The 121,896-nt window shown below is 40.2% G+C and overlaps 3 protein-coding genes across 7 annotated transcripts; 1 reads left to right on the top strand and 2 right to left on the bottom strand.

The window, feature by feature from the left end:
- Positions 1-1,687: 1,687 nt before the first annotated feature.
- Positions 1,688-22,205, bottom strand: ankrd33aa (ankyrin repeat domain 33Aa). 2 transcript variants are annotated; one of them, XM_047365492.1, is made up of 5 exons: positions 22,092-22,205; positions 8,536-8,853; positions 8,328-8,457; positions 8,094-8,234; positions 1,688-5,236 (listed from the first exon to the last, which is right to left on the bottom strand). In XM_047365492.1, the coding sequence occupies exons 2-5, from the start codon at positions 8,791-8,793 to the stop codon at positions 4,413-4,415; spliced, it is 1,353 nt and encodes a 450-aa protein (XP_047221448.1). In that variant the 5' UTR covers positions 8,794-8,853; positions 22,092-22,205; the 3' UTR covers positions 1,688-4,412. The 2 variants fall into 2 exon arrangements, with proteins under 2 accessions (XP_047221448.1, XP_047221439.1); XM_047365483.1 differs by lacking the exon at positions 22,092-22,205 and adding an exon at positions 10,992-11,201.
- A 44-nt stretch (positions 22,206-22,249) lies between these two features.
- Positions 22,250-96,840, top strand: arhgef25a (Rho guanine nucleotide exchange factor (GEF) 25a). 4 transcript variants are annotated; one of them, XM_047365461.1, is made up of 17 exons: positions 22,250-22,381; positions 23,892-24,030; positions 70,622-70,929; positions 71,403-71,513; positions 81,223-81,347; positions 83,481-83,547; positions 83,885-83,988; positions 84,213-84,282; positions 88,223-88,312; positions 88,585-88,677; positions 89,097-89,147; positions 89,544-89,621; positions 89,701-89,892; positions 90,145-90,325; positions 92,945-93,168; positions 93,382-93,516; positions 95,041-96,840. In XM_047365461.1, exons 1-17 carry the CDS (start codon positions 22,286-22,288, stop codon positions 95,161-95,163), a joined length of 2,187 nt encoding a protein of 728 aa, XP_047221417.1. In that variant the 5' UTR covers positions 22,250-22,285; the 3' UTR covers positions 95,164-96,840. The 4 variants fall into 4 exon arrangements, with proteins under 4 accessions (XP_047221417.1, XP_047221406.1, XP_047221396.1 ...); XM_047365450.1 differs by having other exon boundaries at positions 95,038-96,840; XM_047365440.1 differs by having other exon boundaries at positions 93,382-93,531; positions 95,038-96,840.
- A 2,773-nt stretch (positions 96,841-99,613) lies between these two features.
- On the bottom strand, positions 99,614-102,107 carry sp5l (Sp5 transcription factor-like). The gene is made up of 2 exons (XM_047373791.1): positions 101,714-102,107; positions 99,614-101,335 (listed from the first exon to the last, which is right to left on the bottom strand). Exons 1-2 carry the CDS (start codon positions 101,765-101,767, stop codon positions 100,286-100,288), a joined length of 1,104 nt encoding a protein of 367 aa, XP_047229747.1. The 5' UTR covers positions 101,768-102,107; the 3' UTR covers positions 99,614-100,285.
- Between the last annotated feature and the right edge of the window lie 19,789 nt (positions 102,108-121,896).

Genomic DNA, 121,896 nt, shown 5'->3' with positions numbered 1-121,896 from the left:
CAAATGGCTGAATGTGGAAACAGTCATAAGATTTTATGTCTGAAGTGATAGCCTGCTGACCATTTTGGAAGCTAGAGGGGTCTCACCGAGTCCAAAGATGAAGTTTTAGAAAAAACGTGAACGTGAGAAAATATGAAAGTTATGCGACTTTCTTCGCCACTTGATCCCTGACCTGTCTGATGTGTTCCATGGTCTTCCTGATGTGAAAGATTCATTGGTATAACGTGCGCACAAATTAATACTTCGTGGGAATGAATTTATATTTTGAGCGCCACGTTATATATATTTTGTGGCCACAAATCAATATTTTGTGTGCACGAATGTTGGAATTATGATTATTGATTAATTAATCTTTATCAATAATTATAATTAAAAATCATAATTTCACAAAATTAATTTCTTAACCAAAATCCTCATTTATGAATCGAGACCAGAGATGTCTTTTGGTGTTGTAATTGTGGCTCATCGCCTCTGATAATTACAACCGTTAAATACTCAGTAATAATTGATAACTATTACCAGAGATGTCACTGTCGACCGTTTCTGCCGAAACGTGTGGAACTTCAACCTTATTTTGACTGACGAATCACTCTTGCACAAAATAAACACAGAACGCCTTCTTTTACCATCTATGTGAATATTTATTAAATCACAGCCCTGATACACTTGCTGTTCCGATTTAATAATCTTCACCTACTCAAACATGCAAAGTTCTACACAAAGGGTAAAATATCTAACTAAACAAAATAAAGCAAAACAGCAGTGTGGGATCAAACCAGCAGTTATGACAAAAATGATAATATGACAAAGGGATGTGGTTGTGAGTGGAGGTAACTCAGTTATACTCAGTCATAAAACCTCCCCCAACTCTTGAGCAGACAAAGGGTTATAAAACTTTTGGTGGCAAGCTACTAAGCAGTAAGGTTGAAGACAAAGAAAATGGGGAATTTCACCATGAGGTTATTTTAACAGTCCAGTCTCACAGCGCACCTGCGCTTGCTCCCAGGTGTTCAACAACCCCGCAAAACACACACAGAGCTGGGAGCGCAATGGCTTCCAGGCATCCAACACGGCACATGAAAGTTTCAATAAAAAGGTTACATGCACATATCATTCAGAACACATTAGATTAAATAGCGAATCTCATCGCACTAAAACCTCCTGTACCCTGCCCAGACTTTCTAAGAAAGAAATAAAAAAATAAAAGATGGGTGTTACTTGTCATCGTCTTCCTTCTGAGCGGGGTTGAGAGAGAATGGGGTGGAAGTTGGAAGTTACTGTGCGTCCACAGTTAACTTCAGGAAAAGCGGTCAATCTTCGTCCTCTGGCCTCCTTGGCGAAAGGGAAAATATGATCTGACCATCAAAGTTGACTAGGACAAAACAAGGTGGCTCCTTGAAACTCCGTGGTTTTTTAGTTATGTGTTAAACTCACGTCTTCGATCGGCAAAGTGAAATTTCTGGCCTTCTTATTCCAGAAACCTCAGTTATGAATTCTTTGTTGGCCAACGAGAGAGAATAAATGAAATCCACTTGGGACTCTTCTCCGGGTGATGCTTCAGATGTTGGTAACCGTGTCACGGTCTCCAGCTGAAGGCAAATGGTCAAAATGGGCGCCTTCCTGTATAGCGTCCTGTGACGTCAGACTCGGGGCGCCCCGTCATATCAGTCGCAATGTCCGACGGGATCTGTAGGAACGGACTGTCCTGGATACAAAATGGCCGAAAACGTCAGGAGGCCTGGTGGCGTCCAGCAATGTGCAAATGGTCCAATATTCAGCAAACAAGTGGTCCAACACGAATAAGTACTTCATGGGCACAAATTAGTATTTTGTGGAAACGAATTAGCATTTCATGTGCACGCTATTTATTTATTTATTTTTTTTTTCTCCATGTCAGTTCCCGGGTGCCGTACTAAACAGTAGTTTGAAAATTATTTAAGTCCTAATTCCCTTGATGATTTGATCTTGTTGATTCTTCTTATGCTTTTATTTTAAATGGACTCATCATTGATTGACTTGTAAATAAATTCTAATCCTTAGAAATATAGAGAAATGTCCTGATCCTTCTTTAAATGTGTAATACAGATAAATCAATAGAAAGGTCAAGAATTTATCCTACAGCCTGATTTTTCTGATTAACTAGGCTGATTGGTTTATGAAGATGAGTGTAATTTACCATACTTCATGACTAGGCGACATCAAACAGAAAGCTTTTAAAAACTCAGTATTGCAAAGATCCAGTAAATTTATTACAAGCTTACATACAAACACTTGTCATTGGTTACACACCTCATACATGCAACAAACCTGAGTGTTTTGCTTCGTTTTTAAGATAATCTCCAAAATGTCTAATTTTCAAGGAAGAGATTGCAAAAATAGATAGATATGATACAGATAAATATATTCTGTTGTAACTGGATATGTTTTGTGTTAAAATACATAAATAATTGTGTTATTTTAGGCAGTAATACAAACATAAAATATAACTTTTTTTTGTTGCAAGCTAAATTGCAAGAAACAATCTGGATCCGAAGTGCTCATAATTCAATAACCCTGAGTAAAATTTATTACAGGTGGTTCCTCTCATGGATCCCCTGAATGATATGTGGTATTCCTTTGATTTTTACAGTAAAATGTAAGTTTTGCACAAACATTTCAGTGTTCTGTTAACTATGTCTAACAAAACACAAAAAGCTGTCGCAGACCGAAGACTTGCACATGTAAGTAAATCCTTATTTTACCACAAGCCAAACATGCAGAGAAATGACTTTTCAGTTTTAAACGTCTCTTATGTGACTTAAAAAATGTTTTGGAGTATCAGAAACGTGAAAAAGCTATAAAGGCATCTGGAAGATGGAATATGATGCAGGAGGGAAAATTAGAAAATAAACAATAGTCAGGCATAACAATATGATTATCTTCTAAATAGTGAGTTGGTCATTCTTTGGCTGCCAGCTCACTGAAGCATGGACTCCACTAGAACCCTGAAGGTGTGCTGTGGTATTGAGATGTTATCCAGAGATCCTTTATGTCCTATAAGTTGCGACGTTGGGCCTCCAAGCACTGGTCTTGTTTCTCCAGCACATTTCCATGGGGAACGTAAAGTCAGCACCTCAAGGTTGTTGTGCTTCTCTGTACGTGATTTGTAACAATGCATAAGTAGGTGGTGATACTGTATGTTTCAAAGTAATATCAATACTGGTTCCATAGGTTCCTCCAGTAAGCAACACACAAGCACCAAGGCATCCAGGTGACGGAAAAGAAAACTAGATTCATCAGACGAGGCCATCATCTTCGTCGTTTCCTCACATGACCATTGTTGGCACTTTTGATGGTGGGTCAGCATGGACTGGTCTGCAGGTAAGCAGCCCCATACTCAACAAACTGTGATATTTCTGTGTATTCTGAGACTTTTCTGTCTGAACCAGCATTAACTTCTACAATGTAAGCTACAGTAGGTCGTCTATTGGATCGGACCTCAGAGGCCAGCTCATCGTCCTGCTGCTGGTTCCTTGGACCACCTTTGACAGATAATGATCACTACAGACCAGTAATACCTCACAAGAGCTGCTGTTTTGGAGATGCTCTAATCTGGTCGTCTAACTCACTCAAATCATAATGCTTGTCCATTTTCCGTGTTTCTATAACATCAACGTTCAGGAAAAATGTGTGCACTTGTTGGCCAACCACTAACAGGTACCATGACAATAAGATAATCAGTTCACTTCAGCTTCCAGTGGTCATAATTTTATGCCTGATTAGTATAACAATTAGAAACAAAAAAGGGACAATAAAGAATAGTTTTCTCTTCTACATAAAAAGAATCCACAGATGATTTATTATATGAAGTGTAGTTAAACAAAAGACATGTTTTGTGTCTTTTGGTCCATTTGACATAATAGTTTCACTGTGACACTAATGACTTTTTTCTGAAGGCATATGATCCAATACATCTCTTTCACAGTACAGGCTATTGGCTGTTTGTATTGTATTCAGATACCACAAAGCTTTTCACCAAACAAAGGCTTATAAGATTCCCAAAGAAGCGACGGGTGTTTAAAACTGAATTTCATTGCAGCCAAAGCATGGGCTGTAGTCCAACAGCAAAAGACTCTCTGGTCCGCTAGGCTTGAGATTTAAAATGTTTAAACATGTTTAAACCCAAGATATTATTTGGAATAACATAATTTTATGCCCAAAATGTCAAAAATCCTTTAGAAATGTCTAATGTGAGTCATTTCAGTGGATGTCAGTTTCATTCAGAGCCAATGTTCATGAGATTTGTCAGATGCTCACTCCCAAAGTTGTTTTGCAATGACTTTCTCTCATGTTACAGAAATCTGAGTCACTGGTATCTCACTGTTTTATTTATTTTATGCATGCATATCACAGTGAAATGTGATTTGGCTGGCTCAGCGTTTGCTGGAGGATTTTTTGGACCCCTTAGAAATGTTCTCTTGTTCTTTTTCCTGATCTTGTTTTTTTCTTTCTCTTTTTTTTCCCTCCTTGGCTTCCTTATACTTCCAGATGGGTGGCTCCAGGTAGCCCTTCTGCCTTTTCTTCTTTTTCTCCTTTTTTGGTGTGGGCTCCCCAGATTTTGTCACTTCAATCTTAGGAATGCAGCCTGATGGGAATATGCTGTTCCTGTGTGCCATGCTGCGGGGGATGAAGCTTCTCACGCTGCCTGACACCATGCTCTCCCTGCGCTCTGCCTCCTGGCAGCAGGATGTCAGAGAAACAGAGGTGACGGACATAGCTCTTGGAGAAGCTGAGGTGATGGATCCGTTGCTGTGGGACACAGTGCTCTCCTCCAGCTCCTTACTGCTGTGCTTTTTAAGCAGTTCTGGTACGGCAAACCTTCTCTTGCCAATCTCAGGAGGACTGGTGGGACAGAGTGGCCGGGACCCGGTAGCTATCAGGGGACTGTGAATACCCGTGGTTATTCGAACCATATGATCCATTACCCCGTTGTCTTGAGGGTCGTGTGGGAAGCTGAAAGTAAGGCTTTCCTTTAGGCGATGCCTCAACTTCTGACTGGCTGTTTTGGGGGCAGCGGCCTTTTCTACCAGGTGCTTCAGTTCAGGCCACTCAGGCTTGTAGCTTTCACAGAACTGCTCTGCAACAGAATGAGTCTGCAGGCGACGTATCCTGTTCAGGGTCTCAAACCTTCCAGTCCGAAGAACCCAGTCCTTCAGCCCCCTTCCTTGGACCAAGTCCACAGCATGCATGTCTGCACCTGCACAACAAAAAAGGTTATAAAAAAACAGAATGCTGTGAAAAAAATGTAAACAGATCTACAGGATGAAATGAAACTAAACAGCTTAGATCAGTATAACGACACCACCATGTGGTTGCTTTAGACTGCAAACTGTTGATGTTTGGCACAACTTTACTTGGAATGAATCAGGTCATTTCACAACATGGAGGAAGATGGTATAAACATAAGATACAGGGGCTTGCAGAATGTTTCACACGCACTTGAACTTTATCACAATGGATCACTTTATTGCTAAAGATTTCATTGGATTTCAGTAGGATTTTTTGTGAGAGACCAAAATAAAGTAGAGCCTAATTGTGAAGTGGAAGAAAAGTGATAATGGTTTTACTTTTTTAAAGAAACGTAAAGGTTCAGTGTCCATTTGTATTCAGCCCTCTACAGTCTGAAAATGTTACCTTTTCTTCTTCTCAAAACTGCTCAAGCTCAGCCGGATTGAATTAAGAGCATCTGTGAACATTAACTTTGATCCAATATTGCTCTGGCTGTATGTTTACAGGTTTTCTTCCAGGACCACCAGGTTTCACCATGGGGATGGTGTATTCAGGGCAATGTGTAGTGTTAGTTTTCCACTAGACAAAGTTATTTGCATGTAGGCTAAATGTTCAATTTTGTATTTATCTTACCAGAGGCCATTCTGCTATATATCTGCTGTGTTCCCCTCCATGGTTGTTGTTGCAAACTTAAAATAGGGCTTATTTCAGCTTTGGCTGCCTGCCAGATTAGGGTTAGGCCAGTTTAGGCAGATGGTCATGTTTTAGTCTTTTTGGAGTTGAGCCATACTATTTCCATTTTTGGATGATTTACTGATCAGTGCTCTGTAAGATGCTCAAAGATTTGGAAATATACAGTGCCTTGCGAAAGTACATGGCCCCCTTGAACTGGTCCACCTCTCGCCACATTTCAGGCTTCCAACATAAAGATATAAAATTCAAAATTTTTGTGAAGAATCAACAACAAGTGGGACACAATCGTGAAGTGGAATGAAATTTATTGGATGTGTCAAACTTGTTTAACAAATAAAAAACTGAAAAGTGTGGCGTGCAATATTATTCGGCCCCCTTGCGTTAATACTTTGTAGCACCACCCTTTGCTGCAATTACAGCTGCAAGTCGCTTGGGGTTTGTCTCTATCAGTTTTGCACATCGAGAGACTGAAATTCTTGCCCATTCTTCCTTGCAAAACAGCTGGAGCTCAGTGAGGTTGGATGGAGAGCGTTCGTGAACAGTAGTCTTCAGCTCTTTCCACAGATTCTCGATTGGATTCAGGTCTGGACTTTGACTAGGCCATTCCAACATCTGGATACGTTTATTTGTGAACCATTCCATTGTAGATTTGGCTTTATGTTTTGGATCATTGTCTTGTTGGAAGATAAATCTCCGTCCCAGTCTCAGGTCTCTTGCAGACTCCAACAGGTTTTCTTCCAGAATGGTCCTGTATTTGGCCCAATCCATCTTCCCATCAATTTTGACCATCTTCCCTGTCCCTGCTGACGAAAAGCAGGCCCAAACCATGATGCTGCCACCACCATGTTTGACAGTGGGGATGGTGTGTTCAGGGTGATGAGCTGTATTGGTTTTACACCAAACATATCATTTTGCATTGTGGTCAAACAGTTCGATTTTGGTTTCATCTGACCAGAACACCTTCTTCCACATGTTTGGTGTGTCTCCCAGGTGGCTTGTGGCAAACTTTAAACGAGACTTTTTATGGATATCTTTGAGAAATGACTTTCTTCTTGCCACTCTCCCATAAAGGCCAGATTTATGCAGTGTACGACTGATTGTTGTCCTATGGACAGACTCTCCCACCTCAGCTGTAGATCTCTGCAGTTCATCCAGAGTGATCATGGGCCTCTTGGCTGCATCTCTGATCAGTCTTCTCCTTGTTCGAGATGAAAGTTTAGAGGGACGGCCGGGTCTTGGTAGATTTGCAGTGGTCTGATACTCCTTCCATTTCAATATGATTGCTTGCACAGTGCTCCTTGGGATGTTTAAAGCTTGGGAAATCTTTTTGAATCCAAATCCAGCTTTAAACATCTCTACAACAGTATCTCGGACCTGCCTGGTGTGTTCCTTGGTCTTCCTGATGCTCTCCTCGCTTTGAACAGAACGATGAGACTATCACAGAGCAGGTGTATTTATACGGAGACTTGATTACAACCAGGTGGATTCTATTTATCATCATCAGTCATTTGGGACAACATTGGATCATTCAGAGATCCTCAGTGAACGTCTGGAGTGAGTTTGCTGCACTGAAAGTAAAGGGGCCGAATAATATTGCACGCCCCACTTTTCAGTTTTTTATTTGTTAAAAAAGTTTGACACATCCAATAAATTTAATTCCACTTCACGATTGTGTCCCACTTGTTGTTGATTCTTCACAAAAAATTTGATTTTATATCTTTATGTTTGAAGTCTGAAATGTGGCAAGAGGTTGACCAGTTCAAGAGGGCCGAGTACTTTCGCAAGCCACTGTAGCCTTATTCCAGTTATAACACCTTTAATGAAAGTATTCCATTTTAAATAGAATGCAGATGTAACTGTATTATTGTGCCATTCTAAATGTGTCCATACAGGTCAGACTGATCTAATCCTTGCAACATAGCGAGAGTGCAGATTAGTTCCCAGATCAGGTAAACTGGTTTAACCCGTGTGTCCTTTAAAATACGGCATTTTAATCTTAGCTGTCTTTTACAGCATTTCTCTCTCACTATCCTTTATGATGAGGAGATAGCTCTTGCTCAATACAACTAGTTTAAGTTAATTTTGGCACTCATCGTTGGAGTCTAAATTGGGTGATGCATTTCTAAGCTTACCGTGCATCAGTAGGGCCGACACACACTCCTCTCGGCCCTGCAGACCTGCCTTGATGAGGGCCGTGAAGCCGCGGGGGTCTCTGATCTCAGTCTCCACATCAGAATAGTAGTTCAGGATGTAGTTAAGGATGTTGATGAATCCTAAGTTGAGAGATAAAAGGACGATTATGTTTGTATTCTCAAAACCATTAAAGCTGCCATGGGTTAGAGTGGTGTTGGGATTTTCACACGTACCGGCCTGTGCAGCGATCATGAGAGCAGTGTTGCCGTCATTGTCTTGGTGGTTGATGTCTACTAATGGACATTTGTGCAGGAGGGTGACAATGTCTACAAAACCTTTGGACACAGCCAGCATCAGTCCATTCTGTTGCAGAAAAAAGATGAATCAAATGCTTATTATTGCAGGCTAAAGTAATACATTCTCATTTAGTCATTAACTCACTCTGCCATTGATGTCTAACTCCATGGCCTCCTCTTTCATGACCCCTCTCTGCAGGATGCTGCTCAGGGATGTGGGGTCGTTCCTTGCGCACGCCTCATACAGTGTTTTAGGCGGCTCCTTATAGACCGTTTCTTGTTCATACTCGGGAAGCACCGAGTCGTCAGAGAGCACGCTCCCTGAGTCAGAATCATCCAGGAGGACCTCTTCTTCATCTGACGGGCCAGGACCCAGGTGTGGGTCATCGGATGCAGCTGCCATCTTGGCCCCTTCGGTCAGGGATCACACCTGGGGGTCAGGGCCGCTGCACACCACCCATACCTTCAAATTTAGCACAGAGAAGGGTGAAGAGGTGAAGGTGAAGTTGACGCTTCCTTTGATTAAATATTTCCTCTATATTTTTATTAAGGAATTTAAATGCGAAATGTAAAACACCCATATTCAGCTCGGGTGGCAGGGTTTAAAGTTTGTGTTTGCAAACAAAAACACGAAACTCCTATCACATAAAGGCAAAATCAGAAAATATGACAAGCAGAGGAGGATAAACTGGGAGATGACTGAAACTAAATACTGGTGATATTCAATTAGTAAGAAATGCTTAGCATCTTCCAACTACAAAGCTCCAACTTTAGTTCAGAGTCCATCAAATAGTCCTGCCTCCCAGCAGGGCCGTTTTTGGGGTAGATTTCTACAAGTTTTAGTCTGAATTGACTAGTTCCTGCAGTGAAAACACTTCTATAGACATGGCAGGGAAGTCCTGGAGTGTGAATTGAAATTTCCTACTATATATGTTTAAAGGATAAATTAGAAAAATGGCTCAGTTCCATTTATTTTATATGAACTGGTAGAGGTGCCAATAAGTGTTGCACTTTTAACTATATTTAATAAATAATTTTTTTCTCCATGTATTGTGTATGGACCAATAATCTTACATGAACTCAACTTAAATGTAGAATTCTTCTAAAATTTTCTGTGAGAGATTATGTGAGAATAATATTTTAAGGGTTTTTACACGTCGTTACCTGTGATACCAAATAAATGGTGCTCTATTTGAAAGAAATATAAGCCGCGTTTTACCTGGAGGGACAAGTTTAATTGTGTAGCATCATTCATACACAGGATAATTCAAACTGCTTTACATAAAAACAAAGTAATAGGGGCAAGACCCATTAAAAAGATTTAATAAATCTAGAAGAGTTACAGTAAAATTGCAAGCTTTACATAAAAAGGAAGAAATATTAACATCCAAATTACAACAAATAGGACGTTTAGACATGATAGACAGCAGTTAAGAAGAATATTTTTAGTCCTGAATTAAATCAGGCAGCAATTTCTCCACATTTTAGGCGTTACTAATGTAAAATGTGTCGGTGCCTAGATTAAAACTATGTTGTGTAATAATAATAATCATTCTATTTGGTGCATCCTGGTATTTGATGTTGATATGCTGCTCAGAATAGACTCCTCACACTGTAAGACTCACACCTACTATGTTAAATAGATCTGTTGACCTGAAGATGAGTAAAGAGGATGAGGAGCTTTACCTCACCTTAGCCCTCCTGTCACAGCGACTGATCTGTAAGTCTCTGATTTACACCAAACATAGTTTAATATGCATATCTGTTCGTTTTTTATATAACAAGGACAACATGATTTTTCCTTAATTGTAAACAAGCTTAGGAGTTGATAACTTTAGGAGAACTATTGAGAAGTATTGATTCAGAGGCTTCTGAGCTTAAACACAAGAGCAGAAGAGAGAATAATGTGGACCTGAAGAAATTCAGCTGGTGATAATAATGTGAATGAAGGCTTAGGGCGAGGGGTGGACTGGGATGATAAAGGCCATATGGAGCTGGAAACAATGGGGGACCAGTTTAGTGACAGCATCTGTCATTGTTCCTTAACAGAGTCTCCCAACTCTGCAGAACAAGACATCATCATTTTGCTTTTATTTGTATAAGTGACAAACTTTCTACCTGGCATGATATAATAAAAATATCTGAAGGCATTTAATTCTAACTTTAAGTATTCTGAAGGAAAGAAAAGACAAGGACAGTCTTGATGACTCAGTGCTTCATTGATAAATAAACTTAAAAACGGTGAATGAATGGGAGTTTCACTCATCTGGCTGCCTTTTAAGCAGAATTAACATTTAAGCTACTGGCATTTAGAAGAGTGTCTCTGGCCTTGACTTTAGGTGAAGTAGAACTTCTCAGTGTTCATAATCTCACAAGCATAACCTTTTATTTCAGCAGTTTATGTCCAGAAAAACAGAGATTAAACGCATGGAAATACTTGAACCTTTATGGCCTAAAACTCCTGCTGAGCAACACAATCTGACTTGTCTTCTTTCTCTGGATCTTAACTACGGTATGAGCTGTCTGTAATGCTTTCTAACTGCAAAATACTGCCTAACCCAAGTAAAGAAAAATTACTTTTGAAAAACTTTGAGGTCTCACCTAAAAGATTCCAACCATGGCCCAGTCCTCTTCTTCTTGTCCCTGTAGGTTTTTTTTCCTCACCGGTGTCAGAACAACTTCTCTCTGCTCTTGGTGTTGTTATGCACAGCAGCGACTGGTTAAGGTTAAGTTCCCCAACCTAAGCACAGCTTCAGCCTCCTCCCTCCCTCCATTTCTACTGCCGGCCACTTAGGTTGCCTCAGCCTGGTCCCAACATAGACTCCGCTGCCCTAAGTCAGGCAACGTGCTCTCTACCTCTCATCCTGATTACAGAAGATTTACGGATTAAGAGAAAGAAACAGAGAGGAGCCAACCTTGCTACCCCTGCTCTCAGTTTGCTGAGTTATTCTGCTCTTTCACTCGTCTTCTTGGCTCTCTCGCAGACTCTGCCTGTCCACAGCTCTGAGCTGCCCGTCTGTTGTGTGACAGAAAACCTTGTTTGCTGCCCAAAGAAAAAAGCGTTGTGACATTAAGGCTATGTGTCTGCAAAAACTGCTGAAGACCCCCACCAACCAGAATAATACTGGTTTCTTCATTGTAACAGGAGAAAGAATCTTGGATCCGTTTTCTGATGAAAATCCGTTTGTTGGGACAACAAAAACTCTCCTGACTGTTACTCAGCCAGAGGGCCTCACTGGTAATTGCTCCCATAGCAAGAATGATGCAGTCTGCGCGAGTCCAGATCCTTACATGATGTCTAAAAGATTCACTACATTTAAGTTAAATCTTTGCAGTTTTCTTTATGGTACATTTACACCTTTTAAAGTGATTATTGCATGTGGAGTTGCATCCACAAATAATCTTATAAGTTAAGCTTTCTTTGTCTGCTTTTAAGAGCCTTTGCGTTATGTGGACTGCATCCAGTATGTGGAGAGAAATGTCGCACTAACAGATTTATTAATAGCATCAATGACTCTTTGTCCCAAAGGTCACGTAAAAAGATTAACCCTCATATCAATAGGGAATAAGGCCAAGCCTAGACTGATTGTGCATTTAATTGTAGGCCGTCTTAAGCGACACCTTGTCTCTGTTTGAGAGAAGCTGACTGCCCCCTCCTGATCAATCTAGAGAATACAACGATCGGACATGAACCCTGTTAATACAAAACACACTCGCAGGCAACTTTGTTTGGTGCACTTTCTCAATTATAACATAAATAGCAAACTCAACCAGTCCGATGGTTGCAAAATAATGCTTTTAGGCATCTGGACATGGTGAATTTGCTGAAGTTCAACCTGAGCATCAGAATATGGGAGAAAGGGGATTTAAATGACTTCGAACATGCCAAACAGGGTGATTTGAATGTTTCAGAAACCGCTGATTTAATGGAACGTTTATGCACAGCCAGCTCTCATGTTTGCAGAGAATGATCAGAAAGAAAGAAGATGATTGAAAACTGATAGAAAAGCAATGGCAGCTCATAGCTAGTGTTTAGAATGCCACCTCTGAATGCACTATACACAACTTTGACATAAATTAGCTTTAGCATCAAAAGACCACATTGGCTGCAACTCCTGTTAGATTAGAACAGGAAATTGAGGCTACAGCTGTAGCAAGCTCACTAAAATTGAACAAAAGCAACTTGGAAAAACATTCCCTGATGTAACGAGTTTTGATTTTAGATGCAACATTAAGATAATGGTGTCAGAACTTGGTGGTGTTATTTGGTGGAGGATATTTGTTTCGGTACATTGTGGGCCCACTGTGGCACACAACCTACCTGACTATTATGCTGACCACGTCTATCCTTTAATGACCACAGTGCGTCGCTCTTCTGATGGCTACTTCCAGCATGTTCGTGGCATGTTGCTTTGTCCAGCATGACAAAGCAACATGCCACAAAGCTGAAATCATCTGAAAATGGTTTCTTGAAAAGTACAATGAGTTCAGTGTGCTTCAACGACTTTCACAGTCACCAGATCTCAGCGGAGCAGAGCACCTTTAGGATGTGGTGGAGCAGGAGAATAACAGCATGGATGTTCAGCTGACAAAGCAACTGTGTAATGATCACATGTCAATACGGACCATAATCTCTGAGAAATGTTTTAGGTTCCTTGTTGACACTTCTAGGTCTGAGGAAATGTTCCTCAACCAGAGAAAGGTGCCTTTGCCTCAAAAAGAGGAGCACCTTGCAGTCTGGATCACAAGTGCCAGTAGGTGGATGGAGGATGAGGGCGTCATGTGCAGTAATGCTGATACTTCTCCGGTCTGTTTTGTTGAAGAAAGAGCTGATCCAAGAAGCAAAGCTCTGGATCTACATTCTGGCCCTCATTAAGGTCATGAGTTATTAATCATGACAGAAAGAACTAGGAAATGAGCTTCCTCTGTTTGGTGACAGGGCTCAACCTTGGAGATAGGTTATAAAGTTTCTTCATCCGGGGGGGATCTAGGATGAAGAAGCTCTACATCCGGATCGATGGGAGTCAGTTGAAGTGATTGGGGCATTTGATCAGGATGCTTTCTGGATGCTTCCCTTTGCAGGTCTTCTGGGCAGGTACCACTGGGAGGAGACCAAGATCCAGAACTTGCTGGAGAGAATATATATATATACCTTTTGGCCTTGGATAGGCTTGGCATGCCTTGGGATCCCCGAGCTGGACAGTGTCGCTGAGTAGAGGGTTGTCTAGGTTTCCTCAACCTTGTATCCCACAAAGAATTAAGGCAATTCTGAAGGTAACAGGAGGACTGACTCAGTACTAGCAAAGTGCATCTAATTCATTTTATATGTTCTGCAAGCTTCAGCTTTCGCTGCAATTTAACACTAAATAAGAATGTTACTGCATGTATAATCTCAAAATTAGAAATTCATCATTGCAATGCATCTAGTTAAAAAATAAATAACGTTTAAACCCATATAGCAGTTGTTGGAATCTCTATGTTTTCAGAGAGATGTTGATCACAATCATTCAAAGGTGGGAGGCTTCCACAGCTTAATTCCTCGAAATCCCACAGAAAGCCGTAGGCAATTTCTTACCAGAAAGCTGCCCTTTTGGCTGTGAACTGAAGGATCACATCGACAACACCACACCAACCCAACCCATTACTCAAAAGGTGATGCTCTATGTTTAGACACAAGAGCCTTAGCCAGGTCCTTACTGATATGAAACACAAGAAGTGAAAAGCAGGGAGGTCTGAGGGCATAGATTACAGCCTGAGGGACCAAAACAGAAATGAAATTGACAGGAAATATCACAGGCATGAGGACATTTTCTTTGGCACAGCAGGGCAGGGTGTTTTAGATGTTTTTCTCTATAGAGGACTCTTTAGATATGCCAAAATAGGCAAGTTGACCAACCAGATGAGGGCAGCATAGCTCATTCTGCACAATTTGTGTTTGTTGATCCCAGGAAACAAAAGCTTTAGCTCTGATTTTTCCAAGAAAATAATCACAGAACGTTTGTACATGTTGGAGGGCATTTTGTTGTGGTACACACCTAACTAAAGCCTTCTGATTTCCTTTTAGGGTCTGAGCTATATTCTCCCTATTCTTTAAATTCCTTACAGACTTTCACTCATCACTGTAAAAGGCTGTTCGGCTTCTCCCCAGACACTGTGGTACCCAGCAGAAGTCAGCTGCGGAGTAAAAGAACTTGAAAAGAGGCTTGGGACAAAGTGAACTAAGTTTAGCCAGCTTAGTGACTGATTGTATGGACAGACATGTGCTCGGCTAATATTAGACTGTTTGCAGCCTCTCCAGAGCCATTCTTAGCAGTGCATTGCTCAGACTCTGGGGGCCATATCATTTCCATCTATGTGGCTGAAGACAGATCCTCTTCATGCAGTGCTTTCTGAAAGCATCCAAAGGAGTCAGGTGAATGGAAGGATAGAAGCAGGAAGGAGGCAGTGCTGAGCTTGGTCATGCAAGACAAGGAAATCTGGGCTGATGTGTAAATGGGCTACTGAGGAGAAGTGGATGGTGCTGGTGTGTGTGTGGTTTGCTCAGGATGCCTGAAAGGTATGTAGCTAGCTTGATAAAAAAGCTTTGTAAAATACCAAGAGTATAGTACAGTTAAAGGAGATGCCACCGTACTAACTGCATTAAACTAATAATGAATAAAGGATTATGCTAGTCTTTTAAAATAAAGCTTATTACAACAGAAGGTGAATCTGCAATACTAATGGACCTAAACCAGCAATGAAACAGGGACTAAGTTGGCCTTTCAAAAGAATTCTTGCCTATGTTCTTCAAAGTAAACGTCTCAGCCTTTATTGTATACGACTAATGGAGCTAAAGCAGTTAAGATTAATGAATTATATTAGCCTTTCACAAACAAGCACTAAGACACTCTTCAGCATGACACATATATCAGCAAAAAACAGATTCCATATTACTAGCTGAACTCAATCAGTTAAAAAAAGTCTTATGTTAGCCTTTCAAAATAAAGGTTAAAGATACTCCTGAAATACAAGCCTCAATATTTATTACAGCAAAAGTAGATTCCACATTATGAATGGTCCTAAACCAGCCATGAAAGGAGGATTATGTTAGTTCAAGATAAAGCCCAAGCTTATACTTAAAAAACAAGCCTCAGCATTTTATTGGATGTACAATTGCAAAGTGAGTTCCGCATTTGTAATAAAACTAAGCAAGTGGTGAATAAAAGGATTATGTTACCCTTTTAAATTAATGCTTGAAGGTACTCTTCGAGATTATATTGGATAAATTATTGGAAAAGTAGATTTCACATTGCTATTGGAACTAAAGTAGTTATTTAAAAGAGAGTAACTTGGCCTTTCAAAATAAAGCTTTAAGACACTCTTCTAAAAAGGCTTCAGTGTTTCATAGAACAGATAAGAGCAAAATGATAATACACATTTCTAATGGAACTGAACCAGCGATGTAAAGCAGAAAGCATGAAAAATAAAATCCCCAATGGGTTTTATAGGTTGTAAAATTGGTAAAATTGGGTTTTGCAGAACAAATGGACCTTACCCATGTTTGCAAAAAAAGTTATTCAGTTGCAATGACTTTTAACAATAAAGTCTTATTTTTCCAAAAGCAGTATCTGATTAGTAATGACAGCTGATGTATATTGTGGGAATGACAGCAATGAAACATTGGGAGTAACACCAGGAACTTAAATGGTGCCTTTAATTTTTTTCAAGTTCCTGGTATTGTTTTTTTATCAACTAAATAAAACAAGCACTGACGTGTCTCAAGTTTTTAAGAAATATAATGAAGACATTTTGAAATGCTTTAGTTCAGTCATTAACACTGTTACCTCAGATATTGAAGTTAATCAAACTGTTGGATAGTTGGAATCCTAAAGATAACTGTGTGTGTGTGTGTGTGTGTGTGTGTGTATGCGTGTGTATACCCGATAGTCTCAAGGCACCTTCATGAGGACCACACAATCAAGGCACGTGACGTCGCCCGGTACGGCAGAGCCGGGGTCCCACCCTGAAGCCAGGCCTGGCGTCGGGACTCGTCGGAGAGCACCTGGTGGCTGGGTTGCTCCTCGCAAGACCTGGCCGGGCCAAGCTCGAACAACAGACGTGAGGCCATCCTGCAGTGAGCCCACCACCTCCAGGGGGAACCATGAGGGACTGGTGCAAAGAAGATCGGGCAGCGGACGAAGATGGAGACCTCACAGCTTGATCTCCAGATGCTTAGGCCGGCTCTACGGACTTGGAATGTCACCTCGCTGGGGGGGGAAGTAGCCGAGCTTGTGCGGGAGGTCAAGAGATATCGACTAGAAATAGTCGGGCTCACCTCCATAGACTCTGGAGTGGCCTGCAGGGAGAGGCGTTAAGCTGGGGATGTTTTGCGTGTTGCCCCCCAGGTTAGCCTTCTTGTGTTGGGGTTTACTCTAGTGGATGAGAGGGTCACACCCCTGCGCCTTCGGGTTGGGGACAGGTCTCTGACTGTCGTTTTGGTCTATGGGCCGAGCGGTAGTGTGGAGTACCTGGCCTTGGCGTCCCTCTCGGGGGTACTGCATAGTGCACCTCCGGGGGACTCCATTATTCTGCTGGGGGACTTCAACGCCCATGTGGGAAATAACAGGGACACCTGGAGAGGTGTGATTGGGAGGAATGTCCTTCCCGATCTGAATTCGAGTGGCGTTTCATTATTGGACTTCTGTGCTAGTCACGGATTGTCCATAATGAACACCATGTTCAAGCATAAGGGTGTTCAACAGTGCACTCGGCACCAGGACACCCTAGGCAGGAGGTCAATGATTGACTTTGTTGTCGTCTCTTCAGAACCGCATGTTTTGGACACTTGGGTGAAGAGAGGGGCTGAACTGTCCACTGATCAACACCTGGTGGTGAGTTGGATGTGCTGGAAGAGGAGAAAGCCGGACAGACTTGGTAGATCCAAGCACATATTGAGGGTCTACTGGGAATGTCTGGTGGTGCCCTCGGCAAGGGATGTATTCAACTCCCACCTCCGGGAGAGCTTTGACCAGATTCTGGGGGGGTTGGAGACATAGAATCTGAGTGGACCATGTTCTCGGCATTCATTGTGGATGCTGCTGCAAGTAGCTGTGGACGTAAGGTCTGTGGTGCCTGTCGTGGCCTCAATCCCCGAACCTGGTGGTGGACACCGGCAGTAAGGGATTCTGTCAAGCTGAAGAAGGAGTCCTATTAGCTGTGGTTGGCTTGTGGAACTCCTGAAAGCGGCTGACGGGTACCATGAAGCCATGCGTGCCGCGGCCTGGGCTGTGGCAGAGGCACAAACTCAGGCCTAGGAGGCCAGGGAGGCCAGGGAGCTGCTGACCTCGACTGGGCGACATTATCGGGTGGTGGAAGGAATACTTCGAGGATCTCCTCAATCCTGCCATTATGCATTCTATGGTGGAAGCAGATGCTGGGGACTCGGGGTTGAACTCTTTCATCACCCAGGCTAAGGTGGCTTTTTAACCACCGAGGTGCTTAAAAAGCTCCACGGTGGCAGGACTTCATGGGTGGATGAGATCCGCCCTGAATACATCAAGTCTCTGGTTGTTGTGCGGCTGTCATGGTTGGCACGCATCTTCAACATTGCTTGGTGGTCGGGGACAGTGCCTCTGGACTGGCAGACCGGGGTGGTGGTCCCCCTTAGTAAGAAGGGTGACCGGAGGGTGTGTTCCAACTATAGGGGGATCACACTCCTCAGCCTCCCTGGTAAGGCCTATGCCAGGGTATTGGAGAGGAGAGTCAGGTCGATAATTGAACCTCGGCTACAGGAGGAGCAGTGTGGTTTTCGTCCCCGCCATGGAACACTGGACCAGCTCTACACCCTCTGCAGGGCACTCGAGGGTTTGCCCAACCGGTCCACTTGTGTTTTGTGGACCTGGAGAAGGCATTCGACTGTGTCCCTCGTGGTGCCCTGTGGGGGGTGCTCCAGGAGTATGGAGTCGGGGCCCCTTTATTAGGGCCCATCTGGTCTCTGTATAAGCAGAGCAGGAGTTTGGTCCGCATTGTCGGAACTAAGTCGGACCTGTTCCCGGTGCATGTTGGACTCCGGCAAGGCTGCCCTTTGTCACCAGTCCTGTTCATAACTTTTATGGACAGGATTTCTAGGCGCAGCCAAGGGCCGGAGGGGGTCTGGTTTGGGGACCAGAGGATTTCATCTCTTCTTTTTGCAGATAACGTGGTCCTGCTGGTCCCCTCTAGCCAAGACCTACAGCATGCACTGGGGCGTTTCGGAGCCGAGTGAAGCAGCTGGGATGAAGATCAGCTCCTCCAAGTCCAAGGCCATGGTTCTTGACCCGCAAAAGGGTGGCTTGTCCTCTTTAGGTTGGAAGGGAGTTCCTGCCTCAAGTGGAGGAGTTAAAGTATCTTGGGGTATCGTTCACTTGCGAGGGGAGAATCGAGTGGGAGATCGACAGATGGATTGGTGCGGCTGCTGCAGGAATGGGGACGTTGTGCCGATCCATTGTGGTGAAGAGAGAGCTGAGCCAAAAAGTGAAGCTCTCGGTTTACTGGTCGTTCTACGTTCCTACCCTCACCTATGGGCATGAACTTTGCGTCATGACCAAAAGAACGAGGTCCCGAAAACAAGCGGCTGAAATGAGCTACCTCTGTAGGGTGGCTGGGCATATCCCTTAGCGATAGGGTGAGGAGCTAAGTCATCCGAGAGGGGCTCGGAGTAGAGCCGCTGCACCTCCACATCGAGAGGAACCAGTTGAGGTGGCTCGGGCATCTATACCGGATATGTTCCAGGCACGTCCAACCGGGACGAGGCCCAGGGGTCAGCCCAGGACACGCTGGAGGGACTATGTCTCTAGGATGGCCTGGGAACGCCTTGGTCTCCCCCCGAAAGAGCTGGGGGAGGTGTCAGGGGAGAGGGATATCTGGGTGTCTCTACTGAGTCTGCTGCTCCCGCAACCCGGTCCCAGATGAAGCAGAAGACGACAAGTACGACGAGTGTACGTGTACGAGTACGAGTACAAGTGGTTTGTCTTGCATCTTGCTGAAAATATGCAAAAAACATTTCGGTTGAAACTGAGAATGTCTAATTTTGTTAAAGACATGCTTGCTTCTTACCCATAAATTTAAAACATGTCATTATGAAACACTCTGATGGCTGCCAGGACTATTTTCTGCGTCTTCTACATGTCCACAAAAACGTCAGCTCTAAGTTAAGTATTTAGATATTGTCCTCTGCTCATTTTTTAAATACTGTATAATTATCTTTAAATGTGAAACTATTGCTGATGTATAAATATGTTTGCCAGGATTCTCATCCCATTGTCCACGTAGGATCTTTCACTGCATACAAGTTGAGCTGTTTTAAAAACTAAAAATCAGGTTATGGATTACGAGTAGTTAATTACAATGGTTTTCAGCCTTCTGAAACCTGTGACTAAAGCAGATAATCAAGGTTCGGAAATTCAATACCAGGTGTTTGATTCTCCTTCTAACTACATTTCATATTAAAACTTAATGTGTTATTGATGTGTGATTACGTTCAGGAGTACGTGCTTAAATTCATTCATTCATTCATTTATTCATTCACTTTCTATACCGCTTCTTCCATAGTGGTTCATGGGGGAGCTGGTGCCTATCTCCAGCAGTCTACAGGCGAAAGGCGGGGTACACCCTGGACAGGTCGCCAATCAATCGCAGGGCAACACAGGGACTTACAGGATAAACAACCACGCACACACTCATTCACACCTAAGGGCAATTTAGAGAGACAAATTAACCAAACAGTCATGTTTTTGGACTGTGGGAGGAAGCCGGAGTACCTGGAGGGAACCCACACAGAAAGACCCTCAGTCGGAAGTCGAACCCAGGACCTTCATGCTATATTGCAACGGTGCTACAAACTGCGGCACTATGTAGGTGTGAAACAATGCTGTAAACAAAGAACGCTTTCAAAAATGGAAGTATTAATCATTTATTTTCATCAATGAACAAAATGCAATAAATGAACAAAAGAGAAATCTAAATCAAATCAATATTTGGTGTGACCACCCTTTGCTTCCAAAACAGCATAAATTCTTCTAGGTACACTTGCACACAGTTTTTGAAGTAACTCGGCAGGTAGGTTGTTTCAAACATCTTGGAGAACTAACCACAGATCCCTATATATAAAATCCCTATATATAAAATCCCTTATTTTCTTTGTTAGCAGAAGTCTGGTAACATCAATGTATATATTGGATATAATGGAAAAATGGTGCTTACAATTGAAATTAAAGTCTGATCTTGCAAGTTTACATGTTTTATAGTGGAATATTTAGTTATTCATCGCTCATCTGTATCAAATGGTAAAAATCTTTATTGAAATTTTATTGAAAGACAATAACAGCTCTCTAAATGGGTGCACTGCCTCCAGTGGTGTTTTTTTATATGGCAATATGGCTGCTGACCCAGGGTGCCCTTCTATCTTAGGGCAGCTTAGGTGCTCAACAAAAAGAAAAAAAGAAAAAAAACATTCTGTCAGTTTCACTTCAGCCAAGTTTTCTACTGATTTGTCTGTCCCCTAAATTGTACAAAAAGAAGGCACTATAAGGAAAAGTACAACCTTGCATTAAAACAAGCATGAAAATCACCATGTTAAAACTTGCCAAATTGAATTATTTGAGATTGATCACGGATTCTTGAAAACTCAGCTTTGATGCCTGAAACCTATTTGTTTAAACACACAACAAAAGTTATACTTAAAAAAGGGATTTAAAAACCATCTCATGGCTGGGAATCACATCATATGTTTGTCTGAACTATATATAAAATGTGATGTGGGGAGTGTCCTAATTAATTTCTCACCAATTATAATTTTTTAATTTACATTTTACTGATTTTGTATACTTATTTTGACTGTATATGTCAGGCAAGAACTTCCACTGGCCTCTTCAGCTGTAATAAACATCTGTAACAAGTTGGGATTTAAATTAAATTGAAGGATCATGAACTTTGAGACATAATTGTGTTGAAGGTTGAGCACAAAATGAAGTTAGACAGAGGAACACAAACTGCTGGTTGGCTCATATGCTCTGCAGCATGAAATTAACAACATGTTATCTTCTGATTTTTTTCTTTTGTTTTGGCAAAGGATCTCAGTAGCTGCCGCAAACTAACAGAATACTGCTTGAATTATTAACTGTTTCGATGTAAAAGAAACTGAGTAAGATATGAGTGTAACTGGTGACGTTCCTTTAAATGACTAAGTTTCATGCGCCATGCGCTTATGCCTTATTTGGGGTTGCCCTAATCGCTAAAGAGTTCACACAGTCCATGTGTTGCTGCCTGAGACCTGGACAGAGATTTCGAGAGTGCGTGCACTGCACTGGGACATAGTCAAAAGAAAGACCAGAACAGAGAGATAAAGAGGTGATTGATTCAGTTAGAGATGGGCAGAGTCCAGGTAGTAAAGACAAGAAGGAAGGGGGAACAAATGGAGAGAGAGAATGATAAAAGGAGGTAAGGTTTTTGGGAGGAGGGAGGTGATCTTTGACCAATGAAGAGAAGGAAACTTCTAACTTCAGGGAAGGCAACAGAAAGGCAGATTCGCAGACATAGTTATTCAATGAAAAGTCCCCACTGACAAACAGGACTCTGCTGTGATCTCAGAAGGAGGCCCCTTGAGAGCTACTTGTGTCACCAGGAAAAGCTTCCTCTGACAGGACGAGGCAGACATTCACTGGACTCAGGCAGAAACAGACTCACCTCTCTGGAATGAGAAAGGGCTTCTAAAGGCTTCTGTGGAAATGCACGCTCCCAGGTCCGGACAAACGTAAGCACTCCTCCTCTTCCTGGATCAGTTGTTCTCATGTATTAGGCTTCAGTGTAGGACGAGGTGGGCTCAGCTTCATACTGTGGCGCAGTCTGAGAGGAGTAAAGGTTGTGAGGGGACGAAGAGGATGAAGTCTCTGCAGAAGAATCAGGGACGCACTGACCAGATGTTGGGAGCCATGGCTGACATGCTCACTTCCGTGGCAATGCCCAATCAACAATTGGTGAGTTGCAGCTTTGTTGTGGATCACTTTCTGTGTTTATGATCTTGTTTATGTGAAAGCATTGTTACCATAAATTAACGGAGGAAACCACACATATGGATGTATTGTTTTTCTGTGCTTGGAGAGCACAGCGTACATGATATCTCTGGCTTACTCTATTTAATCTAAGGCTAACTTTAATATATTTGCCATAACTTAGTTTTGCACCAAAAATGGTCAGACAAAAAGGGAGACGTCCTGTCCCTTTTCAGTGCTTTGCAGGAATTTTTGATGTTTCTAGGGAAGAGGAAGCAGAGTGGAGGGGAACAAAACGTGAGCATAAACAAAGTCATGATGTTTTTGTGTCTCTCTCAAATGCTTGCATAGCTATATTGATTCAACTCTACTTTCGCTAATCTTTACTTTTACAAAAAAGTAATCGCAACTCATTTGTTTCTCTATAGTATTTGTCACGCCAGTCACGATAACTGATGGATCTTTTCCAAAAGGTCATGTGTGTAGCACTATTGATAAGAAGTCAATTTAACATGTTTATGAGAAAATAAAAAATCTAATGAAAATAAAATTACAATAAGAACAAGAAATACAATAAAATAAAAAAATACAAGCATCACAGAAAAAATAAACTGTAAAAATCTCATTTGAAACAAATGGACATCTTAGAAGAAAAATATTCATGAAATAATCTTAATCTTTGATCTTTACGGGAAAATTGCATTAAATAACATTGTTTTAATCCTGTTTAACACTGATGTATAAACTTAAGTTACCACTTTTTCAATACAGTTCCAGTAAGGGACTGTAGTCTTGTTGTCGCACAGAAAAATAGTTGTCATCAGCATATTTATACAGATGTTGCAGTTTTGGCAATCTGAATTTTTTTTGGGTGTTTTTTTCTGTAGGGGGGGGGGGGGCAATATAGATACTGAATTAAACCCCATGTGATTTTTGTTAGCTCAGATTTGAATTTGTCAAGTGACAAAAGCATTCACTTCAATTTCTTGTCTTCTTGATGTAAATTATATTTCAAGAACTAAAGGATCCTGTCCTGGATGCTAAGCATGTACATCCAAACACATCTGGCAGCAGAAATCAGACATTCAGAGAGAAGATCCAGTGCATTTCTCTTTGAAGGTCTCTTTGAAAAGTGTTTATCATCATAAATCATTTACCCCCTGACAGACCATGAAAGTGAATCTAATCTGTTTGCCTGTCTGCAAAATGGAGATAACTCAGCTGGGCTTTGTCAATTTGTACTTTGGTGCTGCTGGGCTTTAAATACACACTAGAACTGCTTTCTCTGTGGCAAAAGTAGGGCCTCATTTCCATTGCATTCCTGCACTGTGTGTAATGGAGAACTGGATGAAAAAGATGCAGGGAATTGTGGAAAAAATCAGCCACTGGTATACTGTTCTGCGGTTTTGTGGCCATAAGTTCTCGGTGCAATCTTACAATCGCTTCCTCCTTGAAAGCAGAGCTCCCGTGCTGACAATGGCATCTCTGTGTGTAGCTCTCTGAGGGGGGTGAGGCGGACCTCCCATCAAGTGAGGCAGAAAAGGGACCTGTCCATGGCCAGTGGGACCAAGATGGGCCAGAGTGGGAACAACAGGCCATGACTACACAAAAATCAGAGGGGAGCGAAAAAACAGGTAAGACCTGAAATGGTGGCATTGGTTGTACTTTTATGACCCTAGACCTTCAGCACTCTTCAAACATCAGCCCTCACCAAACCAGTCAGAGCAGAGCAATGTGCCGAAACAGAAACTTCAAGATTTATCTTTGATTTATTGTTGGAAATGTCTGAGATTTTTCTGCAGTACTGTCTAAAAAGGGCACTGACAATGATTTACACAAAAGCAAACAAACATACAGCCCCAATGTGTTCCAACAGGGGTCAGGGCGATAAACATGCCTGGATCTACCAGTGTTGTTGTGCAAAATTAAGTAGCAGCCAGACATGCTGGCCATATGTGAATCAAAACACGCCCAAATCCCATCTGCCATATCTGATGAAGGTCATTAGGCAATAATAACTTCAGGGAAAGCATCAGATTGGAGACACCTGAGTTAGTGGTTTACTTTTATTAAACACCACCCTCTGGATCCTCTATTAGGGCTTATGGCAGTAAATTACTTTGGGATAATTTACCATCCATGAGTTTGTGTGAGAGATAAAGAGAGTTCTTGTGCGTACATATACACAAGCAATTCTTTCCAGATGGGGCAAGAAAACACTCTCAGCTGCCTCCCTTCCCCTTTCTGCTTCATCAGTCAGGGTGCAACTTCTTTTCATTTTGCAGCAGAAGGCTTGCGTGTGTTGTGAGTTTTCCCAGAGTGAAAAGAACAAAAGAGAGCTTTGTAGCTGGATCTGGGTTTGGGTTAGAAGGTGTGTGTGTGTCTGTGTATACATATATATAAGATATATATATATATAACGCCTGTATCCGTTAGAGACCCGTCGTCCGCCGCCAGCAACATGAAAGAGTTATATTCTATGCATTTTATTTAAATATTAGAGAAACCTACTGGATATTCACTGTATTCAGTGTTCTTAAAAATAACAGACAAACTTGTACTTTTAGGAGCAAAATTTGATCATTCGAAACAGTTTACTTAATCTTGGTTTAAAATAGTAAATATCAAAACAAAACCATTTAGTTTCCCAGCCTAAAGAGTGCAAGTTTAAGTCATAATGGTGTACACTGTGCAGAAAATCCCGGGCTTTGTCCATATCAGGTTTTGAGGGAAAGAGCATGTGTCCTCTTGGGAGAGAAAGAGATACAGAGGACTCCCGGACTGCACCGCATGTCTGTGTGTGACCTTAAAAGGACAAAGATTAACCTGAAGCTGCATCACATTGGATTACCAAAGCCAGAGATTAGATAGCATTCGCTTCACTCAGGTGACTGGCTCTGTCATGTCTTGCTGGACTTTTGCAGAGCTGCAAGAGACGAGTGTGAGGTGTTTGATTTACATTTCTAGTTTTTAAATATAGAAATATTTTGTATCTGATTAAGTATTAGATAGATTAAAAAATGTAAATTGATACTGATAGGAATGACTGGTGTACTGTACATAAAAAGAAAATGGCTACAATAGAACGATATGATACCAATAAATTCTTAACGTTACAAATGTAAGTACTTTATTTTTATTTTTGTTAAACCCCCCTGTAATGTAAGTTCTGTATGACTTTTTTAATTTAGCCTGAGTGATATTAACTGTTATTGGCACAAATACAGTACTTCTTCTGATATTTAACCCATCACCTCTCTTTATTAAGTTACCTACTGCTTTGACATTGATCAACCTGTTTTAAAAGGTATCCTTGCGGCCATTATCCTCTCTAGATATATGCATTTATATATATTTAAATCCTTTTAAACTGGCAGTATTGATCAAGTTATTGAGAAACAACACAGGCAGTAAATCTATTACTGCCTGTGTTGTCTCACAGGCAGAAATAGATTTTTGAGGGCTATTTTTGACATATGGGAACAAAAAGTCAGACATCTTTAGCACATTAATTACCTTTAATATCAATTAAAAAGCTTAGCACTGATTGCCTTTATGTAACACTAACCCAGTCTTTGTGAACTCTGCTTCAGACTTTCTTTTTTTCTCTTTACTCTAGGAGGAAATCCGAGGCCTTTTAGCTGCTGGACAGCAGGTCCTTGAAAGTATGTTTTTATTCCTGAGAAGGGAGAGTAGGAGCTACAGCTCTTTTAATGCAAACAGGTGCTGGCTGTGAACGAAAAATTACGCTTTCGTTACAGATGGAAGTGAACCAGAACAACAAAGCATGAGCAGTTACAGAGGCAGTTTAAGCTCCCTGTACAAAATATTTATTTCTTTTCTGCTTTATATAACAAAGGAATAATTTATTTGTTATACATAGTTTATATAACAAATAAATAACAATAACAGGTCTTTGAAATGCAAATGATTGTGTTAGCTTTTTTAGTTGTATGACTAACCGACTAACTGAGCATTATAATCTCCAGTGGAAATCCTGCAAATCTTGTTCTCTTTCATGAATTCTTTACACATTATCCATAGGGCTTTTTGTAGCGCCTTATTTATAGCTGTGAAGCTGGGTTGAGTTAGCTGAGTTAGTTTGAATGCACAGGTCATTCAAAGAAACCTCACAGGTCACTGTACAACAAAGCAGTGGAGATTTTCCTCACAAAATAACATGGAAGAAGTAGATGGAGGCAGAGGATGACTGCATATAAGTAAAACTTTATTGTCACACATGTGCATTTACAGTACTGGTCAGAAGCTTACATACACTCATAATGGGCATTGATTTCATATGAATTATAGGTTTATTATAGATTTATTTAAACCGTACTTTTCCAGGGTATAATATGACAGAACAAAAACCTTGAACTGGTTTTAAAAATAAGCATTTGGTGCTCAAATTTGACCTTAATGCAAATATACTGTAATCAACACAAGGTCAAAATTATTCAATCAGGCTTAAAAAGTCAATAACATTTGGACCATTAAACCAATCTACTTATCAGAAATTGTATAGCTTGTTTGAACTCGTCTGTTTCCTGAAATGGTACCTGGCTTTTAAGTGCGAGGTCACTGCCAGTCCAAAGCCTTATTGTTAGGCTTCTTTATCCATTTCATAACTAGTTTGAAGTGTGTTTAGGATCCTTTGTTCTGTTAAAATATCCAGTTGTGACCAGGTTTCTCTCATGTAAACCAACCTTATCTCCGATGAGAAGTAATTGGTCAGAATAATTACGAGCAACTTAAAAACCATAAAGGTTGAAGCAAATCATGAAGAGGCTGGAAATCACATGTCCCTGTCCATAGTGAAGGGGTTTTATACAACCATGAACTAAGAAGGTCCCAAGACCCTCAAGCACAACTGACATTTGGGGCCCACATGGGGAAGCCACACATATCCTAGGGGAAAGTTATGCAGTAAAATCAGACAAAGATTGATCTAGTTAGCCACACTGAGAAGAAGAATGTTTGGAGAAGTCAAACTAAGGCTTTTAAACCTAAAAACAGACAACGCTTGACCAGGTGAAACATGGTGGTGGTGCTATCATAGTGAGGCTCTGTTAGGTAGCCAATACTACTGGTGCATAATACTTTGTTGGTGGCATAATGAAATAAAGGTTACCTCCAAATTCCACAACTTTACCTCAAATCAACTGCTGGTGAGAACTTGAACATAACTGGTTGTTCCTTCAGTACAAAGATCTCAAACACGCCTCTAAACTGGTTGTGGCATGAATAAAACAGGCTAAAATTAAGCTATAAATGGAGCTGACGTCAAAACTATTGGAAATGGATGCACTATGATTAAAAGCTGTATCTGTGTCTGATAGCCAACCAATTTAAATAAGTTCTAAATACGTTCTGGTAATGGAGTAGTGGTCAAAAATCTATCCATTATTCCAGAACATTGTTAATGGCTGATAAAAGTGTCTGGTCTCGGTAAAACACATTCAATCAAAAATATTGGTGGGGTTTTATGTATATATTTGAGCCTGAGTGAATTAATATGATCCTGTGGGGATTATAGAGAATCCAAAATATATTGAAACTTGTTTTTAAACTTCATTTGAGTTGTTTATTGTATAATTATTCTACACTGTAAAAAGAATGATCCAAATATATCTTTAAACCTGTTATGACATTTATGTAAAGCATGAAAGTATGTATAAAATATTCCTTACAGATATTTGTACAAACCTTAAATCTCTTAGCTATGCTACAATTTACTAAATGATTTTGGCTCAACCCATGTGGCTACATAGCAGTTGCTATAATGTAGAATAAATGATACCGTTCTGGGGTTTTGAATGGGTTTAGTTAACCTTTTATCCTTTGGGCAGCGTTTTACAACAGACCACACCTCTGAACAGAGCCAGCAGCAGTCCCAGACTCTCATTCTGCTGCTAGAGCAGGTTTACCAGTCCAGCTCCATGAGGATATGAAGAAAGGTGTGTGGAGGTGAAGTAGAGGGGTTTCTCTGAGTCTAGAAGAAGAATATTCTTATAAGTTCCAGTTTAAATCATTTTAATGCTTTGCTAATAAAAAGAGCTGAAAAAAGGATATTTCTGCTGGAGCAGATCTCAGGATGTATGCTGAAAGGCAGCTGTGTCATATGAGTGCTGTATATGCCATGAGAAACAAGTCTACATGGTGGATGCACATCCCCTGTGTGTTATGTGGAGCTCACACTGTCAGGAAAGCACTGCTTGATGAGGGAGGTTCTTAGAGGCACTAGCGATGAGATGCTCTCACACTTGCCTGCATACCCATACACTATCGACACACTTGCCAGTTTCCATGGTTTATGCTTACACTGTGGCTGTGGCCTAATGGATAAAAACCACAGCTCTCTGCAGCACATAGCAAAAAAGAACAGGATAGTTACCCTGATGTATTTTCTATGATGGAAACAGAGCCAAAAAACATTGAGGAAAAAAAGATCTTCCTAAAAACAGCTTGTTCAGAATGCCAGTTTTCCTTAATTGGAGCTCAGTTTAGAAATGAGGGGAGGGAGAAAAGAAAAGGGAGGCATAGGAACTAAAGAGGAAAAGCAATAGAGAAGGAGTTTGGAAAGTTAAATGTAAGTGAGTATACTTTGGCAGGGTTTCAGCTGGCTGATGGGGTGAGGAGAGGCTAATGTCAAGAGGGGGTTGGTGAACACACTCAATAAGTAACTGCAGATCTGCTGAAGTGAGAATTGCTATTCTGATATCCAAGCCACTTCTGTAGCCTAAAGGTCTGAACTTTATTACTGCAGATTAAGAATACCTTATTTTTTTTAATGCATTCCAGGAGTGTCACATCAAATGAAAATTAGTGAAACACATTTGGTTAAAGTCATGAATCACTTCCTATCAGAACACACCCTGTGAATGCCTGTGCAGCTGCTTGGCATTAGGTAGAAAATAATCAAAACGTTTTTGTGTATTAGATGTTTAACCCATGTATTAAAAGAGTATGTATGTATTAAAGTATTAAAGACAATTTCACACTGAATATATATTTATAGCTTTTGTTCAGCTGTCCAAATCTGCACAGGTCTATGTGTGCAGATGATTCATATTTAATGTATTTGTATGTGTTTGAGAGTGTGTTTGTTGAGGGGTGGATGTGGAAAGGAGAAGGGGCCCCATCTTCTACATAAAAGCCAGAGGAGGAACATATTTTCCATATTTCTCAGAACATTGTCATCTTTGCTCATCTCTGCAGGGGCTAATTTTGGTGTTTATTTATTAAAAGACTCCAATCCATATGGCAGAAGAGACACTGCTTTGGTGTTAAATGTCAGGGCTCCTGCACAGAAACAGCAATCTGAGTCAAAACGAAAAGTTTGATTCTGGATGAGGACTACATCACAGGTGCGGCAATTTCTTATTTAATAATCACCAAGCAAATACACAAGCAAATCATTAAAGTTAGCTCTGGAAATGTACTTCATTCGTTCATTTACATAAAAAAATGTTAATGGAATGAGCTGATATAAACTTAATTTATATACACTATATTGCCCAAAGTAATGGGTCACAGCAACAAATCAATGAATTCTGGTGTTACAATCACTTCTGTGGTTGCAGGTGTATAAAGTTTGGTGTAGAGAAACTTGACTGGCCTGCTCAGAGTCCTGACCTCAACCTTCTTGAACACCTTTGGGAAGAATTAGAGCAGAGGCTACAATTCTAGATTTCTCATCTAACCATGAACACCCCCTGAACCTTTTAGTAGATGAATAGTTAAAGTTGCTATTGCTGGCAACGGTGTGTCCATCAACAACAACAAATTGGGCCTTATAGATTAAGAATTGGATGTCACCAAAGTTCGTGTTCATGTAAAAGATGAAGATCATCAGCATATTGTGAAATTTGACCCAGGCTGCCTGATGATCTTGCCCAATAAAAAGCTTGTATAACTGTGTTGCACCACTTCTGTTTTTCTGTATTTATCTTTGATTACGTAAGCTGTGTTGTTCGAGGTCTTCAGATCAAGCAGATTTTCTAACAAAAATGCTGAATCACTTGGTGCGCCAATAGGTGGCAATAACGCTGACATTATCCAACTATTCAAATACTACAAATTGTCTCCAGAGTTGGAAACCATATTTTTTTTGTGTTGATTTACAATTTCTTCTCACTGATTAACTGTTTTAGACAGAAAACACTAAACAATGATGACAACAACAAAAGTTCTATTATTGTGGTTTCATGACCAAAAAACATACTAACTTGTTTTAAGTAGATCACTTGTATTGCTCAAAATCTCTATTTGTAGAGTCCACATGGACTAAAAGGTTTAGCATTTTGCTCAAGGAAGGTTCCTTAATTAGAAAACAAACTGGAATCTATGAGACAATTAAGACTTAAACCAGTCTGATGCTTGCCCTTTAGTCAAAATACCACGTTAAATCTTTGTTGATTGAATATTTTAATGTCAGTTTGTAACAGACTGTGTCAAGCAAAGCACTGACAGGACAAATATAGACCTAAGTCTATTGTGAAGGACTAGGAAGAGATCATTGGTAATTATCACCAGTGCTGTTTCTGTGACACGATGATATCTAAATCCAAACTCACACAATTGATTAGCAGCAGTTCTTAAATGAGAAAAAGATTTAATGTTAGTCTATGATATTCTAAGTTTCTAAAGAGTATGTTTATAAATCAGTTAAAATCCTCCATTACACCCATTAAATCTGGATTCATTAGGTCTAAAAGGAAACAGTATTATGTGAAAACATCTATTAAAATGCCAAAGGGTAGTTGCTGAAAGCACTGTAGCACTGTTGGACTCAGAGAATGTGAACCCCTCTGGTTCAACAGCTGTTGTTTATAGATATTGACTTTGATGTCATATATTATCTAACTAATAAAAAATATGATGTGTAACATAGAAGAAATAGTGCTCATGAAGTTATCATCACTAGATTTATTGAATGCCAAACCCAACTAAACTTAAACAGTCAACTTAAGCAGTTCCAGCTTTGTACAGGCCTCTTATGTAGTCGTATTAACAGCTTATCTTTCCAGTTTGAGTGAAAGTTGTTTTAGTGAGTTTTTACCATCCATGAGTTTTCTTTTTGAACATTTTTGAATGAAGCAAGGACACAGACTCCTCCTACTGATTTCCTTCCCTTTTAGCAGGGCAACATTCTCCAAGGTTGCACGTTTTCTATTTGAGGAAGGACGGTTGCCTCCTCATTTGATATTACGAATAAAAATGTGTAGAGAAGATAATGAATACATGAATTCTATATTTTGAGTTTCAATACAGTCAGAAAATTCAGATTCAAAATTTAAAGTGAATTTCTGGGTGGACAACATTTAATAAGAAAGAAATGTGTTTTTATTTTAGTTTAGATAAGAAAAATAGATACTTTAAAGAGCTATAACTAAACTAATGCTAAAGCCTTCAGTTCTTGTAAATTTTTTTCTGAATGTCATTGTGTTTCTAGTGTTTGGCAATTCTGTTCCTGACTTTTTGTCAGTGTAGTCACCCTCCACTTGTACTGATGTTTCTTATTCATTTATGCATGTATCTTACATTGAGTTTATGGGCAGTTGGCAAATAGAAAATGATTAGAAAATGGCCGCAACTCCTTCTTATTTGCCCGTGAGTTAAAGAATGTGAAGATCCAAATAGCTGGTGTGATTTCATTAGATCTCCAAACGTAAGATAAACCGGGACTGATATTTGATAAGAAATTACCATTTAAAGATTTATTGTGATGAAAACTTGACACTTTTAAAGCAGAGCTAAACCCTGACCTAAACTACAAACTGCAGTTAGGATGAAAAGGTGTGAAACAATCTTGAAGTACTCTGATATTTTAAAGGTGTAATACAGTTGAAGTTATAAGTAATCAAACTTGTCTAATACTTGTGCTTCCCATTGAGATAAGAATAAGAGGATAAGTGGCACAGAATTAAAATGTACCTGTGAATGTACAGTGCAGCGCTTTATAATAATGGTTATTCTAACTTAAATGCACATTGCCCTGCATTTACGTCACACATTTTCAATGTTGCTCAATACCGAAAATAATTTGTTGCTCTACCTTCACCGTTTTGCCTCTGTCTTTATTTGAGCTAATATATTCTGGTATGTCTGTTCTAGTGTTAAATACGTTGCCTTGCAGGCCTCTTTGAATCTCCCACAACCTAGCAGCATTTAACATCCATATCACTCACTAGACCAATGGAAATATTTTCCAACACTGCTCAATAATCCTTGCTCCCTTAGTCACGGCTGCTTAAAGCATCCCTTATAAGCAAAGAAATGCTGAGGCATGGATGGAGAGAGTGGGAGCTTTTTGTATCTGAGAAGAGGGAAGGTGCAGAGTGTGACAACGAGCGTGCTAACTGAGCCTGAGAATAGATGACTTATTTATCACTGTGGGGTTTCTCCGTTGCAGAACTTTCTTCTCCTTCATGTTACAGCTGCTTTGGGTTCTCTTTATGTTTGTAAGTGAAGACACAGGGGGACTCTTGTGCAAGTGGGCAAGTTGTGTAATGGATGTGTGTGTGCATCCTGCTTGTGAGGATAATGGGTGAGGCTTCTCTGTTTGGTCTGTCCCCTATAGATGACAGAGGCATCCTGATAGCAGTCTACCCCCACCCCATCGCTGGGACGAGATGTAAGCACATGACATGTGCTTTGATGCTTGTGGTGCTTGGGTTCTTGCTGATCCTCACCTGTCTCTTCTTCCTAGCTATGCTCAAAGGGAAATATGTGTGGGGGCTGCAATCTACCTGTGTACCATTCCAGGAATTAGTTGGTGATTTATGCACACCCGGTGGTTGTTTCTGAAGGAAGAAAATGTTGCAAAATTAAAGTCATATTACACATTGAGTCATAATGTGAACAGCTTCATGCTTGAGAATGCTGTTTCCAAGACAGAATGTCATAGCATTTTATGAAACCTTTTTCATTTTTCTCCCTGCTGTCTTGAGTTATTTACTCGAGGGAGCATGTTTTACTTTACAGACCCACTCTGATTTCATCTGTAGGAAAAGCTAAAAATGTAAACTGTGTTTCTTGTGTTGTGATGTGACGTTCGCATCTAAATATGGTTGGCTTTGTTTTTTCAACATTGTTGGAAACTGCATATTTCTTGTCTTGATTTTGAAATGCAGAACTCCTCTGCAAGGTGTTCACGTGTTTCTGGAACCAGACTCAAATAAGATACTTGAACAACTACAAAAAGGTTTGTAAATCAAATAGGAGATTTTCCAAGAGTTGGAAATGTGTAAAGGACCCACTGTAAAGATGCTGATGAGAGGAAGACATATTAATTATTTTTAAAGAAATGTAATCAGATTCACTTATAAGTCTGATTGACCTTTATGAGCATTCTGGTTCTAAATATTTGCTTCAGTCTGACAAAGGTATTGATGTACCTGCCAAGTTTTTCTTAACTGTTCAAACCTTTGAGCAAATCTGATTGTCAGTGTGTGTTTAGGAGTAAAATAAATTATGTAAGGTTATTGTACATAGCTCAGGATCTGTAAGCCTGTTTTAAGAGATGTGATAATGTAGATGGTTTGGTGGTTTGTTCATAAGGATGTTGTAATTATGTAATATGTTTTTTTTTTTTTTAGCAATACATAACACACCCCATGTGTTTCTGGAAACTTATAGGTTAGCTTCCTAGAATGTAGAGATTACTATCCAGAAACTAAGAGGGTACATTGTAGGAACTTATGGGTTAGAGGTTGCTACTTATAGCTAACATGTTATTTGCAGACGTTTGGTGGTTACTTCCCTGAAACTTGCAGGTGGCTTTCCCATAACTTACCGATTACGTCTCCTGAACTTATAGAAACCTGCAAGTTCAGAAAGTAACTGGTAAATTTACCATTACTTTGCTCAAATTTACAGGGTGCATTTCAAGAACCTGTAGGTTGCTTTCCCAGAACTCAGAGATTTCCTTCATGCAACTTAGAGGTTACCTTACGGACTTTACCAGAAGTTAAACATTACTTTTCCAGAAGAGGTTATACTTTAGGAACCTATATGTTGCTTTTCTGGAATTTCGAGATAGTTACTCAGTCAGTCATTTTCTACCGCTTCTTCCATAGTGGTTTGCGGGGAAGCTGGTGCCTAACTCCAGCAGTCTATGGGCGGGAGGCGTGGTACACCCAGGACAGGTCGCCATTCAATCGCAGGCCACACAGACACACACAGGACAGACAACCACTGACACACTTATTCACACCTAAGGGCAATTTAGAGAGACTAATTAACCTAACAGTCAGTTTCTTGTTGTGGGAGGAAGCCAGAGTACCCGAAGAGAACCAACGCATACACTGGGAGAAAATGCAAACTCCATGCAGAAAGACCCCCGACCAGGAGTCAAACCCAGGACCTTCCTGCTCTCTGACCAACAGTGTTACCAACTGCGCCACCATGCAGCCCATTTACGAGACAACTTTCAGTATTATGGAATCACTTTTCTGAAACTTATGTTACTATTTTTGGGCTTTACACGTTGCTTTCCCATAGCTTTGAGATTACTTTCCGTGAATTTAGAGGTTACTTTCTCAGAACTTTACTTTTCAAGCAGAGGTTATACTCTTACAGGTTATTGTTCTGGAATGTACAGGGTACTGTTCAGGACTTCCTGATACTTATAGGTTACCGTCAATAAGCTTACATGATGCTTTCCCAAAATTTTGAGATTACTTTCCCTGAACTTTGTGGTATTGTTCTACTCCTATCAGTTTACTGTCCTGGAAATCTATGGGAATCTCTGGGATATTTTAATGTATAAGGGTACATTGCAAACTGCCATTAAATGTCCTGTCAAATGAACAATAGATAATATACCAAGGGTCAATAAAAGAAACTGAAAACTTACAGCAAAATGAATATTTGGTAATAATTGCACTGTCTTGGCAAAAAAACATACAAACAAACAAAAGAAAAACTACAAATAAGTTGTGGAATGTAATAATTCAATAATTATCTGGTAATACTTAAGTACATATTTATATATTTGGGCAAATTCATAATAGCTTTATCTTAAACAACAATCAACATAGACAATCATTAGCAGGGAAGTGTGAATACATCATAGAAGTAATAACCATGACAAAATTCAGCAGTGGAGGCCTGGCATACCACATATGCTTAATTAATCCATTGATACCTTTGTTCTACCTATTTCTGACACGATAATCAGACAGAAAAGTTGTCATGGATCTAGAAACATCGGTAATACAATTTATGCACAGATGGACAACCCTGGGATTTTGGAAACTCTTGACTGCTCCTTAAGTTATTCATTATTATAAACAATTAATATTTAATCATAGACTTCCAGGATACTTCCCTGTATTCATTGAGGTAATCTTCTGTGTATTTTTTTTTTGTTGGTGTGTTTTTATTTCATGTCCAGCAGTGAGTTAGTAGACTGCATGTCTATTATACACATGAACACAGTTACACACACACCCCCCCCACACACACACACACGCACACACACACACACACACACACACACACACGCACACACACACACACGCACACACACGCACACACACACACATTTTGAAATATGAGACCGGCTATTTGCTCCATGGAAACACATAGAAATAAAACAGCTACCTTAATAATTATAAATGAACACAACAGTCTGTACAGAGCTGAAAACTTTCATAAACAAACTAAAACCGTGTCACACTTACTGGAAAATACATGATACCTAACCTAACTCTGCTGATGCTCTTTAAATAGAAATCAGCATCACTGCAGACGAGGGTGTCACTGTTTCGAGTGTCAGAATTGAGCAGACACAGGAGAACACATTTCATCTTGTCCTGCAGTTGGATGTCTAAGGCTCCCCATGTAAGGATTACCTATGCCACAATGAGACTCAAGCAAGTAGAAAAGAGGATAACAGACATAACAGAGGGGGGAGCTGACAAGAGAGGAAATGGGAAAGAGGCCGTTAGGAAAATCAGCTGGGTGGCTCAGAAAGGAACAGAGGGCAGGAGGAGAAAAAAGCAGGGGAGTGGGAACCTTATACTGGAATAGCAACAACTAAAGTCGTAGACTCCACCCTTCTCACCCCTCCCCTTACGCTCTCTTTCTATCTCTCCCATGCTATCTCTCTCACTCTCTGAAGCAGCCTCCCCATCTGTCATTTGACCAGGCAGTTCACAGAGGCAAGAGCTCAGCACCAGAGAGAAAGCAGAGGAAGAAAATAGAGAGACAGGCAGAAGAGAACATGTTCAGTGTAACGATGAGCTCGCTGGAATATTTCACCGACTTTTAAAAAAAAAAAATCAAATCCTTGTTGGTGTGGATTTTCTCTTGTCTGCCTCTTTTGAGGACTGCCAGTGTCTTGGATGTGGGCTCTAGTACTGTTAACAGTCAACTGAGGAGAAGGAGGAGGAGGAGGAAGAAGAAGAAAACGATCAGCTGACACCTTTTTTGGAGATTTACACTTTGCAGGGGTAAAGCTGAAAAAGAGAGGTGGGGGGGAGAAAGACTGACTGCCAGGCCCCATGCCCACCTCTGCTCATGGTTCAACAGCATGAAAGGGGGCCACCACCATCACCATCGCCACCACCGAGGCTGTGGCTGCCAGCACTTGTTCCGTAAAGTCCTCGTTAAATGTGGCTGCTGCTATGCCAGAGTCAGAGGTCAGTGCTATGCTCATACCAACACGTGAAAAATCTTCCTTGAGTTGTTGTCGAGCACTAAACTAAAGCAATAACTCAACATCTCCTGCATATTTTGGTAGATTGCTCTCTTATCTCTGCTTCCTTTTTTCCAAACATAAGCTGTTACAAAGTGGACTTCAGTTTGCACCTCTAGCTAAAGCAACAGATGTGTGTGTGTGTGTGTGTGTGTGAGACACATCCAGATCAGAGCAGGCAAAGCCTGTCTCTCCTACAGATGACTGCACAGTGGGAAACAGGAAGGATGGTGTGCATCATTCACTCCCCCCTTTAGGATAGATACTGGAACACAGGGGTTGTTTGTATGTGTAGGATTTGAAAATTGAACCGTTGTTGTGATGAACATGTGTCAATAGATTATACATTGCATGGGGAAGACAGAACTAGTCTGAAACCTTGTTCTCTATGCCCCAAACACTAGAGATGAACTTTACTCAGAGTTTCTACTCAGATTTTAACACCAATGGCTTAAATGTCTCTTGGACTTGAAGTTTTTGACTCGTAAATATGATATCTTACACCAAACACAACTTATATAAAAAAGTTTTAATCTGAGGCCTTCCTTGAATAAACCAAAATTAACTTTAGTAATTTGCAGCCAGTGTACATGACTCCTGATTCTGACACAATATCACGTTACAGATCAGAAGCATGACACCTTGACTTAACCTGAATAATTTCTACTGATTACTGCATTTGGGGTCCAGGCTCTGTGTGTTTCTTAATGAGTTCACCTGAACATCTTAACACATTTTGTGCTGCTTTAAAAACCAAGCATCACCACTACTAGTATACAGAGCATAAATGCATTGTTTTCCTATTGTCAGCTCATATTTATTGCTATCCCATTGGCACTGATACTGCGATAACAATAAATTAGCGATATACCGTGCAGCTCTGCTGTTCATCCAAGGCTGAAACAAGGCTTGCAGAAGGTAGTGACATAATACTGTCCTATAAAAATGACTTGAATGATCAAAAATGAATCTACTATATGATCTGATACTGCTTGTGTATCATTGTAATAATTTTTATTTAGCAGCTAATGTTTGTTTTTGTTTTGCGTGAGTTAGTTTTTTCAGTAACTTCTAAACTTCTGGTTGTTTGGTTGGGAAACATTCCCTAAAACATTCCCATTAGAGATGCGACCAATTTGTTTAAGAATCGGAACCCTTGTTTAAGAATTTTTGAACCCTCCACTGATACCACTGATATTGGGCTGAAGCTACCGACGCATCCACCACTCCAAACAGCATGGTGCTGTGTTGCCTGCAGCAATATTTTGACTGATTTTATTCTAAACATTTAAGCTTTCAGCCAAAAAAAGTTGCACACCTAAATAATATATAGTAATCTCATTCAAAAGGTCTGGTTTGTTTTATAAATTGTGCTGTGGGAGCAATCTCGGACCAGAACTTGGCAACCATAATTGAACTGAGTCTCCAGAAGTACTGGCTGTACTGGACTATTAGGTGTGAACATCTCTAACTTAAAGAAATGGGACTTGATTCATGAGTTGCAAATTTTGAAATTTGGACTTGACTTGCGGTCAGCATCTCTTTCCTTGGGTCTTAATTTGAGACTTAAGAATTGGTTCTAAATAACTTGTTAAATGGTTAAATGAAGGAGAAATAATAAAAATGAAGAGATGAGTGGAATGACTGGAGACTTAATAGTCACTTGTAAAACAATGACTTGGTTCCACCTCTGGGCAAAACACACAAACTCAGCCCTCTTATTTTCTTTTGCTTTAAATTATGCTTTCCTGTTGTAATGAAGTGCAGCATAAATTGCTGTAGAACTGAAAGGTCTCCTACTAGGGCTTTGCTAACTGTATGCTTCACTGTCCCTGTTATTGCCTTGCACACTCATAGCGTATGACCTCTGCAGCTGTGGCCGAAAGCAAAGTGGAAACAACAGTGGTGTCTAATTGCACGATATGAGTTTATGCTGCAGTACTATGCTGCGTGGTTGTTCCTTTTCACATCAAACACAGGTACAGTGGAGCTACCCATCAAGGCTTCATACTCAGGGGGGACTCATGAAGTTGACTTTCACATTATTGGCCAGCATTCTTGGTTGCATACCTAGCATTCTTTCAGTTTTAATCTCTTATGTAAAATATATTCTCCTGTTTTCATTATCTGCTGCTCCCCAACTGCACCGTTTACACATGTTGTCATAGCATAAACACACACGCTTGGATCATAATATGTAAGCATGAGGGGGATTGGAAGAATTAAACATTTTAGGCTATTAAAAGAAGCCTCAACAGTTTCCCCAACATTCCAGATTTCTTTAAACAACTTACAGTGTTTTTAGGAGTATATTGAGTGTCCAACACGACATGTAGGATATCAAACACTTCTTTTGCACTCTGAACACTACTAACTACTCTGTTGTCTCTGAATAAGCCACGTTAAACAAAACAAAGAGCACTCAGGGAGCTCAGACCTCTGCCAAAGCCAATAGTCTGTTGGTAGCACCTCTAGTCGACACATCTTAGCCTTGGGAGCTGTGTCAGCACGATTGGCCACAAGAATTATTTGTTTGAAGCGAAAACATCAACAGTTGTCAAAAGCCACACAATTGTTTTTGCTCCTTCTGAAGGAGGACCAGAGTTCATGGTCTGAGCTTGATTCTAATAGTTGGAAATGCTGCAGTCTTTACAAATAAACACATTTGTCAACTGTCAGCGGTGATGCACAAATCCACACGGTAAATTGAATATCATTAATGCCCATTGAGTTCAGAAAACAACCTTGAAATGTGCGATTTCATGACTTGACAGCATTGGAAAACAAAACCCAAACCTCTAACAGATGCTAGAGGCTGACTGAAAATCATCTCCAGCTTTAGAAGATTGATATTAATGAACATTTAGCTACCCTCTTGACATTTTTCAGTTTTTTATACACTCTGTACTGACAGTCTGTCTAAATAAAACAGTGATCTATAAGCAGATGGAAAATATTTGCATGCTTCCAGTTTTTAACAGTAAGCAACCTGCTTAACCACTTTAGACCAAACACGGTCACGGCTGGCTCCAGAACAACGAGGCCGTGCCTACCAAGTTCTGCACATACATACATAAATAAACACACCATATCCACACTGGAACATGGTGGTGACAGCATCATGCTATGATGCTTGTCTTCAGCAAGGACAGAGAAGGTGGTTAGAGTTGATGGGAAGATGGATGAAGAAAAATACAGGGAAGAATACATGTTAAAGGGTCCAAAAGACTTCAGACTGGGGCAGGAGTTCTCCTTCCAGCGGGGGAATGACCCTAGACATGTATAGCCAGAGCTCCATTGGAATGGTTTAGATCAGTGCGTTCATGTGGTAGAATGGCCCAGTCAAATTAAAGACCTAAATCCACTTCATAATCTGTGTCAAGGCCCTGAACATATACAGTAACGACCAAACGTTTGGACACACCTTATCATTCAAAGAGTTTTCTTTATTTATGACTATGAATATTGTAGCTTCACACTGAAGGCATCAAAACTATGAATTAACACATGTGGAATTATATACTGAACAAAAAAGTGTGAAACAACTGAAAATATGTCTTATATTCTAGGTTCTTCAAAGTAGCCACCTTTTGCTTTGATTACTGCTCCGCACACTCTTGGCATTCTGTTGATGAGCTTCAAGAGGTAGTCACCTGAAATAGTTTTCCAACAGTCTTGAAGGAGTTCCCAGAGATGCTAAGCACTTGTTGGCCCTTTTGCCTTCACTCTGCGGTCCAGCTCACCCCAAACCATCTCGATTGAGTTCAGGTCCGGTGACTGTGGAGGCCAGGTCATCTGGCGCAGCAACCCATCACTCTCCTTCTTGGTCAAATAGCCCTTACACAGCCTGGAGGTGTGTTTGGGGTCACTGTCCTGTTGAAAAATAAATGATGGTCCAACTAAATGCAAACCGGATGGAATAGCATGCCACTGCAAGATGCTGTGGTAGTCATGTTGGTTCAGTATGCCTTCAATTTTGAATAAATCCCCAACAATGTCCCCAGCAAAGCACCCCCACACCATCACACCTCCTCCTCCATACTTCACGGTGGGAACCAGGCATGTAGAATCCATCCGTTCACCTCTTCTGCGCCGCACAAAGACACGGTGGTTGGAACCAAAGATCTCAAACTTGGACTCATCAGACCAAAGCACAGATTTCCACTGGTCTAATGTCCATTCCTTGTGTTCTTTAGCCCAAACAAGTCTCTTCTACTTGTTGCCTGTCCTCAGCAGTGGTTTCCTAGCAGCTATTTTACCATGAAGGCCTGATTCACACAGTCTCCTCTTAACAGTTGTTCTAGAGATGTGTCTGCTGCTAGAACTCTGTGTGGCATTGACCTGTTCTCTAATCTGAGCTGCTGTTAACCTGTGATTTCTGAGACTGGTGACTCGGATGAACTTATCATCCGCAGCAGAGGTGACTCTTGGTCTCCCTTTCCTGGGGCGGTCCTCATGTGAGCCAGTTTCTTTGTAGCGCTTGATGGTTTTTGCGACTGCACCTGGGGACACTTTCAAAGTTTTCCCAATTGTTCGGATTGACTGACCTTCATTTCTTAAAGTAACGATGGCCACTCGTTTTTCTTTACTTAGCTGCTTTTTTCTTGCCATAATACAAATTCTATCAGTCTATTCAGTAGGACTATCAGCTGTGTACTGTATCCACCTCATGCACAACACAACTGATGGTCCCAACCCCATTTATAAGGCTTGAAATCCCACTTATTAAACCTGACAGGGCACACCTGTGAAGTGAAAACCATTTCAGGTGACTACCTCTTGAAGCTCATCAACAGAATGCCAAGAGTGTGCGGAGCAGTAATCAAAGCAAAAGGTGGCTACTTTGAAGAACCTAGAATATAAGACATATTTTCAGTTGTTTCACACTTTTTTATTCAGTATATAATTCCACATGTGTTAATTTATAGTTTTGATGCCTTCAGTGTGAAGCTACAATATTCATAGTCATGAAAATAAAGAAAACTCTTTGAATGAGAAGGTGTGTCCAAACGTTTGGTCTGTACTGTATGTTCACAGATGTTCTCCATCCAATGTGAGTCAGTTTGAGATGTTTTGGAGAGAAATGGGCAAACAATTTCAGTATCTGGATGTGCGAAACATAAAACAAAGGACCTGTGCCTGTAATTACAGCAAAGTGTTGTTCTACAAAGTATTAGTAAAAGAATAAACGTTCACATTTGTTTTGAAAAATACTTTTGAAATGATCTATCTTTCCTATTCACGTCTCCCTTTATGCACCGCTGTGTGTTGGACTATCAAATTAAATCCCAGTAAAATACATAGATGTTGCCAGTTGTAACAGGACCAGGAAAGGTTTTATAATGGGTATGAATACTTTTGCAAAGCACTGTATAAAAGCAGTTGTGAACATTAAGAAGGTGACACCCACTCATTTTAAGAAAGAGTGGTCAAGCAAAAAATAAACCATGCACAAAGGATCCTTCCACTGAATTAATGTCCTGTTGTACTATCGTTCCGTACTTTTCTGTTTAGTTCAGTTATTACATTGAAGAACTGACTGTATCTCCGTTTAGTCACTGTGCAACAATTTCTACAATTAACACTTCGGGGGGAAAAATATTATCAGTGGTAGTCTTTTACAGCTGTTTTTAATTAGGGCCATTAAAATCTCATTACTTGCTTTGTTTCTTCTGACTTTGCGTAACAAATTTCAACTTGTTTACTGGAACAAGTCCACTGGTAGTACAAGTTTAATCAACACAAAGGACCCCACTGTTCCTTCTCCAAGGTTAGAAGTCTGTATGTTGTTGTTTTCAGTGTCTTTTCTTTGCCTGTCTGCTTATGTGAAATCTACCAACCAATAATTAATAAAACTGAGTCAAAAGGTGGAGAAATGAGGGAAAGAATAACCTTCTAAATACTGATGTTGATCAGAACTTTAGTACAACAAAATAAGCACATTGAATGTGGAAGAAACCGTGACCTCGGAGATAACTTTTAGTTTCTATTGTGTTGTTTATAGGAAAAACTGAACAATACAGGCCTGACTTGTAGTTCCTCAGCCCCTACCATTGTTCCAGTAGGTCAGCCATGTCACTGCAGCACATAATGTCTTTTTTGTCTTTGGAAGAGGTGTTTTTTTGTTTCCAACAAACATTAGTTGAAGCAGTGTCTGGAAATCTTAGCTGGAATAGCTGGGGTTAAATGACAAACAATGCCATTAAAGAGCTTTGTTAAAGACACTTAAGCACTCTTAAATGCTTCAGGTCATCAGACTATTTTTTTTAAATATCAGACAAACATAACCTGAGTTAATACAACATACATGTAACTGTTTGTGCTATCAACTGTTAGCAAAGAGTCTTTTATATCGCTGTGGACGAATTTTGGCCCACTATTCAATGCAGATTTTTTTTAATTTCAGCCACGTTGGAGAGTTTTAAAGTATGAGCAGGCTAAAGGTCATGTCACAGCATCTTAATCGGATTTAAGTCCAGACTTTGATTAGGATAAAATGAAACCTTTATTTAGTTTTTTTGTTTAGCTATTCAAAAGTGGATTTGCTGGTGTGATTTGGATCATTGTTCTGCTGCATAACGCAAGTGCACTTCAGCTTAAGGTTCCAAACTGATGATGGGAAATTTTCCTTCAGGAATTATTGGGTAAAGAACAGAATTCATGTTTTAATCAGTGACTGCGAGTCATGCTTGGTCCTGAGCAGAAGTGCAGCTTCAGACTATCACATTACCAAAAGCATGTTTGCCTGTAGTCATAACATTGTTTTTAAAATCCTGTGTTAGTTTTAAGCCAGATACAATTGGGCACCACTTCCCAAAAGTTCTACTTTTGTTTTGTCAGCCCTATGTTTCCTGGGAATTATTTGGAACCATCAACATGTATTTTGGGAAATTTGAGACATGCCTTCATGTTCTTTATGGTCAGCAGTGGTTTTGGCCTTCAAACATGGATGCCAATTTAGCCCAGACTGAGGTAAGTGAGGTCTGCAGTGCTTTAGATGTTGTTCCAGGGTTTCTTTGTGATCTCCTGGATGAGTCCTTAGCCTCTTTTACAAAACATTTCCGTCATAAACCCACAAAAACAAGCCACCTCTGAGCTCCCTCTGGTCATTCACAAATCACAAGTGAAGTCTGTGAAATCCTGAACAACTGTGAGCTGTGAACATACTGGCAGTGCAAGACAACAGGTGTTGTGGGGTATCGATAAGATCAATATACCTAAAATCTGCATCAGAGGTCTCTCCAAACATAACATAATGGGAGATGTTTTCCATCTGTTCCTGAATTTCTTTCTTACCTCGTGGTCAAATAGGTTCAATTGAGAATATTTCGTGATCCTTTAGCTTCTGCTGTAAACATCCTTGGGTGTGGGCAATGAAACAAATTTGGTTAAACACAGTTAACTCATGATTTAAGTCCTATTTTCACAAAGGACCAGGGTGATTTAGATACCTCGCTTCCCTTAATAAATAAATAAATAAAACCACTGTATGGTGAAGTAGTGTAAGCTGCCAGATTTCTAATATGACCATCATCATCTGAGCTCTTGTTTGGTTGTCCTGGACAAAACTATTAATGAGAAATGTTATGAGTCATCTATTTTAAAAAGGCCTCTCAGTGTACCCCGGTGGAAATATCAGAGAACAGGATGATTCATTTCCTACCCAGCATCAAAACAATTACTTATATGCTGGATGATGACACACATGCATTTGCCTCCTTGATGCATGCATGCATGCAAAGACAAATCAACACTTCTCACAGTTTACAGAGAAAAAAATAGGAAAACTTGAGTCATTTCAGCTGCTGTCATTGAGACTAAATGCCTTGCTAGATGGCCGTCGCTCCTGTGTGCAACCCATTCGCTTTTCTACAGAAGGCTGTGGGGCTAATCAGTCTTTCTGTAGCTTCATACACAGACAACCTTGCCACAAATTGTTTCCACATTTTAATCAATATGCCATAAAACACAAGCAGTAGTTATTTGGAAAAGATGTCCATTTGCGAGTGTGTGCTGGTTTGCATGACTGAGATGACTTAGAAAGAATAAGGCTTACTGTAAACATGGCACTGAGCAAAAGTTTTAAACTACCACTGATCTATTAATAAATTGTTTATGTGGAGTCAGAAGTACTTTTGAGCAATAGTTTTCCAGGCCTTCTGAAGAGCTTTCAACATTTTCTATGGACTGGCTGCTTTTTTACTTGTTTTCTGCCCGGAGAGTTGCTAGACTTAAAAACGATCTTCAGCAGGAAAAAAGTATCTAAACATTATTGTTTTAGCAGACAGAAAAAGAAATACAGTGTAGACCTGATCCAGGACTTAAGCTTCTTTTAACTAATCATTTACTGTTCTCCAGGTTTTCAGCTAAGAGCTCTATGGGATTCACCTTGTTGGTGCTAAAAATGTTAATGTGTGTCATAAATCGTGTTTGGTATTTTAAGTGCTTCAGTTATACACCAGGTGGATAAACTGTCTCTTTGTGAAATGTTTGTATGTTAGCTATGTTATGAGTAGACACAACACTAGCTTGGGAAGCCCTTGTGTTAAAATTCCTAGCAAGCTAGCTAAACAAATGATTTCTCTTAGTATGGTCAAGTACTAGACTTAAAATTAATCTTCAAAAATATAAGCTGGCTGCTTAGATCCAACATAGAAAGATATAGGGAAGGACTCAAGACTTTTGCACACTACTGTAAGTGACATATAACAACACAGCAGAGGTATGGAAAGGACTATTGACTGAATAGTCAATGTGATAGAGACGGACAGGAGAATATACAGGTGGAGGGATAGTAAAATGAGAGACAAAAGCACACGTTTCATTTTAACTCTCCACTGCACATTAGCAGACTACCTACCAGAGGGCCATTAGAGAGACCTGCTTCCCAGCAAAGACTGTTGGCAAACCATTTGGAAAATGGTGTGCTTATAATGCCCACAGTCAATTAGACTCATAGGCCACAGACTGGAAATCTAACCTGCTGATTCAATGATAAAACAGGTTGTGAAATTAAGCTTTTTCTTCTTTTATGTGAGGGAATGTTGGAAAACAACAATATTTGGTAAAAGTAAAATAAACCTTTAGAGATGCCTTGTAACACATAATAAAATCCTCACTGAGGTCCAAATAGAGGAGGAAATTCACAACAAACTGCAAAAACAAGGGATGGATGGATGGATGGATGGATGGATGGATGGATGGATGGATGGATGGATGGATGGATGGACCATTAACAATGGATAGATGGATCAACAAAACTTTTAGACAGTAAGATGGTAAAACATTTTTAAAAAAATAAAAAGATTTTCCAACGCTCTATTTTCTTCTTCCAGACATTAAAAATAATTCAATAATTAGTGCTTTTGTTGAGTTCAAACGAAAATGTCAGGTGAATTTAGCTTCGAAGAAGGAGACATTCTCTTTGCCTCCTTTCCTCCCCAAGGTTGGTCTCCTCTTTTGCATAGGTTTTCAGAAACATCCATGTATTTGACTGTTCATTTTAATAAACCTCTGACTTATTCTGCTGATATTCAAGGCAGTAAGCTGCTTTACCTGTGTTCAGAGCAGCTGAGATGAAGGTAGGCAGATTTTCATCTATAGATCCAACAATAAACTGCTCTAACATTTACGGATCGTCTCAATGTTGTCCTCTAAAACGTCTCTTTCAAGCCTTTTTCCTTGCATCTTTACTGTACATGTTCCTTTTTCTATTTAAGCTTGTTTGTAATGGGAACTGATGTTGACTCATGCATGCAGTGAGTTAGAACAAGGATCCCCCACAGCAATGTACCCACACACACACACACACCCACACACACACACACACACACACACACGCTAGACACACACACACACGTATTTACATGGCTGAATGGTGAAGACGGAGAACAAAGGCTTCTATGACAAACTGTACAATTAAAAAATAAGCTGTAAATATTTGATAAAACTAAGTATTTCTTACAAATATTTGCTGTGTGTTTGATTGCTATGTGCATGCTCATAAAACCCAGTCTCTAAATTTAAAAATGACACATTTGTCTTTGAGGCACATCATCCTCAACCTGCTGCAGATAAGTGGGCAAAATTAGATTTTTCCGAAAACCAGTAGAGAACACGCCATACGCAGACAGTGATGGGAACACATGACTCATTGGTTAGAAATGGAAAAACTTGAACATTTTTTAAATTTTTTCATCCATTTGCCCGTTTGGTGGAAGGTTCAGTGTCTTGCTTTAGTTTGTCTGCTTTCAGTTCAGAAGAACCCTGCTTCTCCAGGTTTTCTGTTTGCTAACCTGCAACCTCAAAGCTGTATGAATACATGTTGACAACAAGCCGGGATCGCTTTTGACAGAAAGCAGCACTGCTGGCAAATGCTGGGGGAAAAGACTCTGCAACAGGACTGGCGGTGTCTTTTTATGTCTCAGCTAGAAAATCATCTTTGCTGTTATCAGCTTATAAGGCAGACTTCAGCGTTATGGAAAAAGCAACAAAAACAGCTGAAATTGAAGGTAAGCTGGACCGCTGCAGCTCTATCCTTGTGTTCAGCCAGTCTGAGATATTTTTAAACTTTGCACCCCCATCCACCCCACCCCATCATATCCTCTTGCCCTCCCACCCTAGCCCCCCCTGCCTCCACTGTACTGTGCAACTGAGATCTTCTCCATATTGTTGCTCTTTGGACAGAGGAAAGCCGTGACAGAAAAAATGCAATCTGTGTTCGTGTGTGTGTGTGTGTGTGTGTGTGTGTGTGTGTGTGTGTGTGTGTGTGTGTGTGTGTGTATGTGTGTGTGTGTTTGTGTGTGTGTGTGTGCGTGTGAAGTGTAGTAGGGTTGTGCTCAAGGGGAGTGAACCAATTGTTCCCAGTCTCCTGCTGTATGAAGAAATTTGCTGGTCTGAATTTTGGGCTGATCTGCCAACTCTAACATTAGGATCCCTCCTGGGGCACTCTCATTTTCTCTTTCTTTTCTTTTCCTGCAGCCCTCTCTGTTATATTATGGTCAGCACATGGTCAGTCAGCCAGTTTTTAATCGTATCTTACCCATCTCACCTTTTTTTTTGTTATTCCACTTTTTTCACAGTTCATTCTTCCTTCCTTTTTCCTCTTCTTAACCGCCTTGCCCTGACATATTTCCAGGGCTTCCACCGATGTCAGCTCTACCGTCTCCCACAATCTTTCTCCCTCTTTTTCCTTCTTCCTCCGAACTCTGTTTGTAAACGTGCAGAGGAGAAGAATGAGGGAACAAATTATGAAACACAGGAGTGCATTCCATACCTTGTTTAGAAAGAATTCTCCAACAGCGCAGAGGGGGAGAGCAGCCACTTTACCCTGCAATACTACCCCCTCTTTAAGCTCATATGGCTCGTTTTATGTACGCGGCTTTCAGGGATATCCATGAAATTAGTTCTTTCTGTACTCAGTTGTTGTGGTGTTTTACCTACTCCGTGTGTTCTGTTAAAATCCTACATATTAATAGTGCTGTGATGGATTAAGCAGGTATAAAACATTATTGTTTAATAACTTAAGGAGTATGTTTGATTATATGTACAGCTTTTCCTGTTCTAGCTCACAAAAGATGTATTTATTTCCATGTGAAAAATCAAGCAATATGTAAAAAAGCATGAAAAAAATTATCTCACAGCAGCCAAAGAGCTGTTAAAGAGCGATGGCATCATCACATCCAGTAACACAATGGCCACCCAAGACCAAAATAGTGATAAAATCTGAGTTTATAAAGTGAAGATTTATATAAGGATTTCTTCAGTGACAAGAAAGGAGGTCAGACAAACTGTTATCTCAGAGCAGCAGCTTGAAGACTTTTAACAAACCGGTATCCTACAGAGAAACCTGTCCTGTAATGGCCTTTTGGACAAATATTCTGGAAGCATTCAGTTAGATATGGCAATTTCTGCTCCTGTTCTGATCAACATTTCTACCTTGATGCCCATGAGGATCAGTTCTCCCATTGATCCAAACAACTGGGTCATCAGAATACTTTACGAGCGATTAATGTAGCTCTTAAAACCTTATTTCTAAAGACCATGACGTCTTTTTTTTTTATCCAAAACATGTCTTTGGCCCTAAAAATTTACTTTTTGCTAATGCTACACATGTGATGAATGGAAGAGAAGGTAAAATACTCAGATGGCATTGACAGTCAAACGGTCTATCCTTCATTTGGCTCAGATACACTGAAAAACTATGCTGCCTCAGCTAATTATTGGTAGGATAAAGCACTTTCTTATATGATAAGCTTTATGATCACAAACAACACTTCCAGGTATCTTAGTGGTCTGGCTGTTAACTCTGTTGGAGCTATTGTTTGTAGCCATGGCATGAATCGTGTTTTATCCTTATTGTCAACTTTGTTTTTTTCTTCCTCTTAAACGTTTGATTTTAATTGACTCATAATCCTGGGAACAAAAATGTTTGTCAAGGAATGAAACTGTTGTAGGTGGGTGAGGAGAAATCTGTCTCCCCTACATGTATTTACCTCCCTGGAACTCACTAATGTTTCTTGCATGGTGTGTCTTTGCTGGAAACGTGTTTGTTTTATCCTTTTTATGTTTTAGCAATAATTGGACACACTGATTCAACATAATATTTTAAAATTTCTACTTAAAGATAACAATCTGTTCTGTGAAGACCATAAGAGACAGCCAAGATGTCATCATGAATATATAGTAGTGCCTTTCTGTTTTAGTGGAAGTTACTTAAAAGGCTTTCTTTGTTTCAGAAAATGATATTTGGAAATTATGTATCTGCTTTTAAAGCCAATTTAAAAGTTGATTGTGATTTATTTATATTTTTTAACTTAATCTGGCTCTAAAATCTGGCTCTAAAATATGTTAATAATTGCCATTTTAACAATTTTTTAACTGATTTTACCTATTTTTGCTGTAAGTGTTAGCAACAGATTGATTATTGGCTGATAGAGCAGAGAAGGATTTTCGATTCTGGCTGCTCTCCTCTTCAGATTTCCCCAGAGAATACTCAATGGAGGCCTTACTGAGAAACTTTCCAAAACAGTGCACAAAGCAAAGCAAACAATAGGAAGCGACAATATTGAGAGTGACATTTTGTACGAGATACGCTGCACATACCATTTTCATTTGAGGGGACTTTGTTGGGGCTTTAAATTAACAAGTTTTATTTAAAATTAAAGTGGGACCTCTTGAACAGAATGAACCATAATTGGTTAGGTGGTAAAAATATGGTGTATATAAGACATTATGATGTTGTCTTTATTTGTTTTAATCTTAGAATTGTTAATATTAATACAGAATTAAACACGTATAAAACCCTTCTTCAAATATTACTAGTTTGCTATTTCAGATTGTAAGTTATTCAAAATAGATTTTATTGTTATTGCACGCTAAAAACATCACATTATTACAGATGCACTCTTTAAAAGTAACGGCAACCTTCATTTCCCCCTCTACACATATATACACACACTGCCACAGTCATGTAACACATTCTATTGCACTTGATCCCACATTACAAAGACATTATAAATTATAAAAATCATTAAATCTTTATTCATTTCGACCCTTTCTTTCGAAGAATTAATGTAAGTCACTTTATCCCATTATTTTTGGGTATAAACTTATCTCTGTATGCTGGGTCTGCTGGTTCTGCTGGATCTGCTGTGCTGCTGTGTTAAATCCACCCATGGTTTAACACAGCAATTGCTGTGCAGCAATTTAACAATTGCCTCCAGTTCACCCTCTCCGCCACCACTAGCAGGACTAAAGAGCTATCTATAAAAGTCAGGGAGAAGATAGCAGATCTAGAAAAGGACAGAATGGAAAAGACCATCAGCACAAAGCCTGTTAAGAAGGTAACTGCTGTTATGTGATAATTTGAAAATGAAAGAAATATAAAATGACCATCAATTGCCCTCAGTCTTCAGCGCCCTGCAAGATTTAATGATCATAAGACAGATGAGGTATGACCCCTAAACTAGGCAAAAATTAGGTTCTTCATGATCTAAAGACAATTGGGACTATAGCAAAACCACATTTAGAAACACTCTATGCAGTAATAGATAAAGATCTTGCAGCACCCTGTTATAGAAGTCACATACACATGCCTAACTTAAGGTATCTTATGTTTGACTAAAACAGGATCATGAGGCGCCATCCTCAAAGTCAAGAACCAAGGTGGTGCTTTCGGGCCATTTTTCAGCTATGAACCACTATGCCACATTGATGGGACAATAGACAACACAATGTACCATGAAATTCAAGAACTTTCCTCCTTCATCCAGAACTCTGACTGCATGACAATGGACAACCAAGGCAACAATGGAAGTTGCCAGACTTCAGTTCTACAGAAAATCTGTGGAGGAAGCTGAAGCTTTGAGATGGCTAGCGGCAGTCAAAAACCCAGAGTTTTCTTTGTCAAGTTTGCATGATATGTTTTCTCTACATTATAATAAAACTAGCACAAAACAGTAAAGACTGTTTTTTTTTACAAACATAAAAAAACCCAGCAGGGGATACACCAGTGGCTGCTTTTTCAACTGTATGCGGATAGTATAATTGAAGGTTTGTCAGTGACACACATCAGTTTAGAATGTCTTCTACATTAGTAAATTAAGAAAGTTTTCTTTTCTAGGAACCCCAATGGTGTCAGGCTATTAGCCACAAAAACCTTTCCGTAAACCTTTTCCCCATGACTCTGCCTGCTCAATGTATCATTACCAATCTACAAATTGGCCTGTTTATCTTATGTTTGTCATCAGATGATGCAACAATTGTCACTTATCTGCAGGCACCATTGATCTTTGCCATAGACAAGAGCTTTCAAATGTTGCCTTCTGAAGCTTCACTGCAGTTCACTGCAGTTCACAGTTTTGGTTTAAAAGTTGCTCTAAAGGACCAGTTGATCAGACAGAAACATACAAGTATCTCTAGCTTGAGTTAGTATGAGGTACAAAGTTTTTATTAATGGGACTGTTTTTGTTATTAGCAAAACTAAGAATGTAGCAGCAATACTTAAGGGGTAAAGAACCCAAAAAATCAAATGTGACCAGATGACCAGGAAATGTTTACCCTGTTTCATGCAGTTTGTGTTTTTTCATCTCTGAAATGAAGATGAAGCAGCTTTTGAAAACTTTGATTTAATGTAATCTGATTAACCTGAAAGCCCCTAAGATGGGAGTGAAGATCCAGTGAATATAAGTGGACTGGAATGTAAATGTGGAGATGAGTGTAGCAGCTCACCCTTCAACACTTGAATAGGCTTTGATTATTCATAAGACATCCTGAGAGCGGCCATATGGAGAGGATCTGATCTGAAACACACAAAGGCTGACAGGTGCAGATGGTTTTCCTGAATATGGAATCAGCTTTTAGATGCATCCTCTCTGCATGCATGGTATTGTTTTGCAAATATCCACTAAAACCTGACAGCTTTTTTTTTTACTGCATAACCAATCCATGCTAATCATTATTTTTGTGCCCACGTGTGAGAATGAGTGTGTGAGTGCCACATCTGTAGCTATGTATAACATTATGTATTGTGCAAGCCCACATGTGTAGGTTGATTTTTTTTTTTGAGGGCTAATCTCTTGTGCACTGCCCCTCACTCTTCTACTGGGTTTAGTTGCTATGGCAATGAGTATGGAGAGAAACACAGAGCTGTGGAAAGGAATGAAAATATGTTTCTGGAAATACCATCAAGTCTAACTGAGAATCATTATACCACCATGTGTGTAGGCCAAGAAATTGTACCAGACTAAAATGAGGGATAAACTTCAGGTTTAACTTTTTTTGTTTGTCCAAATCTTGCAGTTGACAGAAGTGATCTTCCACACAGTCCCTGTGGGATGTGTGTGTGAGGCAGGCTGGGGGAAAGAGGAGAAGCTCCACGTCTGTGCAGCCCGGCAGGAAACCACAGCTCTGTGCCCTGCTCTCCTTTCAGGCCTCCTTGTTGGCACTGTCACAGCTGCCATGCAAAATCACAATCGCTTTTAATTTACTCTGTGTTCCCAGGCACCCTGGGCCCTAATGGCAAGACTGTTGCCTCAAAAAATAAGTATGCACTTGTCTTTCTCTGGTATTCTGTTGTTCACTCTGTGTATGTGTCATCAGTTGCTGTCCAGTTTCAATTACTTGTTAAGAAATATAACATAAGAAGGTATAAAAACAGCATTCGATATAGTTTTGGTCATGAATGGTCATTAATTGTCTATTTCAGGAGCAGAGGTAACGTCACACTGCGTCTGTCAGAGAGGACGCGTAAAAACAGGAATTTATTATTAAAATACAAAATTATTGACTATTGATAATTGAGTTTCTTGCATGCCTGAATGGACTGCACACTTAACTTGACATGACTTGATATGTCTTAACATGCCGTAAAAAAAGATTTTCCTTTCAAATTGGTTCTTTTACCTCTGTGTTGCTTTTGATTTCAGTTCTAACTGAAGTGTGATGCTGCTCCAGTATGTAGGGGTGAACAAAGAGCTGAGCCATAAAAGCGAAGCTCACAGTTTACTGGTCTGTCAATGTTCCAACCCTGAACTATGGTCATGAAATGTAGAACATGACTGAAAGAACAAGATCCTGAAGACATACAGTTTAAATGAGCTTTCTCTGTAGGGTGGCTGGACTCTTTATTAGATGTAGGGTGAGGACCTCTGTCATCCAGGGGGAGCTCAAAGGAGAGCTCATGCTCCTCTGCATCAAAAGGAGTCAGCTGAGGTGGTTGAGATTATCCCTCTGAGAGAAAACCCTGATGCAGGCGCTTGCTATCCCCCAGGGTGAACTGGAGGGTATCACCGGGGAGAGGAATGTCTGGGTTTCCCTCCTGAAGCTGTGACCCCCCCACGATCCAATTTCAGATAAGCAAAGACAATAGGTGGATGGACTGGTAGATGCAGTATGGGAAATGTAGGATTTGCAGTATTTTAAAACATAGTTGGTATATTTTCACCAAGTTTTGATTCATTTGGGAGGGTTAATTTAAAATCACAGCAATCTAGAACTTAAGGATGTTTGTGAAACAAATGCAAGTGTGTAAGACAATCAGTCCATACTTAGTATAAATGCATTGATATGATTTTCAAGAGCTTACAATGAATAAAAAAAACTAATAGATCCTGGAACTTAAACTGAAGGGTTCTTAAGGAATGTCTGGAGTTTTCAGGCCCAGTAACCACAAACATGATTCCAGTGTCCCGCTCCAGTCTGAAGAAAACCAGTGCCTGTGGTTAGATTGCCTCTGTCACTGTGTCTCTCTCTTTTGGTCTCTCTCCCTTTTTTCATGAAAATATCTAATTCAGATGCAAAGTAAGCTCTAAAAGAGCAATCAAAAACTCATCTGAAATGTCAGGAGGATTATTTCAGTAGGGAGCAGCATCTGTGACGTAAACACGCAACCTTCACAAATTCAGATTTATTACCATTCTGGTGCTGACCTGGTTTTGAGTGGCACTAGTCATGTATCTGTCTAATAACTAAAGTTGTTTCATAAGCTCTCGCAATAAGGAGTCTCTCACTCTTTCACATCCTCTCAAATACGACAGGATTAACGAAAGCATAATTTTCCATTTTTTTGCTGGTGACTGACACTGCTTTGATCCAAAAGAAAAATACGCCACAGAATGTGACTGCGATTGCTGACAGCAGGAAACCGACCCTGGCGACTTGTTTGCGCGCTGCTTGATGTGTCTACCACATATTTCCTTCTGTGCTCTGGGAATCACAGCAGTGAGTACATGTGTATGGGTGAGTGTGTGTGTCTGCTTAAAGTAGGTCAACAGGAGGACAGGAAACCACTGCTCACTTGTCTAACTGCAGTGTGTGACTTTATGGTCACAAAAACACTCACATATGGCACACACAGGAACAACACCAATCGTGGAGCTCACTCCTGTGTCCTGTTAAATACGCTCAGAAGTTACTAGCTCTCTCAGGGCTCACCCTCTCTATGCTCTGATTTCCTTCTTAGTCCTTCAGCATGAGTTGACCTCTGTCTGCTTTACATTATTTTGTATTCACATGCTATCTTAAGTAGAAAAAAATAATTTGCCCAACTTCAAGATTCACCCCTGTTGGGGGTTATGATTATTGATTGATTAATCTTGATCAATGATTATAATTACAAATCATAATTTCACAAAATCAATTTCTTAACCAAAATCCTCATTTATGAATTGAGACCAGAGATGTTTCTGGTGTTGTAATTGCGGCTCAACGCCTTTGACAATTACAACCGTTAAATACTCCGTAATAATTAATAACTATTGCCGGAGATGTCACTGTTTAATCGACCGTTTCTGCCGAAACGTGTGGAACTTTAACCTTATCTTGACTGACAAATCACTTTTTGCACACAATGAACACAAAACGCTCTCTCTTTATCTATGTGAATATTTATTAATCTTCACCTACTCAACATGCAAAATTCTACATAACAAGGGTAACACATCTAACTAAGCAAAAATAAAGAAAACAGCAGTGGGTGTTGAATCAACCAGCATTTATGGCAAAATTGAGAATATAACGAAGAGGTGTGGTGGTGAGTGGAGAGTGGGCGGGGACGCAACTCCAATTGTACTCAGTGATGTCCTGATCATAAAACTTCCCCCAACTCCTGAGCACACAAAGAGTTATAAAACTTTTGGTGGCAAGCTAGCAAGCAGTGAGTTTGAAAACAAAGGAAAATGGAGAATTTTACCATGAGGTTATTTTAACAGTCCAGTCTTACAACGCACCCGCGTTGACTCCCATATAGTAAAACACGCACAAAGCTAGGAACGTGGCGGCTCCAGATATCAAAATAACACATCAAAGTTTCAATAAGCAAGGTTACATGCACATATAATTCAGAACACATGAGATCCTAACTAGCGATTCTGATCGCTCTACAACCTCTGACTCTGCCCAGGCCTTCTAATAAAGAAATAAAAGATTAAATAAAAGATGGGTTTTACTTGGTGAAGCTCCTTCTGGGGCAGCGAGTGAGAGGGAAAAAGGGGGGGGTTTGAAGCGTTGTTGCGCGTCCGCAGTTACACTCCAAGAGAGCGGTCAGTCCCGTCCTTTGGCCTTCTTGATGAAAAGGAAAAATAGGATCTGACCATCAGCAGTCGACTACTGATGAAACACGGTGGCGGTTCGTTTCCTCAAACTCCGTGTTTTTAGTTACGTGTTAAACTCACGTCTTCGATCGGCAAAGTGAAATTTCTGGCCTTCCTAGTCCAGGAACCTCAGTTATGACTTGTTCGTTGGCCAACGAGAGAGAATAAATGAAGACACCACGTGGGATCTCTTCTTCTCCAGAGGATGCTTCAGTTGCGTGGTAACCGTGTCAAGATTTCCCGCTGAAGGCGGGGTTTTCAACATGGAGGCCTCCATATATAGCGCCCTGTGACGTCAGACTTGGGGCGTGTCATATCAGTCGCCATGTCCTGGATACAAAATGGTCGAAAGCACCAGGAGGCCTGGTGCAAGTAGTCCAATATTCAGCAACAAGTGGTCCAACATTCCCACCTAGGTTCAAAGGGTGAGATGAATCGCAGTCTTTGAAGCTACTGGGACCATTCTGTCCTTTGCTGACCAATCAGTGATCCGTGGCGAAGCAGAACAAAACAAAACTGTCTCTGTGTTCCTCAAAACCTACGACTGGGCAAGATAGAGGTTAGCCTGGGCAGGACTAAACTCTGACTAACTCATACCTTTCTACATTGTTCAATGAGAAAATACAGGACAATACATTCATATCATCGTTAAATTCCTTGGTCATCAGCTTTGGTAACCCTGAGACAGCAATAAAAGATACCGTACACATATATGTATATATAAAAACAAAAACAAAATCATGGTTCATAGCTTATTCATCCAACTTCTATTAGGCACTGGACCCTGGCTGTGTCATTGCCAAAGGCGGTGCTATGAACCGTGGGGAATGAATGTGAGGGAATCAATCCTGACCTGTAAACGCTTAACCTGTCTGTATGCGGTGTGTGCTATTCCTGCCGTCACGACCCACCCGATTACAAGGAGAACTACCGTAACGGTCATAGTGTGGGTTTCTGTCCATTCTGTTTGCCGGGGGAACTGAGGGAGAGGTGTGAAGCTTAATTCCGCAGGGGTGAGGCTGAACTTAATCTGTTTGGTACCTTCCACTATCAGTTATTTTTCAATACTAGCGTCAATGCTGAAATTATATCCCTTGAAGGCATCCATAATTTCAATTTCTGTATCATATCGATTGAGATTAAGGTGATGAAGGATTATGTCCCCGAGATGTAGGAGTGTACCTTGGGGTACGGAGACGAACATTGTTTGGTTGGGTAATTTTATTTTGGTAACAGTGTCATGCTGATCGTAGGATAGCAAGGCTTCTGTTACTGGTGTGCGTACAAGCTATCGGTTACCTGCACATTGGACCTTGGTTTCTAACCCTACATCCTTCAGAGTTACCTTTGCCTGACAATTTTGTTCGGTACATCCCTCCCTTAAACCACACATGTAATCGGTGACATCTCTAATAAACGGGTTACTCGGGCACACCCAATGGAGGGCCTTGGTTTTGGTGCACAGGTCTAAATTGGGAATCAAATAAAGCTTTGGGTCGGCCTCATGGTAAGCCAAGAGTGATGGGGTTTTTAGTTGTACGTGTGTGTTTCCCTTCCAAAACCCGACATTTAACACTGTTTTAAGCCTGTATATGTTTGCTCTTTCGATGATAGGAAGATTGAGCATAAATCCTATCTCTAGGTTGTCCGGATTGACGAAAATTGGGATTGCACTGCCTAAGCTATAAGCTAGGTGTGTTTGTGGCGGTTGCAAGGTGTCTGTTGTGGTGGACTTTAGGATTTTCTCGACCAAATCCAGCGGAACTAGGTAAGTGGGTACCCGTCCTTCGGTTAGGCTGTCTACCGATGAACCAACCTCCCTAATCAGGTCCTGCATCAAATCTCTTACAACCTGTGTGTACATCAAATCATTCCTGACCACTTCTGTGAGGGTTTGCAGTGCATGCAGGGTATTGTTAATAAGAGTGGAGTGTAAGTTTACAGTAACCACGGTGCCCTGGAGGGTCTTGGTTTGTATGTCTAATAGTCTCTGTTGGAGGAGGAGTCTTTGTTGGATTTCTGGCATTTCGTCATCCAATTCTTGCACGTGTCTCTGAATAGTTTTCAGGCTAACGGAATTTGCTGCTGAAAGGCCAATGGAAAACAGAGATCCCAGCGCCGCAGCTGAGGCTATCAATCCACCTAGGAATCTCTTTGGGCGTTTACTGCCGCTGAGGTCCTCTTCGGGGACCATGAATTTCTGCAGTTGTTTGAGGATATAGATTGTAGTCTGTTTGGCATGGTCTATGGTGTCGGGGGTTTGAGTCCCCTGAGGTCTTCCTTCAGTCATCAGTGGCGGAAGACGGATGTGTTTACAGTACACGTCCCACGGGTCTAGGCGCATGAAGACCCTCTGCGTGTGGGGTCTACAGTGCGTAATAAGGAGCCCGGGGGTGTCTTGCAGGACTGTGCCGGTTGGTGGTCCTATCTGTATTATACCGGTTGGTAGAGCAAGTGTGGAGCCAATAAGAATGCCAATCATCCAGATGACCTCCATCCTGCAACAGAGAAATCCTGATTATAGAAGGGAAAGATTTATGGGTGGAGTTGTTAGTGGTTAGTGCATGTTAGTGCAGAGTTTATTTACATGCACCTATCTGGCTGACCCTATGCGCTACCCTCTCCACCCTCAGTTCCGGAAGGGAGCCCTGTTTCTGTGGAGGAGAGTCTGTGGTAGGGTTTGATCTGGTTGGCGTGAACCCATTTGTACATTGGGGCCTGTTTGGATTTTGAGATTCTTATTCTGTAGGCCACTGGTGAGAGTTTCCCCACAATTTCGAAGGGGCCTGCCCATTTTGGGATACATTTTCTGGAGCTCCCAGTTGGTAGGGCAAATCTGAAATAGAAAACTTTTTCACCCACTTCGTATTCACGGTGGGCTGCTTTACGGTCATAATATGCTTTTGCGCCCTCTACGCTGGCTTCCAGGTTTGTTTGCGCCCAAGCGAATGTGGATCTGAGGTGCTTCTTCAAGTCTGTGACATATTGGTGTGCTGTGTAGGCAGTTGTCACACTCACATCTTCTGGATGGTACAATATATGGAGTGGGAGAGTCATTTGCCTTCCAGTCATCATCTCAAAGGGTGTCACTCCTGTAGAGCGTTGGGGGGTGGACCGGATGGCCATCAGGACTAAAGGGAGTTTGATGTCCCAGTCCTTTCCATTGCTGCTAACATACTTCTTTAGCATGGCCACTATGGTACGGTTCATCCGCTCCACCTGACCCGACAATTGAGGGTGGTAGGGAATGTGAAATTTTACTTCCACTCCCAGAATGTCAAACAGCACTGACATGACGCTTGAGGTGAAATGTGTCCCTCTGTCTGAGTTAATGGACAGGGGAAGGCCCCACCGGCTGAAAACATGGTTCAGCAGAAGAACAGCTGTGGTTACAGCTGTGTCGTTTGGTGCAGGTAAGCATTCAACCCACTTGGTGAAACTGCACGTCACTGTTAGGAGGTATTTGTTACCTCTGGCCAATTTGGGGACTGGTCCAACCCAGTCGATTTGCAGGTGGGACCACGGGAATGTGACCCCTTTCGCTGAAGTGGGGCCCGACCGAGTGGTTGTGACGGTTGGAACTGACAGCAAGTCAAACATCTTTGGATGTAGATTTGGGTGTTGTGAGCCATCGAAGGCCAGTATGCCACCTGTTGTAGGGTGTGGAGTGTGGCTTTAAGACCCCTGTGACCCCCTACAGGAGAGTCATGAGCGTAGGCTAACATGACCCCCCCTGTGGTCAGTTGGTACCACCCATCGGGGCGTCCCGCGCCTGTTGTGGGTGTAGACTAACAAACCTTTCTCCAGCTTCAGGTGGGACAGGTTACGTCGGAGGGTTCTCAGTTCTTTGGTCTCGCCCGTCGCCAATGGTGACGTTTCCGTTGACCGACCGCTGGCCACTAGCTCCCTGATGGTGTGGAGGTTTGGGTCTTGGTCCTGCATGGTTGCCAAGTCTGTGTCACTGGGTTTTCGTCCAAGGTGGAGAGTCTCCCCGGAGCTTTGGGGGTTTTCACGCCTCTCCTTCGTCTGTCGCCGAGTAACGGCACAGATGACATGGGTATGAGAGGTAGGAAGCTGTTCTTTTTGGAAACTCCATGGGGTTCCACTTTCAGCTCCCAATCGGGCTAGACGGTCTGCTTCATCATTTCCGTCCTTGTCTGGGCCCAACGTCCGGGAGTGACCTTTCACCTTTTTCCAATACACTACCATTCCCTGCTCTGTGGTGAGATGGTCACATGCCAGGAAGAGTTCGGAGTGTTTTACCTCTTTATTCCTGGCATTCTTCATTCCATTCTCTTTCCACACCGGGAGATGGGAGACGAAACTGTGCCGAGCATAGTTGGAGTCGGAGCAGATCACCATTTGTTTAATGTCCAGGGCTGTAGCCTGCTGGAGGGTGATGAGTACTGCTGCGATCTCTGCATATTGACTTGTTTTCGGCCCCAGTTGGTAGTGGTTTGGTTCGGTGACGTGGTGTCCAACCCAGATGATGCCCACACCAGCCTGTAGTCAACCTTCATGAAGAAAGGCGCACCCGTCAATGTAGGCTCTTGGAAGCCCTTCGCACACGTTTTCATCGAAATAGCGGTGATTCGAGGAAAACTGGGAGGTGGCCGGTTTGTCAATGGTAGTCGCTACGGTGTCGCATTCACAGTGCTGACATTCTGCTAACCCTTGTCCCAACACCATTTTATTATTCTGACCGTACTTGACCTCAACGTTATAACCTTGGAGTGCCATCATCCATGTTGCGATGCGACTGTTGGACACTCTTCCTTTTCTCAAACGTTCGCTGTTCAAGAAAATGACCGGTTGATGGCACATCTCAATAATAACTTTCTACCCCCCAATGTAGCTGCGGAAATGTTCAACTGCCCAAACTGTAGAAAGCAGAGCTCTCTCACAGTCGGAGAACTTAACCTCTATGTCACTCAAAGGTTGGCTTGCGTATGCGACAACTCGCATGTCCTGGTCATGTTTCTGCTTCAATGCAGCACTTAGACACTTGGAGGAGAAACCCGCTTCCAGGTAGAACTCCTTGTCCTTATCTGGGTAGACCAGGCAAGGAGCAGAACCAAGTTTCTGTTTCAGGAGTTGGAAGGCATGCTCTTGGGATTCCCCCCAAGTAAAAGGCGTGTCTTTGCGCAGGAGTTCGTGAGGGATCTGGCCATCTCCGCATAGTCCTCAATAAACTGGCGGGAGTAGTTACAGACCCCTAAGAAACTCTGAAGTTCAGACACGTTCGTTGGAGCCTTTATGTCTTGGATGGCTCGGATCCTGCTGGCTTGGGGCTCAATGCCGTTTGGGCCCACGGTTAAACCAACGTATTCCACCTTTGTCCGGCACCATTGGCCTTTGGCGAGTGCTAGCTTAGCCCCTGCCGCGCCAAGCTGGTCCAGGACGTGCCGGAGTTCGGCTAGGTGTTCCTCGAACGTCCTGCTCCTCATAAGGATGTCATCGACGTAAATGAGGTTTCCCCGGGTTGCGGCATCGGACATGGCCTTGTGAAGGAAGATGTTAAATTCAGCCGGAGAGTTCGAGTACCCAAAGGGGCACCTGTTCCAGGTATACTGGCGGTTCCCGAAGGAAAATGCCAATTTGTACTGGTCGGCCGGGTCTACCTTCATTGTCCAAAAGCCATTCGCCACGTCCACTGTGGAGAAGAAGCGAACGTCTCTCACCTTAGCCAGCTCCTAGTCCAGATGAATCATGAGCCAGCGTGAGAGGGGTACCTGCTTGTTCAGTGAACGGTAGTCGGTTTTAACACCGGCCAGATTGGGGAGTTGTACGTGGAGTTGCATTCACGTATTATCTGTTTCTCCAACAGCTTGTCGAGGATCTCTTGAATCGACTCGTAAGCGGCCAGAGGTATCTTATATTGACGCACGAACGTGGGGGGTGCGTTTGGGTTCATTGGAATACGAACCATGTGGAGGTCGGTGACCCCACAGTCATGGGAGTCCTTCAAGAGGACTGACTGATATTCATAAAACAACTTCTTAAGAGCTGTTCTTTCCTCTTCTGTGCTTAGCGCAATGGCTTTCTCCAGCTGCTCGCTGACCTCGGTCTCAAAACCGGGGTAGGGCTCGCTAGAGGAGTCCTGGGTCCCAGGCTCTTCTTGAGCTGGTTGTCCTGGGTGTGTCGCCAGTGCGTACACTACCAGGTTGCCTTCAGGCCCCAGGGTAGCACCACAGGTGGATTTGGTTGTTAAAACCTCATGTCTCTCAATTGTGATCATGTCCGACGGGAACGTGGACACAACGTCTGGAGAGTCCTGTCTATCGGACACAAATAAGGGCATGTCTCCAATTACGGGGACGGTTAGCTCAAAGTCATGATAAGAACTGTCTATGAGCATGCCCAGGGGTTTTCTTGCGGCTACCTGGATCAGCACTTGGGTTGGATTCTCCACCAAAAGATAAGTCGAACGGTTGTTCACCTCAAGCATGGGCGTTCCACAGACCACCAGGTTCAATTCCCGGAAGTAGGGAAGAGGTTGGAAGAAAACGCGGGTGTTCTGAAGCTTCTGTCCCATTTTGACCGTCAGTCGCATCGGTACCCCTGCTGTTCGCTGCGGTATTAGTGAATCGGTCTCACTGATGGCCTGGCAGGCCTGGTGTCTGTGCAAGTAGTCCAATATTCAGCAACAAGTGGTCCAACACCCCCTTATTTTATCTAGTGTGGTAGACCAACACAAAGTAAAGCAGCCATGGCTTTCAGGGTTTTTTGTTCCCAAGTATAATTCTGTGGCATGCATTAGTTTTTAGAGACCTTAATCTTAATCCCTAAATCCAATGCAGTGTATCCAATTGCACACAGAAGTTATCTAATTTAGTAAATACAATCAGGCTTTATGTAATTAAATATCAGTATAAATACAGCAGTTCGATGAAGGCCTCATATTCATAGTCATAGTCATAACATTAGGAAACAGATTGCATTGTGAAGGCCAAGGAACACAACAGACAGGTCTCCCGCTGTGGAGGAGCTGGAGAGATCCACAGCTCGGGTTGGATAATCAGTCAACAGGAAAACAAGAGGTCCTGCACACCACAATCATGGTCTTTATGGAAAAAAGCCATTGTTAAAAGAAAGCCAAAAGAAGTCTGGTTTGCAGGTTTCCACAAGCCATGTTTAGGACACCCCAAACACACAGAAGACAGGGAGCTGTTTTTGTAAACATGAGACCAGAGTATAACATTGTTGCCAACATGCAAAACCACATATGTGGTTAAAGGCTAATACTGTACACCACCTGAATACACCATCGTCATGGTGGAGGCAGTATCATGGTGTGGGGATGCTTTCCCTAATCAAAGACAAGGAAGGTATTAAGAGTTTATGGTAAGATGGATGGAGTTAAATGCAGAGCCCTTTAGATTGTAGTAGATGTTCACCTCCCAGCAGTACAACTAAACAACTCCGATCATACTATCAGTACTACAATGTAAATACGTTTAGATCAAAATCCGATTAAGAATGTCTGGCACAACTCGGGTGCTTTGGAAGTCTGGAGAGTGGTATAAAGCTCAAAGAGAAAAATCCAAAAAGACTGCGAGCTGTAATAACCATGAAAAGATGGTTCTAAAAGGTCAGTCAGTCAGTCATTTCTATACCACTTATTCCATAGTGTGTTGCGGGGAAACTGGTGCCTATCTCCAACAGTCTATGGGCGGGAGGCGGGGTACACCCTGGACAGGTCGGTTCTAAAAGGTATTCATTCTAATTCTAAAGGCATACCACACTTTCCAGATTTTTTATTTGTAAAACAATGTTTAAAACCATGTCTCGTTTTCCTCCAAATTCACAGTTATATGCTACCATATGTTGGTCTATCACACAAAATCCCAATAAAATATATCAACGTTTATGGCTATAGCATCACAAAATGGGAGGAAATTGAAGGCGTATAAATACTTTAGTAAGGGACCTATATTCATATTCACTAAAGTGCAAAATGGAAAAGAAATTCATGAAGATCTTCCACACACTTTTCCCTTTCCTCCTGTGTCACTGCTTCCTCTGCTGGCTGGTCTGGCATGTCAGACGTGCTGGTCTCAGCATCTTTTGGTTACAGCCGTGGAAGACATTGCATCAGAGTGGCTCCAAAGAGCAGGAACAAGTTCCATTTTGGAAAAATGCGGTGCTTAGACATGCAGTGGACAGTAGAAGATTAGCTTGCAGAAAAAGGGGTATATGGAGGTAGAGGTGAGAAATACAAAAAAGAGGCCTGCTGCAGGTTTCATAAGTCAGGAGCAAAATTAACAAAATGCACATAAACCAGCCTGGGGCAGACAGGATGTAAGATATTGAAAAAATACATTTGTTTTCAGGACAGAAATATAAGAGGAAAATCTCTGGATCATGGATCAGTATAAAGCAAGATTTTAAATGTTATGCTATGAATCACTTGGAGTTGCATTCCTTAATGAACTCCTGCAAGCTTGAATGTGCATAGTGTCTGTTTTCTGCAGAATAAAGCTCTTTCTGGAACAAAGAGTGATTCACTTGAGAATTGTGATCTTTGTTGTTTTGGGAGTTTTTAGAGCCAGTAGAGATGTGAATTTACAGGCCTACTACTTTGCACTTATTATCTGCGAGGTGCTGACAGTGTCTGGCAGCTTTCTCAGGCTCAGCTGGACATGTTTTCCACACTGTGGTGACCAGCAAGATGCCTGCCTCAGCGTCTTGTTTTCTCTGGCAGACGGATGACACTGGAAACTTCACAGGTGACCACTCTGCAGACGTGCATCCATCTGGGCTTTGGAAACAAAATGCTTGAGCAGTTTGTGTTAATATGTGCACGTTTCTGGGCATGTCTTTATGTTTGTGCTTACCGGTGGAGTGCAGCAATGCCTAAATTGCCTTTGATCCTGAGAGACCATACCGGCTCAACAAAGAGCTCCACAGTGCAGAGCCTGCGAACAAGTTTGCTCCATTACAGCCAACGCTTTTAGGCTGATTTGTCGGCTCAGCAGCTCTCACTCAGCAGCTGATCGATACAGGGAGGTTGGAGGAGAAGACTTCTGGTGGATCGTCATCGAAAGCTGATCCGTCAACATCATTGTCCCAAACAACTTTGCCTTTGTCTGTTATCCTGCATGATTCAATAATATTAATAATTCTTATTTGAACTTCCACTTTTACTCAATCATCTTATATATCTTTGCAACCTTTATGAGAATATATTGTAATATTACCTTTTTTTCATGTTTCCATTCATTTGCAATCAAATTTAGAGTTGTGGGAATGATTTATCAAGAAGCACATAAAAAAGATGGGCACTGATGGTTAAAAGTTCAAACGTGACTGGATTTAAAGTTGGAATTTTCAAAACATTTACATTTATTTACTTCAGGGTGTGATTGTGTGTATGAATGGGTGGATAACTGAATATAGTGTGAAGCGCTTTGGGGTCTCTGGGGACTTGATAAAGCATTATACAAGTACAAGCCATTTGCCATTTACTTTCTCTCACGTAAGTCTGCTTTGAAAGTGCACGTTCTCCCCGTGTATGCGTTGGTTCTCTCCGGGTACTCCAGCTTCCTCCCACAGTCCAGAAACATGACTGTTAGGTTAATTGATCACTCTAAATTGCCCTTGGATGTGAATGAATGTGTGTATGGTTGTTTGTCCTGAGTGTGTCTGTGTTGCCCTGCGATGGACTGGCGACATGTTAAGTTTTAATTTAAACATGGAAAGGGGGACAGGAAAAGGAAAAACATATATAGTCTAAGAAAATACTGCAAAGTATTCACAACTCTTGAATGTTTTGCATTTTTTCACCTTTAAGACAGAAAGTTTAATGTATTTTATCAAAATTTGATGTGATAGACCAACATAAATAAGAAAGATATGTAATATTTATACATTTTTACAAATAAATGTTTAAAAAGTCAGAAGTACATTTGTATTCAGACCCCATTAGTCTGATTGGCTTACATAAAATCCAGTCCAACCAGTTACCTTCAGAATTTCCAAATACAGTAAATATCAGACAGGTCAGAAATAAAGCTATGGAGCTCCCTAAAGCAGGATTACTGCACAATGCACCATCATCACTGTTAAACATGGTGGTGACAGCATCATGCTGTTGGGATGGGTTTCCTCATCAGGGAAGGTTGATGGAGCTAATTTTAGGGTAATCCTGGACAATAACCTGCAAAAAGCAGCAAAATACCTGAAACCAGAGTTCACCTTCAAGCAGGACAACACTAAACATGCAGACAGAGCTAATCCAACTGAGAATCTCTGGCAGGACTGTGCTGTTTACAGACACTCTCAATCCAATCTGACTGAAAGACAAGACTTGCAGCCGTAATTGCAGTGTAAAGTGGCTCTAACAGGTATTGACTCAGGGAGGCTTAATCCATAGGACTCAACAGATTCTAGATTTGTATGTGTAAACATTTTTTTTTTTGTTCAATAAAATTAGAAAACCTTCAGCATAAAAATTATGTACCACTTTGTGGTTGTTCATCATTTAAATACTGAGTAAAATACATATTAAATCAAGTGATGTTTATGTACAGAATGTGGAAAAGTTTAATGCAATGAACAATCTTGCAAGGCGCCGTTTTAAAGACAAATAGAGCAATATTTAAAACAATGTGTCTAGAGCAGTGCAATTAGACTCTTATATTCATATAATGAGAAGATTAGATTTCAGTTGGGTGAAAAACATTAGGGTTAAATCTGGAACTACTTTACAACAGATCCGTATATTCGCTCTGAAGTTACAGAGTGCAGCATTTTGGATGAGCCTCCCCTGCTCCCCGAGGAGGCACTGCCGAGCCTCTCAGACAGCGAGTGGGCGACCGGTGAAAGCCCAGCATTAACAAATAACCACAGACCGGGGCGGCTTAATGAGGTTTGGTCGGCCCATGCCTTTACCGTTAATTTTGCAAGCACCTACACAACAGTCAAGTTGCATTAACAAAATAAGCCTGGGTAATCTTTGCTCAGCAGGACCATTATGGAGATGAATATCATCAGGCACCATCAGCATGCAGCAAGACAGCAAGTGGGAGGGATGTTTTTCCTCAATTTCCTCTTTATAGGTGTATAACAATATCAGTGTTACATATCTTGCCATGTGTGGGGAGAGCAGAGGAGGGTTTTGCTGTGTGGAGGCTCATCATTTTTCCTTTTTGTCAGTTTGCTAGTTCAATGTAAAAATGTCTCCAATAGCTCATTCTGAGAAGATACTTAGGATATTGAGAGTAAACTTCACAAGGTTCAGCAGGGAAACCCATCCTTACTCTGAGCACATTGATAATGCAGCATTGCCATGGAGACAGATGAAAAAGATTTTCATTATAAAACCTGTATGATGCATGCTCTGTGTTAACACTACACTTAACACGGCCACTGCATCACTTACAGCTACAGGGTGATTTCACATTCACTGACCAGGCACACCTTGCCAGTGCTCAACTGGAACCATGTTGGCCTTTAGAAATTCTTTGTGTCACCGTCAGCAAGGTGCCACAAACATTCTTCAGTGATCTCGGTCCATATTGACATGATGGCATGACACAGTTGTTGCAGATTTGTCGGCCGCATATCCATGATGCTAATCTACCATTCCACAATATCAATAAAGGTGCTCCATTAAATTGAGATTTGGTGAATGTTGACGCCACTGGGGAACACTGAACTCATAATGTTTAAGAAATCAGTTTGAGATGATTTGAGCTTTGTGACATGGTACATTATCCAGCTAAAAGTAGCCATCAGAACTGTGGTCATGAGGGTATGGATGCGATCAGCACCAAGCAGGCTGTGGCATTTAACACTAAAAGGCACAAAATGTGCTGAGAAAATATCCTCCACACCAGAATGCCTCCAACGCCAGGTTGAATTACTAATTCAAGGTAGGACAGATCTGTGATTTCATATTCTTATTCAAAATTTTTACTGATCACTTAAAAAATTGTCTCTTTGCAAGCAGGGAGTTCTGACAAACTCTGACTTTGAGGTTTGGTCCCTTGTGGAGGGTCAGAGAACTTGAAATGGGAGGGTGGAAAGACTCACGTGGTCTCACCAAGATCATTATATCCTTCTCTCTTTTGAACCTCACAGATGGTGCATTTTGTTTTGTCTGTATTCACATGGGTTTTAGGTTTGTATATTACACAAGTCTGTATGTCATGTTTCTTATCTCTTCCGTCTGCTCAGCTCCTCATTTCCTTACAGTCTCCAACTTATTAAAGGAGCGTGAGGTTTGTTCAGGGGGGAAATGCCAATTAGTCATACCAGGAGTATACACGTGATGCCCCAGTGTCTGGAACAGGTCAGACAATAATAATAAGAAAACTCCTTTTTAACCAAAATCTTTGTGCTCTGACAGGTCTGAAATACTAGTAAAAATCCTCCAATAAGATAAAGCTTATTGCAACTGAAATATACACTGGCTACTATTGTATTTTGCTTGTTTGCTTGTAGTGAAAACATTGAGGAAAACTTTATGTTCAGTCCTACTCAGAATGGGTTGTCATTTGCTTGCAGTGCAGGTCCACTTTACTGAGCCATGATAAGATCTCACTTTGAGGCCAACATAATAAACACTGTTATCTCCTTATAAACAAAACTGCAACAGATTTACAAACCTAATAGAAACTTCATCTGGAAAGTGCTTACTCAATAGCACAAAGGAGAGCTGCGAAGTTATTTAAGCAACTACAGCTGGCTGAAACCTGGAGTGAAGTAGTTGATGTATTAGAACAGATTGTAAGTTAACAACATGAGTGATGAATCCCTCTGCTGCGGGTGTTTAGGGGTCAGAGGTCTAAAAGCATAAAGATGGATGGCAAACATGACTGAACTAGAAATGAACACACGCTTTAGAAGAAGACCGCAGGACTGAGGAAGGCTGAAGATAATTGCCGTAGGATGGCGATGGTTGGGTGCGGTGGTGGATAAGGCAGGATGGAAACTGAGGACAATACAGAAAAAACAAGCAGACTCAGACAAGGACACCCCCACCCTCCTAGCCCCATCATCTGTACATAAAAGTGGATGTCCGGTCTCAACTAAACCTCCTGCTCACTTCCCATGTGCGTTTGACATCGCTGTGGAGCAGAGAATCTGCAAATCCTCCAGAGTATTTTTTATGCCAGATGTCAACCATCCTCACTTTGATTGTTTTACTTGCCTCAGAGTAGGTTTTTGATAATGACACGTTAATAATATAAAAAGTACACTTCAATTTATTTTTGTGTGTGGCTGTATTTGAAAACAAGATGTATTTTTATTTACAGATTCAGATTCTTGTTTCCCCACTTGTGGTCAGTGTAAAAACTGCTTGGATAGCCTTGTTAGTCCAAATGCTGGGTCTGTGTTCAAGATCACATTAGTATTTTAGCTTTGAAGTTGTAAGCATAAGCTAGCGCTAGCTGTGTTCAACATTTATTCTTTGACCTCATTATTCTTTCTAAAATAGAACTATGGAATAGGCAATATTTAATATATTATTATATAATGAATGTGAGTTATCAAACTTATGAGGTTATTGTCTTTATTCCTTTAAAAACTGATGAGCTAATGTTATTGGGCCACAAAACTAAAAATCGTTCAGGCTGTACTGTAGCACAATCGCTTGCACAGCTGCCTCATAGCAAGAAGATCCTGGATTTTTGTCCAAGCTGGGGTCTTTCTGCATGATTGCATGTTCTACCAAAGCATGTGTTGGTTCTCTCTGGGTAGTCTTTTCACACTGAGGTTATTTGGTCACTATAAATTGCCCTTTGGTCTGAGTTTCTGTGTGAGTGCATGGTTGTCTTTCCTAAGTTCAGTTTTTGATGAAAGCTGAATGGCTCACTGCTCAGGGTGGCATCAAGCTGAAGGCTAGCAACAGCACTTGTAAACGTTATCTGCATGCACAGTCAGTAGGGAGTGGGTGATACACCACAGCTTACAAGGGACAGTGAAGGTGGTATCTGATTGTAGGGTTCTGCTGAATTAAAGAGTATTTCCACTGTCTTTAGGGAATTTGGACTCCATTTAATAGGTTAACTTTGAACGGATTATTATTGTACTGTGAGCAGAGATTGATCATAACAAATTTAGACATTTATTTAAATCTTACTCCATTTGACAAAACTCAAAAACAGCATTTTTAATGCTTTTTTTTTTGCAAAAAAAAACAAAACTACTTCGGTCAATATAAACAGAAAACCCAGGACTAGGTAAGCAAAAACCTCCAGATTGGTTGTTTTCCACCCAATAGCTTTCACAGTGTCAATTCACCTATCACATCAGCAGGTCCGCAGTTCAGTCAATCAAATGTTATCTTTCCATTGACAAAAATCTTTTTTTGAGCTTTTGACTACTTCACTCATTAGCAGAGTGTACTCTGCCTTGTGATGCAGTTACTCCTTATCTTGCAGATATCACATTGATTTCTCCCTCCCTGTGTCCTCTCTGCAGACTCTTACTCGGCAGCAGGCAGTGAGGGCAGCATTTCCACCTCCGTGGCGTCGCTGCCGCCACAACCATCAGGCAGCTCAGCCCCCAGTTCACCAAGCTCTAGACGCTCTGTGAGCACCCTGAAGAAGTGGCTTACAAACCCCGTCCGCAAACTCAGCGCTGGATCCACTGCCAAGGGGGATCGCCAAGTTCGGAAGCTTGAGGGAAAACCTCCACCTCTTCCATCCCACAGCCAGAGCCAGGACCTGGGCAGCTCTGTGAGGCCTGATGAAGCATTTACCATTCTACCTGTCACGCACAGAGAATGGGTGAGAACAAGCAGTATAACTTACTACCAGGATGTTTTCTTTAATTGTTTAATTTGTGGTTACATAAACTAGTCAGACAAGTCTTGAATTTGCAGTCCAGGTTTTACTTTATACAGAGGAGTTGAACCTCCTCATAAGTAAACTCGAAGATCACAAATTATACCCAGATCTTCTCATGATAAGGTCTTTTTAAAACTGGTTTCTGCCTTGCCTAAACAAACATCTTAGCTAAGGTCATGCTAAACTGCCTCTTGTTTACTTTAGGCAGCGAAGGAATGTCAGCAGGGATGCAAGTTTGACATTTGAAGTCCTATATTGGACAGCAGGGTTGCTGCTGGCTTGGCTCTTCTTAACACAACATTTTCTGACTCATGCTCACCTTTTTCGTTTTGTCCATTAGATTTTTGGTGTCTGAATGCATACTACAAGGCCTACAATGCACCTCAGTTTCATGTTATGTGTTTGTGTTCAAGGAGTGGAAAGATGGCCTGGCAAGCCCTGAGGACCTGTCACCAGATTCTCTAAAACCACCTGGTTTCATGACTGCCTCACCTGCTGACTTCACATCATTGCCATACACACAGGTCAGCTATAAACTAACTCACCAGATTTAATCCATTTTATGTTTTTTTTTTTTTTTTTTTTTACATTTCTTTGCGTTATAACAAAGTGCTAAACCGTTAAATAACTTCAGAACAGGTATTTTTTCATATTTTCAAAATCTACTGTTTACAGTGTGCTGCAAATGTATTCATACCTGTTGAACAAATAAACATTTTAGAGAATAAGAAGGCTGTTGTTAGAAGATCAGAAGAAGCCCTGTTTAAAGTTTGCCACAAGTCATGTAGGGACAGCAAACGGTTGAAAAAAGCTGCTCTGGTCAGATGAGACCTGAACTGTATTTTCTAGTCTATGGTTTTTGTGTTGGTCTATTGTGTAAAGTTCCATAAAATACAGGTCCTTCTCAAAATATTAGCATATTGTGATAAAGTTAATTATTTTCCATAGTGTCATGATGAAAATTTAACATTCATATATTTTAGATTCATTGCACACTAACTGAAATATTTCAGGTCTTTTATTGTCTTAATACGGATGATTTTGGCATACAGCTCATGAAAACCCAAAATTCCTATCTCACAAAATTAGCATATCATTAAAAGGGTCTCTAAATGAGCTATGAACCTAATCATCTGAATCAACGAGTTAACTCTAAACACCTGCAAAAGATTCCTGAGGCCTTTAAAACTCCCAGCCTGGTTCATCACTCAAAACCCCAATCATGGGTAAGACTGCCGACCTGACTGCTGTCCAGAAGGCCACTATTGACACCCTCAAGCAAGAGAGTAAGACACAGAAAGAAATTTCTGAACGAATAGGCTGTTCCCAGAGTGCTGTATCAAGGCACCTCTGTGGGAAGTCTGTGGGAAGGAAAAACTGTGGCAGAAAACGCTGCACAACGAGAAGAGGTGACCGGACACTGAGGAAGATTGTGGAGAAGGGCCGATTCCAGACCTTGGGGGACCTGCGGAAGCAGTGGACTGAGTCTGGAGTAGAAACATCCAGAGCCACCGTGCACAGGCGTGTGCAGGAAATGGGCTACAGGTGCCGCATTCCCCAGGTCAAGCCACTTTTGAACCAGAAACAGCAGCAGAAGCGCCTGACCTGGGCTACAGAGAAGCAGCACTGGACTGTTGCTCGGTGGTCCAAAGTACTTTTTTCGGATGAAAACAAATTCTGCATGTAATTCGGAAATCAAGGTGCCAGAGTCTGGAGGAAGACTGGGGAGAAGGAAATGCCAAAATGCCAGAGGTCCAGTGTCAAGTACCCACAGTCAGTGATGGTCTGGGGTGCCGTGTCAGCTGCTGGTGTTGGTTCACTGTGTTTTATCAAGGGCAGGGTCAATGCAGCTAGCTATCAGGAGATTTTGGAGCACTTCATGCTTCCATCTGCTGAAAAGCTTTATGGAGATGAAGATTTCATTTTTCAGCACGACCTGGCACCTGCTCACAGTGCCAAAACCACTGGTAAATGGTTTACTGACCATAGTATCATTGTGCTCATTTGGCCTGCCAACTCTCCTGACCTGAACCCCATAGAGAATCTGTGGGATATTGTGAAGAGAACGTTGAGAGACTCAAGACCCAACACTCTGGATGAGCTAAAGGCCGCTATCGAAGCATCCTGGGCCTCCATAAGACCTCAGCAGTGCCACAGGCTGATTGCCTCCATGCCACGCCGCAATGAAGCAGTCATTTCTGCAAAACGATTCCCGACCAAGTATTGAGTGCATAACTGTACATGATTATTTGAAGGTTGATGTTTTTTGTATTAAAAACACTTTTCTTTTATTGGTCAGATGAAATATGCTAATTTTGTGAGATAGGAATTTTGGGTTTTCATGAGCTGTATGCCAAAATCATCTGTATTAAGACAATAAAAGACCTGAAATATTTCAGTTAGTGTGCAATGAATCTAAAATATATGAATGTAAAATTTTCATCATGACATTATGGAAAATAAGGAACTTTATCACAATATGCTAATATTTTGAGAAGGACCTGTACATTGAATGTTGTGGTGTAAAGTGACAACATTTGAAAAAGTTCAATGTGTATGAATACTTTTACAAGACACTGCAATTCAAACTATAAGAACAAAATCTATGTTTTCAATATCAATATGCATACATATCCCAGCCTGGTGTTCTCTGTGTTTCCACTGCCCTCCATTGTTCTCTGGAAATGGCTAACTGTTGGGATCAAGCAATGAAAATGTATAGATGCTCCATCCCTATACGTGCATATGACCGGGGCCGACACTATTTCATCCAAATAGCATACATGTACATGTAAGGGTGTCTAAATGAGTACAAGATTCTCTCATAGCAGAATGATGCAAGAAAGACCAAAGGGCAGAGTCTGACAGCAACCTGTGTGATTCATGATTCGTGTTTAAAATGTTACAAAAGGACCAGCCGGGAGATAAATAGGAAACAGCATGGCATGGCAGATAAGATGAAAGGACGCCATATAAAACACATGGGTTTCCATTTCTCCATGAAGCTCTTGCAGTCAGCTGCTTGAGGGAAAGGAGCATCTCAGGTTGGATGTTCACATGCTGCCTTTTGGCTGTAAATTAAAGCTTGCCAGACGGCGAAGCCTGCTTGCAAAGCGAAAACGTTGCATTAATCATCTGTGCCGGAGGCCTGTCAATTTGAAGCAACACTGATGTCTGAGAGGTATGGAGTATTTCCTGTTTAGGAATCAACACTTGAATCGAAATGTCTCTCTCAACAGCGCATCAACAGGTATTACATCAATAGGATGAGGTCAGTTCCTTGGTGTTTTTATTGCTTGGCTTTGAAGACAGTTAAAACTTAACAAGGGAAGAGAGAGAATGCACCGTAAAATCATGTAAGCTAGCCTTCTTACCCGTTAATTCATCAAAGGTGTGGTTTCACCTGCATTATCAATGCATTATCACATGCATTACTTTTAACACGTTGGTTTGAAATACTGGACATTTGTCCCAAATCATGGGAAAAAGGTATTCCCTGCTTCAATTTTAGGGTATAATGTTTCAGGACATAATACAATAATGTGCTCTTCTGAGGGTATTTAAATCGAACTTAAATGTACAAAAAACACCAAAGATTCCACAGTGTCATTATTTATTAAACCAAAATGTGGCCAAAACAGAAAGACTGTGAATGAAAAATTATAAGTACACCCTGGTTGCTTTAACAGGATCCAGGAGGGGAAGTAACAGTCAGATGCTGCTAATTATGTGTAATTAAATAAGTCATCAGGACGTGCGATCACCTCTATAAAAGCAGACGTTCTGGCAGTTTTTTGGTCCATCCTACACAGGTGTGTGTTAACACAATGCCAGAGAAGAAAGACATCAACAATGACCTCAGAAAAACAGCTGCTGCTTCCGATCAATCTGGGAATAATTTCCAAACAACACAAAGTTCATCATTCTACAGGTGTAAAGATTATTCACAAGTGGAAAACATTGAAGACATTTAAGGCTATATCTCAGCCTCTACAGTACTCAGTTCAAATGTTAACGGATAAAGTTCATGATAATTCAGTTAGAAGAACGAACAAGTAGGACTTGTTTGGCAAGGGGGCTTGGAATAGGCCCCTTTTCTTGAAAAAAGAAGGTGGAGTACTGACTCAGGTTTGCTAAGTTGAATCTAAGCACATTACAAGGCATATGGAACGACATTCGATAAACCAAAGTGGAGACATTTGGTGAAAATTTACACGCGTATGTGGGCAGAAACACCTCGTCCCAGCTGTCAAACACGGTGGTGGAAGTGTGATGATCTGGACTTGCAGTCATTATGTCAACCTTTAATGGCTGTGATGGGGTCAGATAACAGAAGCCCCAGCACAATAACAAGCCAACAACAGATTGCCTAAAAAAACAAGTCAGGGTGTTTTAATGGTCCAAGTTGCAGAATGTTGAAAGGCTGTGTTGGGACCTAGAAGGAGTCTGCAGATCCCAGTGAACTGACGCAGGTTTTCACAAAAGGGTGGATTAAAATTCCTCCAGGACAATGTAGAAACTGATAAACATGAACTCAAAACAGCTACTTTAAATGATTGCTGCTTGTGGTCCTATAAATAATTCAAATAGGGGTGTAACACACAACTTTTCAATATAGGATTCATCTTTGCTTAATAAATAGTAACAGTGAGGTATCTGTTGTGTTTATGTTAAACTTAAGGTTAGATTAAAAAAAAAAAATGGTGGAAGAGCTTGGGAAAGACCAGATCAGCCTTATTACATCCTGATACAGAGAACTATTATTAATAGGACATGTTCTTCCTTTTTCCAGTGAAAGAAACTGCGATGTAAAGTAATTATATACGTGGTATTTATTCATGTTAGTTTTAACATATTTAGCCACTAACTGATAATTAAAAGAAATCCTTAAAAACATAGTTGAGTTGTGCTTAGAATGTTTCTCTCCAAGATTAATTACTGGATAAATAAACTATAGACTGTTGGGTACGTTTAACAACCTTCATACAAGTTTTTATGAAGAAACTATGTTGCCAGACGGTACAGACTAATGCTGTATAATTTTGCTTAGGTTGAGATTGGGCATCATATGGAGACTGTAAAACAGAAGCACATGCTCTTTGACGTTTTTATACATTTTTTAAATTCTGTATGTGTGTTTTGTGATTTACAAACCTTTTTTTTTCAGAATGGTTTATTTAATTAATAATGACATGGTGGAATCTGTGTTGTTTATAGTTTTACTCTTCGGAAATGGTCCCAAGTACAAGCTGTAATTTCCACAAGAGGCTTCTGTCTGTTTTTAATGCAGTGCTGCCTCAGCTCACAGGCATTCACATTTGGTTTTCAGTTTTCTCCTCTGCATCTAGAGACTTCCAGCATTACATCTATAAGTTATATGATATTAAACGTTTCCAGGCTTTGATTTTTTTTTTTTATAATAACTTTGTACAAATATGTCGATGGACTCAAAGTCAAAGTAAACATACAGAAAATGTGGTATATGGCATTTTTGATATCTTAGCTAAGTATAACCTTTAAAGTTTTGTGTATTTTGTTGATTCTACAGCTAATTTAAATAGATACAGATAGATTTGAGTTATTTTGCAGGACATGATGTAACACAGTGAAAGTAATACATCCAGAATTTTACTGCATTATGATTACTTTTGCATATATTTACAGCCTAAATCTTTTTGACCCCAGTATCATATTTTACACCAATCTAACTCCAAACTGATTAAACTGTCAGAACAGATATTTGAAAAATGGTCTCTGAAATCTTTACTTCAGATTATTTTAAAATTGTTGTCCTCATTTTTCCCCCTGTGCTTCCTGAATATTAAAAACAAAACTTAAAGACAGAGGCAGATGGGAATTTTTCCTCCTGTGGGTCTTTGCCACAGCACATCTGGAAATGATCAGAGAGCCAGGGAGACCTGTCAGCCAGGCCAGGGCTCTAATAGCAGGGAGAGACGAGCTGGGGGAGCGGGGGGTCTGTACTGAGCCTCTCTGTCTCCCCCCTGCACACCATCATCTTTGCCTTCTCTCTCATTCCCCGCGACAGAACAGAGAGATCAATACGAGCAAGTTGAACTAGACCAGGGACAAAAAAGATAAACTGTTCTGCTGCTTTCAGCTTGCTTGTGTGTAAATGTCTGCCCATCTATGTATCTCCCTTTGAGGCTACCGTCTGGTCTGGGAGTTAGAAGGATTACATGAATGTCTGTGGTGTGTGTGGAGGTTTGTGTGTGTGTGTTTGAGGTGCGGAGGTCCTGCCCTTAGTAGGACAAGGAGGTGCAGAGATTTATGTGAAGATGGAAGGTTGTTTTTGTAAGTTTACTTTGTCAGGAGAGAGTGAAAAGGAAACACATGGCTTAAGGAAAAAAAGGCTAAAATTAACACAATTTCACAACAAATTGCTGTGTGTCATTTAATGAGCACATATGCACTATCTTGGGATTTACGTGATAGGGCAACAAAAAGTAGCACATAACTGTGAAGTGGAAGGAAAGGCATTTGAGGTTTTTGAAATGTTCTACAAATAGAAATCTGAAGAGAATCATGTACATTATTGTGCACATTCAACCTCCTTTTACGCAGATAAACTTAGATAACATCTACTGCACTCAACGGCTTTCAGAAGTCACCTAATTAGTGAACAGAGTCCAACTGGATATCATTTAATCTTAAATCCAGCTGTTCTGTGAAGGCCTTAGAGGTTTGTTAGAGAACATTTGTGAACAAACAGTTTCATAAGACTGGGGAATATAGCAGACAGGCCAGGGATGACATTATGGAGATGTTTGAAGCACAGTTAGGTTTAAGGACTATATTCCAGCCTTTGAGCATCTCACTGCTCCATCCGTCATCCATCATCCATCAAAAGAAAGAGTACAGCAAAGCTGAACAGCTATCAAGACATGGCTGTTCACCTAAACATAGAAGGTGAGTAAGTACAGCATGAATCAGAAAAGCAACCAAAAGGCCCGTGGTAACTATGTAGGAGCTGCAGAGATCCACAGCAATGGTGGGAGAATCTGTCAATCATACAGCTACTAGCTATGCACTTCATGAATCTGTCCGTTATAGAAGAGTGGCAGAAAGGAAGTCATCGTTGAAAGAAAGAAGTCCTGTTTAAAGTTTGCTTCAAGCCATGTTGGGGGCACAGCAAACATGCGGTAGAAGGTGCTCTGGTCATATGAGAACAAAATTAAATGTGTTTTGCCTGATTGTTTAACCGTATGTATGGTGGAAGACCACATCCCCTGAACACCTCATACCCAGCATGAAAGATGGTGGAGGCAGTGTCATGGTGTAGGAAATCTTTTCTCAGCCAAGAATGGAAAAGCTAGTCAGATTCAGTATGGAGATGGATGGGTTTAACAATAGGACAATCATGAAAGAAAACCTGTTAGAGGCTGCAAAACATTTGAGACTGGGGCCATGGTTAACCCTCCAGCAGGACACCACTATCAAATAGAAATAGTGAGCTACAATGGAAGGATTTAGATGAAAGCATCTTCATGTGTTGCGCTACACCCAACTGAGAATCTGTGGCAATACTTGAAAATTAACATTCTCTTCATCTAATCTGGTTGATCTTGATGTATTTTAGCAAAAAAATGGACACAAATTTCAGCTTCTAGGTATCCAAAGATGGTAAAGATACTCAAAATGGCATCTGTAATTGCAGTAAATGGTGGTTCAAAGCATTGACTCAGGGTGGCTGAATTTATTTAAAAGGCACACTTCTGACTGAAGGAAATCAGTTGCACTGGACGTTTTAGGAATATCAGATTAAAGGGAACTACAAATACAAATAATATTTTAGATGTTCAATGTTAACCACATATCCTTTCTCTTCCACTTCACAATTATGCTCTGCTCGATGTTGGGTTGGTCAATGACACGAAATCCCAGTAAAACACAAGTTTGTGGTGTTGGGAGTTATGATTATTGATTGATTAATCTTGATCAATGATTATAATTAAAAATCATAACCTGACAAAATCAACTTCTTAACCAAAATCCTCATTTATGAATCGAGACCAGAGATGTTTCTGGTGTTGTAATTGTGGCTCAATGCCTTTAACAATTATAACCGTTAAATACTCCGTAATAATTAATAACTATTGCCGGAGATGTCACTGTTTAATCGACCGTTTCTGCCGAAACGTGTGGAACTTGAACCTTATCTTGACTGACGAATCACTTTTGCACACAATGAACACAAAACGCCTTCTGTTACCATCTATGTGAATATTTATTAATCTTCACCTACTCAACATGCAAAGTTCTACATAACAAGGGTAACACATCTAACTAAGCAAAAATAAAGCAAACAGGAGTGGGTGTTGAATCAACCAGCATTTATGGCAAAAAAAAAGAAGGAATGAGAATATGAAAAAGGGGTGTGGTGGCGAGTGGAGGTGGGGTGCAGCTTCACTGTAACTCAGTGATGTCCAATCATAAAACCCCCAACTCCTTAGCACACAAAGAGTTATAAAACTTTTGGCGGCCAGCTAGCGAGCAGTGAGATTGGAGACAAAGGAAAATGGGGAATTTCACCATGAGGTTATTTTAACAGTCAAGTCTTACAGCGCACCTGCGCTGACTCTCAGATAGTAAAACACACCCAGAGCTAGGAGCGCAGCGGCTTCAGACATCAACACAGTACATCAAAGTCTCAATGAACAAGGTTACATGCACATATCATTCAGAACACATTAGATTCTGACTGCACTAAAAATCTCCTCTACCCTGCCCGGCTATTTCTAATAAAGAAATAAAAGATTAAAATAAAGGATGGGTTTTACTTGGTGAAGTTTCCTTCTGGGGCAGCGAGTGAGAGGAAAAAAAAAAGGGGGGGGGGGGGGGTGAAGCGTTGCTGCGCGTCCGCAGTTAAACTCCAAGAAAGCGGTCAGTCCTCGTCCTTTGGCCTTCTTGGCGAAAAGGAAAAATATGATCTGACCATCAAAGTCGACTTGGGATGAAACACGGTGGCGGTTCGTTTCCTCGAACTCCGTGTTTTTAGTTACGTATTAAACTCACGTCTTCGATCGGCAAAGTGAAATTTCTGGCCTTCTTAGTCCAGAAGCCTCAGTTATGAATTGTTCGTTGGCCAACGCGAGAGAATAAATGAAATCCACTCAGGACTCTTCTCCAGGTGATGCTTAGAGATGTTGGTGATCGGGTCACGATCTCCAGCTGAAGGCGGGGTGTTCAAAACGGAGGCCTTCCTATATAGCGTCTTGTGACGTCAGACTTGGGACGCCCCATCATATCAGTCGCAATGCTCGATGGGATTTGTAGGAGCGGACTGTCCTGGATACAAAATGGCCGATGCCATTGGAGAGGCACAGTGACGTCCAACAACGTGCAGATAGTCCAATATTCAGCAAACAAGTGGTCCAACAGTGGTAAAGCAAAACGGTTCAAAGGTTGATACTATTTTTGCAAGGCATTGTAGGTGATATTTCAGTTTATTTTTAGGTGATGCTTTGTGTCAAATAAATAAATAGTTAGTGTGTAGATGTGACTATACTGAGTTAGTAAAGATTTTAGCCTGTTTAGGCTAAACTTAGTGGACAACCTCTATATTTTCCATGAGAGACCCATGCAAGGAAATTACATCAATTCCAGGAAAAAGCAAGAAAAAATGAAGTCATGTATACAACACATGAGCACAATTGATTAGGCTGAGGCAACCTTGTATTTATCGTGTTTGCTTGGCAGTCACAAAGACCACATGTAGAGATGGTGACATAGATACAGCTGCAGAGATGATACATAAAGAAAGCAAGAGCAAAAAAAAAAACAACTGATACATCAACATATCTCTCGCAGTATGCGGTTCTGAAAAAATTTTTCAAGATTCAGATGTTAAAAATGCTGTGCCCAGCTTGCTGTGGTTGGGTTCCGCTTCCCCTGGAGCTACAACTTTATCAAGAACCTTTACAGTTTTATTATTTCCAACAGCCTGTTTCGCTTGTTGCACTCTAACTCTATATATCTTTTGTAATGTGAGACACATGCCCGATCATTAACAACAAGAATCTGATTCCAATCTCTTTATCTTTCAATCTCTGTTCATGTACCTGTCTGCTCCCTCTGGTCCCCTTGGTAACCTGCATCATTACCATTGCTCTTGTGCTCTTTATCTCCCTTTGTTTGTTTTATCCCTGGCATGATCCACATTACTGGCACAAGGCTGCTGATAAACAATCCATCTGTCTGTCTCTGCCTCCTCAGGACACTCAGTCCACCGGTGTTCCGCCTGATGACAGTGAGTCCATCTTGATGGACGACACCTCCAGCCAATGGTCCGCTGTGGCTGACACCGAGGAGGAGAGGAGAAGTGCCTTAGAGAAAAGCATGTATGTGATTTATCTGGATTAGTGTCCACACATTATGCATGTCATGACAGTTGTCGTTACAGTATTGCAGTCATACATTAAACGTGGCCTGGCACAAACAGCATTATGTTTCGGTGCAGCTGCAGAATGTCACTTAAGCAAGATTTAACCCCAAAGGCTGTTGTCTGTTAGCTGGCTCTTATGGGAATGAATGACGAAGTTTTTAGTTTGATGATCACTTTAAACAAGAAGCCAGGAAATCATCAAAGACCTGATGACAGTCACATGCTTATCTGTGTCAGAGACCAAGTATATTCTGCTATCAACAAATGTAATCTTATTGGAAGAATAACTAGTAGAAAGTTTAAACTATGCCACAAATCATGTAGGAGATTTAATGCCAACATCATGCTGAGGGGATGTTTTGCTTCAGCAGGGAAAGGGAGAGAAGCAGAGTGAGAATAAACTGAGGGAAACTGTGCTGAATGAGTTAATGAAGTTTAGTCAGCTGAAAAAAAGGATTGTCTGGTGATTAGGGATGATTTTAGCATTTAGAATCATATTTTCAGAAGAGATGTGAGTGCCACCTACCACACCAAAAGAGCCACCTACCCAAATTTTCAGAAAATATTGTGCAATTAGGTAATGTCCCTGCATGCAATATGACTTTTTTAACATGACTCAACTCCTCATTAGTGTGGCATGATAATGCAATCACTTTTTTCCAGAGAAACCAAGCTTGGACAGACTTGATGGGTAGAAAAGAGGCTGACATTAATAAAAGTCTGCATTTTTAGTAGGAATTAGTCTTGTTTTCTCAAGCAGTAAATAATTTATTTGTCCATTGTTCCATGAGCATATGAAGAAACAAACTTGAATTTCTCTTGTCCAGAAAACCTCATTTCAGTAATACCATCTTTTTGATGTCCAAGCTGCAGGAGCACTGACATAAGAAATAACTCTGAGTAATTGGTCAGTCTCCATGGTAACCAGCTGGTTCACTGGCCTGATGGTAGTCCCCATCATTTCTGTTAATGTTTCTGATTTCATCTCAGATATTTGCTGCTATAGTACATTTTGCAGCAAGACTCACCATCTTCGAAAGCTAGATGGAAAGATGTTAAGGTGCCTGCACCGCTAGTGCTTTGGGCCCAGATGGATTCTGGGAGGCTGCTATGAAGAATATCAGGATAAAATGGTGCTGTAATTGTTTCATGCAGGTCAACTCTTAGCCTTACACAGGTAGGAACACTGCTGCTCACACTCCGTCTTGAAGCACACCGCATGCCTTGCATCCTGACTTGATCAGCTCAGTCAGCTGGCTTCCTGGTCAGCAATTAGCCATCCAAATTCTCCTCCATAACAAGCTGTGCTATGATCTGTGGAGCTTTGAGTTGAGTTCTCTCACCTTTGGTCTGAGTATGTATTCTGATTCTTACATTTTGATTCATTCTTGTGATTTGTTTTTGTAATGGTCATTTTGATGTTCAAGTTCCTTTTTTTAGTATTTCTATTCCTTGTATTTATACTCAGTATTTATACTACGAGGTTAAGGTTAGGACTCTGTGCAGGCCAGTCAAGTTTCTTCACACCAAACGTTACACACCTGCAGCCATGGAAGTGAACACCAGAATTCATTGATTTGTTGCTGTGACCCGATACTTTTGGCAATATAGTGTACATAATTGACAGGCACGCAGAACTGTTGTGAAAACCAGGGCATTAATGTAGACAACTGGAATCCCCTGACTGGTACTCTTTAGCCACTGTCACATGTTTTATGCTGAACTCATGCAGCGATATTTGAGGTTTGTTGTTGTTCTTTAAGAGACAGTTGAAGATGATCAAAAACATGTGTGTGTGTGAGTCCACATTGTTTTGCGTGCACAGCTGATCTGCTGGTTGCCGATTTCAAAACCTTAGCAGGGTGCCCTGTTAAATTAGATTTATTTAACTTAAAGTGCACCGACTAAATACTGTTTGCGTTCTTCTCTGCAGCATATACCGAACCACTTTGTCTTTTCCAGAAATGTAGCAATGTAGTGTTTATTTAGCAAAAGGAAAATTCTTTAAGTTATTAAAATGCCATCCTGTGTTTTAAGGTGTAAAAATAAATTCAGTAACACTAATCGTCTTCTCTTTATGCCCCTATAGGTATGTACTGCAGGAGCTTATAGAGACAGAGAAGTACTATGTGGCAGACCTGGGGCTCATAGTGGAGGTAAATCTCACAGTGTGCACTGACATTCATCCACCCACTCCAAATCCTAATCATCGTAATCCCTTCACTTCTCTCCACACTTTGGTCTGCTTCCATCCAACCGTCTTCAGTCCTAAGCAGATTTTATGAATTATAAACCTAAGGAATATTACATTACTGTGCAATCCATCTTCCAGTGCCTTGAATAGCAGCAGATATTTCGGTTTAGAGAGGAATTCTTGCCATCTGAAAGATAATGAAAGATTAGTATTATCTGGCGTGGGATTGCTGCTTTTTGCTGTAAAGAGTCAACTATGCACTGCCGGTATGATCAGCATTTTTGTTCTTCCTTTTGCAGGGCTACATGGCCACAATGAGTTCCAAAGGTATTCCAGAGGATATGAAAGGAAAGGACAAGATTGTTTTTGGAAACATTCACCAAATATATGACTGGCATAAAGAGTGAGTTCCAAGTATTTAAGGAATTTTCCTTTTAAAGAATGTTAAAAACTCCATGTTTCAAAAGCAGATAAAGTGAAAGGAAAAATGTGATCTGTGGGGTAATGTGTTTGTGTCTGAGTGGAAAACAAAGGAACAAAGGTTCACAAAGCAAATCTGAATTTCGGTTTTGGGAGGATGATTATGTTTGTGTATGTGTGTGCCTGAGTGTGTTTCTTTTTGTGTAGCTACTTCCTGGGAGAGCTGGAGAAGTGTTTGGTGGAGCCAGAAAGGCTGGCTCAGCTCTTCATTAAACATGTGAGTATATATATAAACATCATGTAAGCATAAGTATACACACACACACACATACATGTACATTAGTGGAGTAGGTGGGCCAGTGTCTGTTTCCTTGCTGTGTTGGGTGTGATGGAAAAAGAAAGTAAAGAAAACACACAGAGCTCTTTCCTTTCCTCTCTCCACCCCCAGCCTAGTTCCTTCCACTTCCCTGCAAATGACACATCTCGGTCATGTTGGGCTTTTAACAGCAGTGTTCAGTGAAATGACTCGTTCTGGCTGATCTAATAGTCTGGGCTAGAATGGTCAGAAAACACCAGAGGCAAAAAAAAGGCAAACACATAAGAGACAGCAAGAATAGGAAGATAAAAATCTCATCTTGAGCAAGATGCAGAAGAAAGTTTCTCTTTTAAGCATATTGAGTTATTTTTGGAGTTACCACTTACCACTTTATTTTTAAAGCAGTATAAAAGCAACCACAAGAGTAACCGTGTTGCGGTTTGGGTCAGTTCACCCTTTCACCAATTTGTGTCACCATTTACTACCTACACTTTACCAGATCCTCTCATGCTACTTCCATCATGTACCTGAAGGCAAACCATTTTGTAGCCGTGTACTCAAATCATAGAGTTTAATTTTTTCAGAAATTATGGAGAAAGGATCAAAAGTTTCTCTTACATTATTATCTGTAAACTTTGCATTAAACTTCTGCTCCCATTTATTTTCGCTTTACTCCTTGTTTAGGCATATTTACTCTAAACAAAATCACAGATTAAAACCCAGGATCACACCAAAATAACTCCATGTGACTTTCTACTGTTGGATATTATTTATCTGGGTGACATAACTAATTATATATATCATGGAAAATTACTTTAAATAGTTGGTTTTCAAAGCAGGAATGAAACATCCACTGGCAGGCATGAATTGACACATGGCCATTATGAAATATCTTGTGGTGTGTGGCATCATTTCATACTTGAAAAAGTCAGGTAAAAAATGACCAAAACTGCAATGGTATGAAATGGTGAAGGGAGGAACTGATCTGAAGCACAACAGTGCTATCCAGTAAAAACAAAGATAAAAGACAAACACAGGCCAGAGAAGAAAAGATCTTAAAAGATAATAAAAAAGAGTATACAAAATTGAAAAGATTGGGGCAAAGCGTAATTAATAGTGAGGTCAGAGTTTTGAAGCTGCAAGTACAAAAACTGTATCATCTGTCAGTGTGCAACACGTGTCTGAAACAATTAAAAGCAGAATCTGGTCTACCGACCCAAGGGAGGGGGAATGATCCTGCCTTACTCCTACCTGCTTTTGGGTTCTCCACAACACACAACAATGACAGATGTCCATTGTCTTCATTAAAAGATATCCTAATCTCTTTTAAAAAATGAGACTAAATTATTTCACATCAAGGTATACAACTGCTGAAATGAGCGGTCACAAATGTTCTTCATTGGAAAATAAACTTGGTAATTGTCTGTATTTAAATCAAAATGATAAATTACATTTCTGGAATATTTGCACCACGTGCAAGCAGCCATAATGGAAAAAAGTAGAAGACCAATTGCAGACCTTTGTTGTTCCTTCCTGGGAAGGTCTGCAGAGTTGGATATAAAATCGTTGATGTTGATGCAAAACTTGTGTCGGGAAATTAGGACCTACACTATTGGGGAGCTGAATAAATGATCCAGAGTCACTATGGGGTCACATGGGGAGTAAAATTAGATTCATGTATATTGGTTAAGTGGTGGCACATGCAGTTTAGGTAGACACAAATGGGCAATTCAACTAGTTTGGCTTTGCTTCTTCTTCAAACATAATTAAGTCAAAGACCTCATCCTCTTGTCTGCTTTGTTCATTCGTTCTCTTATTGAAGCTCTTTTGGAATCCAGAGAGACTTAGCACACTGGATAATCAACTTAAAAGGCCTGTGGGGGATTAAAAAAAGCTCCAACTAAATCTAAGCACGGTGTCAAACTGTGAAAACAAGCAGACTGGGAACACGGCCCTAATGAAAAGCAGAAAGCTCGAGCCGTTTTTAACAAGATCTGTGTCACATATATGCACCATGTGCTCTCACTTACACACATGCAGCCTGTAAACACATGTAAAAACAGATTATACTGAGTACTCAAAGGCAGACACACCGAACAGTCATTCATACGTTGACAGGGGCCGTTTACAGTGCTACACCGTGTCCATAGTCTACAGATCCAGGCAGGCTAGTTGCTAGGTGCTGTCATATATCGACAGGCTGTAAAGGCTCTGGTTACACTGAAGGGTGGCTTGGGTAAATTATACATAACCTGGTGCTCATTTACATGTTAAGCCATTAGTTCTCTCAGGACTGCCACATCTTCACTCTCTTGCCAATTAGTTACAGAAGAATAGGCACTACCAGACAGAGTTCAGCTTCAAAGGCGCTACAGTCACAGACAAATCATTGTTGTTCTGCTTCCTTTCATCCCAAACAGCAACCAGACTACCCACACATTAAAAAGCTGTTCCCTTTTTCTCTTCACTTTCAGAAGCATGTGGTTTTGCTGATATCAAAGGCACATTCTTTCTTCACTGAGGCTAAAATTGAAGTATTTTAGTATTTGGTATAATATCAGGATTAGACAAAAACACAGCAACAAAATAACAAACACGACTTAATTCCAACAACAAAGCAGGAGTACAAATATTACATTTTTCAAAACATTTAAATACATAAAAAAGTAACATTACAATAAGCACAAAAGCTAAAAAAAATAGAAAATAAATTCAGAAAAATACAACACATCCAGAAAAGCTCTGAGTAAATTTGACCCTTTTGCCAAATCTTATCCTACTTCATATCTATACTTTCATACCCAACAGCAAACCACTTCATATCCATTACCATTGCATAACCCTTAATTTCTCATCTGAATTTTGATTAATTATTGAGATAAATATAAATAAAAAAATATATAAATAAGCTCGAATCTCAATCTTAAATTGTATTGCAAATAATTTTCTCAAAATTTTAATTACACCATGTTTCCTTCGTTTGTGTTTCTAATTCCTGTTTGGGTCAGTTGACCGTTATGAGTCAAAACATGTATAAAATGCCCTCATTGAGTGTAAAAAGTGGCATACAGTCTGTATGAAGTGTCCCACAGGTTTCAAACAGGCTATCATTTTTTGGAAGATGAGCAGCACCTTTTACAAAACAAGCCACTGTAAATATATCCTTCCAAATACCATCCATGGTGTGTATCTGCCCTTTGTTTTATAGCATATAAAGATATACAGATTTAAGTAAATATAGCTCCAGCATTGCCTTTCTATGTATGTCATACTGTAACATATGTAATATAATCTTCACCTAATCTGGCGGCTACAATTATAAAACCCTGTGGTAAAATTCTGTGGTTTAAGCATCACAATTTAGATATTCCGTATATACTGCACAGATGCACCACTTCTGCAAAATCTAACAAAATGTCTGCAAATGTGTGAAAATATCATAGCGGTCACACAATAAAAACAGGAAATGCTATTCTTTGCAGATGCTTTGTCTGTGTACTTTTGCCGTTTACGCAGAATTGAATTTTTAGCCCTAGATGGTCAGATAATCTCAAAGTATAGAAAAAGAAAAAATATGAGATAGTGTTGACACATCTGTCCTGGTGCAATAACACAAGTTCAAATTTGCATCCTTTCTCCATACACAAGAACTACACAAAAGGGAGATGAATCATAATCAATAACCATACTTCACATAGATGAAAGGACTTGATGTTTCATGAAATGCTCTTAACTTCTTTTGATGCGCCAATATATGTGACAAAATTAAATGTGTAAATTCTTTTAATATGTATTTGTTATAAATTTGTTGTATTTTGAAAGGCAATGGTAGTATTTACTAACTTGCACCAAGTGCCCATTGTATTGGGTATAAACATGATTTTTTTGTATTGGTTTGCAGGAGAGACGACTTCACATGTATGTTGTGTACTGTCAGAACAAGCCCAAGTCAGAACACATTGTCTCAGAGTATATTGAGACCTACTTTGAGGTGAGAAATGTTTCCTTTTCTACTGAACAATTTCATCTGTTTGTGGTTGTTTTGTCTCAGGAGAAATGTACTGTCCCATTGTAAAGTTTAACGTGCACTGATGTCTGTGCTATGTTTCAGTACATTTGATACTGTGTGAATCCCTTTAGAAGTGCCTGTTCCTTTCCAGAATCTTATTTTTTTCACGTAGACTTAGATTATACTGGCCATCAGATGCCACGTTTTGAGATGTTGCTGACATGTTGAATGCTGCTATGTTTTTTATTTTCCAGGAGCTCCGACAGCAGCTAGGACAAAGGCTCCAGCTCAATGACCTGCTCATCAAACCTGTCCAGAGGATCATGAAGTACCAGCTTCTGCTCAAGGTGACAAACGGGCCATTGTATTGCTGCTGACCACACACCAGTAACCCAAACACACGCATTGGGCAGCTTACAGAAATACACACAGCTGTGGCATAGGGTCTCATGTAAACATCGTGTGCTTAAAACATCAAGACACACACTGAACATATTGTCTGTCAGGCTGACTTCCACTAACAGAGGAAGAGGCAAATTACAGAATGAGACTCCCTCCCTGCCGGAGGATTAACAATAACATGTAAATGTCTTTGAAGGTAATTGTTAAACTCTGTTGTATAAAACTCTTCCTACCTCAAAACCTTGCTTTTTAGCATTCGAACGAATGACTTAAACACCCTTAAATAGACAGCCGGATGTCCTCCCCTCATGCTGGCTAATAAACCTTGAATGCTTCAGTGACCATGTTGTGTTTATTTCTACAGGACTTTTTGAAATATTTCACCAAAGCTGGGATGGACACTGAAGAGTTGGAGGTGGGTGTCCTGATGGAAACATTTATTGTTTGAATTTCCACTATATCACCAAATGTATTTGTCTGTCTACTTTTACATGTGCATGAACTTTCATGACATCCTATTTGTAATCTATAAGGTTCAATTTGTTGGAGAAACCATCTTCCTCAAGGTTTAGGAGGGTGTTCATAGTTAGATGAGAAAACCAGAGTTGCAGCCTCCACTCTAATTCATCCCAAAGGTGTTCAAAAAGGTTGAGGTCAGGACTCGTTGCAGGCCAGTCAGGTTTCTCTTCACTTGCAGCCATGGAAGTGATTGTAACACCAGAAGACATTGATTTGTTGGTGTGACCCAATATAGTGTATCTTTGAATGTGAACTTTCATGAAAACAAATATCATTTTTGTCTTGTGAACAGAAAGCAGTGGAAGTGATGTGCTTCGTGCCAAAACGTTGCAATGACATGATGAATGTGGGCAGATTACAAGGCTTCGAGGTATGTCTTCACAGCAGCTTTTCAACTGGTAAGGTACAAGAAAACCACCATGCTTCATCTGTTTATGTTTGTTTACCAGGGAAAGATCACAGCCCAGGGCAAGCTGCTTCAGCAGGACACCTTCACTGTCATAGAGCAGGACAGTGGATTTCTGTCTCGAGCCAAAGAGAGACGAGTCTTCCTGTTTGAGCAGCTGGTCATCTTTAGCGAGCCCATTGACAGGAAAAAAGGCTTCTCTATCCCTGGATACATATTTAAAAGTAGCATCAAGGTGCGTGCTTTTCTAGCCTCTATGAAGCCACCCAGGATGTAATAAAAACCTAAATTCTTAGACTTAAGAATATGCAATACCCACCCAAGTTGTGAGTTGCACAACAGATTTGTATCACACTAATTCTTCCCTAAATTAGCATGTTATGTAACTCCTCATTGTGAACTCTCCAGAGAAACTCATGAGTTATTTAACAAGCTATTCAGCAGGATGTTATCCTCCCAGGTGTTAGTCAGATGTGTTGTTTTGCAGGTTAGCTGCCTGGGGGTGGAGCCCATTGTAGATGGCGATGATGCACGTTTTGTCCTGACCTCACGAAACCCAGACGGGAGTGTGGTGCGATACCAACTGCAGGGCTCCTCTGGTGAGATCTGCAGAGGCTGGGTCAACGATGTGGTTCAGATTCTGGAAAGTCAGCGCAACTTCCTTAATGGTAACGCTAACAATCTCTGAAATTTATAAATTAGGTTGGTTTATTCATCAATCTTTGAGCATGTCCTAAGCTGGTGTACAACAGGTGTTTCTTTTTTGTCATTGTATAGAAACAGTGACAAAACATGCACTGTACTAAAAGACACATAACCATTTTTTCTTGCTGTCTGACATTAAATCCTCTAAACCACTCCAGTTTTAGATCGGTTAGGATTACCAAAATTATTTATATTTCTTAAATACCAGAATATCTTTTGGACTTTTTTTTTTTTTTTTTCAAAATCAGAGGTTCACATACAGGAAGATCACTACACCTTTCAACAATTTGTAAAAGCCCAAATTATGCTGCCATGGCTTTGAAAGTTTCTGACAAGTTAATTGACAATATGTGAGTTAAATTGAGGTACACCTGTGAAGATATTTTAAGACACACCTCAAACACTCTGCTTCCTTGTGAGAAAACCTGGAAAAAATCTAAAGACATCAGAATAAATCAAAAAGAGAATGATACTCTACAAGTCTGGTTCATCTTTGGGTACAATTTGCAGATGCCTGAAAAACCACATTCATCTGTTGAAACAATCACATGCAAATATCGCTACTGCAGGAACAATGAAATAAAGCTGACATAGGCTTAAAGCCTATACAGGGAAGCCAAAGCCATTACTCCAGAAGCAATACAAAAAAACTAATTACAGTTTGTAAATGTCCCCCTGTAAAGCTAAAACAGAAGTGTTTGGCCATAATGACCATGGTTACACTTGCAGGAAAAAGGTAGAAGCTTGTAAGCTTGAGAACACCATCCTGACATGTGAAGTGTGGATGTGGCAGCATCATGTTGTGTAATGGGTTTTGCTGCAGGAGGAGCTGGTACACCTCACAAAATAGACGGCTTAAGGAAGGAATATTATGTGTAAATATTGAAGGAAAATCTAAAGATACTGGTCAGGAAAATAATGTTTGGGCACAAATGGTTCCTCTAAATGGACAATGACTCTAAGCATACCACCAAATAGGTTACAAAGATGCTTAAGGACAACAAGGTCAGTGTTTTGGAGTGGCCATCACAAGCCTTGATCTCAGTGTCATATAAAGTTTGTTGGCAGAGCTGAAAAGGTGTGTGGAGGTGCTTTCATCAAACCTGACTCCAGTTACACCAGTTTAGTCAGGGGCAATGAGCCATAAGTATAGCAAGCTTGTGGAAAGATACCTAAAACATTTGACCCAAGTCATACAGATTAAAGACAATTTTAAAAACATGCTAAAGAAATGCGTGTCAATTAATAAGCTCTGTATCTTTCTACAGGTTATGTAAACTCTTTTTATTTCCTAGGTGGTAAAAACCACAAATGAACCAGAGATCTGACATTAACAACCAAGGTGAAACTGACTTAAAGTTACAAAATTTATTAAAAAAGATTTAGTAAATAAGGGAATGGAACTGAGAATTTCTGTTACTTTTGACAACACTCTGTCACCGACACAAATAAGAATTTCAGTTTTCGCTTGGTTAAGTTAGAAAAGGTTCTCAGCCATCCAAGCGCTTAATGGAGACTTAGCACCTGGTTAACATTTGTAGCTTAGATATATCTGGCAGTTTAAAAAAGATAGAACTTAAAATCATTTGTCTGATTGTGATAAATTAACTTCAAATTCCTCAAAATGTGCTGCTTAAGTATAAGCAGATATAATAGGAACTATAGGGGCCTGATAAAAGAGCTTTGTGCAACACCGTAGGCAAGAAAAGTGCAAGAAGTCTGAGACGTCTTGCACTTTTCATAGAAAATGATCATTTGGGGTTATATGAATATTTAGCTAATTATGAGTCAAATAACTTCTTCACTCCTAAGTCAGAAGGATTTATGGTTAATATTTTGGAAAAATTACACATTTTAATTTGTCAGACCCAATGAGAGCTTTCTCCTCCATCCATGTCTGACTTAAAAAAGGTTGGACTCCAACAACTGAATTTCTGCATGTGTTTCCTTTGTATGATCTAGAGTTAGCTTGCAGTGCAAATGCATTGACAAACATTCCTGTGACTGGGAATTTTAGACATGTTCCTGAGCCTGCAAGGGAGTAATATCCACTTTACAGTCATAACTGTTTCTTATGCAAAGCTTTTTGCTGTCTAAACATTACAGTTATTAAACACTCTTCACACATAGCCATTTAGATTTTACATAAAGTATTTAGATGCATTATGTTTGTATAAACAAGATACAGGAGTTTGTAGACTTTATTTTATAAGTTTAGTTATATAGTTTAGTTTCAAAATGATACAAATATATAAAGTGTTAATAATTTAGACATGTGGCTAAAATAAATTATGAACATGTTTTTAAGTAATTGTCAGCTTATGGACAGGATTATCAAACATTTAGTAAATGGCTCATAAACAGTAGAACCTCTGTGTGTGGCTGTGGACCTATAAATAATGGATTACTACATGTCATAACACTGTAACACCAAACAGAACGGACACAACGTTGCCAGATAATTAACGCCTTTGGTCTTTTATCCCCCTACAAAACAAAGAAGACGCATCCACTTCATACAGAGCTTTTCAACACACTTGCAGAAATTTGTGAAACCTGCCTACATTCTCTTTTTCTTTCAGCCTTACAATCACCAATTGAGTATCAGCGACGAGAGAACAAGTCCAATAGCCTGGGTCGCAGCATGAGGCCCCCTCTGTCTGCTGCAAGCGCCTTGCGGCCCCACTCATCTGCTTCCATCGACCGCCACAAGCTACCCTCCCTCCACTCTCACAACACCTCTCTGCCAGCCCTCTACCTGCCGAGCCAAAGCCAAGGGGCGAGCGAGATGTTCTCATTGAGGGGTGTAGGTATCTTCAGCTGTGTCCCCCTGTGGACAACAGTACCGCTGTTACCTCTCATGCACAGTGTGTCTGTGCATACTATATCAGAAACTGTTTTTGAAGCTTTCGTGGCTGTAGAACTTAAATGTAGCATGAATAAAATAAAAACAAGAAATTGCATTGTGTGCATGCCCTTCATTACTGATTGGATCACCTTTTCCTATCTACATCTGCAGGCCATTGTGGTCCAGCCTTGCCCTACTGACTCCCACACTGCTTCACCATCACATGTCCGACTGGGTCTCTCTGATCAGCCAAACTGTCCAGCTGTATCAAATGGGCTGTACACCTCGGCCACACAGGGTGCACAGGTAGTGTATATGCAGGTATTTAGTATATTATTTTGGCCATTGTGCTGTTGAGTCATCAAGCACTGTGACAACACATTCTACAGACTACAAGCCACAGAAAACAAGCCCCTGTGGAACTAATTACAGACCATTTTGCCACGTCTAACATCAAATCCAATGCTAATTAAAATGTAACTCTTTATATAGACATACATTGTCTGAATGAATTGGCTATTTAATAAGAAGAGTTACAGCTCCCCCTATTGGAGGAAAAGAACATCAACTAAATCTCGATACTTGTTAAGAAAACGGACTAAAAGAGATCATTCATAAAAATTGTAATAGGTCAATAATTCTGAACAAATTCTGGCTGTTAGCAGCATTTTGTAGATTGGCGTTTTGTTATTATCAAGAAGACATCCTTCTGTCCTTACTGGGCCTTTATCCTCAGAGGGCTGACAGATTAACTGATGTTAAACAAACAGGAAGTAGCCTGGGTCAGACAAGGAAGGCAGAGAGATGCCTATCAAATACACATACTGTAAATCCAAGAACTGATGATGTGATAGGAGCATCTACAGCTTTGGAAAGTATTTATAACCTTGAATTTTTCTACATTTTGTCTCATTACAACCACAAATGTAATATATTTCAAGAGTAATATATGTGTTAGACCAAAAAGAGATAAAAGTGCATAATTGTGGAGTGGAAGGAAAAGGATGTTTGGTTTTCATTTTTTTTTCAGAAAAAAGAATCATGAAATACATGACAAATGTAGCTTGCATTTGTTTTTTCTATCAGCTTTGCACATGTAACAGTTGAATTTTCTGTCCATTCTTCTTTGCAAAATAGCTCAACCTTGGTTTGAGAGCTGATGCAGAGTGTTTTAGTTCTTAGCCACACACTGCGTTTTGTAAGTCGGTCAAAGAGTTAAATTTTGGTTTCATCTGACCAAAGCACTACATGTTTGCTGCAAACTACAAACAGGACTTCTTATGTTTTTCTGTCAACAGTAGCATTGGTGTTTCTACCCTTCCATTAAGACCAGAGCTCTAGACTGCATAGCTAACATTTGTACTGTCAACATACTCTTCCACCTGAGTTGTGGATATCTGCATCTTCTCCAGAGGCACCAAAGTCCTAAATAGGTTTTGTTTTGGGGTATCAGAGTAAATGGAGGATGAAGTCTCATTCATGCTACATTCTGCTAATTTTCAGATTTGTATTAAAAAAATTCTAAAAACCGAACATCATTTCCCATCCACTTTACAATTATGTATTACTTTGTGTTGGTCTATCAGGTGAAATCCCAACATAATACACTGAAGTATGTGGCTGTTATGTGACAACATAAAAAAATGTAGGAGGTATGAAAACATTTGCCAAGCAAAACGTCTCACATGCACCTATTTTAACAGTACCCATTATATGCATGAACGAGGAGGGATTTAAAGATGTATTTTAAATACAATCAGTCATTTCTCCTACATTGTGGGTTCATCAGTGTTGTTCTGTGGTGTGATCAGTTCCCCTTTTCCCCAGCAGAGAGCAGGAGAGGGCTTCCGCAGAAGTTCAGCCTCCGATGTTGTGACCCAGGCGGTTCTGTCCGGGCCAGCGGGTGGACGACGCCCCAGCAATCTAGCCCAGCTAGCCGAAGACGACCTTTAAATTCTCCTGAGTTCAAAGGTCAACACCTAATGCTCCAGCTGTGAAGACACCACTTGTGCACTGTTTATGCGAGACTAAGTCCGTACCTGTGGTGTGTGTTTTTTGTGGGACTTTGAAGAAACCTGAAGCATGGAGAAACTGTGGGCTGAATATGCTGTAAATATATATATATAAAAAACTGCTTGGCTCTCTTTTAGAGAGCCACATAAAAGGGAGGCGATGTGGCCTTGATCACCTCCAGCGAACACCAAGAGCACCCAGGAAGCTGCTGGGCTCAGAATTACAAAACACTCCGTGATATGACAATTTCTGCTTTCTACTTTTTTCTTTTTTTGTGAAGAGTTTGTATTCCTCTCTTTGAAAAGGGTGGAACGAAATCTTGGATGATTCCATTCCTAATTGGGGCAATCACTGGAGCTAAGTGCGTGCCTGAAAGTGTGTTTGTGAAATGATTCGTGGATGTGTTGGTGTGCATGAAGCGGGCAAGGAGTGGCTCTTCTTGTTCCCACTGGTTTCATTCTGATGCCCTGCAATGAAGACAAACACAGTTATATTCATATGTTTTTTAATTTCCCTGCTGACACGTGAGTTTGCTGTTTTTGTTAACAAGAACGGGAAAGGCAGAACATTTGATGTGGGCATCACAAGAACTTTATTCGCTCAAATTTCATTTAAAAGTGAAGAACCTTCTTTGTTGCCACAGCGTTGAGGGGCACCCTGTGTGCTCTGATATTCTTTTTGACCGGCCTCACTTTGATCTGGACGAGAAGGCATGAGGGAGCCCCCTGGAGGTTCTCTGTGGGCATGACGTCACTCCATATTTCCTTTTTTTACTCTTTGGGCAACTCCCGACGAGTTGAACATACATCCAAAGAGACTCACCCAAGTACTGCATGCAACATCTCCTAGGTCACTGACTGGCACAATGCCCCATTACACATATCTTATGTGATCCTTCAATTAATATTAGTCATATTATTAGTCCATTGTTGTCATGTTGACGTTCTATAACTTTTGCCCTCATGGATCATATACTGTCCATACCATAAAGCAAACATACGGCTACTTGAAGGATGAAGTCTGACCCAGGTATGTCCAGAACTCTCACCAATTCAACTGGTTGTTTTTCATGATTCCTCGTACTGAAAAGTGCCAAAAACAACTGCAGCTCAACACTCAGATGTTTCACAGTCTTACTATATGGTTCAGCTTAGCATTACTCTCTCAAAAACAATCAAAGATATTACTGTTAGGATGTCAAAAACAAAGTTATCAGTGACAAAAGAAGAGGAGCTTTCCTATTTGTGGCCACTAGCCTTTGCCAAAAGACCTTTACCTCCAGTTCAGTTAGATCATACAGCTGCACCAAAGATCAAAAGGCCTCACATTTCAAAACTCATATTGAAAAAAATGCCTGGAAACCTTTTCAAGGAACAACACGAACAACCACAACCGGAATGTTGGGACAATAGTTGATTTTCACTCCAGTTTATTTTGCTGAGTTGTCTTTGGAATGACTGATCAAGCAGTTTTGCATGAAACACCCCTAAGGGAATACCTCTACAGAGAACCAAAAGTAACGGATGTAACACCGAGATGAAGGCTGGTTAATGTCACATTTGGGCGACTAGAAAGAGTTGTATCATATAAAATAAAAGGTGTCTTTTTGAAGCTGAATGCAGTGTTTGTGTTTATGTGTCGGCTTTTTACAGTGTCTCCAAGTACATAAGATTTTGTTTTGCAACAAGTTTACTATTTTCTATTAATTTATAAACTGTATGTTAAACACTTGGCATGTTTTACAACTTGACCCTAGAGTTAGACTGCTTCTTGTGTTTCCACTGTGATAGAGCTAGAGATAGAGCTTCTTATAGAAGCTGCATCCGCTGATGCTGATGAGAGGGTTTAGGATTAGAATATTACATAATTGACAAAAAAGTGGGTTTAATGAAAAGTATGTCTGATACCTGTTTTAAGGCTGTTATTTTGAAAAGGTACTTTTGAAAAACAAGTCCGTATATTCTAATTCATTGAAAATGAAGTATATTCCAATCAGAATATTTTTTTTTTCATTAGGTTGTACATATGTATTTAAGGTTATGGCAGCCAAACTGTGCAAAAGTAAAAAAAAAAAAAAACAAGGAAAAATGTTTGAGTGAAATCTTTGAGTGAAAACCTTCCAAATGTCTTAGAAAGTCTTTGAAATACTTCAAATAAATAAATAACACTTTAAAATACACTTTAAGATATTGCAAGAAAGCCATTGGTCATTTAATGAAAAATATATATTTCAATAATGAAGCATGACTCCAGACAAGACTGAAGTCTTGTTCAGCCACTGAGGCTGAAAATAAAATTACACTTTATAATTTATGTAAAGTTCAAATTGAATGAAAGGTATAAGTGTAACAAACCTTAAATACATCTTTGATACAGAGTTATGTGTTCGCTGGCATTTAACCTGAGAGCAGACAAAAGGAGAGAGAGCTCTGGTGAGGAAAACAATCCAGGCTTCTACAGTTTTACATTAACAGTGTTTATATTCTGGAACTAAATAAAATCACTTCTTATAGGAAGTTTGTAACATTTACAGATGTTTAATTTAATGCAGATATTATAAGTTGATATCCCTTAAAAAGGCTTTGATGAGAGTGTTACTATCTCCTCTTCAATGTTTAAATGCATCCACTCAGTATTTTCTGTCTTACCTTTCAAATACATTACAAAAATCAACTAATCAGATTTTCATTAGCTGCATGGTGATTGGCTGCACGGCGGTGCTATTGGTAGCACTGTTGACTTGCAGCAAGGAGGTCCTGGGTTTGACTTTCTGCATGGAGTTTGCATGTTCTCCACGGGCATGTGTGGGTTCTCTCTGGGTACTCCAGCTTTCTCCCACAGTCCAAAAACATGATGGTTAGGTTAATTGGTCACTCTACATTGCCCTTAGGTGTGAATGAGTGTGTGCGTGGTTGTATGTCCTGTGTGTGTCTGTGTTGCCCTGCAATGGACTGGCAACCTGTCCAGGGTGTACCCTGCCTCCCGCCCAAACACTGCTGGAGATAGGCACCAGCTCCACCGTGACCCACTAAGGATGAAGCGGTATAAAATATCTGACTGATGAGATTTTCATTTGCAACATGTTCTGCAGATTTTAAGTTTGAAAGTTACAGGAATACTATAGCGTCTACAGCTGCTGTGTGTCTCTGGTCTGCTCTGCTCCGAAGGGAAGTAAATTCAAAAGTCTGTGTCTGCAACATTCAATAAAAGTTTGTTACAGTTACACCCTTCCATAAGGTTTGGAGTGACAAATAAGTTGTAAAAGGTAGTCACTTACCAGCACTGTTGCAGGAGGAGGAGCAGCTCAAAGTCAGGGGACATAATCTACGTAAATGCCCTGGTTTTGGACCCCACAGTGAAAAATGGCTAAGTTGTTAAAATGGTTCCAGGAAATTAATTTCCAGGGGGGGAAGATGCTCCAGAACCCATATTGAAAGCATCATGACTTGTAGTAAACTAAAAAATCTTAACTGTCAATTACTTTAAACTGGGAGATGACTGAAACTAAATACTGGGAATATTTAATCAGTCAGAAATGTTTTGTCCCCATTCACAACAAAGTTACACTCATAATTCAGGGTAGATATAAAAAGTACTACCTCCCTGCCAGGGTCTTTTTCTGGGGTAGATTTCTGACTTGGCCATGGGGTTTCTGCAGTGGAAAATCACTTAAACTCTAACTGCATGGAAGTTAAACGGATGGCAGCATTTAAGTACAAATGTTGCTTTGGAATTCCTCGGCCTCCGCTGTGGGACCTCCGACAAAGACAAAGCATTTCACTTGTTTCAGCTTCCCACCAGAGGAAGTTGAAACAAAGAGATGAGACCAATGGATGAGCAGACACCTGGTTGGCTGGCCCTCTGAATAAAGTCTCATTCTGGGCAGTAAAAGCAGAGCCCATCGTAACACGGCTGTGATATATGGAGGCCTTGGGTGGGAGGAGGGGGGAGTATTAACTTTCACAAGGGTGAAAATCAAAGGGAGTCCCTGTCACCACAGAGGGGTCTCGGCAACAGGGGTCCCATTCACAGGGAATTCCTCTCCACTGCCCCTGTGATGCAGCTGTTGACTCAGTCCTCTCTTTTGAGAAAAAGAAAACACTCATTAAAAAGCCACATGACTGTGAACTTGATTGCAGCGGGTGGCACAAACGCCCCCCCATCAATGGGATGAGTATTTACTTTGAGGTGCGAAAATCTTTGTACAGCCCCACCATAGATCTTTTTTAAGAGCATCTTCCTTCATGCCAGTATCACAATGGAAAGCATTTGTATTCTGAAAGCAATTAAATTAGCATTAAAACAAAAATGCTCAATCTTTCAGAGGGATGAACTGCTGAGAAAGTTAAACTCTGCAAAACAAAAAATAATACAATTAGAAACTAAGAAGTTGTTTCCATGACAGTGTTTATTAAAATTTACATGCTGCCAAAACCCAAATATAACTGTTCAGAAAATGTATACATAATTTACAAACAATTTTAAAGTTAAAAAGGGTTAATCTGCAGGATATCTTATCACTTTGCCACTTAAGAGCAGATAAATCTGTAGATGAAAGAGTGTCCAAACACATTGTGGGCTTTAGTTGGGAAAATCTGGAATGAAAACTGAGTTATCATGAGCGATATTTGTGCAATTTCTTTTTTACAATTTCAGGGTAATTGCAGTTTTTCTGCTAAGGCATATATGTATGTATCACTTAATTATTTGGAGAACATATTAGGGTGGAACCCTGTCAGTTTTGTGTCATCAGCTCTTTAACATAGTGTAAAATGTACATGATAATGTCTGAAAAAATAGACTTTCACACCAGTTGACATTAAATGAGATTTACATTATGAACGGTAAAATCCTCCATGTTTAACTATCATAATATCACTTCAACACTTTAATTTAAGGGTTTCTACTCAATCATTGTATTTTCAGATGAGTCCAGATGAGTCTAAAAGCAGGATTCTGACAAGAAAGAATAACATCCAGGGAGCGCTTACCCTGTAGTGCAAACCTATGGCAGTAAGTGTGATTCTCACAGTCTTGCTTTATTGTATCTGTATGAAGCAGATCACTCTCTTTTAATACTGGTGAGCATCTGGTCTGTGCTCTGTGAGGGCTGCCCGGACCGACCCTTCCTGCTCTGGTGGGTCTTCACGTGTTTGGAGAGGTGGTCGCTCCTCATGAATCTCTTGCCACACTGCTGGCACCCGAACCTCTTCTCCCCGGTGTGCGTGCGGAGGTGCCGCTGCAGCTCGTCCGAGCGGGTGAAGCTCTTGCCGCAAAAGAGCCAGTTGCAGATGAAGGGCCTCTCCCCGGCGTGCCAGCGCAGGTGCGCCTTCAGGTGGGACGTCTTCTTGTACACTTTGCCACACTCTGGGATGTGGCAGATGTGCAGTCTCTTTTTGCCGAACTCCAGCCCCCCGCCGCTGGTCTGGCAGTTTGGGCATTTGCATCGCCGGCAGCGACGCGTGGAGCTCAGCAAACCTTTGGAAGTTCCTTGGAGGAGAGCGGCTATCTGCGGCTGGTGACCTAAAACCAGTTGCCTGCCCAAGGAGAACGGGTGGTTGGTCTGAGTGGTGTTGGTTTGAGGGAGGCTCCACCACTGCTGCCCGTCCTCCACATGGCCGCCAGACAGGTGATGCCTGGCGGAGGAATTCTGCAGAAAGCTGGGGAAGTTTTGTCCCACGCTGTTGTGTTGGGCATAATAAGGACTGGTGGACTGCGGCTGCGAAGACAGCACCTTAACAGGGGACAGTTCAAAGGAGTAGGAGGACGCAGGTTCAGCTGGAGGGGTAAGAGGCAGCTCGTGGTGGTGATGATGGGGGTGATGGTGGTGGTGATGATGATGAGGGTGACCCAGGCCAGACTGCATGTGCCCAGGAAACTGCACCTTTGGCACCGTGAAGGTCATCTGGTGCGTGCTGAGGGCCGTACTGGGAGCCATGTCGTTGCTCCAGAGCTGAAACATTCCAGATGTGGAGCTGACGGTGCCTTCATAGGGAAACTGTGACCCCTCTGAGCCCATAGAGCCGCCCACCTGCCAGGCCTGGCTGCAGGTGGTGGCCAGGAAGGAGAGGGCGTTTGACGCTCCCTCCGGAGAGGAGCTGGGCGTCCGGTCCTGTACGGAGACACACAAGCAGACAAAAATTAGGATAAATTATGTAAAAAAAGTTTTGTTTGTTTTGTTTTAGAGATATATTTAAAAAGTTTCACAAATCCAAAGTTTAAAGTATTTGTTTTTCCCTCTAAGTTTTTAGTAGTTTTACAAAATCTTCTTTTATACTAAGTCTTGATGTTTTGTATCTAACAACCGCATATATCTTTATATATTATATTTCTATTTCATTTTTATGCATATACAAACCTTTAAGATGCTCACTTTATAAAATAGTGGAAAAGCTAAAAACACAACAAATCCACCTGTTTTGCGTCAAAGCTGAACAATTAAAAAGAAATCCAACATAAAATGAAACAAGTTGAAAAAAAATAAGCAAACCTGCAAAAAGGTGTGTAAAAAGTTGTCAGTCCTCTGTATCGTGAGTGCAGCCATCTGTCCTTGCGCTCCTTTTCACCACCTGCAGCACAAACTGCTTTGAGAACGTACAAAATCTGAAACTATAGCTGAAGATGCGGCAAAATGTGCGCATTCAGGATCTTAATCGAATCCGGCAATTCAGATGAGCGTTAATCTGGGAAATCCCGTTTCATCCAAAACTTCCGCAGCTCCACCGGGTTAATATTACTGCAGACAGTTCAGATGAGTTGATATCTGAAGTTATCAACAGAGCTGTGCTCTGTAAATATCCAGTGTGAACATCTCAAAGAAGCCCGAGCTGTGTCTTCTCTTTATAGAGAGAAAATATCCTCTCAACGGGGTCTCCAGTGTGATGCAGGCGAGCCCATCAATATGGGGATGAGAGGGAGGAAGGAGGAGGGGGTCTTGTTTGGTGAAGGGGTGGGCTACTCATAATTTCAGTCAGTTTCAACCAAATGCTGACCCCGAGAACTGACTCCTCCTCCAATTGTTCTGACAAAAAGACTTTAATAAAAATTTCTCACTGCATATCTTTTCCACTGCACTGGGCACCTTGTGTCTGGTCTCATCTTAAAAAGAAGAAGGAAATAGTCCATACATGTGTGCACTTTAAAAATGAATTTTGGAAATTACAAAATTTAGCCACTAAATTAATTACATTTCAATCAAGCATATAAGTTTGGAAATGTAAGGTTAATTAATTATTAAATTCTTACAACATTGAGCAGTTTTTTTTGGTAGCAAATCCAACCTAAATAGTTGAACATGATGTTGATTGAGTTAACTGTTATTCTTTGGTCTGATGACTAGCAGAAAATGCTTTGTTTGACATGTTTATATGGGTTGTTCATATCAACCTATTAGTAAAAGCTGGGAATTGTCACAACAGTTGTGTCCTTGATAAAATTTATGTTCTGGAGCAAATCATTTTGCTTGTATTCGGCATTAGTTATCTTAGCGACAATGCTAATTCTAATGTCAAATTTGCTAGTAAGTTGAGCTTTTAAACCTTGACATAGCTGTTGCAAATGCATGACACATCATAGTTTTGTTTGACAGGGGAATGTTTTTAACATGCCACTTTGTTACAGACTATATTTAAAAAGTTTGCATCCAAATCTAACTTGTTTAGCGCTAATGCTAACAACACACTTGCTAGCAAGCTGAGTTTCATAACCCTGTGGCATTGCAGCATGTTAGAATTGATTTTAAAAGTTTATCACTATTTAAATTATGTTTTATAACATAGTTATAGACTAGTTCTAGTTATTTATTTATTTTTTACATGGGAAGATAAATCAGGATAGCAGCATAATCATAATAATTAGTCACAATTTGTTAACTTAAGTACAGGCATCAGTTTAACTAATGTATTTAAGTTTTTTTAGCTGTTAAACTTAAATAACGTCTATCAGTGGCGATGCCAGAACCACTGGGCCCTACAAAATATCTTCTGCACCCCTGTAAAATCCCTGAAAAAATCAATATGTTGACACGGTTTACAAAAATTATGTATGTATTATGTAATTATGTATTATGTATTATTACAAAAGTGTCTGCTTGGAAGGAAAATATAAAAGAATGAGGAAAAGCAAAACTATTATTCACTTTATTTTTGCAAATTAGACTACTTTATGAAGCCAGTTGTATAAAAAATAAACATTTTACAAATGAAAACGTCAAAGCCATAAGTGGGATCCAAAAGCTTCTAGTACAACTTCACCTACATCAAGATACATGGAGAGGGGCAAAGATCTAGTGAGATGAAGACACATCACAAGTACTGATGAAACAACTTTTTTCCAGACAAATGCGTTTTGGCTTATGGCCTTTATCAGGGTCATAAGTGAGCCAAAATACTTTCATATTTTATTTTAGCTCAAAATGGGAATTCGGTTTTGCCAAAGAAAATTATATTGTACTGAAGGGGGGCTGAAGTTTTTGATGTAGACCTACATTTTAAAGATTTTAGTTTATATCTGCTGAACTCATTGATAACAAAGCTGCACTACTAGTAAATGTTTTTATTAAAAAAGTTAAAAAAAAAAAAAAAATCCAAATTAAAATTGAAATTTGATTCTGAATTTTATTTATTTTCAGATCTTGGGCCCCAGCACAGCCTTACGTCCAGCTTTATGACTTCAACTCAGAAGTATTTTTGAAAATGTATGAAATGGTTAAATTCTAACAGCTTATTTTATCAGTGTAGAATCTCAAGTGATTAAAAATAACATTTTGTGGAGTTAAGAGTTTGTATTTCAGCATTTTTGTTCATATCTACATTTAGCATGTTGCTCGAGAACAAAATGCTTACTCCGGTAAAAGATCTAAGATTCCTAGAGCCAGCTCAGTGAAAAGCTTTGCTCACTCCGGGACCATTTGCCTATAACGTCAAGCCCTTGGTGGGAATTTGAGAAAAACATAAAATAAAAGAAATGTATTTTTATCAAGTATCAGTAATACCAAGCAAAATCACTAACTACACCCTGATTCAGTGACAAGAACTACATTACCCTCGTATTTAACTGCTTATTTAAAGAAAAACTGATAAAAATAGAAACTTAATCTTGTTGAGATGACTAAATGCTTTAATGAATGGATCTCTGGTCAATTTGGGTGTAAATTGTATATATTTAGATTATCTAACTAACTTTTTTTGTGCCTTTGGGATGCACACAGCGGTCATGTGGGGCTCACACACTCTCAGCAAAGTCACAGCATTTTTCCCCTCACAAAGCTAATTGATAAAACTCAATCAAAGCCTCCCTGAGTTCTCACCAGTAGGCGACATGTCAAATAGGCCGCCCTGTGTGACATTCTCACATTTCAGAGTTCAAGTAGAGGCCGCTTCAGATCTGCTCCATTAAATGCAGATCGGGAGGCTTAATCTCATTCTGTAAATCTGCTCACCATTACAATGTTAAGAGTTTAAATCCAGGCTGGGAACCTGTTTCTCATGTAAATCCCCCCCCCCCCATCACCCTACTTTCTCGCTTATCTGCTCCTCACTGTTTTCCACTGTGTGATCCTTAAATAAACACACACCAAGGAGAAGGAGTAGCCACCTGAAATTAGGATTTGAACTATTAAAGGACTTCTACTTTTAAATAAATTTGAAACCAAGGGGGAGTTTATTTCATTCATCCTAAGGCACTTCAACTGACAGTTTTAGGTTAGTGTGAACAGGACGTGTTTTTCTGATTTAAGACCTATAAACACTTAAACAATCTAATACACTGAGACCACTTTCGCATGTTTTACTTTAAGTCAGGTGTTGGAAAAATCTTTTTACCATATACATGTATTATTTTTAGCATCACTTTATCCCCAAACATATGGTGCATGATGAAGCATATTTAAGTGGATGGACAAAGCTTCCCTTATAAAATGTTTCCTATGGCCTGTCTGCAATGTAAATACTAACTAATTTCATTAGATTGATACAGCAGGTATATTAAAACCACCCTCGTATTTATGCCTTTTATTTCTTCTAAAGTTTATATATTTGTACTTAATGTACGCAGTGAGCTCTTTAAACCAAAGTCAGTTTCCTTGTTTGTGCACATAATCTTGGCCAATAAAGCTGATTCTGATTTGGATTTATTTGTCCAGAAATGCACACAAAATTAATAGTAATTCCAAATTAAGGGAAACATCTCAGATTCAACAGAACACCGTGTATTTAGGAGGCAGAAGTGTACCGTGTCTGCGGTTTATTACTGAGCAGAAGTTGTTAATTACCCTGATTCTTATTTCCTGTCCCCTCTCCCCACCAGCCCTCTCCACCCCCACTGTACTGCCTCCCTGAAGAGTGTCTTTGAAGTGCAAAGTACTCTCTCCTCACTTTGAACTGCGAAAACAATGCTCATGTGGTGGTGCTTACCTTCCCCATGTTACCTCATTTAAATAGACCTGGATAAGGCTTCCACAGTATTCAAGGGAAAACTATTTTCCAGAGAAAGAGGTCCCTGTGTTCATTAAACAGCTGGTGAGACTGCTGGTAATCAGAGCCGCTCCGTCATGTGCCGTGCGCTCCCTCTGACTGGGTGGCTACCAACAACTTCAAAACCCAAATCCCAACAAGATGATGCAGATGTTCTTGTGTACCTATTTCTAGACAGCAAATGCATACAGGAAAACAAAACAAGGGATTGTAAAACTTTACAGGGTGTTCTGTGATTATGTTTTTAAAGTCTTGGAGCATTATTTCAGTTCCTGGATGCAGAGAACAAATAGTGTAGCTTATGTTGCAGACATAATCTTAAACTCCTAGAGTAGAAAATGCAAGAGGGTACTCAAGCTGGTTTTTTTTATCATGCCTGGGGGGCAGTTTAAAAGCTTTAGATCACTAAATTGTCCCAGCTGTCTCGACCATCTGCACTTGAAAACAGGACGCCACAGTGGAGAGCAGCCTTTGTGCTGGTGGCCATGTCAAAAAGCCGATTTTACAGCGCTAACTGAATGGCCCTCATTTGACAAATGCGGCCTAATGGATCAGACAGACAGACAGCATGTAAACGCCTTCTGCTAACTTTAGGACTCTTCTAGTAACAATTCCCAAAGCTGGTGCTGAACAAGATGGTATATTTGCCTTTATTTCCTGTTTCTTTAGAATGAAAAACAACACAAACAGCTGGACTTTAGTGTACAACACACCAATGCTTTATTGTTGGTGTTGTTCTTTACAGTTTATGTCTGTCTACTCTGAACAAACATTCATGGTTGTATTTGGGTGGTTGCTAATTACTATTAATGAGATTAATTTTACATCATTTTCTCAGTGGCCTACTTTTGACCCACAATTCAGAACAAAGATGCAACAAGACAATTTTTATAATCTCAATAATTCTTCAGGCTTTCTTATTACCAAGTTTTTCATATGATTTTTGCTTATTTTTCTCTTTTGTTCTGTCAAGTCCCTGTATCTTAACCATAAATGTATTTTGTGTGCATAAAAATGAGAAAAATAAACAAGTGGAAACAAAACAAGAAGTGTAAAGCCTATAAAACTGTATACAGCTAATTAATTTATCTAAAGTCTAAAATAGGAAAACCAGCAAACACTTAGCCTACACAATACCCTAGAGAGATGTATCATATATTATTTATTTTAGGTGAACCATATAAATGGGAACACACTGCGTCTTTTTGTTAGATATGTACACAAAGCAAGTGTGTTTGTATAGCACCAGTCACCCACAAGGAAATTAAATGAAAAAAGAATTACATTACATTAGCAGAATCAGTTGTTACCTATAAAAACAGAAATAGTAAAATGCATATAAATTAAAACAAATAAATAGCTTACTTTGTAAAAAAAAAAAATGAATATCTATAAATCATGTAGAGCAAGGTAATAGTAGACAGTAATTCAGCAATGTCAGTAACCAGTAATTGGTAAGAGTTTCTGAAATATATTAAGGCCAAGGTCATCATTTTTACCAAAGGGAAGCCACTGTGGGGATTTAGAAATTGGTGCGGTTGGGTTTTACTTTATGTTGGACTCTAGTAGGAGCATGTTGGATGAGCTGCAGGTTACAAATCATACCAATAAAGACATCATTACAATAATTTAATCTATGCTGAAAACATGCACATTTTCGTCTGTGACCTGTTTAGACAGGAATTCCTTAATGATTGCAAAGTTTATTTTAGCAGGTAAGTAGACCAAACAATTGACATCTGGATGTTTCTGTCTGCGTCCATAACAAAATTATTTTGGCATAAGCTTTAGTTTTATTCATCATAAATTCAAGATAAGAGCTGATTTCTGACCTTGTATTTTTACAACCAAAACAAGGACTTCTGTCTTGTCTAGATAAATCATCCATTGATAGGCAGACACTTACTCAGTGACTGAGGCCATATGCTAACAAAGAGATGTAAAGTTTAGTGTAGTAATTTAATGATAAGAAATTGAGCAACACCATATGATCTGAGCCAGGGGGAGTTGAATAAAACTGACTCAAGATTGGAGCCTTGAGAAACCCCACATGTGATCTTTGTTCACACAGACCTATAAATGCCAAATAACAGAAAGTAGTGCTGGTAGAATGTGATCTAATTTAGCATGGTACCAGACCATACTATACACCTTTCCAGTCTATTGCTCAGCATGACTGTATCAGCATGACTATGGTGGGGTCAATGTTCCATGTAGAAGCATCGAAAACATGGTTGCAACAATAAATTAGTTGATAAATCAGTGCTTCAGTTATCAAAGTATTCGGTTGGATACAGCTCTTTAGGTACTTATTGTGCAGATTAGGATTTTTTTTCAAAATAAGTTGAATCCCTTCAGTTTTTATGGCAGTTGAAAAATAATCTGAGTGAAGAGAGGACTCAAATTCTATTCCAATATCTAGAATATTTCAGTTTGCAACACAAACTGCTTCAATTTACCAGAGGTTGTGCAACATACTGCTGAATTCCTAAGATTTTTTATTTTTGCTGAAATCTGTAAAGTTGTTGCAAATGTGGGTTTGTTTGTATTTTTATTGATCTACTTGTCTTGCCCTAATTCCCCTTTCTTGTCCTTCCAATTTTGCTCATGATTGCTGTTCTGAGCTTTCTTTTCATAGTGAAGCTGGAATTTTGTTTCACTGTCTTCTGTTCACCTTATTTGTCTTATTCATGCTCTGTATTGCTGCATAGAGATGTGTTCCTTTTTGAGAGAACTTTATAGGTCTTTATTAGAAAGATGTCATGAATAATTGGAAAAATATTAGAATAAAACAGTTTAGAAAAACATGGACAGAGGCTGAGGGGAAATATGGTCATGGTGTAAAAAGTTCTGAGTTATTCATATGAGTTATCAGTAACACAAAGTGATCAGTTTTGCTGTACTTATGATGTAGATACTGGAGCTGGTCATTTGAAACTGACATGTCAGCAATCAGAAAGATTAACATCAGTCAAAACAAACCTTTGTAAAGGTCTAGGTCTAAAAATGTTCCTTGTTATGAGCTGGACTGGGACTTCCCCACTAACTGCTGCTTGATCTTGCCCAGCATTATGCGATATCCCGCTACCTGTTATCTGTTTGTGGCATCTAAAAATGAATTTAAAACTGTCTTTTCATGTAAACCTAACTTAGTGGAGTGTGAACTCTCTATTATTTTTAATTTTTCATGGTTTAATTTAGACAGTTCTGCAGGAGGATAGGTCACAGTTTCAGGTATGGATGCAGTTTCCCAAAAGCTCCCAGTGATCATCTACAGCGGTTAGACAATGAAACTGAAACACCTGTCCTTTTAGTGTGGGAGGTTTCATGGCTAAATTGGACCAGCCTGGTAGCCAGTCTTCATTGATTGCACATTGCACCAGTAAGAGTAGAGTGTGAAGGTTCAATTAGCAGGGTAAGAGCACAGTTTTGCTCAAAATATTGAAATGCACACAACATTATGGGTGACATACCAGAGTTCAAAAGAGGACAAATTGTTGGTGCACGTCTTGCTGGCGCATCTGTGACCAAGACAGCAAGTCTTTGTGATGTATCAAGAGCCACGGTATCCAGGGTAATGTCAGCATACCACCAAGAAGGACGAACCACATCCAACAGGATTAACTGTGGACGCAAGAGGAAGCTGTCTGAAAAGGATGTTCGGGTGCTAACCCGGATTGTATCCAAAAAACATAAAACCACGGCTGCCCAAATCACGGCAGAATTAAATGTGCATCTCAACTCTCCTGTTTCCACCAGAACTGTCCGTTGGGAGCTCCACAGGGTCAATATACACGGCCGGGCTGCTATAGCCAAACCTTTGGTCACTCATGCCAATGCCAAACGTCGGTTTCAATGGTGCAAGGAGCGCAAATCTTGGGCTGTGGACAATGTGAAACATGTATTGTTCTCTGATAAGTCCACCTTTACTGTTTTCCCCACATCCGGGAGAGTTACGGTGTGGAGAAGCCCCAAAGAAGCATACCACCCAGACTGTTGCATGCCCTGATTGAAGCATGGGGGTGGATCGGTGATGGTTTGGGCTGCCATATCATGGCATTCCCTTGGCCCAATACTTGTGCTAGATGGGCGCGTCACTGCCAAGGACTACCGAACCATTCTTGAGGACCATGTGCATCCAATGGTTCAAACATTATATCCTGAAGGCGGTGCCGTGTATCAGGATGACAATGCACCAATACACACAGCAAGACTGGTGAAAGATTGGTTTGATGAACATGAAAGTGAAGTTGAACATCTCCCATGGCCTACACAGTCACCAGATCTAAATATTATTGAGCCACTTTGGGGTGTTTTGGAGGAGCGAGTCAGGAAACATTTTCCTCCACCAGTATCACGTAGTGACCTGGCCACTATCCTGCAAGAAGAATGGCTTAAAATCCCTCTGACCACTGTGCAGGACTTGTATATGTCATTCCCAAGACGAATTGATGATGTATTGGCCGCAAAATAAATTATTGTACTAATAAAGTATTGTGGTCTAAAACCAGGTGTTTCAGTTTCATTGTCCAACCCCTGTACATTACTCTGTACGCATTTTCTACTTTATATAAATTTTCTTATGATTAGACAGTCAAGGTATCATTTCCCTGCACTTCTGGGTCATCTGCTTTGTATTAATAATAAATCAACATTTTACTATTTTTTGTTTGTACTGTAGATATCTGAAATGTGTTTGTCTGATGATTATAAAAGGTAAGTGTGTTAATCAGTGTTTAGTACTTATTGTAAATGAATTCTGCATTTCTAAAGCAACAACTCTAGACAGATGCAGGCTGGTTAAAACTTAAATGTAAAATAATGATTTCCATAATGGATCCAGTGCAACTTCGGGTATAATGTAAAGAATCAATCTACTGCATAACTCTAAAGCTGCTCATCATCTATCATTTATCAGTTAAAAAAGAACATTATAAGCGGAGTCTTTTAAAGGGAGTGAAGGAGTAATGCCATCTGCTGGACTGAAGGTGCATTGCAGTTTTCTTCACAACTTTTCCATACATCATTAGGCTGATTTAAATAAATGGTTTGTGGCCTCTCTTAGAGATGGAAACAGAAGATACTCAAATCCCCTGAATTCCTTTTACCTGGGTCAAATAAATCCTGGGGTTTAAATCCCAGGGCTTTCAGTGGAAAAGGGGCTATTGTATAAAAATCACCTGGCCCAAAGGGTGATCAAAACCAACATACTTGGAATTAACACAATGTTTCCAGACAGTAGCATGGATTTAAATAAATTTATATGTGAGATTTAAGCATTTTCAGTTTATGTATGGAAATATGCTTAACTACAAAACAAAACAAACTGATTCATTTTGCAAGTCATAATGCTCCACGCATTTTCAATGGGAGAAAGGTCTGGACTGCAGGCAGGCCAGTCTAGTACCTGCACTCGGTACCTACGAAGCCATGCTGTTGTAACATGTGCAGAATGTGTCTTAATGTTGTCTAGCTGATATAAGCAGGGATGTCCCTGAAAATGAGGTTACTTGGATGGGAGCATGTGTTGCTCCAGCATTAATGGTGCCTTCACAGATGTGCAAGTTGCCCATGTCATGGGCACTAACACACCCTCATACCAACACAGATGCTGGCTTTTGAACTTTGTACTGATAACAATCCAGATGGTCCTTTTCCTTTCTGGCCCAGAGGACACGACATCCATGATTTCCAAAAACAATTTAAGATGTGGATTCATCAGACCACAGCACACTTTTTCACTTTGCATCAGTCCATCTTAGATGAACTCAGGCCCAGAGAACCTGGTGGCCTTTCTGGGGGTGTTAATATATATGGTTTTTGGTTTGCATGGTAGAGTTTTAACTTGTAGATGTAGCAACAACCTGTGTTAACTGACAATGGTTTTCTAAAGTGTTCCTGAGCCCAGGTGGTGAAATCTGTTACAGAATGATTTAGGTTTTTAATGCAGTGCCTCTAGAGGGGTCAAAGGTCACGGGCATTCAGTGTTGGTTCTTAGTCTTGCAGAGATTTCTCCAGATTCTCTTGAGTTTTTTGATGTCATTACGGACTGTAGATGATGAAATCATTGATTATTGTACATGGAGAAACATTGTTCTTAAACTGTTGGGACTATTTTCTCATGCAGGTTTTCCCAAAGTGGTGAACCTCGTCCCATCCTTGCTTGTGAATGACTGAGCCTTTCAGTGATGCTCCTTTTACACTCAATCATGACACTCAACTGTTTCTTGTTTAACTTGTTCATCTGCTGAACGTTCTAAACAGAAGTTTGAGTTTCCTTAGTTTCCTTGTCTTTTGTTGCCCCTGTCCCAGCTATTTTGGAAGGTTGTTACACGCATCAAATGCAAAATAAGAGAATATTTGCAAGAAAACAATTAACTTTTTCAGTTTCAACATTAAACATCTTGTCTTTGTAGTGTATTCAATTGCATATATGTTAAGCAGGATTTGCTAATCAATGTTTTCTGTTTTTATTGAGGTTTTTCCACAATATCCCTTCTTCATTGGACTTGGGGTTGTACATGGGTGTGTTTGTTTATGGTATGAAATGGGATTACACTTGGCAATGGGCGAATTGACCCAGAGCTCATGTTTTTTTTTATTTAGATGGGCTTTGGATCATTATTGGGCAATTATTAGGGGATTTAACAAACAAACAAACAAAAAAATAAAAAATACTCTGAAAAAGGCCAAGTGCTGTCCTGAAAATAAAAGAAAAATGAGCCAAATAAAAAATGCTTTCAAAGACCTGTGGAAAGACTAAAAAAAATAAATATTACAGAATAAAATTGAACTCAATGGAAATAAAACATGTACAAATGGTGGATGACTTAAGGCTTTTGCACAGTCAAATTTCTCCCAGCTCAACCTGTTAAAACACAAAATAGTCTCTGCCTCTGTCTTTGAAACATGTTTTGAATGCTGCTCCTCTGTGATTATTCAGTTTTACATTTTGAGCCGATCTGTCATCAAACTGCATTATTTATTATTATGTAATAAACACAAAGGAGATTTATCTCCCAAAGAATGTATAAATGATATTGTGGCCCATAAACATGTTGTTACTCTTGTTCCTTACTGTAGCTCTTTAGCCAGTGCTCAAATAAAATGTTGAGTTGTAAGAGGCATAATTACTACAGAAATCATAATATTAAAATACTTTTGCATTGCTGCTTTATTCTGTGTGGATTCCCAGCCCTCCGCTACGATTTGCACTGTAAGATGTGCGAGAAACAGCAAACTTTAATAATTTCCTCATCTCATGTCCATTAGCATGTACAAATCCTCCAAAATCTCCAGTCTTGGGCAGACGCAGGCAGACAGCACGCATCTCCACTTGTCAAAGAAAACTTTTATCAATACCAAGAGCACTTGAAGTTTGTTTGCATTTTGTTTTCCAGCACTCTTAACAACTTCAGAAGTCAGATCACAGGAGTATCTGATCAAAGCGCTTCGTGGTTAGTTCTGGAAACACAGGAGTGCTACGCCACGCTTTGATACTCCACATCAATATTTCAATTCAACAATCACTTGACATGCACCCATACTCCCAGAGACGAAGACGAAAGGGGAGAGTGCAAAGAGAGATCCAGCAGAGGCTGACGGGCTTTGAGAAGTACAGTAAAAGAAATGGATTGAAGAAATCTCTGCCTTACTCACCTCTGGAAAAATGTTATATAAAATGAACCAAGATGACCTTTATGATAAAAATCTAATCCACTAAAATCTTTACAGCTTGAGGCTGATGGTTTCATTATACACTAGAAACTGTCTGTCAGAAAATCAAACTCTAAATAAATGTTTTTACAGGCTAAAAGCCAGAGCAGAGCGAGTGTTTTATGTTTTGTCAGAGGATATGGTACAGAAACTCTTACTTGATAAAGATGAATACAGTCCATCTGCCAAGTGTCAATTACATGGTTCTTCATAATCATTTCATCATCTCATCAGGAAGGACATACTTTGAAGGCACAGCAATATTCTATGCAATTTTATCACAAAATTTAAATACCTTCTAAAAATAAACAAACTGAAGTCGATCAAGAAATATTTAAATGGGTACCTATTTTTGCAGACTTCCAGACAGTAGTAAATCAAGTCATGTAGAATGTAAATCAGAAGGAAGTCAAAGAAAATCAATGCCCCGTTTTAAAATAAACTGTGCAAAGACAGTCATATGAAATTGAGTGACGCTTTTTGTAGATATTTGAACATTCTGGTTTGATGCCTAATAAGAGGTTAGAAGCAGATTTGGTATTAACAGAACATTCTGCAAAATCTTTCAGAAGTCAAAGCGGGGAGGGATTCAACACTGGGAGAGACTATGTGGGCTAATGCACAAATGATCTCAAGGTAAATCATGAAAAGGTTTGAACAAATTGCTGATTTGGAGATGAGAATAACGCTGTGGATCTCAGTAAGGAACTGTGCAGGGATAAAACAGCACCACTGCATAAAAAACAACTAATAATTTGTTGTGCAAAAATAATGCAGCGGAACAAAACAGATCATTGCTTTCACATACACAGAAAGAAATGAAACAGCAAAAAGAAAAACATTCACATTATTACAAATGAACAAGACCCAGAAATATTTAGAAGGTATTTGTTATTGTCAGACTAAGAAGGGCAAAGAAAAATCTGGAATCGTAGAATTAAAATGTGAAATTCTGTTTACTGCTGTGTGAATTCTCTTTGGTATTTTAGTGCAGAATAGATCAAACATTTGAACATTTGATCAAATAAGAAGAGACAAAATTTAAATAGAGTACTAACCAATAAACCTTAAACATATGCACATCCAGGTTACTAATTAAAATACTAGGCAATGATAAATGACAAATCTATAAGATGCTTTATTTGGTGGACCATGTTCTACTATCCAGACTTTTGTTAAATAGGTTAGTTTTAATGTATTTCAACACATTTCACAAGACTGTAAGTGAATGACTCTAGATGCTTTGCCTGCCATGCACTGAAACCTGCATTATTTTGAAGAAAATCATCTGAAATCTTCTATCAAGTAAAAAAAAAAAAACATGTGTTGCTTATAAGATTTTGTAGTTCCATTCTTGACCTGAGATTATTGTGAAAAGATTTAGTAAATCAGGATTTGGATTTTTATGTGTCGGTGGTTCAAAATACACAATTTCTCAATTTCAGCATTTTAGATATTTTCTTTACACTATTTACATTTAGGTGTCTGTGCTGTCTATTATTTTCAAACTGTGAAATAAACCAGTGTCTAAATGTCTTGCAAGTTGAGGAAAAACTGTCTCGTCTGAGACAATTGCTGCCCTACATCCCTGCATTCATGACCACTATAAACCAGATGGAGATGTCTCCGGAGCTGCCAGTTGAATGGCTTCCTCTGTGAATTTCCTGTTGGTGTCTAAAGTATCCACACTGGCGCCCGTTACTTCAGCGTGTTAAGTTTATGGTAATTCATTTCCCCAACACAGCATTTAAAATTAATGATAACTAATTTACCCAGAAAGTGTGAATTGTTTATTCATAGGGTTTGCTGTGTAAATTCCCCAAAAAGATGAATTCCCTACAATTGCCTGTCGGTGTAATTGGCACACGGAATGAATAATAAAAAAGGAGAGACAAAAGAAGAAAGAAAACAATGGGCTTATCCGCCGCGAAGCCTATAGGAACATTGGTAAATAATTAGCTGTAACACTGAACATTATAATTTACAGCCATCAAGATCATCTGGGTATTGTAGCATTCAGGGACCTTTTCTATGTAATCCTATGGCTCTGTCAGCATCTGTTAAAGAAATATTAGTGTCTGATTTAAACCTCTTTTGAGATAAGATAAGATAAGATAAGATAAGATGAGATATCAATCTGACATAAATTACTTTTCCTTCTCTTTTACTGTTACACATTCAAAAAGACCATTAGTTTAATTTCCTTCTCAGGTCTTCAGTTTGCCAGCAGATCAGAGAGAATCTATACACTTGATCCAAAGACTATGAGAAAATCACTGTGACATACTAATAGAATCAAAGTATAAATCTTTTATTACTCTAACCAGTATATATTTACACAGTGGTAGAGCTTATAAATAATAAAGCAAACTTACAACAAATATTAGAATGAACAAACAACCCACTTCTACCGATAAGAATAAAAAGGTCTCTAAAGTAACAAAGGGATGTTCAGCAATCGGTTTATTCAATAGATTAAGTTCTTGTAGTTACTCAGACGTTATCAGACTTTCATGAAAAGATCTCCATTCAAACTGAAATCACGTTGTCTGATCTCAGGTCAGATCAGTTCAAGTGGAGATTTCTTCATACAAGTTTTTGTGAAAAGATCTCTTGATATCACCTTATCCGATCTTAGGGAAAGTGGGACAAGGTTTACAATTTTCTCCTCCACATCCATTTTTATCAAGTAACACAGAATTTTCTTATTGGAAATGTTAGCTTCTTGTTTTCTAAATCTCAGGCTCTCAGTAGTCAGGTCAGATAGCGCACTTGATCATTATCTCGGTCTTTTGAAGGAGCCTTGACCCTTGGCCCTTAGGACTGGCCTGGGTTGCTCTCAGGAATGAAATAGGATTGAAAAATGTGTAACAATTACCAGGGGATGGTTTTTCTTATACTGGTTTCTTAAATTGTAACTTTTTGATTGATATGAAGTAAATGTAAATCTTAACCAGAAATCTCATAGTTTCTTGAACTTGTGATACAGATTGTTCAATAGGAAGTAAAAGCATTAATTCGTCAGTCAAATTCATTATATAGTTTTGTGAATGATTAATGTTGATTAACATAGTTTAGTACTGCTGCAGTTGATTCTTATTACTTCCATCATCACAATTCATTTCAGGTGAAAATGTTTGGAGGACACCTTTGCTGTTTCTGCAAATAAATAAATAAATAAAACAAAACCATCACAGATCCTCTTATATTAATAGTAGTCTGGATGTCCCAACATGCCAGGTGGAAAAAAGGACTCTTGTCAGCACAGTAACCCGATCTCATGGCGGGACTCCAGCTAAAATCAGAAATGCAAAGCAGGATCGGAGATACAAGGGCTACATGTGCAGGGGAGTGCCACACAGCTAGAGCAGTGGGTTTATTTGTAAATGTACGCCTGCGATGCCACTATCTGTTAAGCCCCTCAGTCAGCTCAGCCTGCGTAATGTGAGGGGAAGTGTCACCCTGTCACCGCCATGCCAGGGATCAGCCCGCTGTTTGTGTGCTGCGAATCAAGCCAAGCTTTGAGGAGGAGGGGAGGAAATGACACGGAGGCTCTTTCATCTAATCCTTGCGGTGTAATTTGCACCTCAGTAAGTTTAATTGATGACTACTGATCAAATGCTTGCCTTTGAAAATAAAAATCTTTGGGATTGTTATTTTCCCCTTCAACCTGCAAAAAGAATTCTTAATGCACCTGATGAGAGGGCTCCATAAGTGATGGATCCCTTTCGGAGAGTTTTTAACTTTGGCACAGTTTAAAAAATAACAAAAACTTATGTCAACATATTGTATGTTTTTTCTTATTCTTTGTATTATATTTAAAGGTCTACATGATGAAAACTTGAAGGAAGCAGAGTTTTCTGCTGTGAGGATGTGCACCTGGTTTCTCTGCGCGCACCACTTCCTCCAGAGATCCAACCTGAGCGTCAGTGTCATTCAGACAAACGGATAGTGACAGGCCAAGCTTATCAACGTCACCGTCAGAATGCTCTCCGGGACTTTGATTCCGCACTTTTCCCACAGCTGAACAGAAGGCTGGTGCTTTGCAAAACAAACCAACAAACAGGAATCCTGAAGAGTGTGATGAAAGAGTAAACAACACGGCCTGGTAACATGCCCCACAACCATGACACTTCCTAAGTAGGTTAGTGCCGAGGGTAACCCAATTTAACACGTGTGACTGATTGTGCTCAAAAGTTTAGGGAGTTTGCGCCCCCCCAAAAAACAGGACTCCTGATGAAGATTGATCCGTCTCAACACCTTGGCCTTGGGAAAAATCAAATGGGGCCCGCCGGTGCCCTCGCACGTGTACAAAGCAGTTCATTATAAAGAAAAATTACAGGGAGTCATTCTATTGATGTTGCTTAACTAATTGTAAAGCAGGAGATTCAAAAGCAGATGTTGCATTTCAAAGCTGTTGTGTGCAAGGAGACAGGTTATGATTTATGCTAAAATGTGTGGCTTCAAAGCATCCAACGCGGCTTCTAAACAAATTGAACAAGTCAAGAGCTATTCACCCAGGACCAGGAGGGAGCCCGGCGCGTGTAGATCAGAGGCGTGCGGCTGCCGCTTGTAATATCACTCAGTGGAGGAGGAGGGATGGGGGGTAGGGGGTCCCATCGGGGTGGGCCGGGGTGTGGTGGTGGGGAAGGGGCCGCACAGAGAGGCTATAGCACTGAGCACCAATAAGAATTAGGGGACAAATGCAGCTGTAAGCACCTATGCAAAAAAGAAACCACCCTCTGCAAACCCTCCCTCTGCTCCGCTCCCAGAGCATCACCCACTCCACCCGCAGAGGTGGAGAGGGGTGGGCAGCATCTTGAGACTTGACATCCTTTCTGAGAAAGGCACTATTATCTGGGAGGAGAAGGAAGAGCTGGGAGAAGATATGGGGCCGGTGTCAACATACTGATGCAATTTGAGTAAACATGGATAAAGCTGAGTTAGTTGTTGGGAAGACTGATGGAGGAAGGAGGCCCGTGAATGTGTTTATCTCTGTTGTCTTCTAAATGAAGCAGACGGAGGGAAATGTGTGGAGCAATATCAGTTTGTTTGAGTAATATCAGGCTAAGCCTATTAATCTAAAATACTTGTTTTCAAAGTTTAGCGCAAGTTTTAGTTTAAAACAGAAATTACAGCCTTACATATGCCCTAATGATATAAGAACAACCAAAAAAGGTGGATGAGATTAATTTTACATTACTGAACTAGTCCTCCTTGTCAATGTTGCCATACATGTAAAATGTAGACTGCACGGACTCCTCTCATAAGTATTTTTTTTTCCACCCGTCTGTTTTCCTCCATTTGATGCAGCCTAAATTGGGACGGGGAGAAACGAATTGCTAAATTTTTAATTAACTTCATAACATCTGCACTTGTGCTTTGAGAGAGCAGCAAGATTTCCTTTTAACCTATTCCAGCACATTTGCACACCAAGGTAAATCTTGATGCTGGCACTCTCACAGAAAGGAAGAGAGAAAGAGAGAGAGAGAGAAAATCAAAAATGGAAATGAACTCTCACTTGTGTGTGCAGATCAAAGAGGCAGAATTTTTCAACTTTTTGCCATAGCTTGATCTTCAAAAAAGAAGAAAGGGAAAGTAGGGGAAATCTTAGAAGGATGAAGGAGTTTTAGTTGGAGTGTTTCTTCAGTTGTTTTATGAGTGTTAATTTCCTCAACCAGCGTGTTTTACTTGACTTTAATGTCTCAGGTAAGGTTCTTTTCTTCACTCTGCAGGTAAATGTTACTAAGACTTTTCTAAATAAAAAAGCCTTAAAAAAACATATCCTTTACTCTGTCTCTATTTGTATTGCCTTTATTCCCTCCAGATAACTTGCACTGGTATTTGTCAGATACAGTGCCTTAAAAGCATTCAGACGCCTTAGACTTTTTCATTATTATAGCACTTCAGAAGTTCAAACGAAGTCAGCATTTTTTTTAAATCAGCATCTCTACATGTAGGAAAATCATCACACTAGCACACATCATTCTGCTTAATAATGGGGTACTGAATGTGTGTTCACCTGAACCCAACAGCATCATTAAAGATTGGTACAGTGCATGCCAAGAAGCATGGAAAGCGTGATGGAAATCAACGTTATTCCTTTAAACACTGATTTTCAAACCCTTTCAAAGTTAAAACACTGGTACTCTGTTCTTTCGAAACTAATATGAACTTGTTTGTTTGCATTATTTGTCATCTGAAAATAGTGTTTATTAATTTTGAACCCATGAACATTCAGCAGAAGCTCAAAAGGACATTTTTATTTAGAATTAAGGAGAAATGTCAGTAGCTTAATCAAGTGGTTCCCAATCTTCTTCAATGAGAGTCGGCCTTTTTGCACTGACATAAAATCTGACTCTTGTACTTCAGACACACAGGGTGTATTCACACCAGGAAAGTTCTTTGGTCCACTTGTTTGGTCCGGACCAAAAGCGAACTTTATTTTTTTCATTTGGTGCGGTTTGTTTTCACAATGTACTTTTTGCAAGTGAACTAGTACTTGTAAACAAAGCCATGCGGGTGACGATCATTGTTCCCATTGGACAGAAATGACGGGGGCGGGACAGAACACAGACCCGGAAATTTAGGAAAACATCTGTAGACGTGCTGCGTGCAACACCTCTGTTCTGCAACTTTGTGCCGTTATTACAACTGCAATATTATTGTGAGAAGAGCAGCTCATTCAACTCAGACTTTGAGACGTTCCACTTTTAATTCTGGAACTCCGTTCCGTTCTCTACGTGTCCCACAACAAGCCAGTAGCGTTGCTAAGCAACACACAGCTTATCAGGTATGATTACCTTACAACACACACCTTTGCTACCGGCTACGGTGGCTTTTTATGTCCAAAGAGACGTACGCTTTTTATAGTTGGTTCGGATCGGGGCCGGTTTGTATTCAGACCATAAGCGAACCGCACCAGAGTCCGTTTGGAAGCGGACCGAGACCACATCAAAAAGTGGGTCTCGGTCCGTTTGTGTGGTCCGGACCAGGGTTCGCTTGAGTGTATTCACACCTGCACAAAAGGTCCGGACCAAGGGGGGAAACGAACTCTGGTCCGTTTAAAGCGGACCAGAAGTGGCAAGTATGAATACACCCTGCATAGACTAACAGCAACCTTGTTGTTTTATAATTCTATGCAGGGATACGATTTCAGTAGTTAGCAGTTTATACAGACTATTGTGACAATGAGCTGAATTCTCCAACAAGCCCTTCTCCAACAAGCCCTTTTTTGTTAATGTCCTTCGGAAAATTTTTTTCATAGTCTGAATCAGCCGGAAAACTCTTTTAAGTTCATGACAGTAGGATTTTTATAACTGCAGTTTCCTCCCAAATCATTTTCCAAAGTTATGCTGAAATTTGCACACATGACATATTTTCCAAACATTTTACTGCAGGTTGTCAATGTTTGAAACAGGTTGCTGCAACTGCCTGTTGATCTCAATGTCAAGATGCAATTTTAGTTTTGCGTGCAAAGAATGACGGTTTTAGTATTTAAAAAGAGTCCAAAACAGTTAAAGTAATGTATTTATCTATATTTGTAATTGATTTAATTCCATAAACACACCTGTTTATGGCATATATATATGTGAATGCTAGATATGCTGCATATAAATTGTTTGATAAGTTAGTTGGCCTTAAAGCTCAGGGTCCTGGGCACAACACCGGTGGTGTAGGGGTTAAGCATGTGACCATGTGCAGAGGCTATAGTCCTCAACGTGGCTGTCCTGGGATCGGTCCCGACCCAGTGACCTTTGCTGAATGTCTCCCCCTCTCTTTGCCCTCTTTCCTGTCTACCTACTGTTGGAAAAAATGAAAAAATAAAGTCCTCTGCTGCTGCTGCAAAAAAAAAAATGCAGGGTCCTTCTGGGGGTCAGATTAATAACCACTGCTTTAAAGATAACAAAACAAAAACCATTATTTTATTCCTGTATCTGGAAAAACTGTTATGAAATTATAATCTGCAATTAGGTGATAAATGGTTTTTATTAGTTTTTCAAATGAAAAAATTAGATGTGTTGTGTGGATTTTTAACCCTCATAAGCAATATTTAGCAGAATCACTATTTTTTTGGCAAGTTCCGCTGCAGATTCTCAGTTGCATTGAAGTCTGGAATTTGACTAAGCCTTTCCAACACATGAATATGCTTTGATCTAAACTATTTCATTGTAGTTCTGGCTTTATGTTTCTCACTGCTTATGAAAAACATCTCCACATCATGATGCTGCTACCCTTACGTTTCAGTGTGGGCATGGTGGGTTCAGCACAATATGTAATGTTCGGGCACTTTCATACCAGAGCTGTTTGGTCCACTTTAAACGAATCAGAGTTTGTTTTTTTTACCTTGGATAGAGTGCATAGATTTGCTAGGTGTGAAATGTCTTCCAAACTTTATGGAACAATGAAGGGAACTCTGGTCTGCCTGAAAACGTGGGTGTCTTTTCACTAGCAATGAGAAATGCAGATAGACTTTACATTTAAC

Source organism: Girardinichthys multiradiatus, chromosome 1 (genome assembly GCF_021462225.1).
Source record: "Girardinichthys multiradiatus isolate DD_20200921_A chromosome 1, DD_fGirMul_XY1, whole genome shotgun sequence".
NCBI lineage: Eukaryota > Metazoa > Chordata > Actinopteri > Cyprinodontiformes > Goodeidae > Girardinichthys > Girardinichthys multiradiatus.
Note: the sequence above shows the minus strand (reverse complement) of the source record. Positions and strands in the feature narration are given on the sequence as shown.

Coding starts and splice junctions, on each gene's coding strand:
- arhgef25a (XM_047365440.1), top strand. CDS start 22,286: ATGAAGTCTCTGCAGAAGAATCAGGGACGCACTGACCAGATGTTGGGA. Junction 24,031..70,621: donor AGAGGGGAGCGAAAAAACAG/GTAAGACCTGAA, acceptor TCCTCTCTGCAG/ACTCTTACTCGGCAGCAGGC. Junction 90,326..92,944: donor TCAGCGCAACTTCCTTAATG/GTAACGCTAACA, acceptor TTTTTCTTTCAG/CCTTACAATCACCAATTGAG.
- sp5l (XM_047373791.1), bottom strand. CDS start 101,767: ATGGCTGCACTCACGATACAGAGGACTGACAACTTTTTACACACCTTT. Junction 101,336..101,713: donor TTTTACACACCTTTTTGCAG/GTTTGCTTATTT, acceptor GTCTCCGTACAG/GACCGGACGCCCAGCTCCTC.
- ankrd33aa (XM_047365492.1), bottom strand. CDS start 8,793: ATGGCAGCTGCATCCGATGACCCACACCTGGGTCCTGGCCCGTCAGAT. Junction 8,235..8,327: donor CATGATCGCTGCACAGGCCG/GTACGTGTGAAA, acceptor CTCTCAACTTAG/GATTCATCAACATCCTTAAC. Junction 5,237..8,093: donor GTCGGCCCTACTGATGCACG/GTAAGCTTAGAA, acceptor TTTGTTGTGCAG/GTGCAGACATGCATGCTGTG.